Source organism: Cervus canadensis, chromosome 16, assembly GCF_019320065.1.
Source record: "Cervus canadensis isolate Bull #8, Minnesota chromosome 16, ASM1932006v1, whole genome shotgun sequence".
In the NCBI taxonomy this organism is placed as follows: Eukaryota; Metazoa; Chordata; class Mammalia; order Artiodactyla; family Cervidae; genus Cervus; species Cervus canadensis.
The window spans coordinates 8,550,741-8,672,636 of record NC_057401.1 but is presented as its reverse complement, the minus strand read 5'-3'; the positions used below and the strand labels follow the sequence as shown (position 1 = coordinate 8,672,636).

At 43.6% G+C, this 121,896-nt stretch overlaps 1 protein-coding gene across 2 annotated transcripts; it reads right to left on the bottom strand.

The window, feature by feature from the left end:
- Positions 1-2,391: 2,391 nt before the first annotated feature.
- Positions 2,392-66,895, bottom strand: ZNF366 (zinc finger protein 366). 2 transcript variants are annotated; one of them, XM_043488782.1, is made up of 5 exons: positions 66,730-66,895; positions 23,463-24,817; positions 20,637-20,828; positions 9,671-9,845; positions 2,392-6,773 (listed from the first exon to the last, which is right to left on the bottom strand). In XM_043488782.1, the coding sequence occupies exons 2-5, from the start codon at positions 24,801-24,803 to the stop codon at positions 6,250-6,252; spliced, it is 2,232 nt and encodes a 743-aa protein (XP_043344717.1). In that variant the 5' UTR covers positions 24,804-24,817; positions 66,730-66,895; the 3' UTR covers positions 2,392-6,249. The 2 variants fall into 2 exon arrangements, with proteins under 2 accessions (XP_043344717.1, XP_043344718.1); XM_043488783.1 differs by lacking the exon at positions 66,730-66,895 and adding an exon at positions 46,605-46,816.
- Between the last annotated feature and the right edge of the window lie 55,001 nt (positions 66,896-121,896).

Below are 121,896 nucleotides of genomic sequence, written 5' to 3'. Positions count from 1 at the left end.
CCTCCAGCATATGCACTGAATCAAAGACTTTTATACGGTCCTATGCTCTCAACAGGAAGAATGAGTGGATCCGGGACCAAGGGTGGAAGCAGGAGTGGCCCTACTTAGTCTCACTCGTAGTGACACGGTGGGGGACTCAGTATTTCTCATCGCTGTGACTCTGGGCTCCGGAGGGTTAGAAGTGCTCCTGCTCAAAGAGGGTACACTTCCACCTGTGGCATAGCAAGAGGGCCATTTAATGATGAGCCATGTCTGCCACCTGGGCACTTTTTATTCCGTGTCTCCAGGGACTCTGCAGCAAGGACAGGAGTCACCATCTCGGCAGAGGTAGAACACCGGATCCTCAGGAGAGAGAAGAGCAGTTGCCATGGGAGGGGTCGGGGGGGAACGTGTGGAGCCCACCCGGGGTTCTCTCGCTGTGTCCTTCCCCACCCGTGACTGTAAGTGAACAAGCGCAGTAACCCGACTCTGAGAAGAGCATCTCTCTCAGTCCATTCGGGCTGCCACGACAGAACATCAGACTGACTGACTAACACGACACACACTGATTTCTCACAGTTCTGAAGGTTGGCAAGTCCAAGATCACGTGCCCGCAGCTCCTGTGTCTGGTGAGGACCCGCCTCCTGGTTTGCAGAGAGCTGCTTCCTTGCTGCGTCCTTGCAGTGCAGAGAGAGAGGACTCTGGTCTTAGCACTGGTCTCATCATGCAATTCTATCCTCGTGACCTTATCTAAACCCAATTATCTCCCTAGGGTCCTACCTCCAAATACCATCACACTAGGGTTAAGGTTTCAACATATAAATTAGAAGGGGAGACCAAAGCACTCAGTCTGCAGCAAAACCATGACCAAGGTTCAGGCCCTTTGGAGATGAGGGTCTGGGTCACGCTGACCCAGGCAGAGGTGGTATCTGATAGTGAGATGGATCTAGACAGGTAATGGAGGAAGGAGGAAATGAGCATCTGTGTGTCTCTGAGACTGACTGCCGCAGCAGGGCTGAAGTTTATTCCACAAATCTCCCTTTTTTTAGTTTTCCCTCAGGCAGAGAGGCCTACTGGAACCCTGGAGGCGGTGTTCTGTGATTGCACATGAGGAAGTGGATTGCAGTGATGCAAGAGGTAGGCTGTGGCAGACGCAGAGTCACCCAGTCTCTCTTCAAAGAGGGCCTCGCGCTGAGCTGTGGGGAGTGGAGTCAGCAGACGCCTCTGGCCACCAGCTCCCTGACTCTCTCAGGGTCTGCCCCCTGCAGTCACACCTTCCTGAGGTCAGGCTCCTCCTGGCAGCTCAGCTTCTGTTGACGGGGCAAGGGTGGGGGGGCGCACCGAGGCCTGAACGTCTCTGCCCAGCGTGGCACAACTCTGAGAGAGGACCTTGCCTCCAGCTGCCCGCCATGTCGGATGAGAGCCGCACCGTCCTGCTTCTCTCTTACTCAGAGCTCTTTCCTCGTGCTTCTTTTAACTGGTGCTCACCCCTAATAAACATCTTGCACCCAAATCTGTCTTAGCATGTGCTTCCAGAGAACCTGCTACAGGCGATATGCTTGGCGGGCAAAGGAAGAACCTGCTAACGAGGCTGTTCAGAGTAAGTTATTTCACTCATCAGTAAAGTGGAGACAACAACCTCTGCCTCTCAGGGTTGTGTGAGGTTTAAGTGAGATTGAGCGTGCAAGCCACCCGGCACATCGCTTGGCATATAAGAGCATATAACGTTTAAAAGGAAAGTTTCCTCAGAAATGGACAACTTCCCATGCTGACATAGCTCTGGGGGTGCTCTGTTGAAGAGGGGGAGCAGAGTGTTCCATTTCCTGGCCGCTTCACTGATGTTAATAATGATAGCTAAGTCTTGCGAGGCATATACTGCGAGCCATGCACATGAGTGTCTTCGTGTATTGCCTCATTTAACCCACAAAATGACCTGGTGAGGAAGGTGCTGTTCCTGGTCCCATTTTACAGATGAGGAGACTAAGGCACAGAGAGAAGTTCACAAACTGGCCTCAGGTCCCAAAGACTAGAAGTGGGAGACCTGGGCTTTGAACCCAGGAACCTGGCACCAGGGTCTGTGCTCTTGCCCACTACAGCATATATTGTACAAAGAACTTGACACAGAGCAACAATGCTGCCTCTACCCTCTCACTTGTCCACGACACCCTTCCAGAACTAGATTTTCTGAATAGGAGAGAAGAGGGTGAGGACTATGTCACCTGCCTGCTGATGGGCAGAGTTTCATTCATCTGTTTTTAAAGCTTGGAGGGAGAATCCATCACCCCCGTCTCCCTGGGGCCCAGACGCACCCCAGTAGGAACCGCTCAGACGAGAAGTCTGAGGGCAGACATGAGACGCTGAGAATGGCAGCTTCCTTGTAAAATTTCAGGTGTTCGCAAATGATTAAGTAGGTTTTTTTTCCAACATGTCTTTATTTGCTTAAATTAACAAAATACAGGTTACATGCTATTTTCAGGTAAACTGCTTTTTCACTGAAGCAGAAAGCAATATTCACAACTTGGGTTGTTACATACTTCAAGTTTTAGTTTTAAATAGCAAGCCAGAATTCTGTACAAAATCAACATTTGGTGTAATATTGTCCAAATATGTGAAGGATTTTAAATGTTAGTTCTGTTACATTTTGTTCCAGCAAAGCAGACAAAGATCATAATTCAAAACACGATGTTAATATTTTATTAAATGCCTTCAGGGCTTAATAAATACAGTGTGCACACTGGGCTGTCTCACGCAACTACTCATATACAAATATACCGGATACCCTTGTGAGATCATGGAAGGTCAGCCTTAGTCTCATGGCCAGTGGGAAGACAAATTTTTAAAAAGAGAGAATGAATTGAAAGGCAACAAAAGGGGGCAATCATAGGCTAGAATAAAAAGATCAACAGAAAATATGCCACTTGGATGGGTCAGTTGGTTGGTTCAAAGACAGCAGTCAAAAGCCTGGAAAGCATCGGGTAGTGACCTACTTCCATAGTGTCACAATGTGATCAATGTCATGCTATCCTGGCCCGGGAAGCGCTGATGACCTTGGTTTCATCCCTTAGTTCTCTGAGAAAGGCCTTATGGCTTCTCTTTCAGGCTTGCGTTCTGGCTCATTATTAACAGCTCTAGGCAAGGCTGGACATCCCTTCCCTTAGCTCTGTACTCTGTACTTATGCATAGGGTGCCCATATAATTCATCACCCAAACTGGAACATTTTTGAGAGTTAAGGTGACACTCTTAGTGACTATGTGGGAACAAGAGGTATAAACCTGGGTTGTTCCAGGCAAATCAGGATGTTGGTCACACACAAAACCAAGGTTTTAGACTTAGTTCTTGGAAGGTCAGGGCGTATTAATCAGCAGGTAATATCTAATTATATCTAAGTCTCTTATAGTCTCTCAGAGTCAAGAATGAAAAACAGGCTTGAGAATACGTTCCATAACAATTTTTTTTTTATTACTTTTCCTAGACCTTTTTCTTCCTCCAAATGAAATTTTACTTGGAAGTCTAACAAATAAAACAGATGGAATTGGAGCTGCTCTGAGTGAAGTGGGGATGAAGGCTGAGAATTTCTCCTCCTCTAGCAGCTCTAGAAGGCCTAAGAGGACCTCTTGCTTCTCAACACACAATGTGGAAACCACCATTCTGGACCATGCTCTTTCCATCTCAACATTAACTTGTTCCTCAAACACTCCCACCTGACTCTTTTTGGGTAGAAAAGTCTATAACTTGCTATTCAAGATCTCCTAGTTCCTATTCTAGTTTGGCACACTCAGAACAAACTGAAATCTGCAGGCTTTATGGCAGGTGCTCAACACCTGGCTGCTGAAAGAATGAATATGTAACAGGCCCCTGAGAGCTGGAGGCTTCAGAGACCACTTTGCCAGCCTCCCAGTGATGTCACTGGAGGCACTGATGAGCTATATTAAAAATGATGAATGGAAAGCAAATAGCCCCTTGGAAGGACAGGTTTGGATCCTCTGGATGGGTTCTTGACTCGGAGTTGCTCTGGTGACGGCAGAAACCCATGCTCCTCCCTTTACCACCCCCTTTGCAGGTGCTCTGACCCTGAGACGAGGACGGCTGCAGGGAACTCAAGCAGCTTTGGCAAGTTGTGGTGGTAATGCTGGAGGAAGGAACCCTAAGCAAAGTGGCAGGAGGAACTGCCTCAGGGATTGACAAAGTGCATGCGTGACTGATGAGAACTAGATGAGGCTGATGGGGAAGCACCTCGACCAAGAGAAAAAAAACGGCATCCCACAGTCAGAGACTGGTCAGATTGTCTAATGAAATGTACTGGGAATTTTGGGAGGAGAAGAAGCAAATAATAAACAGTACCTAGCTCTACAAATAAGAGTTGAAACTACCAAGAAACAGTTTTTACATAAACACAGACACAGTACCAGAGGGTCACTGCTTATGGGCAGTCACATGTATGTGACATCTTGTCAGCACTGCTTTATTTGTCAGAATCCAGTGCCTAAGGAAAGCCCACCTGCTGGGCTCAAACCACACTTCACAGTCACCACCACTCACTGGAATCATGATTCATGAATCTAGGAAGAAATAATTAGTCACTGTAGGCTGACTATGTATTTTTAAACATATTAAGTGATCATAAACATCACAGGCATCATCTCCTAGTAAAAAAAACTGTGTGTTTATACAGCGTGTGTGTGTGTCTCCTCTCGTGAGGCTCTGACAGAACAGGTAAGAAGGCCTAAGCCAGCAGAATGATCTCAAGGTCTCCTGCTTTCAATGAATAAAGCCAGAAGCAGAAATATTTATGGAATCCTTGCAAGGGGGTCTTGGGAGCCACTATTTTATCCTAGTTGATCTTTCTCAACTCTCGCTACACATAAGAGTCATCTGGGGCAATTTGGAAAATAACCAATGCCAGAGCTCCACTCTAGACCAATTAAATCAGGGGCTCAGAGGCTCAGGGCCCCAGCATTAGTATTTTTTTAAAAGGCTCCCTGAGATGATTCTGGGACTTCCCTATAGCTCAGATGGTAAAGAATACGCCTGCAATGCAGGAGACGTGGGTTTGATTCCTGGGTGGGGAAGATCCTCTGGAGAAGAAAATGGCAACCCACACCAGTATTCTTGCCTGGAGAATCCCAGGGACAGGGGAGCCTGGCTGGCTACAGTCCGTGGGGTCACAAAGAGTTGGACACGACTGAGCAGCTGACACTACTCTACTGAGCTGACTCTAGTGGGCAGGCAGCACTGGGAACACAGCTCCCCAGCTGCTTTCCTAGTGATGGTTATTCCAATACTCTAGGTAAGTTAGAGCTTCAATCTCAGGGAGAATTCCCCACCCCCCGCCACGCTGCAGCTCCAGTACTAATGAGAAATCCACTGCTCACAGGGTGCCAACTCTTCCTGCAGCTGCTTTACAGGGCATGAGGCCTTGGAGCAAGGTCTCCAGGAGGGAGCCCTGCTCAGGACTCAGGGTTAGCCCGCAGACACTCAGCACTGCTGGACCATCTGCAAACATGCTCCAATGCCACATCTGATGAAGGGAGCGGAAGCTGAACAAGGCAGACCCAGGCAGGAATCTAAGTCCTGCTGGATTTTCCTTAATCAAAATTAATCACTTTCTCTTGAAATTTTATATTTGCAGCAACTACTCAAGAACATCCTCTTTAAAAACTCACCCTCAAATAAATGGGAAAAAAAAAAAAAGAAATGTAAAAAAAATAAAAATAAAAACTCACCCTCAAATAAATGGGGAAAAAAAAAAGAAATGTAAAAAAAATAAAAATAAAAACTCACCCTCCTCTGTCATTTCTGCTATTTTTTGATTATTTAATAAAGTGATTTTAAAAATATATACCACTACTACTATTTTCATCTATCTGGAAAAATATAACTTTCACAAATTCAACTAAAGAGTCATTAATAAAGGAACATGTCAAGCACCATATTTTTGCAACTAGAAAGAAATCAACCATGTTAGTCAATGGAAAGTAGAATTTCTAAAAGCACCTCAGCATCAGCTTACAGTTAGATGTCCAGAAGAGTATGTACAGTTAATTGTACTGGAGATCCATTGAAACAACATTGAAGAAGGCCTCCATGTGTGTTAGACATTAAGGGCCCAAATGCAAGACCTGAGAAGCATTTGCTTCTCTGTTCATTTAGTCTGCGCCCTTTGTCAAGATTCGTGCCCTTCTCGTCTCCAGCAAATGAGAGTTCATGCGGAAAGCTGTATTTGCACTGCCTAGTTCTCATTTTCCAAGTGTAATTCCTAAACCGTCCACTTAGATCCCCAAAAGCACTGCTTGTTTTTCCATTTTCCTCTCCAGTAATTCTTTTAAACTCTCATCCCTGTGCTTGAAGTACAAGTAATCAGAAAAGGCTGGGCCCCGCCGGGTGCTCGGCAGGACCCTGAGGCCAGGCCGCTCATCCCTGCGGGCGAGCTCTCGCTCGGGGCTGCCCTCGGGCCCCAGGCTGTCGCGGCTCTTCAGCGGGCGGGCCCCCGGAGGCGAGGCCTCCTCGGCGGGTGCCTCCTCCCCGGGGCCCAGCTCGGGCTTGGCAGACAGGTCCTGGGGCGCGCAGAGCGGCGGGCCGCGGGGCCCGAGGCCCGGGCTGTCTGGCTCCACCTCGTAGCAGTTGTCCTCGTCCTCCTCCTCGTGGCAGGAGCTGCCCCGGGCGCTCTCCCCGTCCGACTGGAAGGCTGGCCCCTTGGCCCGGCGCTTCTGGGACAGGTCGAAGGGCTCCTCCTGCTCCAGGCTCCGCAGGCCCCCCGCCGTCGGCGCCAGCGCAATTCTCCCCCTTCCAAAACCTGTCAGGAGCAAAGGCAGGTTCAGGCCACCGAAGGGGTCACTGGGTGGAACCCAGGGCTGGTTAGCATAGCTTGATTTTGCATTTTAAAACTAGACAAATCCCCAGAAGGCTGTAGAGAGACGGGCTTTGTCACAGCTGGAATCGATATCCGTGTAACTCCTTTCAGGGGATTTTGGAAACATGCACGAAAAACTTAAAAAATAAGCACACCTTTGACTTAGCCAATCACGTGACTGAGAACTTAAACTATGAAAACAGCCTGGCAGATGCACAAACTGTATAAGGATGGGTGAAAACAACTTATCAATTTAAGGACAGAGGTTTGTTTAAGTAAATAGTAGTACCTCCATGGGGCTTCCCTGGTGGCTCAGACCATAAAGAACATGCAAGGCATTCTGTGTGTAGAAGGTATTTCTATGTGTATAATATGTCGATACTTCTTTGTGCTCATAAAAGGTATTCTCTAGATACTCTAAGTAAAAATATATATATTTCTAGTGTAGACTCTATTTTATCTATCAAAAAAATGTCTGGAAGGATATGTCAAAATCTCAAAAATGGGTAACTATGAGGTGACTTTTACATTTTTCTTTTCATTTCGAATATATTACTTTTTACTTTTAACTGTGAACACATATTTTACCGTAACAAAAAAATAACAAAGATATTTTTCATTGTGAAAAAAACCAAACATTGCATTTGGGCCCAAAGAGGCCACCCCATATCCAGATTCCCTAAGCACAGACAGAGCTGGAAGGGCAGAGGAAGGTCCGGTGAGGAGTTCGAAAGCCCCATGTCCAACCACAAGTGTCCTTGCTGTTGGACATGGTGAGGTGAGCGGGCCTCACTTTCAGGGATGGACTTTTCAGCAGCCGACAGACACGTGGGAGGCTCGACCTGATCTGGTCTTGGAGGTGTTTGTCCACGGTGGGCCAGCGGCCAGGCCAGGAGGAGCAGGTGGGGATGACTGAGGAGGAGGAGAGAAGGGAGGGCCGGGGGGTGGCCAGACCCTGGTGCCCACGGAGAAGCAGGCTGCTGGGGTGGGGACATGCCAAGGAAGCCGATGTCCAGTCTGCCTACTTTACGGTGTTGTCAGGCGATGAAGCCATCTGTAGCTTTAATCTTGTCAGGGACACAGGGAGGATCTTTTTAATCTGGGTCATGATTCTTGAGCTATTTCAAAAACTAGAGTGAAGAAATGCCAAAACCTTTTGTAGATGAAGGCATTAACATTGTCGGAAGTCTGTTACAAACTTTCAAAGCAACTCTCTGATATATAGTGATGCTCTTGTTTTTCCAGAAGAATGACAGTCTCTAGGTGCCTGTTAGGATGTGAGCATCCACATGGGGTAAGTTCTGGTGACCAAGTCAGACTGGCAGATGCAGCCCTGTCTCCTCATTGCCTTCTATGTCTCCAGCCATGGTGGCTGAGCAAACTTCACCTAATTCTGAAAAAATCCAGAATAGCTGGATGCAAAGGATAATTCAGGAAAAGAACATTCTCAAGGGGAAAAAAAATGCTTTTGTTTTTAACCAGCATTTTTTCAGGGCTTTTATACAAACTCCAGGCCTTGTTTTAGGATGATCAATTTCCTGTCACCCAGGAGTCATCATGATCTCAGTGGGCGTTTCAGAAATCTGAAAGCTACAATCATTTTGCTTCATGCTGGGTGTGCATGCATGTATCCTACTTATGAATATGGGTGCCTAGTTGACCACAGCGTTTGTAAAGGGGTGGGAGAAGCAGCAAATATGAACAAACCACCCATGTTTTTACCCAGTGCAGTGAGCACTGGCTCGAGCCAGAAATTCCTGAGTGAGAATCTCAATTCTGCGTTCACCTTGCAGCTTGACCTTGAGCGGTTCTGTAACACCTCTTGGCCACACTCTCCTCTTACATAAAATGAGAGTAACACAGCCTACTTTGTGGAATATTGGGGACAAGCAATAGCATCTAAGTGCATTGCCCTGTGCTTGGATCATACAAGAATCGGCAAACATCAGCCAGTTAACATGATACTGCAAGTTACATATATGTGTGTCTTCTCTCCCCACACACAGACCTCCCAGAGGGCGAACAAAGATGGTTTAGTTCCCCTTGTATCTACCAGGGCATAGAGCACGCCACACTGGACAAAGAGCATTTACTGCCCATTTACTGAAGGACAACCTACTGAAGTCAGTACTTCTGGAAGTAACTCTTTCCTGCAAAGAAAGGGACTGAGAAGATACAGGAGGCAGGAACTTCCCATCAGTTCAGTTAGGACTCAGTGGGGGAGACAGAAGCCCCTGCTCGGCCTGTGGCCAACCAGCCCTCCCAGGCAGGAAAACTGTTTCTGACTGTGAGCAGGTGGATGAGACCTAGCCTGCGACAGACACACTTCAGCTATCAGCAGAACTTGCAGACCTGCCCCTTAACAGCAGTGCGATAAAGAGGACACAGCATGGCTTTAGAGTCAGAAATGTCTGCATTCAAATTCTCAGTCAGCCACTTTTCAGTTAAGCCAGGTAGTATTTCAAAGCCTCAGCGTCCCCATCTGTAAGGTGGGGATAACAGAAGTTCCTCCAGCCTGGAGTTACTATACATATTCACAGAGACAGAGCACTTGCTGCAGGGTCTGTAACACAGAATGAAGAGTGGTACCGACTGGCACCATTATGATATTCTAATCTACATCACTTCTACCTACAACCTTCAGGTATTAACTCAGAATATAGTTTGTTAGAGCTTGTTGCCAACCTGCTCCTGCTACTCTGCTGTGGTCTTGAAGACGATGCTCCCTTTTTTGAATGTAAGAACCACCTCCCAGAGTAGAGCTCCCTGAAGACAAGCTCAGCTCCCCGTGTGTTCCTCGCTGGGCCCGGCCAGCGTGGGCTTCCTGGAAGGGCAGTTACCTTGAGAGTGGAGGCCCCGCTCCATGACCCCGTGCTTCACTTTCATGTGGCGCGTCAGGTTCCCCTTCAGGGTGAACTTGCTGGGGCAGTAGAGGCACTTGAAGGGTTTGCTGTCGGAGTGCAGGTGCATGTGGCCCATGAGGTTGTGCATCCGGTTGAATTCCTTCCCACAAAGCTGTCGAGACAGTGACGAGGAGAACACAGCTTACTCGCGGGTGGGACCCTTGCCCAGATAACCACACTCAGGCCTGGGCGAGGATGGACGAGCTGCTACTTTGTTTGAATCTTGGCATTTTTTAAACTGCCTCCAAATAAAGTGTCCCTGAGGAAGTCAGGGAGTGGCTGCCTTGCGCCCAGGCTCAGAGGTGGAGCAGGGAGGGATGGATTCATGAGATTTTATTCCTGTTGTACAGGGAATTTTAAACTCAAGGTAAAAACTGCAAAGCTATTGAAGCTTCTTTGAACACAACCTTTTGAAAAGGAGAAAAACTTCTCTGAAAAGCAATTGCTCAAAGTATGCTTCACTGTAATGATAAGGATATGATGACTTGGTTAGTATTTATGGAGTATTTACATATGGGTAAGCACTATCCCAAGTCTGCCATGGACTATTTCATTTAACCCACATGAGGCCTATGAGATAGGTGCTGTTCTCATCTCCATTTTACAGATGGACAAACTGAGGGGTTAAGACGAAAGGTTGGCCAAGGCACACACAGCTTATGGGTGCTGGAGCTGGGATAATGAACTCAGGTCCTTGGACACCAGAGACCACATCATCACCACCATGTATCACACAGTTTCCCCCAACATAACTCTTCTGTTGGACTGTATCAACAATGCTTCTCTAATTTTTTTAATTTGCCAACTATGGGGAGTTCAAAGGAACAGTGTATAAAGGAAGGACTGTGTCCTTTCTCTGGGTAGAGATTTGAAGTACTGAAAATATCACCCTAGGTATACAAAAGCGAACCTATTTTAGTCACTTCTTTTCTTCTCATTCCTACTTCCACCAAATTGCACATACGTGATGGCGCACACCAGCGGCTCCCGAGCTCCACGGGAACAGCAGAGCTGCCTGTCTAAAGGCAGGACGTGCAGAGGCTGAGGCTGGGAGACAGGAGCAGCCGCTGTGTGTTGCTCTCCTTGTCCCCAAGCTTCACCAGAGTGGGGTTTGGAAGCTCCAGCCCCCGCTCGGCTGTGCTGGGAGGAATGCCGAGGACACTGTGTCTCTGCTGGGACTCCAGGTCCACGGGAGGAACGCTCTCCTCCCCTCCTTCCTTCCCGCCCTCCGAGGCCCACATCAGGAGGGCAGAGAAAGGAGCTAGCGGTGCCTGCAGAGAGGGCGTGGGGAGCGGGGTCCTCTGAAGCAGACGCCAGCTTTCCTTTCTCACTGAGACATGGTGTCAGCCCAGAGGAGACTCTGGGTGGGACTTTTATTAATACAGACCATACTGTCTTCAGGGGGCTATGGCAGGGAGAGCTGAGCTAGCCAACAGCTGTGACCTCGGGCACTTAGACTAACAGAACGCTGGGCAGTAAGAGGAAGCCATCCTGGCACTGCAGATTTTTCACAGATAATCTATGCTTTGGTGATGAACGGCTGGTTCTATAATTTTTAAATGATTCACATTTGGGGGTTTTAAGTGCTTCCCCCCTTTTCACTTCCTTACTAGCAAGAATGAATGCAGCATGCTGGTGCCCCACACCCAGTATTCACAGCATCCTCACCACATTCATCTGGAAAAGGTGACCCAAGAGGGGAGATGCTGAGAGAGTGGGTCTAATTTAAGAAAAAGTATGGATACTTGCTTTCTTTATATTCTCAACAGAGACAGTTCATAAAGATATATCAGTCTGTGGCTCAATTTTGCTCACATGTGAAAGTTCTGATAGAGTTCTCCTTATAAGCTTAGTTTATTCAGTTCTCTGCCCTGGCTAAGAAGAAAAATGTATCTAGAGAGTCTACACTAGGTATTTCCAGTCATGGGTCATTTTAGAGAAGATGTATTGCATTTGGTTCAGGGATAGCTCCTGACTATTGGAACAATGTTGCTGTTGAAGCTGCTGAGCTGAACAGCCCTTCATTAGAAAGAGGCATCTCTAAAGGCTCTGCCTGCCTTTTGTTATAATCCCTGCCTAGCACCAGGCCTGACACACGGTAGGTCCTTAGTGGGCCTCTGCTGAGTGAGTGAAGGGTGAGGCACATTAAGCAGATCTGAAAAGAGCAAAAGCCGCGGGGACGTAAGCACGAGAGATGCAGGGAGAGAGGAGCAAGGGTCTGGAAGGCCAATGAGCTCCCGCACTTGTCCAAGCCTGGATGGATCTGGGGGTATTACAGGCAAGACAGAGAGAGAGAACTGAAGGAATAAACGGGTGCCTTTTTCCTTCAATGACTTCATGGAGGGCGATATTCCACTTTTAGTTATCATCTCTGGTTGCTGAGGTATTAGAAGCTGGACTGGTCTGAAAAGGTTTTATCAAGGAGACGAAATTTGAACCTAACCTTGAAGAAAATGTGGAAAGACTTTCGTTTTTGTTGTGACACAAGAAAAAGTCTCTTCATTATCTTCAGACACTGCATCAGCCTTAAAACCATAGACAAGGGAACTATTACTACTGTGATAAGGACCCACAGCTCATTGCTACTGCAACTGCTGTGACCTCGGGGTTAGAGCAGTTCACCTGCCGGCGGCCACAGCCCCTCTCCCCCACGTGACAGCCCACCCCCACCGGACACGCACAGGCGTGCACGCAGCATGAGGGCTACTGCCAGGTGTTTCCAGATTCTCCCTCAGTTTTGGACACGCAGCCTTTTATGGTCACCATAGCTGAGGGTGTATTTTCTATTCTAATGCTTTTCTGGATCAATTCATTCAGTTCTGAACTTTCTGGGTCATTTTAGTGGTACATGGGGACAACGGGACGTTTTATCATTTTAATAAATGACAATGTCTCCTGGATCATCAAAGAGCAAGAGAATTCCAGAGAAACATCTATTTCTGCTTTATTGACTATGCCAAAGCCTTTGACTGTGTGGATTACAATAAACTGTGGAAAATTCTGAAAGAGATGGGAATACCAGACCACCTGACCTGCCTCTTGAGAAACCTGTATGCAGGTCAGGAAGCAACAGTTAGAATTGGACATGGAACAACAGACTGGTTCCATAGAGGGAAAGGAGTATGTCAAGGCTGTATACTGTCACCCTGCTTATTTAACTTATATGCAGAGTACATCATGAGAAACGCTGGGCTGGAGGAAGCACAAGCTGGAATCACGACTGCTGGGAGAAATATCAACAACCTCAGATATGCAAATGACACCACCCTTATGGCAGAAAGTGGAGAAGAACTAAAGAGCCTCTTGATGAAAGTGAAAGAGGAGAGTGAAAAAGTTGGCTTAAAGCTCAACATTCAGAGCTCAACATTCAGAAAACTAAGATCATGGTATCTGGTCCCATCACTTCATGGGAAATAGATGGGGAAACAGTGGAAACAGTGGCTGACTTTATTTTTCTGGGCTCCAAAATCACTGCAGATGGTTAGTGCAGCCATGAAATTAAAAGACGCTTACTCCTTGGAAGGAAAGTTATGACCAACCTAGACAGCATATTAAAAAGCAGAGACAAAAAAAAATAAATAAAAAGCAGAGACATTACTTTGTCAACAAAGGTCCATCTAGTCAAGGCTATGGTTTTTCCAGTAGTCATGTATGGATGTGAGAGTTGGACCCTAAAGAAAGCTGAGCACAGAAGAATTGATGCTTTTGAACTGTGGTGTTGGAGAAGACTCTTGAGAATCCCTTAAACTGCAAGCAGATCCAACCAGTCCATCCTAACGGAGATCAGTCCTGGGTGTTCATTGGAAGGACTGATGTTGAAGCTGAAACTCCAGTACTTTGGCCACTTGATGCAAAGAGCTGACTCATTTGAAAAGACCCTGATGCTGGGAAAGATTGAAGGCAGGAGGAGAAGGGGACGAAAGAGGATGAGATGGTTGGATGGTATCACCGACTCAGTGGACATGAGTTTGGGTGAACTCCGGGAGTTGGTGATGGACAGGGAGGCCTGGTGTGCTGCGGTTCATGGGGTTGCAGAATGAACGACAAAGTGACTGAACTGAAATGATTTTCTCCTGAGGTCAAGGTTTATAGCCTCAGGGAAGAAGATCCACTGTGGGACATGACTGATCAGCTATATTATCTTACGTGTGATTGGTAAAGGAGACTAATTTTGTTGTTGTTGATAAAATTTAATTTTTATACACCATGGTTTATAAAATTTTTATATTTTTAATATACCATGGTTTTATATACCATTTTTCATGGTTTATGATAGCTGACTGGTAACCAATGGAGAGCTTTCCCAGGGATAAGAAATAATGCCTTAGCCCTGAAAATTTTGAGGACACTAAAAGTGTCCCAGGCAGTATTCAGAAATGTAGCCACCTTCCTTCTCTGTGTGGCCAACCCCAGTATTCAGCACAAGGCTACATATATAATAACATTTAATGAATGTCTAAGTATATGGTTAGGAAATACACAACCAAGTCAGGAAAAATATCACTTCCTCATGCAAAAGTTTCACAAAGCAACCATCACCAACTTTCTCTCTTGTTCCCACTAAAGCTATTCACACTAGTTTGCAAACCAAAATCCTCAGTGGCAGAAAGATAGAAACAATTAACTCAGGACCTGAAGTACTTGGACACCATTCACATCTCAGTGGTAGGTACTCTTAGCTTCTTCCTCTCAGCCTCTGGCCCTTCCACGGAGCCCTTGGGTTCTTATCCAGAACACCTGGCCTTGTCATCCTTCTTAGAGGATCATCCTCACATGACAACACACAAATGTATGGAGATTTTCTGTGTCTGTGAAAGTTGGAGCGGCCTTTCAGTCACCATTAGTGAAGAGAGGCCAGAGAAAGAGGATTGGGTCAATTAAAGATGGTGTCTTCAGGTGGGGTTTGGTGTGAGCTCTAAGTAGAATCACTGTAGTGGAGGAGAGAAGCTAGGTGGAAAGGGAGAAGGGCTGAGAGGGAGCATCAAGACTAGCTTCTCCTGGGAAAGCAGTCATCTACACGGCCCCCTTAAATCACGAGCCGTGAGGTGCAGAGCCTGCCCAAGTCAAGACTTGCTGAATCACCTCCTGCCAAGGTCTGTGGAAATTAAAGCCAGGATAGGTGTTGATGGAGGAAGCTGCTGGAGTGATGAGGAGTCAGATTTCATCTTGCAAGTGGTCATCTCAACCAGTCCAGCCCTCCTTAACTCTCAGTTTCTCTAATAAGCAGTATTAGTGTGCTTCTGACATTAGATATCAGCTTGTCCACCTATACCCACTTTTAAACCTACTTTTAAAAAGGGAAGTGGATCTCAAAGTGTAATAGACAGTTGGGACAAATGTTTTGAACTGTCCTTTAAAAATGGGTTGCATGGATCATTAGACTTTGAGATGGCAGAGCAGAGAGACAATGGTGAAACCCCAGAGCGATACAGAACTTGCTCCATCTTCTCTTCTGTAAAATGTCCATGATAATCACAGTTTCCCATGCAAGTTTTTGATCCAGGTAAAGGGCTTAGCAAATTGTAAGTGCTCAATAAATATTAGCTCATTACTACCATTATCATGTACATCTGACATTCCAGAAATGGTTAAGTTCTTTGAGGATGAGGGTGCTGTCTTTTTAAACCAAATTATGTGGAAGGCACACTAAGGAAGGAACAAGTGAAGAATCCTTTGAGTAAACACCTGCCAGGTTACTTGAGGCATCACAGAAATGGAAGCAGGTACGGCTCACGCAGCCCTGGGAAGTGTGGATGGAGAGAGGAGGTTCACCCTAGACTGCAGGCTCTGGGGAGCCTATCATCTGGCTCTCTGACCCTCCATCAACCCTTTAAACAGCGGGCAGGTGACCTGTCCCCTTCTCTTCATAGATGCTCCTGACTCTGCCTCCTGGCGCCCAGTCCCTCCTTGGTCCCGGCAGCTTCCCACGAGTCCCAGTGACAGTGCAGACTGCGGAGTCACGGAGAAGTCACTGTGCGCAGAGGCAGGGCAATGGCAGTGGGCAGCCGCTGGGCCGGTCCCAGAGGCCCACCAGACAAGAAGAGGCACGCAACTGGGACATGCACCAGGAAGCCTGTTTCCCTGTTCTGAGAGGAAAGGTCAAAGAGCTGCAGCCTGCAGCCCTGGAGAATGGCCTCTGTCAAGCTGCCCTTCCCTTACATCCTTCTCTCTCTTTCTCTTTTAATAAGAAGGGTGTTCCTTTCCTCAAAGGGAGAGAGAGGGAGGGAGGGAGAGAGAGACTGTAAACTGTCCAAAAGGACCGTGAGAAAACAGGAAGCTTTGAAAAGTACAAGAGAAAGCAAGATGAAATCTATTTGCAGGCGGGCCCCTGGGGACATGCGAGGCATTGTTAAGCAGGCAGTTCATACAGCTATATCCTTCCTTCTGCTGAGGAGGGCTTTGCTGCCAAAAGGCTGCTATCTGGTCACTGCCTTAACCCCCTCAATGCCAGCCTGAGAGCCCTGATCCCAAGCACTGGGTGCCTACAAGTCCCCCTGGGTTGGAGCATCCGAGAGCTTGAGGGGGAGATGGAGCCAAGTTGGCAGAGGCAGTGGGGACCCTTTTCAGGGAGACCTCATCCTTTTCTATCTGTTCTTCCCTCAGCCTTCAGCCCTCTGCTTCAGGCAGGCTGCAGATGACCTGGTGATTCATAACATAGGCAGCTCCCGGCTTCACCCATCTCAAAGGAGAATTTGTCCCGGAAATTCTGGTTGACTGCTTTTCCTGGACAGGTTTCCCAAAGACGGCAGCTGGTTCTTTGCTATTATGGAGCGTGGCCGCTACAAGGAGAGCATCCAAATCAAGCCCTTCATGCTTACGCAGAATCTGGGAAGCATATTTCTGAAACATGGCTTAAGTCTACAGGCACAGGTCTCTGGAGAAGCTCCAGCTGGCTCCAAGAAGCAAGGAGTCCAGAAGTCGAGCCAACAGCAAAAGAACCCAGAAGGGCAGTAACTTTTCGTAAGAAAAAAAAAAAGAAACTAAATGGAAACCTTTCCTCTCCTCCAATTTTCCATCCTATTGTTAATGCTTAATCCTGCACTAAATGAATGTTTCTGCTTGCTGTGGACAGCTGTTTCCACTGAGCCAGGGCCAGGGAGAATCAGTTCATGTGACCACAGTAGGAGGGATTGATGTTAGGAAGCATTTTTAGTGGTGAGAATCCCAGGAAATTAGAATCTGTTACTTAAAGACTCTTCCCCCCACCTTTTTTTTTTTTTTGCAAGTTTTGAGGTAAAGGAGATGGAGTCGGGGCTTCCCCAGATGGCTCAGTGGTAAGGAATCCACCTTCCAAAGCAGGAGATGCGAGTTCAATCCCTGGGTCAGGAAGATTCCCTGGAGGAGGGCATGGCAACCCACTCCAGTATTCTCGCCTGGGAAATCCCATGGATAGAGGAGCCTGGTGGGTTACAGTCTGTGGGGTCACAAAGAGTCAGACATGACCGAGCGACTGGACAACAGACAGGAGCCAACTCTTGGAGTGTGGCTGGGGCAAGGTCTGCCTGTTTTCTTGCAGCCATGTCAATCACGTAAAGGGGAAAACCCTTCCCCATGATGAAGGTCAGGTTTAGTTGTCCAGGCCTGTTCTCCAGCATCACCACATAGCCAGCTAGTCAGCCACTCCTCTCTGAGGGGGGTGACTTGCATGGCAATGAGCAAATGGCCTTCTGTTCCTCTCCCAACTCCCAGACCCGAACAAACCCCACCCAGGACCAGGTTTCCAAGAATCCAGCGTGACATGAATAAGAAGCAAAGTCACAGGACACCATCTGGGGATGGCCCATCCCACAGTGGTGTCTGGAACCAGTTTATAAACACACAGACAGGCCCTCATTACATAACCTGTACATTCAGACATGCTCTGAAACTCCTTTGAAATGAAAAGAGTGAAGGTATGAAGAGGACACTGAGCAGGCGGAGCTCGGCAGGCAGATAGGGCAAAGCGAGGGAGAGCCTGGCAGTGTGTCTGGCGCTTGTCAGGAGATGCATGCTCCTGATGAGGTGACTGACACCCGATCTTGTGTCAGAAATGTCTAAGAAAGGAGCGGGGCCACCTCAGTCGGACAAATGTACACTCTGACATCCAGGGCTTTCTGTTTAAATGACTGACACTCCCTTCCCGGCAGCCTCCGACCTCCTGTGGTCTCCTTGGTGGACCTGCTCACCAGGAAGAAGTGACCTTTGCAGATGGCCAGGCCCACCTCCCACTGGAAAGTTCTACTGCCTCATATCGGAGCTGGCACTTGACGCTTCAAACCCTTCTCTTATGGGATTTTATTATGTAGATATCTGGAGCAGATATCTGGAGCCTTATCCACCCTCAAGGAGAGGTCTGATCGAGTTTCTGCAGTTGACCAGCTAATACCCTGTGAAGCATGTGTGGCGCTCTATCGTCAGGGTGAGTGGAGGCCTGGCTCACTGCATCACTGGCCCCATTGAGTCCAGCCTTCTGTGCCCTGGTACCAGGGAGAACCCTCTGAATTCTCAGGCACCCTTGGTCCAAGATCCTCTGCACCCCTCTGGGCCCTTGAGGTACAGAAACAGAACTGCCTCTGTGCCCCCAAATCACACACAGCCTGCAAGTCCTTTTCCTCAATTGGCTCTGCTTTATCAAATCCCTCCATTCTAGAGACGTTTGCTGCCTGGTTTAACTGCTGCAGCTGGCCCTGACTGGTAAAGTGGGAGGGGGCTGGGCCGGATGAATATGGATTTTTAGGGGACTGCAAACCGTGCAACAGCACCAGCATATTTTAACTTCGTGTGCTCCGCCACCAGTAGATAAAAATACAGTTCATCCTTGAAGCTCAAGAGTAAACTCAACACAAGGAATGAAGAGGGGTAACAAGGAAGGAAGAGGGGCAAAGAGCCCCTGCTGGTACCTCTACTGTAGCGGACAGTAAACCCCTGGAGGGTGGGAACAGCTCTGTGAAAAGTGAAGGGTTGGGGAGTTGCCTGGTGGGCCACTGGTTAAGACTTCACACTTCCAATGCAGGGAGTAGGGGTTCTATCCCTGATCAGGGAACTAAGATCCCACATGCTGCATGGCATGACCAGAGGGAAAAAAAATTTTAATCTAAAAAAAAAAATGAAGGGTTGAAGAGACTCAGTGAGGTGGGAAGGAAACCCAAGGCATGTCTAAAGGGAGACAGGAGAGCTGGTCTGTGGCATCCACAGGCTTGTGCAGCTGGGCCTGACTTCATGACTGTATGCCCCGTGTGATCACACAGGGCCCTGAATTCAGAAGAGTCCTGGGTCTGGTGTAATGCTCTGCTTTCATCATCTTGAAATTGTGACTAGCATCTGAATGAGGGGCCCCCATCTTTATTTTGCACCAGGCCCTGCAAATTATGTACATCATCCTGCATACAGCTTCCTCCCTCTTCAGCTCAGATCACTCCAGATGGACATAAACTTACTTTCAAACCACTGGGAACTTGAAGGTGAGCAGGGGAAACACAAGTGGGTGGCAGGAAAAGGGCTGGAGGGAGAACCCTCCCTCCCCTATCTCCGGAGAATGCCCACCAGGTCTAGGGAAGCTCTGGCTCCTGACCCCTCTCACCCCATCCAGGAGGGGCCAGCACAGGAAAGAAGTCAGCTTCACAGGGGGTTCCTTCAAGTGGGGGGACATAGTGCGGAGGAATGAAGGCAGCAACAGCCCCTGGAAGCAGGGAACCCTACTCCAGAAACAGGGATTGACAGACAATGTCACTGGGACTCTGTCAGACATGCAGCACAGACAGAAGGAACATCCACGTCAAACAGAAAAGCGCTAATGGTATCTGAGCTCGGTGATTTCCCTCTGCTCCCCTCTCAGCCCTCTCTTCGGGGCTGTGGGGTCAGTTGGCGGTACCTTCCTTGAATTAAACCATCCAACCCTAAGCGAGGTTTCTCTTCACCTGAGGAGTGGAAACCACATGGGGAGAGGGGACAGCCGGAGCACTTCTGAGCAGCGCCCGTCAGTGCCTTGGGCTTGACAAGTCTCCAGCCCAAGCTTTACCTCAGTGCATGAAAGAAAAACCCCACCCAGTTAATGAGACCCAGAGACTGGGACACAGATGCTCCACGGTACTCAGGAAGAAACAAGAAGCACTTCATGGCTGTTCCTCGGCCCAAGCAAGCATTTCTGAGGTCACGGGGGGGTTAGCCTTTAAATCTCTTTCATCCCCTCCAGGAGACCTACCCTCAAATTACACTGCTCAGTCTATGTGTCAGGAGGCAGGAGCCGGGGTGGTGTGGGGGAAGGGAAGCAGACGGGCTGGAAGCTCCTCTGACTCCTCTGTGTTCTTTCTGGCTTGTCAGGGGAAGAGGGCTGCACCTGGCTGCTGCCTTCTAGAACAGGAGCCCTCCACATCACCTGCATCCTGTAAAGACCTCAGTCTCCAAATGGACCTGCCACCCTCAGCTCTCCTGGGACTGGCTGCTTCCAGGCCCTGCACAATGACCGACTCCACAGGCAGACAAGCAGGGCAGCTCCTGGGGCATAGCTGGGCACAGCGGGGTGGAGACACAGCAGATGCCCTGGGTCTGGCCGCAGGCGTTCGCTGCGCCGCAAAAGCCCTTCTGAGGAGACTGAGGACAAGGTTCCCTGCAGACTCCCCCCCCCCGCCCCGCCCCCACCGCATTTGCAGAGCCCTCTGAGCTCTCCTGGGATTTCCAGGTGTCTCAGGGGTAAAGAATCCGCCTGCCAATGCAGGAAACTCAGGAGATGTGGGTGGGATCCCTGGGCCAGGAAGATACCCTGGAGTAGGAAATGGCAACCGGCTCCAGTATTCTTGCCTGAAAAATTCCACAGACAGAGGAGCCTGACAGGCTACAGGCACAGGGTCGCAAAGAGTCGAACACCACTGACCACGCACACGCACTGAGCCCTTCCTCTCCACACTCCCTCAGGCCCACCGCTCACCTTGCACTTGAAGGGCTTCACGTCCGAGTGGACGATCATGTGCGCCTTGAGGGTCTGTTTCTGCACAAAGCTCTTGTAGCAGAGGTGACACTGGTAGGCGCGGATGTTGGTGTGGATCAGCACGTGTCTCTTCATGTTGGCCAGCAGCGTGAACTCCCGCCCGCAGATCCCACATTTGTGCTCCTTCACGCCCTGGAAGGAGGCAAGATTCAAAAGAACCATGGTGAGCAGGTACAGACTTTCATCAGGACAGTAGTCTTTGCTTTTCTCTCTGACACATAAATCCACCAAGAATTTGGTGACAGATGTTGAGTTCCAAACGGTATGGCTGTAGCCTTGTCAAATGACTATTTTCTTAAAAAGTGTTGATTACATAATCTTTTATTTTCTTCTAAAAACCATAAACTAGCCAGATGGTTAGAGGAAAAGACAGCTATTGCTTCTGTTGTTCCTGCTGCTTGCTTCGGGTTAATTCTGCAGTAACAGCTCTTGGGGATTAATAGGATTTGGGTAAGAGCACTGCAGAATGTTATGTAAAATGAGTCTCTAATCCAGCTTTCATGATAATGAAAAAACAAAACCTCCTAAACTTATAATATCATTTCCCGTATGAAAACCAACGTTCTCTTGAGTTCTCATTAATGGCTTTGAAAATTCAAAAACAATCAGATCCACACTTCAAAAAAATTACAGCTTGATAATCACCTCTTGAGATGGTCCCCTGGGTTCCTACAGGCCATGGTGGCCTCGGTGTGATTTGACTATGAAGCTCCTCCAAGCCAGCTTCTGTCTGACAGAGAAATTTGGCAGAGGATAGCTATCTCAATTAGAAAACAGGAAAGAAGATTTTCTAGTTTCCCTGCTGTTTGTGGAGAAGTGTTTGAATACTTAAGCGTCGACGCCCTCAACTGAAAGCGTGTCTACGGACTCACGGCGTGAGTAGAATATTACCTAATCCTGACCAACCAGTGCTTCCCTGAAACAGCTGCTGCAAGAAATTTTGACCCAGAATGACTTTTAGGGAGGAAAACGTGGAGATCCATGGTAATAAAACTAGGGTTATTACAGGTTTAGACAAATCTTTAGCTAACAACTGTACCTTATAAAATCCATACGGCCTGGTATTCATTCATAGGGACTAGGGCGGGGGGTTGTTCCAAGGTTCTTTCTGCCTATATTTCCATTTCTTTAATTTGGGACATGGTACAAGAAAGTCCCACTCCTCAATTTTGGTGAGCCCATGGCACTAAACGGTGGGAGTTCGGGTCCTGGCCTAGCCATTTACTGACTGCATAATCTTAGTTGGGTCCCTCAGCCTTTCTAGGTGAAGCACTCAAATGGAGAGCTGGGCTCCTTCTAAGTGGAATATTGTCTAGTCTAGGTGACTGCAGATGATTTATGCTAATGGAGAGATCTAAATTTTAATGTCCTCCTAAGAAGATGAATTTTTTAAATGTGTTGTATATTCAGTGAGTTTAATATTATTAACAAAACTATTTTCTTAATGAGTTTTCAAATTTACTTCAGTATCTTTATTCTCAAGATTGTTCCTATACTTGGTTGTGATCGAGATAACCAAATCATATACCCAAGTATAGGAACAATCTTACAGAAGTTTCATACCTTCTACAATGTATCTGATTCCTTTTCCACACATACAGGAATCCCTGAAATCAGCACGCGGTCCCTCTGGTGGCTGCCTCTCAGTTCAGGCTCTTTGTTGATGGCTCCTGCACTAGGCAGGCACCTCCACTCTGGGTGTTTCTAAGGAGCCTTTTGCAGGGCAGCTGTTTGTGCAGAGCCAAGGCAGCTACACATTTTGTCTGTGTTTGGTCTTAACCTATCAGATGAAACCCACAAAGCCAGAGCAGAAATATTATCTTGGCTGGGCAAAGTCCTCCACTGACCTTTCAGAATGAAAGAATGTTTTAGCAACTCTGGCTCGCTAGAAGTCTCTCCTGCCAAGAAAACCACTTGAAGTCAAGAGTGATAGAGCAGAGGTCAGTGGGGCAAACTTCCCCTCTTGGAAGCTCAAATTAGACCTAAGTTAGCTTAGCTGGGTAAGATCTCAGGGACACACCAGGGACTAGTTTTAGTTCATCCTGAGTGACTCTAGGGCTGTGGTTGCACACTAGGCTGAAGGTAGACATGTGGGCCTATATTTCTCCTTGAAGATCTGAGTCTTGGGGAAGAGAAAACCAAACCCAGAAGAGAAGAATGCACTCATGCCTCCTGTAACACAAACCACAGAGCACTGCAACCAAGTGGCAGAAGCTCAGTGGGGGAAGCACGGACCCTGCTGACCCAGGCCAAGGCTCTGCTCCCCTCAGAGCCACCTGCAAGTAAAGCAGTTGAGAGGAGAAACTAAACCAAAAGGTAGCCACAGATTCAGCAGAAAAAGACCAAGAGAACTTTCCAGAGTTTTCTAGAAGGCTCTGACTAGTGTATCCCAGGTGCAAAGCTGGTCTTGGGTAGTTGGGACTGATGACACACTCATGCTAGTGCCCTGGATGAAGTTTCCAGAAATGAAACCTCAGGAAAGCTGGGAGGCTAAGAAGCAACAGCACAAGGACCCGCTGTGATGCATCCTTTATCTTTCCTCACCCTCCTCTCCAAACTGCATTATTTCTTTTGAGGCCCACCTGAGACTCGAGAAGTCTAGACTGCAAAGGGCCTGATGGTTGGGCTCCTCATTCTCTCCCATTTCAAGGTGAGGAAGAACACTGGGGGTCTACACGTGTTAGGGGTGGGGAGCCACGCAGGGCTCCTGGGTCCTCTCCTCCAAGGACGGGCCAGCCCCACCCCTGGCCAGGAGCCCCTCAGTACCTTGTGGGTGAGGGAGTGCTGCTTGAGGTGGTGCGGCTGCACGAACTCCATGCCACACTCGGAGCAGATGTAGGGCCGGATGTCCTTGTGCTTCATCATGTGGTTCTGCAGCTGGCTGGGGTACTGGAAGGTCTTGTCGCACTCGGAGCAGTTGTACTGGATGGGGCCCCGGTGCGTGGTGAGGTGCCGCTTCAGCTGGGCCAGGGTGGGGAAGTCGAGGCCGCACTCCACGCAGATGTTTTCCCGCCCGCTGGCGTGCTTGGCCTCGTGGGCCTTGAGCTCGCTGGGGTAGGCGAAGCCGCGACCACACACGCGGCAGTTGTGCGGCTTCACCTCGCTGTGCTGCATCATGTGGCGCTTCAGGTGGCTGGTCTGCGTGAAGGCCTTGTGGCACACCTGGCACTTGTGGGGCCGGGTGCCCTGGTGCGTCAGCATGTGGGTGTGCAGGTGGCTCAGCTGCTTGAAGAGCTTCCCGCAGCGGCTGCAGGCGTGCGGCTTGATGCCGCTATGGCCCAGGATGTGGGTCACCAGGTTGTACTTGGAGGTGTAGGACTTCTCGCACGTGGGGCACTGCCAGCGCTTCTGCGCGCCGCCCACGTCCACGTAGTAGCTGTCGTCGATCTGCACGTTCACGTCCACCCGCTCCACCTTCTGCTTGGTCTCCTCGCTCTCTGGCGGCTCGGCTTTGCGGGGCAGCGGCGGCTCCGGTGGCCGCTTGGGCAGGAAAGTGTGCCGGCTGAAGGGGAAGGGCGAGGCCGAGGGCACGAAGAAGGGGAACACGAGGCCCGGGGCCACCTTGGGGTAGTAGGGGTAGGGCGCGGGCAGGAACGGAGGGGCCGCGGGCGCGGGCCACACGGCGCTGGGCTTCACGGGCTCCTGCTTGACGGCCTTGCCGCCCAGGTGCTCCAGGCTGCGGTAGAACTGGAAGCCCACGTTGCACAGGTCGATCATCCGCGACTCGTACTTGGGCCGCGGCGGCGGCGGCGGCGGCGGGAAGAGCAGGGGCAGGTCCGGGGCCCCCGGGTTCTTGCTCTCCTCGGGGTGCAGGGCGAGAGCCGCTTCTTCCGCGGGGTGGTTATAGGGCATCTTGGTGGGCATGCTCTTGCGTTTGCGAGACCCTCCTCCTTCAAAGACCCCTGGGAAGCCGTCTAGCTCTCCTGAAGGAGGCTCGTACCGGAACTGGGAAAATGGCCCCCGGAGAGCTTCCGGGAAGGGGTGTCCTGGGGGAGCCTTCCCTCGGGAAACCACGGGCTGCAGGCCGTGGGGAAAGGAGGGGGCCCTCTTCACACCCAAACTGAAGTGCACATCTTCGTCTTTGACCATCTTCAGTTCCTTCTGCATCCTTGGCAATTTTCCTTTAAAGAGAAAGAAATTTATTGTTTGAAAAAAAAAATCCCTTTTATCCATTAAAATTTTTGGCTAGATGTCAGTACCAATTTATAGAGAGTAATGTTTGTTTAATACCCATCCCCTTTTATCCTAAGGCTGTTTAAAATATCATTTTTCCCCCTTGCAAACTCGGTTACTAATGTAGAAAGCACTGGCCCCTTGGAGTGGGACCCTAGGGCTCCAGTGAAAATCCACAGTCACAAAACCGTAGCTGGGGCTGGGGTGGGGGCAGGGTATGAGAACGGGCTGGACTGAGAAGAAACCTGAGAATTCATCCGGCGTTTTCCCCATCTAAGATGAGAGTATCAAGGCCCAGAGAGATGAAGTGAAGTGCTGAAATCCCACAGCTACTCAGTTCAGGAGTAAGAACTAGGACACATTCTTCCAGCTTGAGATGCAATTGCATCTGCCAAATGGCGATTTAAATGTCTTTTAGGGTCATTTCTTCTCTAAGTGAATTGATCTCCCCTGCCTCTCCCTGTCTAAGGGCCTTTGCCGCTGGGGGGTGGGGATACTGAAGGCCACACAGGAGAGGAGACTTTACTGTTTATCTCAGATCTCAGACTATTTGAGTATCCACCCCCCAGCAAGGCCTGGTGCTGGGGTATATCAAGCAGACAAGATCAATGTGATTAAGAAAAGCATATACTTCAGCGTTAACAGAGTCATTCTGGCAATCTGTGCATCCTACCCTTCCACCTGAAGCAACTTCAGGGGAAAAAGTTCCAAGATTGTGAGTCTCTCAGCCTGCACTTGTGTCTCTTCCTTCACACAGGTGTCATCATAGAACTTGGTCTTTGGTGTTGGTGACCCCTGTGGTACCTGTGATTTCCCTGGCATGGCTGGGAGAGCCTCTGGGTTCAGAATCTCAGCCAGGGGCCATGCTTCATCACACATGTCTCCTTGCCAGTCTTGTAGCCTCCTTGCTTGGGTACAGGTGGAAAGAACCAGATGGCTGACTTCACATTTCCAGCAAAGGCCCTTTCTACCTAGATCTTCTGGGCCTGAATGGGATTGGCCCTCTTTGCTCAGCAGATGCTCTCACAGAACCAGTCAGCCTGGTCAGGAGTCAGGTCTGGCCTTGAGTCACTGAAGACAGGGCTGGGATAGGTTCTGGATTCACACAGGGCTCTGGCCCCTGGGAATGACCACTTGCCGAGCAGTGCAGTGTGAGGGTTCCACAGGTGAGAGGACCAATGATTTTCTGTAGTCCCTGGTGAGGCAAATGTAATTTTATTTTGTCACCACTGACCTACTAAAGTGAAGAAACATTATTGAACAGAGATGATGTGATTTCTAACATGAACGCAGAATTATGTCTCCAAATTCAGAGATTTTACATATACACATTTTAATTTCCTCCCTATTTTAATATGGCAAAAAATTTCCCCCCAGTTTTTGACTTGTGCATATATATACCCCACCTCTAAAATAGTAGTCTGCCCTCTCTAGAATAAAATTGTAACTCAGGAGGTTTCAAAAAGCATTGAGATCCATCTATGGACATTTCCCCAGACTTGTAAAGCAGCAGCCCCTTCCTGCATAAAGATCTTAAGGAGCACTGCCGATCCCTACAGAGGTCAAGGAGAACTAGAGCTGCTTCCGCCTGACCTTCTTGAGACAGAAGTCAGATGTAGCTGCTGCTAGTTATTATTATCCCCGTCTTTTCGATCTAAGGTGACAAAGAGGGCCCTGGGGGGGGGGGTGGTAAAAGATTTACACCCCCAAACCAAGTCCATGTCAGGGATGGGGAATATTGAAGGGGAGAGCAGAGAACAGATGTCTCCTCAGGAGGCCTTTTATCAGTCAATTTAAAACCCTGAATGGCCTCTGCAAAAATATTAACAGACTCCAAAAGACCTACACGTTCCCCTCTATCTCTAAAAACAGGTTCATTGGCATCCATGAAAGATGCGGGATTCCCACGCAGGAGGCAAGAGAGACGTGGGTCAGCACAGGGGGTGGGGACTGCAGGCCCTCCTCTGGCTGATAGTCTGTGGCTGCTCCCAGAAAACAGCAGGTTAGAAGCCAGTTCTCTACCAGGATGTGCTGGAATAATGTGCACAAATAAAGAACTGAAATTGTCAAAGTAGACAGCTATGGGAGAATGCAAAGAGCATTGGTTTGAAGCCTGAAGATCTGGGTTTGAATGCTGGCTTTGTGTTAGCAGCTGTGGGAAAATGAGGAAGTTAATTTGGAGGTTTGATTTTCTCATCCGTGAAATAGGGGTAGGAATATCCCCATGGGGTTGTTGGATACTTAAAGTAGGGTGTGTTTGTGAAAGCTGATTAACACTGGACAGTTTAGTACTGTACTCTCGCGTGGTAAGAGAGGATAGACAGGAAAGGAGGCCTGAGGTGGTAATCAGGGATTGAAGCCAACTGACCTCATCTCTGTTTTCCAAGCTGATGCTCTTGGTCAATAGTGACTGGCATTTGGGCCTCCTCAAACCAAGGCTATACCTAAGTTGGTCTTGTCCCAGAAGGCACTGTGAACAACACTCAAAAAAGCCAATGGGAAAGACCAGGATGAGTTTATTTACTTAGTATGGAGATCAACCTTCTAGTGTAAGGATACTCTCTCATCCCTTCTCTATGGCTCTTTACTATTATGGACATATCTTCAAGTCTTACATTCATAACAGATGACTTTGGTTACAAAAGGGTCTTGGGATTGGGTTGGGACAAAGGGGACGGGGTGGTCTCATGAGCTATTTTAGCCAGTCTGTGGGAAGCTGAGGAATTCTCCCTGCCTTATATAAGAAGTCACTTTCCCAGAGACAGAGGACCTGTATATCAAACTCCAAGTCTCAGACATGGGGACAGTGCTGGGTCAACACTGGCAAACCAGCTCTTGCAGTTTCTGCTGGACTGTGAGGGCAGAGACTGGGTCTGTTGGATTCACTGCTGGTTTCTAGCCCCCAACATGATGCCTGGCACAAGGCAGGTGCTCAATAAACTGCAGTGGATGGCAGAAAAAATGAATGGTTCTTAATTTTTAAAGTCTCCATATGGAAATTTTAATGTTGAATTTTATTATATCTTAAATTTATATAGACTGCAGGTGACTTTGGGGGACATCCCTAATCAGATCATGAGGACACATAAATTCTCAGGCAGTCACTATGGGAAGAACCCAATATATACACCTTGCGTGTGCTTTTGTTTGGCTCAGTTCCCAAGGATATCATTCTCTGAATTGACCCTCAGATTCAGGGTAAGCCCTAAATCCTGGCTGTACCAATGCTAGATAGAGTACAAGGTTCTGCAACTCGGTCAGAAAAGAGGCGCCTGAAAAGTCCAAAAGGCAACAGTTAGAAAGACCCCTGGATTGAAACTGTGAAGCATAAGCCAGGAGTGGGTGATTACCCTCACTCTTCCACCCCAAGGAAATTAGTAGCAGTCTATCCTTTGTACTAACATGAGGGTGGAGAGGGAGCGGCCTTAGAATAATCATGCATTTTCATTGCTGTAGTCAGAGAATGTTCTAAGGTCCCTGGCTTTCTTCCATGTATACTCAGCCACCAAACCCAGTAGGCTGTAAATCACGAAGCAAATGGTTTGAGGAGGAGAATATTGGGTTGATCTATTTTAGAGGAAAATGGGGTTCAGGATGTCTTCTCTAACGTGTGTTACCTATTAAAGTTAGTTAATGAGGAAATGGGGAATGAGTGGATTTTAAAAACAAAAACAAAATCTCTTCTTTGAACCATAAAGACCAATTAGAAGTACAAGGCTTAACTGAGAAGAAACTACATTTAGTTTTGGGGAAAAAAATTCTTCTAATAATGCCCTTTAATTGGGAATTCACCTACTGCACCAAAATATAAATATCCCCCAGATAAAATTACTGGTATTTTGTGGTTCTCATTGGAATGGAAGTTCAGTCCAGTAAATGCTATTAGAAGAGTCACTCTGAGTCACCATCCCAGGGGCAGATCTGTTTATCCTCATTCCACAACACTGATTTCTATTCATTCTGAAATTGGTGAAAGAATATATTCTCTGATATTCTTTATTCCTTGAAGTTTTCCAGTGTTTCCTTGGAAAACATTATGTTTTACTATTGGAGATGCTGGCTTCCCTTTTAGTTTGAGAGAGTGGCACTGTATTTACATGGTCAGCCCTACAACTCTGACCTCAGCAAAGATGGAAGCGGGGAGGAGGTGCAAGTGGAGAAGCTGAAGCGTAAGCAGCAGCAGGGAGAGCAGCGCAGGCTGGAGAGTCGTGGGAGGACGGCAGGAAGGCAGGAGGGGAACACGGGGACTGCCTGCCGGCCTCTCTCTGTTCATACAGAGAGACGTGGTTATGAGGCTCCTCCAAGATGGGATCTTATTGGATCACCTGGTTCTTTCTGAATTTGTGATAACAGAAAAATACTTTGAATCTTAGAATTAAACATTCTGATGATTCAGCATAACTGTCTTACTATGTATGTGGTTGTACTGCTGAGTTCCTCATTTGCGGGTGTTTGGCAAGTAATGATTCAGTCTTGAGTTCCCGATATTGGCAGGAACAGAAGGATCTCTGTATGCATCTGGCAGGTAGAGCATTGTGTTCTAAAGAAATAAATGGTCTGCCTTGTCACTCCCTGGGTTAGGTTAGACATAGACTCCAGAAGAGGGAACCAGATGCCTGGTAGCCAGACCCCAGGGCCCTTCTGGATGCTCCTGTGTCCCCTGTTTAGTTTGTAAATCTGAATTCCTTTCATTTTATTATAAAAAGTAATCTATCAGCCCATAGCATGAGTTGAGTTTCCTAGGTTGGTGGGAAAATATTAATTGGTGATGAGACCTATTCACATGTGCAATAGTTAATTGAACTCACATAATGTTTTTTTTAAGTTCCTAAATACCACCAAGACATAACATAAAGTCAAATTTAGTTTTCCATTGTTTAAATTGTCCATAATGAGCATGCATACATACTATTTACATATAGATATAGATATGCTTTTAAAGAGTCCTTAAAACAACAAGAAATTCAGCTACTAACTTCCATAGGCTAAATGAATGTGGGTTTCATTTAGGAAAGTGCTTAATGCCTAGGTCTAGTTTCTGAAAAGCACTAGTTACTTGAACACTGGAACAGCTGCTAGCATGTAGGGTTATCACTGCCCTCGTGACCCATTTAAAGGAAGGAAATGAATTGGAGATAATGACTTAGCAGTTCTCTCTCCCAACTCTCAGAGCTAATATATCACTCAGGGATGGAGCTCCAACTGGAATGTTAGAATTTTTCTCCTAATTTCTTTGGAGTATCCTTAGAATACATTTCGATTTTATTGTTATTTCATGTTCATAAATTAAATAAACTTGATATACCCACTCCTAGCTAAGCCAATAAACACATGCATGTTTAAAAGCTGAATTTAGTCTGTCTTTGAAAATGATAGCATATTTGGTCTGTTGGACCTTAGAATTGGTAGATAATACCAGAAAATGTGACCCTCTGGCAAGCAAAAGTAGTAAGAATCAACACATAATAGATGAAGTTAGCCATGCGTGGAAGGAACCTATTTAAAAAGTGTCACTCAAGGCAATAGTTTTGTGGAAAGGGGAGCAAAAATCTGTTTTGTATCGTAATTGTTGTATTTGTCAAAACTCAGGGTACTAAAGTAATGAATTTTACTGTGCATAAATTCAAAATAAGTTTAAAAATATAAAAGAAACATACAAAATGCCCCTCTGTATATTATAAAAGACATAATTGAGGATATTTGAGAAATACACAGTAGTAGTTAAGATGACCAGACTCTACATTCTAATCAGTTCATATCTTTGGAAAGTATCCAATAACACGCATATGGTATATAAAGAGGGGTACTTGTGTTTAAGAATTTGATGATCTAAATTCCTGCTCTATCCAAAGGGGAGATGTTATATATGGCTGATACCAGGTTTTTTTGTTTTTGTATGTATTCTATTCAGCAAGAACTTTGTGAGGCAGGCACTGTGCATTAAACTGTCCTTCCAGGTCTTCTAATCTTTGGCCCTGCTTGCATGTTCAGCAAATAGTCTTCTCTAATTGCTCCAACATTCTTTGAAATATAAGTTACTCTGCTATTAATGGGTAAGATCATTCTGGTGACTAGAAAATATGCTCCTACCCCTTGTCAAGTAATAGGTTGATATTGACATTTAGGTCCATAGATCACTCTTGTGAATGAATCATTTCCCCCAAGACTGATTAATGGAGTCTCTTACAAAATGGAACTGGTGAATCTGCAGGCCTGCTGACCAAATCCTGTGGCCTGGCAGTCCCACCAGAAGCCGATACTCTGTGAAGTCTACCTGTGTAGCCAGCTATCTTCTTTCTCTGATACCTTTCATTGATGATATTAACCAGAGTATCCCAAGTTTCTACAGGGCAGGAGGTAGAAAGAACCTAAACCATTGGAGGCTTTATGGAGACTCAGAGGTGAAACTTGCCTTTCCACCAGAGTTGGAAGAACATTCCTCACTTTTCTGAAGTCTGTCATGTTTGTTCCACTCATTGACTGGGTCCTGTGCTGCTAGTCACCTTTCTGTGTGGGTGGGTAGCTTATATTTCTAACAGAATCTGGTAGAAAGTCAGAAACATGCCTGTTGCCTTATGTATTGTTGGGATTCAATAACTGCTTCGGCATTTACTTGGCAGATGCCATGTTCTAGCTTGCTCTTGCTCTATGATCCCAAGCAGAATATTGCCATTACATGAAAGAAGAAATAACTGGTATACTTGGCCTGTTCCAATTCGTCCTGAGCCAACTTCACATCAATGAACTGTCAAGAACATCTCCAGTGAGGAAGGGGCTTTAGGGAAGGTGTGGCAATGACTAGGATTGTGCTTTCCAGAAAACATGGTCCCCTCTGCTTTATCCTGGCTCAGAATTTTGGCCAATATGTGCCCTATTCCTTTGATCTAGAAGGTGGAATGTCCTGTTACACTGAAATGAATGAATGTGGGAGGGCTCTGGAAATGCCCAAGGCGACAGCAACCACATGCCACTGTGCCTCTGAGGGAGTGTGTCACCATTCTAGCAAACAATATCCCAGTGGGCAGCCCACCACCATTTCTCTTGCTTACTCAACAACGCCAAGTGCCCCGTGATCTCCAGGCAAATACTCATTAGCTTTGTGGAAATGCCCATCCTAATGGGCAGAGGGATCTGTAACATCATCCTTTCTTTTTATTTTTACATGGGTAGGGTTCCTGCTCTTTTTCTGCCTTCTGATGAATAATCATTCCTTTTTCCCTTATGCTTTTTAGTTCAAGATTTTCTCATTGACCTGCTTCATTGCTGATTCTTGTATTCATTCTACTCACTAAAACCATTCTTGGAAAATATATATACTTATAAAATATATAGACTCATCTCCTCATGTACTTGTACACATAGCCTATTTTTGGAAAGAAATACAGGAATCTTATAGTATTAGTTGCCTCGCCAGAGAAAGACTGTATGGCTGGAGGAAGAAGGCTTGAAAGTTTAGCTGCTAGTCTGAGGGAACAATTCCATTAGAGTCTGTAGGAAGATGCTGCTCAGTTGTACAACTCCCTGCACAGAGAGGCGACTTTTAATTACATACCCTTTCAACTTATACAATTGTATACTGTGAGTAACTTAGTTATTCAAATACTTGCATTTAAAATATAAAAATGCATATTGTCTTTCAAACAGTAAATATTCAGACAAAATTAGTATTGAAATCCCCTTCCTTTTGAAAGCTGAACAATTCTCTTTATACGTTTCTCTGGACTCTGTTTTTCTGCCCAACATCTTTTGATGCCCGGGCAGCAGAATAATTAGAGTTCTGGTGCCCACATTTCTACCTCTGACCTTGGACAAGTCACTGAACCTCTGAACCTTCCTCTGCTTACCTGTCGGCAGAGTTTACCCTGGTTTATACTTTGGGCATGCAGCTTTATGACCCAGGCTTATATCATCAAGGAAATAAGTATAAGCAACCACAAAGACCACATTAAGAAAGTCACAAATAAACTACATTCAATCACAGGTAAACTACGTTCAACCTTGAAAGTTCAGGTTTGGAAGAAAAGCTATGACTAACCTAGACAGCATATTAAAAAGCAGAGACATTACTTTGCCAACAAAGGTCTGTCCAGGCAAAGCTATGGTTTTTCCAGTAGTCGTGTATGGATGTGAGAGTTGGACCATAAAGAAGGCTGAGTGTCAAAGAATTGATACTTTTGAACTATGGTGGAGAAGACTCTTGAGAGTCCCTTGGACTGCAAGAAGGTCCAACCAATCAATCCTAAAGGAAATCAGTCCTGAATATTCATTGGAAGGACTGATGCTGAAGCTGAAGATCCAATACTTTGGCCACCTGATTCGAAGAGCCGACCCATTGGAGAAGACTCTGATGCTGGGAAAGATTGAAGGTGGGAGGAGAAGAAGACGACAGAGAATGAGATGGTTGGATGGTATCACTGTCTTGATGGACATGTGTTTGAGCAAGCTTTGGGAGTTGATGATGGACAGGGAAGCCAGTTGTGCTACAGTCCATGGGGTCACAAAATGTTGGACATGACTGAGCAACTGAACTGACTGTCTCATTTCCCCAAAAAGATAAGTCTGACTTCAGGATTCACAGTAATTACAGAATCACACTCAAATATGACTAATCCAGTTTCTCCATTCTACCCACTCCTGAGTTTTTCCTTGGCTCTTTCCCCAGGGCTGAGATGGAACTCCGAGATGCTAAGGATGAGATTGTTGGATTTGGGGCAATGTCAAGTCCTCCCCCCTACCCCAGAACCTCGAGGTAGTTAACTTAAAAGCTTCTTTCAGACTAAAAGTATGATTCTATTTATGCCACTGCAAAATCATAAAATGTCAAAGCACAAAGCGTGCTCCAGCCCTCAGAGTTAGTCCCTCTTTCCTCTCAGTCCCCAAGTCTGTACCCACACCCTTGATGTAGCTTCCTCCCAGAGTATTGCAACAATCTGCCTCCCCACCACACTGTGACCCCCTGAGGTCAGGACTAGTTCCCAAACTTTTCTGTGCCTTCTCTGACTTGTACAATGACTGGTACTTACTAACATTTTTAAGTGATTCATCTTCAAATTGTAATAATTTTCTAGTCTTAAAATGATTTTATTCTGTTTTTATATGTAATGTAATATAGTTTAGGATTTGTTATTGCTTCAGCATGTCTCTGATTCTGAGGTTTTTCTTTATCAATTTCTCCTTTCTAATAAGTTCTCTCTCATCCACCCCAAATGTTAACTTTCTGCATAGAAAAAAGGACAGAGAAGTCAATTTGCCAACACCTAACCACCTTGACCATTCATTCATTCTTGGGTGGTTCCTACAACGTTTTGTTCACTGTTCCTTTGACATGACTATTAGCACCTCATTTTCTTTCCATTCCCATACCTAGGACTCTAGTTCAAGTGCCCACCACCTTACTCCAGGACTACTTTCAACAGTTTCCATCCACTTTTCCAGATCTTACTTCTTTCTTCCAAATCCCTTTAATACCAATGCCAATTCCATCTTCTGAAAATTCATCACCCTAATTTTGCTTGTGGTGATAATGTGCCTGGCAGGAACGCTAGCCTTCCTAGACATCCTTTCAGTTAGGAGGTGCCTTGTGCCACAGTCCTGGCCAATGAGATGTAAGCAAAGGCTGCTAGGACTTCTGAGAAAGCTTTTGCACTCCTAATGCAGAAACCACCCGCTTTATCCTTCCCTGTCTCTTTTTTCTGCCTGAAACACGGATACGAGGCTGGAGATGGAGCAGTCATATTGGAACAGTGAAGTGACAAGGTTAATGACAATGCCTTCCACAAAGTATGGCTGAAGGCAAGAGGAAAAGTGTCATGTGGAACTCCTGCACCCACTTGGTGCTGCATTTCTTGTTATTTGAGAAAACAAATCCTTTACTTGCTTAAGAAAATATATTCAGAGTTCTGTGGCTTGTAGCTAAATATATTCCCCATCTGATACACAGAGCAAATCAAGTGTAAACATCTCTCTCTGACCTTCAAAGCCCTTTATAAGCAGGTCCAATTCAATTCCCTTTGTCTCTAAAATCCCCTCAACCCAGTGGAGACCACTCTTTCACTATTTTCTACATGGCAAAGTAACTCTTACCTCTTTGCCCTTGCGTAGACTGGTTGGTCATCCAGGGATATTCTTTCTATTGATCCATCTCATCTTCCAGACTGAACTTAAATTCAGCTTCTTCCTGTAACGTCTTCTGCTACTCTTATACCCAATTATCTCTCCCAAGAAGATAAATTCTATTGCATGATCTTAAGGAGGCGTGAATTAAATGCAGTGTTTTTCCTTGTATTAAACTAATTATTTCATGGTTAGGTTTTGTTTTTCCAATCCACATGTGAGCTGCCTTCAGCCCGGGACTCATCCCCTTCGCTCTCCCATCATGCCCTGCGTGACACAGATTGCCACGGAGGTACCCAAGACAGAATTGCAGCTGGGCTCGGATTCGCCTACTATCCACTGCTATATTTGCTTTTTAAAACAGATTTGTCTGTGGCTTTAAGAGCACATGTGAATTTAGGTTGTGTTTTCTTCTGATAAAATTAATATTACCATTAGTTGCCAGTTCATAATCAGTATGAGTTAATTTGCCATGTGGAAATATTTTGCAGCAGCAAACATCACTGATTCTTTATTGTTGTGAGCATTACATTGGATTCATATGTTGTTGGTAGCACATCTATTGGTACTGGAGATCAACCTCCAATCTCTTAAATCTGAGTTTTTGGCATGAAGAGGATGTGAGATTAGAAAATGGGAGCCATTTCTCCTTGTCTCAGAAGCAGCTACAGTGGCCAGTTAAAAGACTTGGCTTGGGGGAGAAACACACATCTGCTCTCAGTCTCCTGCTCTCAGGCTCCTGTTCTGAGCTGAGCTGAGTGGCTGCAGGGGACAGAACGGCCCAAAGGCCTCCTTGGAGGGCAGAGTTCCCCTGCTGAAGGCAAAGGAGGAAAAGAGAGAAGAGGGGAAAATGCCATGGTGGATTAGACCTCCGAGGGTTTAATTACTCGTCTAGGAAATTGAAATAATAACAAGACTCATATAATGGACAGTTTTGTGTCCTTCCTTAGGCATTTCAACTGTGAAAATCTAAAGGAAGTTAGTGTAGGGAGGAGTTGTCCAAATTCAGAAATGAAGGTTATTGGATTCTCAGTTTTTCTCATTTTTTCTTCAATGAGATATTACCACATTTATATCCTCACTTTCTTCCTCTCTGTTTCAAACACACACACATACATGTACACATACTCACAGGCATTGCTATATTCTGTGTGTGTCTTGTATTAACAAAATAAAAGTACAGCCAATATGGAGATTCCGTAAGAAATTAAAAATAGAACTACTATACAATTCAGCAACTTCACTGCTGGGTACATATCCAAAGAAAACAAAGCTGTTATCTCAAAGAGATATCTGCACGCCCATGTTCATTGCAGCGTTACTCTCAATAGCCAAGGTATGAAAACAACTTAAGTCAATCTAAAGTTACACAATCTAAAGTTCGTAAATGCAAAGGCTTCCCTGGTGGCTCAGATGGTAAAGAATCCTCCTGCAATGCAGGAGACCTGGGTTTGATCCCTGGGTCAGGAAGATCCTCTGGAGAAGGGAACACCAACCCATTCCAGCATTCTTGCTGGATAATTCCATGGACAGAGAAACCTGAAGAGCTACAGTCCATGAGGCCACAAATAATCGGACACAACTGAGCAACTAAGCACACACAATCTAAAGTTAACAACCCCCCCCCCCCCCCCCCGCCCCGCCGCCCCATCTGCCAGCTCTCTCTCTCTCAGCCCCAGCTTTATTTTGCTGGTAAGTACTACCTGGAAAATAGTGCATTAGAAAATATCTTGGCCATTCATCTATTTATTCTCCACCTTCCCCACTGGACCGTAAGCTTCATGAGACCAGGTACCTTGCCTATGCTCGTCATGTTCAACCCACCTAGAAGAGTGCCTGACACGTAGTAGGTCAACACATTTGGATTATTTGGGAGGTTTTGAATATGTAGCACTCCCCCCACACCCACCTAAAAAATGGAATGCCTAGCACCCTCCCTAGACCTATATTATATCAAGATCTCTGGGGGTGGGGCCCCAGGTCAAGCATTGACGCTTTTGAAGAGCTCTGTAGGTGATTGTCATGGTCATTCAAGCTTAAGAACTACTTTAAGGAGTTCCTGAATACAGAGCCTATACAATGAGGGTAGCATGAATGGGCATGGGAGTGGGGTGGAGGAGGGATTCTGATGAAAGGACCCCTGTGACTCGCAGTCATCCCTGCCTTTCCATCACCCACTCAGGCTCCTAGATTTGGGCTGTGGGGGTGAGGAGAAGATTCTTCTCCATGCCAAGGCTGGGTTGATGAAATACAGCCTATAGCAGTGGCCATCCTGGGGTGCAGGTAATTCACAAAAGAAAGCATCCTGGATAGGTCATGCTGTACCTGGTGAGACAGTGGGCAGAACCCTCCTAACCCCTCTTCCTCCCAGGCCTAGCCACCTTGCAAGAAGCTGGGCTGGAGAATTGCACCCATCTCCAACCCCCCACCTCAGGGATGGGTTCTCTTGGCTCTTTTAACCTGCAAAGGTTGACAATGAGGAAGAGGGTAGAGATTTTCTCCCTGCATGACTATGATACTTCTGAAAGGTTGAGCTGCGGGATTTTTTTTTTTTTTTTTCACTTCTCTCTTGGAAATCACCTCCATATGCTGATTAGACTGAGGACAAGACTTCTTCTTTACACTGAGAAAGCATTTTCCACTATACTTAGGAGACAAGTGGGACTACTATTTTCTCAGCTTCCTTAATGGATTTCAATGCCATTTGTCAAGGTTGGTTTTCTTTAAAAATCTTTTTTTAATTTTCTAACAACAAACAACTAGATGTAAAATCTTTCAATGTACTTTGATTGATGGTTCACACCTTTTGGAATATCTAGCTCATAATTTTAGAAGGAAGCAGCTGGTACTCTTGACATTTAATTCCAACAAAATGCCTCATTCAATTCCCCCTCTCCCAGATAGGGTACACAGACTATTGGAAAATATTCAGTAATACTGATCCAAATGTCCACATTAAGTGCAGAGGAAAGGTAGTGTAAGCTTTTAACATCCTGGCAGCTGAACTAATGGCATTGAAATGGCTATTCTTAAGAAAACATGACTGTGGCAAGAAAAGGTGGCTATTTTAGTTGCTGTTGATATCTGCATGGGGGACCTTTGAAACTAGGGTAAATACATAGGTTTTTGTTCCTGGGGCAGGTGACAGTTTTACCCAAGGGACTTTGCTGTAAATCAATGGCATAAATATTAATAATGACAGCTATTGTTAACTGAGGACTCATTGTATGCAAGGCTTTTACATGGATTCTCTTGTTCATTCACTACTATTATTATCTCTATTTTATAGATAAGGTACTTGAGGTATAATGAGTATAAATAATTTGTCTAAGGCCACATCTTGAAAGTGGTAGTTCACAAACCACTTGTTGGCACATCTTTACTATAAAAGGTCAAAAAGTAAATTTTTTTGGCTCTGCGAAGCCTACAGAGTCCATTGCAACTAGTCAACCCTGCTGTTGGAGCAAAAGTAGCTATAGTTGCCATGTGAACAAATGGGAGTGTCTGTGTTCCAATAAAACTTTATTGGTGATATGTGCATAAATGGAAGAGAGAGAGAAAGGACTATATCTCAATAAAATTGGACAAAAATATTAATTAATTAATTAAACATGACTAAATTACATTAACTTTTAAAGGCTACCTTATGTACAGTTGAAAAAACCCTTTAATTTACAAGAGCAGGTGGGGGGCCGTACTTGGCCCTGGGGCAGTAATTTGCTAACTCTTGCTCTTCGCCCTGATGCTAAGCTTTCTCCTGAGGCCTTTTGCTGGACTCTTTTACTTCAATAATCCTCTTTCAGGGTCATTTACATTTTTGTATGAGCCATTGAGCCTACTTATACAATGACCTACTGGGCAAATAATTGTTTTTTTTTTTTTAGTGAGTCGTATTCTGTTTAATGCCAGCAACATTCTAAATGTTATGATAGGAAAGGGCTTCTTCAGGGGTGGGATTATAAGCCAACAAGGACCCCTCAGAGGAAAGCCTCTGGGAGCATCTTAGCTCTCAGGAGCTTGTAAGCTGGCATGATGGAAGCTGCTGCTGCTGCTAAGTCACTTCAGTCGTGTCCTACTCTGCTCCCCCGTCCCTGGGATTCTCCAGGCAAGAATACTGGAGTGGGTTGCCATTTCCTTCTCCAATGCATGCATGCATGCTAAGTCGCCTCAGTCTTCTCCGACTCTGTGTGACCCCATGGACAGCAGCCCACTAGGCTCCTCTGTCCACGAGACTCTCCAGGCAAGAATACTGGAGTGGGTTGCCATTTCCTTCTCCACATGATGGAAGAGGAGCTGGGTTTTCCAGCATCTGCTCTGTGCCAAGCCCTGTGCAGAGGCTCTTCGTGCTCTCTATGTCTCCAGAATGTCTATAGACAGCTCCTTCCATATATCTTCAAGGAGGCCCTCAAAAACATACAAACCAGTAAGATAAAAGACCTGAAGAAGATGGAATCCTATATCACCTAATCCCCACATCAATCCTGCAAGACAGTCAACATTACTCCATTTTATAGGTAAGAAATAGCAGCTCAGAAGGTAAGTTACTTGCCTGAGGTCAGACAGTAAGTAAGTGGCTGGGCTGGCATTTCATCGCAGACGTGCCCAATTTCTTTGCCTGTATACTTTCTAGCCGGCCTCACTGCCCCTTTGTCGTGGCCTGCACACCTCCCCTTACTTTATAACTCAATCACGGAGTGAGTTTGGAAAGTCAGTTCAATTTGAAATTCTGTTTGCTTCTACTCTGTAAAAATGTGCGTAGGAAAACTTGGTGTATCCTACTCCTTTGGTACAGTTGCTAAGATAGTCAAGCAAGATAGAACATGTGAAAGATTCTAGCAAAGTGTGAAACTCTGCAAAGGTACCCTGGTGGCATGTGTCAGAGGACCAGTCAGAGCTGCGGGAAGGCAGCAACTTTCACCTCTTGCCACACTGCTAGCCACTGAAAGGGTTTCCTTACTCCCAGGGAGCCCCGGGCCACATGAATCATTCAGGTTGCCCAAGTCTGGGCAGGAATTAGCCCCCCAAAATCACCTGAAATCAGCCCAAAGCTCAGGAACTTTGAAAAAGTTATAGACTAGTCATCCAATTTCTGTTCACATAAATTACTCTTACAAAGGTGCTTGTGTCATCACCACCCCTCCCCACATTGCTTTCCTCCTACTTTCATTCCTCTAGTTTCAAAAGGGGTTCTTTTTGAAAGAATACATGTAAATCCAACCCTTTCTCCCAGACCTAACCCCTGCTCTGTTATTTCAATGACGTGATAGGGAATGTGGTATAAGATGACTTTCATGGGTCTTTGCCTCAAACTTGTGACTTTTCAAAACTCTTAGCTAAAAGTTAGACAGGATGAGATGGTTGGATGGCATTATTGACTCAATGGACATGAGTTTGAGCAAGCTCTAGGAGATGGTGAAGGACATGGAAGCCTGCTGTGCTGCAGTCCATGGGGTTTCAAAGAGTTGGGCATGACTGAATGTCTGAACAATAACAACAAAAAGTTAGGAACTAGAAAAGTGGAATAGCTTGATTATATTAGGAAAAAATTTCCATATGTCAAAAGTCACATAACATTCAAAAGGAAATGGCAAACTGGAAAAATATTTGCAAGACAGGACACAGAACTAGTATTAGTACCTAAGATCTTCTACAACTCAATCACAAAAGTGACTACTTAAAGTGGAAAACTGGGCAAAAACCATCAAAAAGCAATGCACAAGACCAATTCAAGAGACAAAAAAAAAAAAAAAAGATTTTGGCAAGTAACTCCAGATATGCAATTCTTATGGAATCATCAAAGTGGAAATGTTTAGATAAAACACACAGGAATATATCTGTTATATCTGGCATATTTAAATTGTGTGTGTGCATGTGCACACGCTCACATGGGTGTATGTAATCTCTCTATAAAAACCTACACCTGTCTGAGACAATTTGGTTGACTGGAGAGAATGCTATTGGAGACAAGGATTGGACTGAATGTCAGATTTAAAACTTATGAAAACCACATATACAAACGTAGCCAAGATTTCAACTCTGAGGATTTGGACAGAGGGAGAAAGACGCAGATATATTTAAAGAGGAAGCAGTCTCCAAAACACTTGTTTTGCGAAAATGTCTGGAATGAAGTTTATAGGGCCTGAGGCTCCATCAAAAACAAAATCATACGGGAGAAAAATCCATTCATGAAACTAACTCATCCTAATGCAAATAACATTTTATGATTAGAGACAGAAACTGGTGTGAAGGACATTTTCTAAGTCAATGTAAAAGTGTGCAGAAATAACTGGATCTAAGTTGACTAAGAATTGTGTGACAAATTGATGAGGTTGTAAGGAAAAGTCAATTAAGACACTGATGGGCCTGTTATGAGAATCTGAATGCTACAAGACTGAATCTAGAAGATTCTGGGTAAAGACTATTTCCTTGGAAGGGTTAGTAAAAGAAAGCGTTCTTTTAACTGCTTTTCCATGGCCTATTTTCTGTCCTTTGGTGATTTTTGACTTTGAGTGGTTGGGATAGGCTGACTCCCCCTGCCCCCTCCAATAACAGGTTGATTCTATTAGATTATTAACCTTCTCTGGTTTTCTTATAAAAAGGGTACATTTGATAACATCATTTAATGGGGCACTTGAGAAATGGCCCCTTTCAAGTGTTCATCTGCATTTGTCCTGATTGAAGAACTGGTGAGACTAACTTAAGATAGAACTAAACACCTTTCCAGTGAGGGTCTCACCTGGTAAGAGGTGACTCATTTGGGTCCATTTAATAATAACAAAAAATGTGAGCAAAGCCAATCTAGATTTTAGGCAATTGCCTATAATTTCAAAAACCTTTGAGTTTCAGCAACTCTGTAAGGATTGATGAAAAATTCAACAAAACTGGAGAATGGTCCTGCCTTAGAATTTCTGAGGGAGAATTAAGCAAACCATAATAGAAGTGACCCTTGGTATATTTTATTCTAGAAGAAATGTGTTCTGTGCCAATCCATGTTTTCTGAACTTCATGTGAAGAGCGTGTGGGATATTCAAAGAAGAGAGCACCATGTGTAGATACGTTAAAGCTGACAGGTGACTCAGCTCTCTCAGCACTATCTAGGCTGCCGGCAAATGATAGGCATAATCCAAAGCCCACGCAGTGTGGTGGTTAGCAGAAAAACTGGAAGAAAGTCATGAAATCTGTTTAGGTAAGCTGGCATTGATCAAGATGGATTACAAGATAAAATGAATTGGGACCAGAATTAGATTAAGGTGAGCAACTCTACACAATTTATTTTTAATGACCTTTAAATAATATAATTCATTACCATTTAAAAATTTAATACTGCAATATTTAAAGAAGAAAATGAAAATGATCAATAATACCACCACCCAGAGTAACTGTGTTAACATTTTTGGTCTGTTTCTTTCTAGTCTTTTACTATGCATGAATACATTTTCTTTTACAATACTGATTATTTAATATATATCTCTATGTAATATATAATTAACTCTGTGATAGACTATTTCATACATAAATCTTGGTTGAGTTTCTATTGTTTCCTTAAATTAAATTCTCTAGAAATAGAATTACCTAGTCAAAAGATATGAATTTTCAGGTCTCAACACATATCGCAAAATTGATTTCTGGGAAGGTCAACCTAATTTATTCTTAAATTATCCACCTCTTTAAATGTATCTTTTTACCTTCTATGGAACTGTTCATTTTTCACTTGAAATTAAATAGGCTCCTAAACTTGGCTCAACATTGTAATAGGAATAAACAAATCTAGGTCTATTGAGAGAATTGTGAATTCGTGGTGACATACTGAGATAATTCTCAACTTTCTCAAAAACTTTCATATCCATTATTACATTTAGTCCTCACAAAAAATCCCTGAGGTGAAAATTAATTTTAGAATGTTTTAAGCATGAGAGAGTGTTTCAGGCATTGTCTTGTTCAGATTGTATTAATGCTTCCATCTGACAGAGTCATAGGGAGGATATGAGAGTTTTAAAGTTCCAGAGTCTAAGTGTTTGGAGTCTCAGTCCATATATTACCTTCCCACTGGGTGAGGGAACTCTGCGCTGGTCCCTTTAAGGCTTTCTGTCACTCCTAATTTCCTCCTCCTTCTCCATTGTTTTATCAGTATTATTGGGAACTACACCATTCAACCTCTCCTTGTTACAGGGACATGGAAATCTGTACTGAGACTCATAAGCAGAGAGAACAATCGGTAAAGAAGCACTTTATCAAAGATGTGGATGATGACCTAGAAAAGTACCCCCAAGAGTATGTAGATGACAATGAGCCAACAGACCTGAGAAAGTCAGGTCTGAACTTGGGGTGAACTTGATAAACCAAAGTGGTTAAGGAAAATAGTGAAAACAAGTTTAGAACTCCAGGCTCAATATATTTTAGTGCCAGACTGTTCTGACCACGAGGACTGCCGAATGCTGGATATACTAAGACTCAGGGGAAATTGTTTTCACTAGTAATTCTCACCTGCTCAATGAACTAGGCAGAATAGGTGAGTTCTGTCAACAGACAGGATGAATCCTTGAGAACTGTCAAGGCTCCATCCACCCCAAAGACTGGCCATTCTTTGCAGATTATCATCTCCTTGGTGCACTGCGGATTACAATATGTTGCATAAGTTAAAACAGCACTCCGCTGATGTTTGATGGTTATCACAGCCTCTGGGCTGTTGTTGCTTCATCTTCTCTCAGGGCTTCCCTGGTGGCTCAGCTGGTAAAGAATCCGGCTGCAATGCAGGAGACCTGGGTTCAAACCCTGGGTTGGGAAGATCCCCTGGCGAAGGGAACTAGGGCTACCGACTCCAGTATTCTGGCCAGGAGAATTCCATGGACTGTATAGTCCATGAGGTTGCAGAGTCAGACACGACTGAGCAAATTTCACTTTCTTTCACTTTTCTCCCAGGGGTCAAATTTATTTTATTCTAAAACATCTCCATAGCATTTCCATTTATTTTGTATGTGTGTGTAATTTTAAATTTTGAGAAACCACTTCTTAAAATGCCTGACATTTAAGAAAATCTGGCCCTATATTGCCAAGTATCACATGTGTAGAAAGTAGCACGGTTCAGCCTGTTGAATGTGCCAGATTTTCCTTAAAATTAACATTCATGCCATATGTTGGTACCCTAAAATCAATACTACTTTGACTGATGAAAATGCAAAAAGAAAACATTCTCAGACTGAGTTCTGCTCTCTTTCTTTGTAGACACTGTTTTATGTAGGTGTTAGCAATGGTATTCTTTGGGAGTAAAAATGAGTGCCTGCTCTGTAATTCCCAGTGAGAGGTCAAACACGCAAAGGTGTGGAAGTCAGAAGAGCCAGCTCGTAAGGCAACAGAACCTAAAGTATTGGCCCTACAAGATGGCCCTGTGTTCTCAATCTACTACTCAGCTCCAGACAATGCCTTGGAGGAGACTTGGAGATCGTTTCCTCATTCTCCTCATCCACCATGGTCGTGGAACCTCATCCACTATCATGACGTTCAGGAGGGCAAGGTGGAGAGGAGGGGGCTGGAAATCTCTCACTGAACTTAGAGAGGGCATTACACCAGAAATTTAGACAGTGCCCTGGCAACCCAGGGTGACAAGTGACCTATACTCACACATTCCCTTGTGGGTCCCAGCTGCCGGGCTTCATGACCTCTGAGTTCACATTCCCTCTGAGTTCCTCCTCTGACCCTATCTACCCCTGCAGCAGATAATCTCCATGATGCCAGCCAGAAGTAAATCTTTATGCCTATGGTTTGAGCATCTGCACTATTGTGGGTTTGCAATGTACTTTGTCTATGTGTTTATATCACTGTGCTCCCTGGGCCCCTGTGGCTCGGGCAGAGTGTGGGGCTCTCCCTGACACACAGAGGGCACAAGCTTTGCTTTTAAATATTGGCCCTAAACCTGTCCCAAAGGGAAGGACAAGAGGGCAAGGTTATATTACCACTAAAACCACCAGACATATTTAAACTATGATGGGAATTTTGTGCCTGGGGCTTTGTTCTGCTACAGCATTAAATAAGAATGGTGCATTCTTGAAGTTGAAACAGGCATGTACATTTGTAGCATGAAGGATACACAGTATTTAAGGGGAACGTTTGAAGATCCTACCAGTAGGAGAAACTTAAAAAGTCTGGAAATCTCTCTTTTTAAAAAAATTTTATTATGGAAATACTCAAACTATAAGAATAGTAAAATGAATCTCACACCAAGTTTCATTTATGATGAAGCTTATTTCATCTATACCCACCCACTCCCCTACGTCACAACTAGGATGATTTTGAAGTATATCCATGACAACTTATTGTTCCATCTATACCTATTTTAGGACATATCTCAAACATAAGCACTTTTCTCTTTAAACTTAGTTATAATATTATATGTAATATCTTAAAAAATCAGTAGTTTCCTTAATCATTAAATATCCAGTCAATATTCAAATTTCTCTAGAAAATTCAACTTTTTGGCTTTGGAGTGAAAGACAGGTTTTTTAAATTTTGTCAATTTTCTAGTGAAGTAGCCAATTTTCCACCTCTCAGATGTCATAGAAGAGTTCGGAAGGTTGAAAGGAAAGATCTCCTTGGGAGCTCTGATAATTAATATAAACGGAAGAAAAAACTATTTGGACTTCCTTAACCTGGAGTCAATGATTGCTAAGACTGAAGAGGTTGTTACGTATTATCCAGCCCCACCACACTTCCTTATTGTAAACTGAGGCACAGAGGAGTAAACTGACTTCCTCAAATTCACACCGCTAATAAACAACCAAGTATTCAATTTTAAAATCTTAGAGGCTCTATTTAGGATACTACTTATTTTGTAGAAGGACCTCTATGTCTAGGCCTTTGTGCGTGGATTTCAGGTCTGTGTGGCTACTTTGATGGTTTAGAGCTGTGCTGTCCAATTAAGTCTCATCAGCTACATGTGGCTTTTGAGCACATGAAATATGACTAATCTGATTTGGGACTTGCTGTACATATAAAATACACACTGGAGTTCAAAAATTCAAAGCATAAAAGGTAAATTATCTCATTAATAATTATTCTGTTGATTAATGTTGAAATAACTACTTATTGGGTTATAAAAAATATTGTTCAAATTAAGTTCATCTGTTTCTTTTTACTTTTTTATCATGGCTACTAGAAAATATAAATTACTTCTTGGCTCACATTCTATTACGTTTCTATTGGAAAACACTAGTTCAGAGATTATCTTTTCAATGCAGGATTCCATCAGTTCATTATACACCCAGGCCCTGCGGCTGGAGAGACCTGGGAGAGGTCATCTATCCCACCGGTCTCTCAGTACTAAGGCTGGAAGCTAACCAAACCATCCAACAATAAATCTTATTTTTAAATATTTGTAGAACAATAAATCTCTTAACTTCCCATGGCTTGGTCTAACATAAGTGAGTTCTACAAGTAAGAGAGTCTTACATTTACTTGTACAAGTATTGTAAACAAAGCACTAGGAATTATTCTTGAGCTTTCCCTCCATCAACCTTCATGACTGGTCTAAAAGTAAGTTCTACTTTCCAAATACCTCTCAGATCTCTACATTTATCCTCATCGTGACCTCCACAAGCAACTGCCTGGTCCAAGCAACCACGATCTCACCTGAGCCACTGCGTTTATCTCATATTTGGTCTTCCACACTGTTCTTACTCCACCTTCAAAATCCATTCTCCATGTAGCAGTGCAGTGACCTTCTCAGTGAGCACATATGACCATGTCATTCCCCTCCTCAAAGGCCTCCAGTTCTTCCCATTTATTTCAGGATAAAATTCAAAATCTGAACATGACCTTCCAGCTCAGCACGGTCTGATCCATTTCTTCAGCAGCACCTTGCCCATGTTCCCCAAGCTCTCTGCACTTTACTCATATTGGCCTTCTCTCAGTTCCTCATCCCTACCATACTCCCCTCCCTTCAGAACCTCTGTATATGCAGTTCCTATCGCCTGTAACACTCTTCCTCTCCCTCCACCCACTGTTGTCTGATGGATATCCATTTATTCAGATCCAGCTCAAAGCGTCCCTTCCTCTGCACTTGCTGACCAGGGCAGGTATACTAATGTCAACATGCAGCACAGATCAGAGTGGTCATTTTCATTTGTTTGTGTGATTATTCACTTAATGTCTAACTCCCTTTGTAAACTCTTTGCTCCATAATGGTGGTGAGCCCATTAGCTCACACTCACTATTGTATCCCACTATAGTGCCTGGCGCATAACAGGCCCTCAATTAATGGCAAGGATAAAGGAAGAAAGGTGAGGTGGTTGTACCAATAAGAACAAACCCTGTCTCTTCTTTCTTTACTAGAGCAGAACGGGAACACCCCTCATCACCGTTCCTTCACAGTTCATTAACATGCTCCTGGACAGACCACCTGAGTACCCCAGCTAAAGGTTAAGTCACTTCAGTCATGTCCACCTCTTTGCGACCCCATGGACTGTAGCCTGCCAGGCTCCTCTGTCTATGGGATTCTCCAGGCAAGAATACTGGAGTGAGTTGCCATTTCCTTCTCCAGGGGATCTTCCTGACCCAGGGATCGAACCCATATCTCTTATGTCTCCTGCCTTGGCAGGCAGGTTCTTTACCACTAGCACCACCTGGGAATCCACCCCAGCTATGGATTAGCAAATTCTATGAGCTCTATTTTCAGTGTCCATCCAGAACGTAACCACTCTTCATCACCTCCACTACCTGTACTGTGATCCAAGCCACAAGTTTCTTCCAAGATCTTTGACCTTTACATTGAAACAGATGAAAATTACCTTCTAATAGAACCACTCTTAACTCTCCTCCTTCACCCTTGGCTCCTCAAAGCCTACTCAACACAATAGTCAAACTGATTATATTAAAATGGAAGTCAGATCTCTTTACTCCCCTGCCTAAAACTCTCCAACAATCTTCGATTTTAAAGTCTGAGCTCATCCTGTGGCCTGCAAGGTTGTCCCTGATGTCGTTACCCCTCTGACCTCACACCCCACCACACTCCCCCTTTCTTACTCCACTCTAAGCCTAATGACCTCTGGTTGTTTCTTACACACACCAGGCATTCTCCCACCTTGAAGCCTTTGCACCTGCTGCCCTTTTTGCCTAGAAGCTCTTCCTCTGGATACCTACATGATTCTCTCGTTGCTTCCTTCCAGTTTTTCTTCAATATCACCTTTTCAATGAGGCCACCCTAATTGTGATCCATCCACATTCCCTATTCTCTCTCCTTCCCTGTTTTATTTTTCTCCATATCTAATAACAAATTATATAACTTATGTTATTCATTGTCCAATCCTCTCTACTAGAATGCAGACTCCATGAGGGCAGGAATGTTTGTTTTTTGTTTCCTGTTATACCCCCAGTGCCTAAAACAGTATTTGTCAGAAGGTTGTTGCCAAATAAATGTCTGTTGACTCAAAGACTAAGGTTCAGCCCATGTACCTGAAAAACAGGCGGACTTGCAACCAGCCATCCAGGATGACCACGTAGAACTGGCCTGTTGTGTTAGGAGGGCCAGCTTGGCTCCACCTTGGAGCTATTTCAGGAGATTTAGAGGTTCCCTAAGCCCAGGTCAGCTGCTCACTGTCCCAGCTCAGTTCTGGTAACTGTGAGGCCAAGGAAGCAATCCAGCTCCAAGGAACATCTAAATAGCTTCTCCCCATGTTCTCCAACTTCCCCCTCCTCCATCCCCACTGCACACAAATTTACCACACAGCCCTCTCCCTTTCCAAGGACACAACTCAGGCTATTTCTAAACCTGAGATTCTGATCCAAAACAGTAGCCAACACACAGTGTATCTCCATGTGCTCAGGAAAAGACAGGAGACCTGTGAGCAATTTCCTGGCCCCATTTTTTCCATGCCAGTAAACGAAGCCTTCTTTAGCTCAGGGAATGTCTATCTGAACCAAGCCAATGCCTTAATGGTGCATTCCATTCCCTACTGCCTGGGCTTGTTTCTTTGTTCTTTTATTTTCCATTTTAAGTGATGGATGCCTGGATCCCTTCTGTCATCAAAACTTCGACAACCAGCTCTCCCGGGTGTTAACTACTAGTTAGGGTACACATAATGCTAATGGAGAGTTTCTTTCCTAAATAGGCATTTATTTAATAATACATAATACTTAAATTGCTCTCTCTGCCTTCAAAGAGTTTTGCAAACTTTACACTTCATTAAGCTGAGCAGCATTTGAGTTCCTGTTTTATGGCTGAGAACCGAGCAAAGTTAAACAATTTGCCTAAGGCTACATACAACTAGCTGTGCTTTGGACAAAGTATTTTGTCTTTTTTTAATGGATAAGGAAAATATACCAATTTAAAAATGTAGTTATTTAACAACTGTGGTGATCAGTAAATTAGTCTTGAGTTCCTTCTATGTGTTTTTTAAGACCATATTTGGGGTTCTTCCTTGGCTGTACTCACGCCTCCTTGTCTCCAGACACCACTTCACGTTCCTCTTCTCCTTCCTCCCCCACTCCTACCCTTCCTCCTCTTCTTCGCTTTTATTCTCTCCTGGCTCTTGGATAATTTAGCTTTTAGGAGGAACCAGCTCTATCCCCAGTCCTTATCCCTGTTCCTCTGGGACCTACTCTCAGGTGATAAACATATTGTTGTTAGTGGATTAAGAAGGGTTTAAGTCAAGTTTCTATAGATGGAGAAAACCAAAGAATAAATTGTATAATATCTTTTTGGCTTATCAATTTTAGTGGTGTGTAATTTAAAACATTTTAAATGCAAACAAATATGGACGGGTTATGAAGCAGAATGCAAAACCTAGGACAGGTTAAAGTCTGAAATTCTACCTACAGCAGATCACTTAGGATTTCCTTTCCAGATTTTTCTCTCCCATTAGCAGTACTTGGATTAGAAAACTCTGAGAAGAATTGATATAACATGGCACTTCCTCTGAGCTCTCTGGAGATGAAATATCAGGATTGGTTTTCTAAGGGCTAGTAGAATCAGTCTTGTTATTTTATTGTTCCTTTGAGCAAGTAATGTTTTTTTAAGACTGTCTTGAAGGTAATGAAGATAAGTTGGGGCATCTTTTCCTCTGAATCTTGAATATCCACCAGGCAGCAGCTTTATTAAGCTAAGGGCAGAGTGGCCTTTTTCTCATCATTCAACAAATAAAAGTGGTAAGCAAAGAAACCTATGATACTTGAGACTATGATTAAAAAGAAAAATCTGGGACATGTGTTCAAAGATAAATTTCTATTACCTAATAATTTTACACTGAACATGTTGAAGACCTTTAGAGAGAATAGAAATACGTGAAATAAAGGCTAAGCCACAACGACTTGGATTTGGCTTTAACATGTCCACACCAAGTTGTATGTGCCCTCAAGCCCCAAGGATACTTAAGCTCATGGGAGCATTTGGAGAAAAGCTACAGCAGCATGTATGTAACAAGAGTAAAGAGCTGAGGGCACAGAGTCAGAACCCCAGCTCCCCCACCTACTAACTTTCCTAGGCCTCTCTTTTCTCAGCTGTAACAACAGGATAGTCACACTTCATTTATCAAATATTTCTAGCTCTTCTCATGAACACATAGTCAGATGGCACTTCCCTACTCCCTTCACATGTAGGCATGGCCATGTGACTAGCTTTGGTCAACAAAATGTGAGTGCAAGTGACATGTGTCATTTCCTTGTGGAATCTTTGACAATCAGTCCACGATTTCCATAATTTTCTTTTCCTCTACCATAGCAACCTGAAACATTTCCAGTATAGCTGTCCTGTCAGCCCAGGTCCTAAAGTTAACACGACCTAGGTCAATGCCATTGTTGATTCACGTAATGAATATGTAATGGAAGGGCAAGATAAATCCTTGTTTTCTTTCTTTCTTTATTTTTTTAAGCCATGGCGATTTAGAGTTTGCTTGTCATTGAAGCATTACCTAGTCTATCCAGACTAGTACACTACTTCATTGATCTGGGGAAAGATTAAAACCAGACACCTAATGGTAATATTCATGGCACATAGCAAGTGCTAAATAAAAGCTAGTTCTTTCCTTTTTTATTAAATTTCTCTGCTTTGTGATTGTTCTCGGCTGTTCCTTAGCAGCCCTGAGATGGTTGTTTCCAGCTTGAGAAGAATGAAAATAAACTTTAAGACTTCTTAAAGCATTCCCTCATGCCCTTTAAGAAAACAAGAGAGCCCTTGAGAGGTGCAGAGTTGGGAATTCCCATGATAAGAAGAGAAGCTCCTCTCTGAAATTTATAAATGAGAAAGGAGCTGTGTGTCTTATCAAGGAAATCAGCCATAAAGTAAAACCAAAGAACTCTGAAGACTTCCCACCGTAGAGAATGTTCCACCTGACAGCAACATGCTGCTGCGAAGGAGTTGGCATCAAGGGCACAGACTTTTTGTAGGGATCTGGTTCTGACTCCTCTGTAACAGGCTATCCGTACTAGAGCAAGGTAGGGCCTTGATCTACTTAGTACCTTCTTTTCTGACATTTTGGGGAGAATGACAAAGATGATCAGACCTCAAACTTTTAGCTTTTTCCTCCCTGGCTTCTTAAGAGGTCTCTCCCTTCCTTTGCCTAATCCAGGCTGTGACTTCATGAGTCTGAGAGGAGAACCCAATGGGCTACTGCTGCTCCTTTAGTCAAATCAGTTCAGTTCAGTTGCTCAGTCCTGACTCTTTGCGACCCCGTGGACTGCAGCACACCAGGCTTCCCTGTTCACCAACTCCCAGAGCTTGCTCAAACTCACTTAGACTTAATCATTAACAACTCGTCGAATTAGGTCATCAATCTTGTACTTTTTTAGGGTGTTTGACTCCACATTGGAAGAGAAAAGTTCCTACTAAATTTACTCTAGTAAATTTAGTCTTTGAGACCTATTCAGAGGGCAAATCATAATTGATCCATTTAGAAGGCATTCATTAGGGTTGTGGTTCTCTAAACTGTTGAAATTCTTTAGAACAGAAGAAGGAAAGAGGAAGGGAGTATGTATGAGACAGAGCTGAATAAGACCTCCACCTCTGCAGTCACTTCCAGAAATTAGAGGCAAACAAGATACCTCTATTTCAGAATCTTCAGTGAGAGATGAGATATGCAGAAAAATAGGAAATATGATGAAGGGGAACATTCATTCAGAAGATTTGTATTAAGCATCTGTGGAAGGAGAGGTACTGTGCTGGGCACAGTCATAGTCCTGACTTGCTCAAGGGGAGCTGTTTTGTGAGGCTTCACTGCAGAACTCTAGCATCCATGCCCTCCCCCAGCTACTAGATGCCAGTGGTACCCCCTGGTCATTGTGATAACCAAAAGGCACCCTCCCTGCTTCCAGATGCCTGGGGGTAGGGGTGGTAATGGAATGTACTGCCCCTAGTTGAGAACTACTGAACCTGAGTAAGACAGTTGCTGACAATGCTACATTAGAAACCTCTCCAAGGAGCATAAAAGACCCCAGTGAAGGCAGAAGGAACCAAAGAGAAGCCCACCCTGACACCTCCTTCCTCCCCCTGAGATGACACTTTCTGTCTACATCTTACCCTGTTTTATGGACTCAAAGGTCCAAATGAGGCAGGACTAGGTTTGAGGTGCTGGTAGTTCTGAAGACTTTCAATTTAACTGGAGTTTGGGGAATGAATAGAATTATTAGAAGAAAGACAAAGAAGCTATAAAAGGTGCAAATTGGTTAGAAAGAACCCCTAGACATCCCTTGATACTAAACCAGTTGGCTATTAGATGTCAACGGGGCCCTTTAGAGCCAGCCCATAGCCCTCTGGGAGAGCTTAGAGGGCTGAAGGCACTTCACATTGGAGTTCATGTTGCATGGCCACCTCAGGGGTCTGGCATATACTTTTGTCAGCTCACAACCCTCTTCCTCATTTTTAGGTTGCATTCATTGGAGGAAGGGGGAGGATGAAGAGAGAAAGGGAAACTAACATTTACTGAGCATGTAGTATGATCAGATAAAGTGCTAGGAATGTTCCAACCTTCCATGTCACAGAGAGGCTGAGTGAGGTAGAAGTAGCATAAACGAGGAAGATAAGTAGCCGGGGTTTGACTTCTGTGTCTTTCATTTACCAACTGTGAGCAGTTAATCTCTGAGCCTCAGGTTTCTCATATGGAAGCCAAACAAACAAGAAAGAAAACCACCTCACAAGGTTAATTCTGAGAGTTCATAAAATATGACATATAAAACACCTGACCAAAAACAAAACAAAACAAAAACCCACTCAATAAATAATAACTATACTAGTATGTTTTGGTTTCCTAACAACACTGGTAAGAAGAGATTCTCATGGTCATAAAGAGGAAGGAGAAAGACCTGAAACAAGATTAGGGCTAGAAGTTTAGAAAAATGATAACACAAATCAATAATTCTCATTCCAAGTTCTCTGTTTTTTACTCCAGGCCTTTTCATCTGGACCTTCTGAGGGAAAATTTCAGCAATTGCTCCAGACCTGAAATGGGCTTCAGAGAGCCCTGGTTGTGCACTGGTGAAACCGCTGGGATGGTGGGGAGGGGTTTCTGAGTCAAACGTTACAGACAGAGACACAACGGAACACATGCAGAGGAGTGCAGCCTGCTGGAGGGGAGATGTAAAACCTCACCTTACTGAGATAGCTGACCAACCCCGGTGTCTTAAGGAGGTGTGTTGGAGGTCTGGGGATTTGATGTCTTCTACTTGAATACTTTGAAGAACCAACACATGGAAGGACTGGATTTGTTTTGTGTGGTCACAGTAAGCAGAAATAGGGTCAATGCATGGAGGTGAAAGGGAAGCATATTCACCTCCATTCAGTATAACCGCCAATTAACTGCAAATATCTGGAAAGCTCAAACTGGGTTTTATTCATGTAGTGTCCATAGGACCAGCATAGAGCCTTGCCCACGTGGGATAGCCAAGGGTGAGTAGCTGCTAGGATTATTATTGCCTGGCCTTGGGACAAGCATCCAATTCAGAAAAGCCATTTGTCTCTGCACTGGCCCATATGCCTGACACCTTTGTTAGAAACAACTATGTCAGCCAGCAGCGACACTTGGGGTGGCCCATTTTTAAAATCTAGTGAGGGCTTCTTTTCTCCTGCCATCAACACCTCGTTTTGCAAACATTGAAAAAAAGAAAAATAAAAAAACTTTCTATCTGGCTCAAAGGTTGTTTATGGAATAAAGCTAAATAACTATCCATGGGATGATCTGGAAGTGAAATTTTAAGCTAGATAAACATTGAGCCTGCTATGAAAGGTCATTCTAACTTCCTTTGACCCTCTCATAACTGTGATCCTCAGCATTTTGGTTTGTGGCAAGAAAGCAATGCTTTTCTCCTCCCATCTAGACGGTCTACTGGTCTTGTTTCCTCTTACAGTTTTTGATGAGGAATAAAGCCTGTACTTGACATGAGCTCCAAGCCCAGACTTTTCCTGCCTGATCCATTAAATGCATATTTTGATGAATCTAATGCATAAAATTGATAGATTTTTAAAGGCTACTGGACCAGAAGATATAGAAACCTCATCATCTCTCTATCTCAAGCTCACTGAAGCAAATACTTCCAAATGCAGCATCTGCATAAAAATCCTGCCTGTAACTAAAGAGATGTAGACGAGAAGTTATATGACTCTAGATTGCCCTTGCTGCCTGTGCCACATTTTCACTTATTCACTAATTCATCCCCAACAAAGTCTATCAAGTTCCGGCTATGTGACAAAAACAGTGCCAAGTGGTGCCACAAAAACAACCACACTTGCTGAATGTTTCTTATGCAGCAGGAATGTGTAAGTTATCACGTGTATTAACTCATGCGACCTCACAGCATCCTGTGAGGTAGGCGCTACGCTTTCCCCCACTCTGCCAGTAAGGAAACTGGTACACAAATAGGTTAAGCAGATTGCGCAAGGTCACACAGGTTAGAAAGGAAGGAACCAGGAGTCTTTGGGGAGATAGTTGTTAGACAAAGGAAGAGATTAAACAATAATGACTACTTTCAGACACTTTCTATCTAGACATCTATCAAATGTACAAACTTGCTATAGGTAGCAGTTTTAGAGTGGAAAATTTCATTTCTACCAGAAGACCTAAATTATTCAAAGTACCTCCATGTAATTTATTGGAAAACCCCAGCTTTGGTCTACAGACAGTGGTTTCCAAGTTTCTCAGCATGATTCCCTTTGTAAATTTCATAAATTCCATAACTAACTAACTAAACTCATTTTGCAAATCCCCAGTAAAAATACAAAATAACCAAAAGCTATTTTTAACTCAGTAACATTTTACATTAATTTATATTTTATTAATTACCATGATATAAAGAACCATATTTGAAAGCAGAGGTACATATACTTTTAAAACATGAGTCAGCACACAAACAGTATGCACTTGACATCCAAGTAGAGACCCCTTGATTCCTTGCAATAACTCCACAGACCCTGGAGATTCGCAGAGCGGCATGAACGATTCTGCTGAATCGTCCATCATCTCTCAGTTTTAGTTTACTCATCTTTAAAGTGGGGATAATAAGAGCTTTTACAAAGAATCTCAGAGAGGATTAAGATGAGAACAAGAAGTTGGAGGGTTCTTGTCTGAGGGAGTACAAAAATGGTTAAAAAACAGTCTCTGACAAAGACGGTTCCAATGTAGTTAGGGAGAACAGACACATGAAAGAATTAGTAGGCAGGGCAACCCATTAAGCTAGATCATGTCTTCTGGAATCTAGTTCTAGAATGTGATCTAATAACATATAAGGCATACAAAGGAAGATACTTTGAATAACCTAGGTCTTCTGGCGGCAATGAGTTTTCCCCTCTTAAACTGCTACCTATAGCAAGTTTGTACATCTGATAGAAGTCTAGATAGAAAGGGTCTGGAAGTAGTCATTAGTGTTTAATCTCTTCCTGTGTCTCTTTCCTTATATATATGTAAGATGCATGCAAAGAGGGTTCACTATCACCTTACACACAGAAGGGAAATTCAGTTCATGTAAAAGCCATCAAATATGTTTTATTGTTTTTGCCAGAGGTCTGCTGTCTATGACTGGGACCCTTGCAGTTACAGGGATGCACAGATTGGCTGGGTTGAGTTCATCCCTTGCTGTGCTGCGCTGAGACTAAAGCTGGGAAACAGGGGCGTACGCACATCACAGTGATGGAAGATTGCGGTCTGGTTCGGTTTGAAACTGCAACTCGTATTTATTAAATGACTACCATGGAGAGGAAGTTATACTATGGCCCTAATGTTAATATTTAATGATAGTTTGATCCAAATGTAATTTAAGGCATATTCTTCATGCAAATTGAAACTTGCTGCTTAACTGGCTCAACTCCCAGCATAATGTTACATACAATCTTGCAGTTTTACAGCCTGCATTCATCATATTTTCAGGATATAATTGACTCCAGGACATAGAATTTTGGAAGAAGTTTCCCTCAATGATACTAACTTGGGGGCAGCAGAAATTACTCCAGTTTCTCCCTTTATTCTTGTTGGATTGAAAAAAAAAAAAAAAACCCTTCAGTCATCCCAGCATTCCAAGTTCATGATGCTAATGAGTACACAATTTGATAACTTAGATGCCTCTCTTCCCTCCTCCCCCAAGAGAGTTTCAGGTCCCATGGGCAGGAGGGAAAGTTCAGATTAATAATTAAAAGAGCTAACATTTATTGAATATTACTATGAGGCAGGCACTGTGAGTAAGCAGTTGCATGAATTATCACTCTTAATCCTCAGAACAAGCCCTAAGAGGGTGGTGCTATTTTATACCTGTCGTGCAGATGAAAAAATTAAACTATGCATGATCACACCACTGGCAAGCGAGAGGGTGGGGACTGGATCTCAAGCAGCTGCCCGCAGAGCAGGGGTTGTAATCACTCCTCTATACTGCCGTGCCACTCCCTCTCATACCTGGCTTCCAGGACTGTTTTCTCACCCTGGTTGACACTCATATTTCACATGTTGCCAAGGGAATAGGGACCCTATAAATTGAGAGGCAACTGAAGGAGAAGGAACATGGCCTTTGGCTGTGACTTTATATGTGGCATTCGGTGTCATGCTGGCCGGGACAGGACAAGAGGATGTAGATGGATGTGAAGTGATCATCCTTAAGGAAATTATCAGAACATGGAACTTAAAATCAGAAGCATTTTCATTGCATATGGATATGTACTTAATTGATCCAATCCCTTATTGGGTGAACAATTATGCTACTCTAATCTTGCATTGTAGGTATATCTTTTTACATCATCTAAGTATATTTGTGAGAGACTTCCCTGGTGGCTCAGATGGTAAAGCGTCTGCCTACAATGCGGGAGATGTGGGTTCAATCCCTGGGTCGGGAAGATCTCTTGGAGAAGGAAATGGCAACCCACTCCAGTATTCTTGCCTGGAAAATCCCATAGATGGAGGAGCCTGGTAGGCTACAGTCCATGGGGTTGCAAAGAGTCAGACACGACTGAGTGACTTCACTTCACTTCACTTCAAGTATATTTGTAAGATAATTTCTAAGAGGAGTCAATTTTACATTTTTATAGACACTCACAAATTGCTCTCTACAGTGAAGTTTTACTAATTCTCCATTCCACCATCTGTGTATGACAGTACTCTCCAGATCCACAGAAACAAATATGCCAACAAGTGCCTCAACTTTTGTTTCATCAAGTAGGTAAAAAATGGTATCTCATAGTTTTAATTTGCATTTATTTATTATGAAGTAAAAGACTCTTGAGAGTCCCTTGGATAGCAAGGAGATCAAACCAGCCAGTCCTAAAGAAAATAAACCCTGAATATTCATTGGAAGAACTGATGCTGAAGCTGAAGCTCCAAGACCTTGGTCACCTGATGCAATAACTGACTCAATGGAAAAGACCCTGATGCTGGGAAAGACTGAAGGCAGGAGGAGAAGGGGACGACAGAGGACAAAATGGTTGGATGGCATCACTGACTCAGTAGACATGAATTTGAGCAAACTGTGGGAGACAGTGAAGGACAGGGAAGCCTGGCCTGCTGCAGTCACGGGGGTACAAAGAGTCGGACATGACTGAGCAACTGAACAACAACATGTTATCTTTTATTTTTTACATGTTTAAGAACTAACTAGATTTCATTTAATATGAAATGTGTTTCATGTCCTCTGCCCATTTTCTGGTCATATTAAGTTCTTTGTGATATACATGTTTAAAACGTTTCCCCTAGTTTTTTATTTGCTATTTTGATCTTGCTTATTGAATTTGGGACCTATAGAAGCTTTTTTAATTTTAATGTATAACAAATGTTCAGGCTTTTAGATAAAACTAGAAAGACTTTTCCTACTTTGAGATTTTTTTAAAAATCTGCCATTTTCCTATTATGTTTATGTTTTTATTTTTAACATTTTAAATCTTTGATCTGTCTCAAATTTTACGAAATAAAGAAGGGATATAAGTTTGTTTTCTCCCTAGGTGTCCCAACAATTAGTTACATAATCTAACTTTCCTCTCTGATATGCAATGCTATTTTTGTCATATATTAAATTTCTATATGCTTTTAGGTTCACTCACTTGCCTTCTGTCCATGTGTCAGTGAGCACACTCAAGCCTCTATCACTAACTCAGAGTTTAGCTTTCTCTCCTGCATTAATAACATTCTCAAATCAACACACAAGTTAATGGAACACTTTATGAATTTCTTGCAATAACACAAGTCCTCTCTTACCTTCTCCTCCACTGCCACTAGCTAACAAAATTCAGGGATTTTTTTTTGATCATCACTAGGAAAAATTTAATTACAATAGTAAATCTGTATCAAAGTACAGGGGACTGAGAGTCATATACTACATTCTTGGTTTGGGGTTAATCCACAGTTTCCTTTTATAAGAGCCAGTGACTTTGGAGAGTCTCTGTGTATGTGTGTTTATACACACGTGTGTAAAGCACATGTGCCATGAACAGAAGAGATAACACTTTATTAAGTAAACCAACACCATCTCCCCCAAAATCCACATTGGTTGAAGGCAAATACACTTGGCACTTTCTACCCTAATGCTTCTGGGGTAGGATCTGCTCACCGCTGAACGTCCTTCCTAACTGCAGGCACTGAGTGAGTGATACCACAATTCCTTTCCTCGGAGGCTCAGAAAGAGCAAGAGGAGCTAGTGTAAAGTGTGAGACATCTGAGCACTTAAAGGTTGTACAGACACACCAAAATGATGTAATACTGAGCTGCACCTTCTTTTCCAAAACCTAGGCTCTTCTCTCCTTCTCTAACATCCTCATTAAGACTCATGGCCTAGGCTGCAGCCAGCAGGTAAGAATTCTCCATCCCTGGGGGGTTGTGTAGACAACACTGGGCACAGAGGAGCTGTGGGCAGTGGGAGGAGACACCAGCTTGTTTGCTGCATTGTGTACTATCTCCTAAGCGTCGAGAAAGACCACGATTGCCCTACTCTCTTAAAAAATCCACTAGGGGCTAGGATTCTGGATATACCTAGGAGTAACCTTGTAGAGCTTTTTGCTTGTTCTTCACCCTAAGAGTTCAAGTTCTAATAGTTCAGGAGCCCCACCTTGACGGATTAAGTATGGTGCTCCTTAGCACCTTCAAAGTTCTCAATACATACACTTTTCAGGATAAGAAAGACCTTTCTTTGTACATTTTTTTAAACTGAAAAAGCTACTAGGTGTGGAGGGAAGGAGAGGAAGCTCCACTATGCTATGGGGAAGAAAACCACCTGAATTAGAAAAACAGCAAGAGACAAGTAGTGGCTTTTGTGGTGGGTGTTCCATAAAACAGCATTGAAAACTCAAAGTTCTTTCTCTCCCTACACTTCCTGTGGAAGAAGGCCAGAGGGGCTCGATTAAGGGGGAGAAGCCACTGCCTCCATCCAGGCAGAGGCGTTTTGTCCAGGCCCAAGCCAACCAGAGGCTATTCCGGTCCTCTCCCTCACTCTCTTCCGGCCCGGCTTCCTTTCCCCACCCCTCCAACAATAGCCCCCTCTTGATTTCTGTTCTAAGCCAGAACGGTGAGTCCCCAGTGCAGAGGAAGCTCTAAGGATTCTTTCGAACTGGGAAGAGTGAGGGGTGTGTGCTGGCATCTGCTCTTGCGCGGTGATGCTGGGGACCCACCCTTCTTTTCCCAGAGGCAGATAGCAGGGGGTGTCTTGTCCCTGTTCTCCAGCTTTCAAAGGAAGAAGCTGGTAGAATACCTCTTCTTCTTGGAAGAAGATAATCTGAGATACTCTATTTCATACTATTGCATTTAAATATTTTTTCAAACTGCTGAAAAAGCTGGACACCTTTTTGGAATAATGTTCCCCAAACTTGTCACTGCCCCTGCTAGGTCTTCCTTAGGCCACAAGATGATACCACAAGGAAGATGTTCCCCTCTGAGGCCCCTCCCCAGATTCATGAGAGCTGGAGAAGCGTCTAGGAATCTATCCCAGTGACTCTGATGTTCGGCTCTCAGAACACACTTGAAAAACAATACCCCAGACCTTTACTCTCTGGGATTATCAGGGTCCCTTTGTATGGTGTCACAATGCTAGTTGAGATCATAAAAGTCATGCCTAATGTTGCTCAAAGCTGAATAGACTTGAGGTTTGTCCAGTAACACCATTATCCGAGAGGGAGTAATGCTGTCTTGGACAAGTTCAGAGTTTATGAAAGGGCTTTGTAACTCCACAGGACAGGGACTTATGTCAATCTGTGTATACAACAGATCAAAACCCTAAGGCAGTGCTGCTCAAACATGATTGTGCACCTGAATCATGTGGAGATCATGTTAAAATGCTGATTCCGATTCAGGGGGTCTGGGATACAGCCTGAGATTCTGCTTTTCTAACAAATTCCCAGGTGATACCATCCTGTTGGCTATTTAACTCCATTTGAGGAACACTGCCATAATGGATGGGCTTCCCTGATGGATCAGCAGTAAAGAATCTGCCTGCAATGCAGGAGACATGGGTTCGACCCCTAGGTCGGGAAAATTCCCTGGAGGAGGAAATGGCAACCCACTCCAGTATTCTTGCCTGGGAAATCCCATGAACAGAGGAGCCTGGTGGGCTGCAGTCTGTGTGGAGCTGGGTGGGGCGGGGGGGGCGGGGGGTCACAAAGCAACATGGCTGAGGATGCATGCACACCTTAAGGGATACTTAATTAAAAAAAAAAAAGTTATTAGCTGCTTCCTCCTTAATGAGAAACCTGAAAACAAGCAACATCAACTCAGTGACCTTGAGTAATTTATCTACTTTTTCTAGCTTATCTGTTAAACAAGGTAGTTGCCTTTCCTCATCTCTAAAGTGGGGGAGTATAAAGCACCTATTTCTTAGAATGGTAGGGTTAAGTGAAATAATGTACGTAAAGTTCTTGGCAGGCCCCAGACTTGCTAAAAACTCTTCCATAAATGCTGTGGGTGGTGGTGGTACTCTTGTGGTTATCTCATTCCCCATTAATACCAGTGGCCTTCACAGATGAGGTCAAAGTGGGGCCGTAACAGATCATAGCAAAAGAGAAGGGGGAAGAATTCCTTTGTGTGGTCCTGGTATTTGGCACCAAAGAGATAGGCTTTATCAATGAGAGGGCTTAACAACTAAGACAGCAAAGTTGTTATTATATTTATGCTTATATTTACCACTTTTACATTTGCCATATAAGTGCAAAACTGCCACAGTCCAGTATTTGTTCATTTTGGCTGTCTCCAGTGCCTAATTATATAAAGGAAAGGGTATTGTGCACCACAAGGATATCACGTTTCCCTCCCTGAATTCACTCCTTCATGTTTGTGTAAACTCAACCCCAGTGGCATCCCTTTAACTTGGATTTACAGCCCTGCCTGTAAAAACCAGAGAGCACTGAGCATTTCCTACAAGGCTAAATCCTGGCTCACGACGGCCTCAGTCAAGGAAAAACAAATGACCACTCTCTCTCTCGCCAAAAACAATGTGCTAACCCATCATCTGCCCAGAAAAGAAATGGAAAATAAAATGCAACCAACAGTCTTTTCTGTGTATCTGATAAATGTTTATCACCCACGAACAGGTGGGTAGGACCCTTACCAAGATGACACGTTAATATACATGTAGCAGCCCCAGGCGTGTGATGGAGGAGTGAGCCATTCAGTCAGTTCAGGTGGGAAATAAACATGCCAAGCTGGAAGTTTGACATTGTCCAGAATCCCGGAGAGATTGACTGATTTTTAACTTACTAACTGCTGTGTTTAGTATTAACTAAAGATGGCATGTTTCACTCTACAGCCCACTTATTTATCATCCATTCAACAGATATTTTGTGCATCTATTATATGTTCTAGGCTGTATGCTTACAGCAGTGAACAAAAGACGGCCATGTCTTCATGGTGCTTACCTTCTAGTGAATTTACGTATTCTAGATAACTTCTGATGAAGACAAGCTCTTATTATTTTATCTAAATGTCATAGTTTCATCTAAATGAATTTGATATTTGAATAGTTAAAAAGAATAGCCGTCATTAGGCTAGCTGTTTCTGACAGTATCTCTCTGTCATGTGGAAAACTATATCCACTGCTGCTCTACTTATTAGCCACACAGTTTTCTTTTGATTAGCAGATTTAACATGACTTGTGGGTGCTGGTTTTTCAAACACTATTATCAATCTTTCACCTTTCCATGTCAGTATTAATTTAGGGACAAGGATCTAACTTCTAATAAAGGCTCAGCAAAACACACATTGTAAAAAGGTGAAAATAAAACCAAAAAACACATGATATTGAATCTATATTCTTTAAAGCAAATATAAAAACAGTATCTGTGTTTTCTCTGATTAAAGAAAGAATGCATGCTCAGTATAAGAGACAAATTATATATAAATGCATAAATCAAAAAGCGCTATTCATATAGAATTCCAATATTTGTAATGGTAAGTAATTGCTCTTTATAATATATGTCATTATAGAATATTGGTCAGATTGGTTGCATATTCCTTACTCCATAAAACTAACAACTTCTAGAATAACGATATATTTGAAACTATTTTCTAAAGAGAACATCCAATGCCGAATAGGAATTATGCTTAAAAGTAAAGTACGGTTCTTAGAACAAAAATGTAAAAACACATTTTAATTTAATGTCAATGCAATCCTGAAGAAGACAGAACAAAACAGTGAGAAAATCACAGCATGACTCTTATAGATCATGTGGGCAGTGGGCAGGAGAGAAGCAGAGTGTAAACAAGTCCCCAATGAATTCTAATACACACTCACACACAGAGACCCCCTTGAGGGTCACTGGTTTCATCCAACTTCATTTTAGAGAGAAAACTGAGGTCCAAGCAAGTGAAGACATCTGTCAGGTCATGCGTGGAGAGGGCAGCAGAGGTTGGCAGAAGTGCTCTGACTCCCAGTCTGGTCTTTGCTCTCTTATCCTAAGCCACCTGAGACGCGTGTTTTGCACTTTAGCGTAGAACAGCACAGCTTCAATCTTCTCTCCAAAGGTCAAGTTGTCCAAGCAAGTCTCTATTGTATCAGGGCCTCTGACTCTAACAAAGGCACCTCAGCGGTTTGGGATATTGGTGGTCGATTTCTGGTTGTTGCTGTGGTGGTTGTGTTTTGCTCTGGTAAAGTGGAGAGGGAAGTTTAACTAAGCTAAAGTATCGCTATTACTTGACAGACTAACTAGCATGTAGGTTTTAAAGTTTAGAGTGAGAAAACTAGCAGTTGGATCTCCCTTTCACACACACACACACACACACACACACACACACAGTAGTGGTACCAGTGTTCTGTTCATCTGTGACAGGCGGCTTGCCGCTAAAATGTTTGAGGAGAGGGGTCACTGAGCATGCTTAGTCTGTACTGTGAGGAGAACATGTCACTTCAGATCTTCTTGTCTCTGACTGAGTCATGAACTGCCACAATGGTCTCCAAAAAAAAAAAAAAAAAGTCTCTAGCCCTCCACTGCCAGGGAAAAGGTCATCAACAACGCAGAGCTCACGATCTTGGGGAAGTGGGTGAAAGGGAGAATGAAACGTCCACAACATCATGTAGTCTCTTCATGATGAAAATTGAAGACTTTCATCCCAAGACAAACTCTCCCCTACTCTCTCCTCTGCTGAACACAGATGGCATTTTAATGAGGCTAAATCTGGCTGTTTCTGCCATTAGCAGAGATAAACACCAAAACAGTAAACTCTGCTTTCCTTTGTTTTGCAAGATTTTGGGATTCAGGACAGCTTCACTCAATGTGTGCCCAAATCCAAAGCTATGAGGGATGATTTTTGTTTTGACAGACCCTTGGTATAGTATTGATCAAGGATCATGATACAAATTATAGTGTATATATTCTACTGTCTGCGTTCAAAAGACAGTACCTTATAAGGCTTAAAAATTACATCTGACATGGATTGACTTCAACTACTTACCACACTTTGTGTTAATTGTGTTACATAAATAAGCTTGTTTAATCCTCGCTACAACTCGATTACATAGATGCAATTTTACGTTAGGGGAAACTGCAGCTTAGAGGAGTTAATTACCTGGCCAAAGTAAGTGTCACACAGTAAGCGACAAAGCTGAAATTCAAACCCAGATTTGGATAACAACAAAGCCTGGGCTTTGATGTTCTGCTTGCTCGAATTTAATTCACATATCAGCCCACAGGACACATCCTAACATGATTTAACATCTATACAGCAAATTTATGGTTTAGTTATATGTACAACTTTGGCACAAATTAATTAATGCAACCTTCTGTGTGTCAAATTGTGGTTCATTTCAAGCTGGAGTTTCCTTAATGATATCACAGAAGAGCCTGTGATGACTCCGAGTAAGAATCACACACTGGAAGTTTCCACAAATGCCAACTCACTCTTTGGAGTTGAGTGAAGACAGATTGGTAGCAACTAGGTTAAGCTTGTCAATGACGTTCTTCTTTAGGGAGCTGCATTTTTTTCCCCAGTATCCAACAAACATTCTCATGGCAATGAGTTAACAACTCAAATGGAAATACTGAATATATATTTTTTCTTTTACAGAAAAGAACCTATCCTGAGCTCCTTAATCCTGGGCCACGTTGGAGACACAGCCTCAGGAGGGGCTGTTTCCGGGCCACAGGCAGACCCACCTTTTGCCTTACTTGTCAGTGTGACTCTGCTGTCATTTTTTCCATGTTGTGTTGCCTCTGGTGCTTTTATTCAATAACCCAAATGAGATAGTATTCTCTGATGTTGTTCTAATTGGGCATAAAATTAAATATATTATCAAGGAAAAACGAAACTGAAAGAAGCACGAAAAATTGCAGCCCTGAGTTTTCTACTGAGTCATATTTGCTGATAAAAGATGGGAAAAAAAGAAAGAAAAATGCCCAAGCTGATCAGTCCTGGCTACCCTTTGACCTGAAGATCTATGAAATGGGGTGAATAAGGGTAGGTGGTAGGGGAGTTAGAAACCACTTTCAATAATTATTAGCATAATTTTGCCTCCACAAGCAGGAAAACGCTATCATATCTCTTTCCCATTGCTCATTTTATAGTGCTCCTATGGAAAGTCTCTTGAAAAAAAAGGAGAAGAAAAAAGGTCTGACTAATGGAACAAAACCCACATAATAGTCCAGTTTTATCATATTTTCTTACTCTTATTAAGATGATGGCTCAGTTTTAAATAAAGATTAATTACTTGAGCATGGTTAATGCATAGTCTGGCCAAATTAATTTATAAATGAGAGAACAGCTAATTTTATTACACTCTTCACATCCCAGATGACGTCAATCAGTAAATTTCATAGAAACGAATGTAAGAAAACCTCTGCCCATCCTTTGTCTTTCACCCATTCAACACCTCTCTGAGTTGAACGATTAATATTAGTAAATATACACAGTCTTTCAGAGCAACCTTGCTGGTCTGTTTTTGACAATGTGATCTTGGCTCCCTTGTGGCTTGCCATGATAAGTTCTTTGTAACATTATACTTTCTGATGAATCTAAATGAAGCAAGATAGACTTTTTAAAATTAATTGTGTGTAGAATCTTGATTAGTTTGCTGTATTCTATTTGATGCTTAAAAAACCAGGCACTGGAGAAATATTCTTCAATGTTTAGCTTGGTTATTCACTCCTACTGATGCAAGTGATCGATCTCAATCTTCCTGTCCTAGTGGCATGTTGTTTTCCAAAATTAAAGCAACTTGCCCCTACATCTTTGCCCTCTTTTGTATGGCAGATGACATCTTCAGTGGACAGTGATAATAAATTTACACTCAACCCGCATATGGAGCCTGAACACATAAGCACCACCCCCCCATACAGTACAATTCAAAGTGACATTGTCTTCTTTTTTCCCCCTCCTGCCTCAGTGAGGCAGAATAACAGTCACAAATTAACAGTCCTCTTTGAGGCGGGGGATGTCAAATGAAAAGGAAAGAACAAGAGCAGGCACCTCCATCGAGACAATGGGTAACAAAATCCCCAGAGCAAACCACAGCTCTTAACAGACACCCTGAGAATGCTCCGAGGACACAGCACTGAGGAAGAGCGAATTCTCGGTGAGACACAGCGCTCCAGTGGCTCTTGGTTAATCCACCACCTAATCTGTGCCAAAATTCAGATTTAACACAATGTCCGTCTTAGCCCAGTGCAATTCTATGTCCAGTTCTGCCAGGCTCAACTCTGCAGAACATCAGTATTCTCTCAAAGGAAAAAAAAAAAAAAAGACATACAAGCTTCAATTCTGGGCCATCCTTCAGTCACACCCTTTGATTAAGGATTACACCCAGTAAGGTATTTTCTGTGGAAGATGCCCACAGTAACATCCATCGCAGGGACATTGAAATGGAAGTAGAAAGGATTGCGTGGGTAACTTACCAGCTCCTGAGTCTGAGAGGCTGCAGCCGCCCCCGAGGTTTACCTGATCCCTTGTCTCTCTGTCTTTCTCCCTCTCTTTCTGCCTCCTTGTGTACAGAATGCAGGGAACTTAAAGAACTCGCAGGGACAGTGTTTCGAATGACTTAAGAAAGAGAACAGGAACAATACTTCGTTCTCTTTTTCTCAGATGAGTACCTTCGGGAAGAAGGAAGGAAGGGAGGGGAGAGGGAGGAAGTCAACAACCCTTTGCTTTCCTGAAAAAAAATAAGGAAACAGAAGATAGACATCTCATTTTCTCTTAAACAAAATGTTGGAAGGGGCAAAAAAAAAAAAAAAAAACCTTTGAAAAAAGGAATTCCTCAAATATGCTCTCTGCCCTGGGAGCTTTAAAGAGATGAAAAGCCTTACTGGCCTGTCCTCTCCAAACAAATGGTGTTCCAGAAAGGCAGACTCTCCTGAGCTTGCAGCCTGACATCTAGTTTGCAGAAAAGACACAACTAAAGGGGAACAAATCTGCCTCGTCCACTCTGATGGAGGGAAAGTTTGGTCTGTCATGCTAACCAAGGCAAAGCTGCAGCCTGTGAGGCCAAGGCGTGCACAGGTCAGCCGGAATGCATGGCTCTCCCTGGGCTCTGTGAAACACCAGCGTGGCTGCAAGTCTTCAGCCTGACTCTAGAGCTTTCCATTCTTCCAGGATCAAATAACAGATGTGTGCATTGATCACTGAGCCTCATGCAGAGGACCAAGATTTCATCTTTGTTGATGGATGAAAAACAACAGCAGCAACTCACCACACTGCTGCTGGACACAGTTATCTCAGAGCTGCTGTCCACACTGTTATGTCCTTTACCTTCCCAGTACTTTTTGGATTTAGTCACCTCTGAAAAAACTGGAAGGTGGTGTCTAATTTGTTTTCAGAATATTGCCCAGGTCTTAGGTAAGTCATCCACAAAGTTTGAAAAGGAATGGGAGGTTGACTATAAGGAGCCAGATAATGGTGGGACTGTTCTTTACCAAGTTAGGGGGTCCTAGGAGTGCAATGGGCAAGCACAAGCTCTGTTTAGGGGGTGTTTCACTCAGGAATAAGCCTGGTCTATAGTTCCCTGGTTTGCATTGTGTGTCCCATGCCCTTCATTCATCTGGTTAAGATCGTTTTTTTGCCACAAGCAGAAACCAGCCGCAGATCGTTGTGGCGGCAAAAAAAAAAAAAAAAACAAACCAGCTTGAAGTGCTTCCTTATTTCAACCAATGGTGAAAAACTGGGGTGGAGCGTCACACCTGAAGATGAGGAACAAGTCAAGTGAACTCAAGGAAAGGATAAATCTGGTTCATTCTCTCTGCAAGATTTTATTGGATTCAGTGGACTATAAGATCCTTAATTTATCCAGTTTTCTTACACCAGTAATTATCTATCAATTTATCTCTCTATCTGAATATGTGTGTGCGTGTGTGTGTGATAAAGAATGTGACATTACTCAGTAAGTTTGTAAAAGCCCGGACAGACTTATTCTTTGCATCCTCATGGCACCAATTCTGACACAACATGTGGCATTGGGTTTCCGCCATGGGGGGACCCGACTCCGTCTACAGATGACAACACTGGTGCCCAGATAAGAATCTGTGCTGTTTGCCCAAAGTCATCCACATCAGCGACCAAAACCAAGCAGCTCATCTGTCTCCTGATGCAGCTCTGAGGCTCTTTGCCCTCTGCTGGCCTTCCTCTCTCTCCTGCCTTTGGAGAAATGGGAAGGAACACAAGCAGGAGAATCTGAGAAAGCGAGAGAAGAGCATGAGAGAATGGAAGGGATAGGAATTGATTCCTGTGGAGCAGTAACAATACTGGAGGCCAAACTCTGGGTAACTGCGAGGTTTAAGAAGCGCTCTGCTGCACAATAAAATGTGGAAGTAAGCGGGAGGGAGTGAGGAGCGGGTGAGTGAGGAGAAAGAGGGAAAGGCTGGGCTGGGTTTCTGAGGCCCCAGTCAGCGGAGGCCGTGGGAGGGTGAGAAGAACAAAGACGTTCAGGCGGCAGCTCTCTCTGGTCCCTGGAGAAGCAATGGCAGCACCGCGCAGCCTCTCCAGGCTCCCTTCCCACTGCGGCCTCAGGGCTGGGCCAGGGCTGAGCCCCAGGAGCCCTGTCAGAGTCCAGAGGATTCCCTCTCAAGTCTGCCGCGTGTGGGGACTGTCACGGGCAGGAGCGTTGTTTCCTCCGAGCCAGCTGACCTGCCACAGACAGCGTGGACTGGGCCTGTGCACTCATGGTTTTTCAGGAGGATTCTCAGCCCTGCTGTGCCACGCTGTTGCCTTCAGATAGCTCGTTGCCACCCTCCGTGAGGTTCATAGAATGGGCCTCTCTTTTTCCCCGCTCTGCCAGTCGTATGAAGATGATCCTCCAATACTTGTAACGTCACCCAATGGGTGTCTAGAAGCTGAAACTCCTAAGTCCCTCCCATCAGGTTTCATGGGAGAAATTTTTCATCAGGTCACTCAGGCTGGTGAGGCTTTCTGTCTAGCCATCTCATGGTTTTTTCCGGCTCTGAAGGGGAATGAAGGGAATGGATGTTTATACTGCAGACAACTGAGGAAAGCCATGTGTAGAAGCAGACCATGGGCCAGCCTCTGACCCAGCAGGTGAGCTCACATTGCATTGGCTATTACAGAGATCATTCGATTAGAGAGACGGGACTATAATATCAGAGGAAAGGATAAACACCAAGGTTAAAATTCAGTGAGACAAAAGCAGTGACCCAAGACTCAGAACCAGCGCTGCAGAAACACAAACTCTACTCAAAATGGCTTCCCACTTCTGAAGCATCCTAACTGGTACTTTCCCAGCTGCTGATTACTGAGCGCTCTAGGGCTATCTATTTACCCCAAGACTCATTCAACCCCTGGCCATAGAGGGTGGGAAAATGGAGAATGATTTGAAATATAAGATAAGTTCAGAATGGGCTTTCCCAATGACTCATTAGGTAAAGAATCTGCCTGCAACACTGGAGGAGCAGGAGACATGGGTTCGATCCTTGGGTCGGGAAGATCCCCTGGAGGAATGCATGGCAACCCACTCTAGTATTCTTGCCTGGGAAATTCCATGGACAAGGGGGAGCCTGGCAAAGAGTCACAAAGAGTCCATGGGGTCACAAAGGGTAGGACACAACTCAAGGGACTGAGCCCACGCACGTATATTCAAAACAGTGCGCAAAAAAGTAAGCGTACACATCAGTGAAATTTTATAAAACAAACACATCTGATTAAGAGAAACCTAACGAGAGATCCCTGTGATCCTGCATACCTCTAATTCTCCTCAATGGTCACACAGCCTTCAGTTCTCAAACCTGACATAGATACGCATTACATGGTTTACATATCACATGGCATTGAATTGTGTTTTCTACTTTGCATTACATTTGTGAGATTCGCCCCTATTGTTGAGTGTAGTTGTGGCTCAGTCACTGTCTTGCTGGAGAGTATTTTCACTCTGTGACTGTGACCACACTTTATATATCCACTCTACTGAAGATGACATTTGGGTTGTTTCTATTTCGGGGCCATTACCAACAGGCTGCCAGGAATATTCCTGTCCCTGCCAGATGTCTTTTTAAAGCCTCGTGCAGGACTCCCCTCTCTGCAGGAAGAATGTCCACTCCAATGATTCACAGCCCTTTGTTTGGTTTCTTTATACCCACTTCCTCTCACATGGGACGCATGGCATAGATTTTTCTCTTGAATCCAAGTGGACTCAGCCTGAGGACACGGTGATGTCTTTGGAGATATTGGCAGAGTTCCTGAGGAGCTTCGGAACAGGTTGGGAGTCACGGTTCTTGCTTCCTGCTACAACCTGGAGATGCTAGTTCCTGTTGCTCTGAGTCATGCTCCATGTTCTCGCCATCCCCCTTCCAGATTTTGTGGCAACTGAGTCCGCCCTCCCTCATGCAGGCTTCTCACGTGTTAGACTAACGTGCAGAAGAGGGAGCCAAGTCCCGCGCCTGAAACTGCTTTGAAACTTCCTTTGTTCCTTTGATTTATTTTCTTGGTCTTGCCAAGCCCTGATATCCTCCAAGCCCCAACTCCCCAAACTTGAGAACATTCATTTCTTTCTTTCTTTTTAGTTTCTTTGTAGCATGAAATTATGATATGAAGGATTATAAACAAGTTGCTAAAAAAAAAGTCTGTTTTATGGATCTAGTGTCCTCATTTGAGAAGCGGGGACACTAACATAACATCTATTTTTCATAGTCTTAGGAGTGAAGAAGAGGAGCTAAAATCTTTCCAACATATACCATGTGCCAAGTCTTTTCTAAGCACTCTACGTGTCACAACTTATTTACTCATCACAACAGCCCACTGAAGTTAGTGCTATTTTGCCCTTTATCTCCTCTTTTTTAATAGATGAGGAAACTAAAGCATGGAGACATTACACTACTTTCCAGTATCACATAATTAGTTAAGATTTCAAACCCAGGGAATTCTGGCTCAGAGCCCTATTTCAACAAAAGGTAACTTACCCTGCCCTCTAAACAAACACTGCCTGTCACATAGTAAAACTTGGTCTCTAGACTGCAGAACATGTTGTAGAGTAGAAAAGGCAAAATTGTATGGCACAAAGGCACATTCTCCAACTATTTAGTCAGCATGTCTTATGAACCAGAAGGCCCCTGCCAGGTATGGGCAATGTACATGTGAATTTTACTTCCTAGCAGAGGAGAGACACTTTCAATTTAGCAAAACACGCTTGGATATCTAAACAATTAAAATTGCAGTCCGTGCTCCGAAGAGGAAATCTAAGAGCTAGGAGAGCTTATAAAAGTGAAGTGAAGTGAAGTCGCTCAGTTGTGTCCGACTCTTTGCGACCCCGTGGACTGTAGCCTACCAGGATCCTCAGTCCATGGGATTTTTCAGGCAAGAACACTGGAGTGGGTTGCCATTTCCTTATAGTCAGGTACAAATGGTCAGGGAAAGTCTCCCTAAGAAAATGAAATATACATGGAGGCCTGAAGAAGGAGTAGGCATGTGTCAGGCAAAGTGGCAGAAGCAGCAATCCTGCAAGGGGCAGCCAGGGGGTTCTGAGTTCAGATTCTGGACTTGATCCTCAGTTGGATCAGAAGCCACGAAATATTTCACATGGGAGAAGGACATACTTATTGCATTTCAGAAAGCCTATATGGGTCACTATGCAAAGAATGGTTGGTGGAGGGCAAGAGTGGAAGCAGCTGGAGAGTTGTAAAGTCTAGTCTAAATGTGGTTGGGACAGAAGGACTGTCAGGAGCTGCAGGCGGCCGTGTGGGTGCCTAGAGAGGTTTGAGAGCCACACTGACATGCTGTGTGACGAGTTTACTGGGGAGTGAATATAGGCACTGCCTGGCACACGGACAGCTGGCTTTTGAAAGATTCACACTTTTGAAGGGCAGCACCTTCTCCTGTGCCCCCACTCCACCCCATATCTCCATTGCCTCCATCACTGAGTACCTACCTGCCTTTGTTCCACCCCAGCCTCCTGGCTGCCTGCCTTGGCATCACTGTCCTCATGTGCAGCCCCATGCCTACATTTCTTAATATTCACCCAACAGAGTTTCCTTTCCTCTAGCACGGGGGTCTTTAACCCTGGGCTGTGGACCAGTAGAGGTCTGCTGCCTATTAGGAACCGGGCCCCACAGCAGGAGGTGAGCAGAGGGCAAGCGAGCAAAGCTTCACCCGCTGCTCCCAAGATCACTCCCCATCACCTGCATTACCGCCTGAACCACCACCCCCCCCCACCCCCCCGCCCTGCCATCCATAGAAAAATCGTTTTCTACGAAACCGGTCCCTGGTGCCAAAAAGGTTGGTGACAGGTGCTCTGGCACACACCCAGTGCTGCTATTGAAAAGCTGGGGGCATTCTCAAAGCTGGCCCAGGAGGGCTGACTCTGAGAGATGGAGCAGAACTCAGCGTTTGAGCTACTAGGGCTGGGGAAAACGCACTCTAGGTATTCCACATTAGGACCCAGGCTGAAATTCCCTAAGGAAAGTCTGTGAAGCGTGGTAGATGGGTAGTATTATGAGTTAGTTACAGGACTAAATCTTAAGAACTGGCCTGTGGACTTAATCACCAAGGAACACATGGTTTCTACAGAAAAATGAGTTCTGGGCTCCAAATGTCTGATATCAGCAAATGAGTATTTTTAAGTTGGGACTTCCCAGGTGGCTCAGTGATATCCCCCTGCCAATGCAGGAGACAAGAGACAGGGGTTCTATCCCTGGTTCAGGAAGATCCCCTGGTGTAGAAAATGGTAGCCCACTCCATATTCTTGCCTGGAAAATCCCACGGTCAGAGGAGCCTGGTGGGCTACAGTCCATGGGTCGCAAGAGTCGGACACGATTGAGCATGTATGCACGCAGTCATTTTGAAGTTGGGGAGTGGCAGTAGTTGTGTTAAAAAGCACCTGTGCTTTCTTGTCAGGCTGGAGGTAAGCAAGCACCCTCCTCCAATACTCACTTCAGTTGTTCAGTAGAGCTCATTTTTCCGTAATCTTCCTCCAGAGTGGTCATATAAGTCTATTCTTCTACTGACAGGTTCTTTCCAAGCACCTTGAGATCCTATGTTTCAGTAGCACACAAGAGACAAGAAACAACTTTATTTTTATACATTACATTAAGCATGATTAGAATTCCCCTTCCTTGATAAAGTTGGCTAAAGTTCTGTGTCATTATTTTCCATGGTCCTCACACCCTTCCTTTGGTTGTAGCAGACCCAGGACTTTCACAGCCCTAAGAAAATAGCATTAGGCCTTGGTGCACGTTGGCTGATCCACGGTCCCCTCAGAGGTGCCTCATTCTGCTTGTGCCTCTACACTCTCAGTGCCAGATGCTGTCAAAGGAACGTCTACCCAGTCTTTTAAGGCCACACTGACCAGATCTCTATGGCTACCCTTGTCATCTCTACAGCACTACATAGGTGAGACCCAAGGTTTCTGTAGCCTGTCTTCTTTCTTAATCTTCAGGGATCCAATTCACATCAGGGGTCAGGCTTCTCCCTTCTTCAACCCCATTGCCACACCTTTCAGCCTCCTTGGACCAGACCAGGGATAAACTCAAATATTAAATGAACCAAGCAAGTTCATTTAAACAGTACCCCATGTGTAACATATAGGGTGTGTTGGGAATCATGAAAAAATAGCCCATGACACATTTAAAGTGGCTTGTGACCATGTAAGAACACAAGCCTAGTGTGACCAGATCATCTAATTTAAAAAAAAAAATAATAATATGCTGAAAATATGAACTTTTAATGTGAAATTTCTTGATTTAAACATTTTAGAATTGAAAACACTATTTTTAAAAGATGTTAAAGAATTATCAATCTTTGGGGTGTGACAATGGTGCAGTGGTTTGCTTTTAAAATATATAGTAAAGTATCACAAATGAAATGTGATTTATTTAAGAGCCTATATGAAAAAGTAAAATTTAAATGGGAAGGGAGCCTAAATTTGATGGTTTTTAAATATGCACACAAATTCTTTGCTATTTGTCTATTTGAAACAAGGAGTCTAGTTCTGATCCCTGAGACTTGGTGACTTGTTCCTAAAATAGAATTAGGCAGAAGTGATGGGGAGTAACTGAGGAGAGCAGGTCACAGGAGACACTGAGGTTTTTCTCTGCCTTCGCTCTCAGATTGCTTGCTCTGGAGGAGGTCAGCTGCCGTGCTGTGAGAACCCTTAAGTACCCTGTGGAAAGGGCCACATGGACAGAGACCAAGGCCTCCGGCCAAAGCCCCGTGAATACACCGCCCCGGCAAAGGGTCATCCAGCCCAGTCAAGCCTTCAGAAGACTGAAGCCTCTGCCACGGCAACCTCATGAGAGATCCTGAGCCAAACCACCCAGCTAAGCTGTCCCTAAAACCCTGACGCCATACAAACTGTGAGGTAATAAACATTTGCTTTTTTAAGCCACTAAGTTTTGGGGTCACTGCCCTGGTGGAACTGCAGGAGATGCAGGTTTGACCCCTGGGTCAGGAAGGTCCCCTGGAGAAGGAAAGGACAACCCACTCCCAATATTCTTGTCTGGGAAATCCCATGGACAGAGGAGCCTGCTGGGCTACAGTCCAAGGGATTGCAAAAGAGTCAGACATGACTTAGCAATTAAACAGCAATGGGCTTTGGGGTAATTTTTTATACTTCAAAAGATAATTATTAATAATGCACTAGGAGGTAAGGCTGCTGTTTACAACTTTAAGCCTTAACATTTCAAACCAAAATTCCCACATGGGAATATTTGCTGCTGGCTATCCCAGTTTGAAACTCATCAAAGCTGTTAACTGACTGCTACACTCACCTCCACCCACCACCAAACAAAGGGGGCAGTGTTAAAAGATCACATGCTTATCGTATGCTACATGGAATTCCTGAGAAGTGAATATACCCGTGACCCATGGTAGTCATATAATGGACTATTAGTGTTCAGCTCACCATCTATACCATCAATTTGTATCTTTATTTCTCTCCCACTTTCATCAGTGAGTGATACTCTCTGGGCAAGTTCTCTTTTTAGGAGTGTTTTCTTGGTAGATTTTAAATTGTTAGAGGCTGGAAGATCAGCAGCTAATTTGTTTTATGAAGCGGCACAATCTCTACTTAATGTTGTGAGTGTCAGATGAGTCCAGTTAATGCTCCGAAAGCTAGATATTGGAAAGATTTCATTCTCTTTGAAAGAAAAAAATGGATAGAATCCTTTGACCAAAAAGTAATCTTACTTAGAAACTAACACAGAAAACAAAACATAAGTTTCGTGGGAACCTAGACTTTGCCAGTTTCTTGTTGTGTCTCCAGTGTCTGGAAGTCACTGGTACAAGGAAGCTGCTCAACAGACATTAGCTGAATGAATGAATGAGTGAATGAATGAATGAGAACAATGAGAAGAGATTCCATTGAGGAGGAGGGTGGGGTTCCATCCATTAAGCATTCTTCTCCCTTCCTCCATCCCATCTCAAATATCACCATCACTGAGGCACTTTGGAGGCAGCCTGACTCCTTGAGAAACACAGTTTTAAGCGTGAGGACTGGGAAGAGTCCCCACGGGTCTAAACATGAGCAGACCCGCCCCTCGTCCTTCCACTTAACTGGCCACAAGGCCTGGCAGTGGTTCCCCCGCTCTCCTCTTTGGTTATGATTTTTTCTGCAAAATGAGATAGATTAACGCTCCCAGCCTTAATTCCAGCAGCATCATGAGTCTGTCCAGGCTTCCCCTTCTTTTAACATCCAGCCCAAAGGAGGCAAATCACCACGTTTGAGGCACTTTGAAACTGTCAAACTGCAGGACTCAGAGCCGTGTGACCAGAGGCTCACAGCTTGGCAGTTGACCTGATGTGACTGATGTTCAAAGCAACTGCCGGGGAATAGAAGGCGCCCTGCACCAAAGAGCCAGCCAAAAATAATGAGGGAGGTGAAGAGAGAAATAATAAAAGAAAGAAAGAAAAAACATGCAGGGCAGGGTTTGGGGTCACTTGGGTTTCCTCTGGTCCCGTGTCTCCTCTCTCCTCCTCCACCCAGTCCTCAAACAACCCTCTTCTATCTCCTCCAAAAGAAAAGTTAAAAGCTTTCTTTTGGGAAAAGAGCCGTTTGCTTAGACCGCTGCTGTTTACCTTTGGTAGGATTGTCATTGGTGGTGAGTTTAAACACAGGAAAAGGCCTCTTGGTTACAGGAAGAGCTGCAGACAGGTCTGGAAGACTTGCCTCGATGCAGCGGAGATGCACCTTCCCCTCCATGAGCAGTCCTGGGACCAACACTGGGTCCTTGACTCTACGTCAGGCAACCAACCTTCAACTATTTTTTGGATTTCATCAACTCTTCCCTTCTTCAAGGATGTTGTTTCCTAAAACATGAAGATGATGAGGGATGGCTGGTAGGACTGAGAAAGGGAAATAAGAGGAGAAAAAGAGGCTTGCATCACAAATGCAAAGTCATGACTTTGTTTCCAGTCTAGTATGGAAAATACTAGCAGCAAATAACAAGCAGCAAGCCTTGGGTTAACCTTTGGTAGTCTTATTTATTTTCAGTCATTAAAATCATCCTTCAGTAACTAAAGAAGCCACATTTGCTAAAATGGGGCTACAATTTTGCCCTGAAAATGGAATTCTGTATAACTTACCTCCAGAACTGTGTGATTTATTTGTGAAAGGGAAAAGAAAGAATCTGCCTTCATATTTTTCCAAGCACTTGCTCATGAGACCTACCCACCCCAAGAAAGTTTCGACTAAATTGTGAGAGAAAGGAAGAAAATAATGCTAAGGAAATAAATGTTGTCAAATAATCAAAATCTTCTGGGTCTTTCCCATTTCCCCCAAATTTCTTTCCTCTAATTCCACTTCAAAAATTCCCCTGGCTTCAAGAAGCACTAGACTTTTTGGTCATACCATTCTCAAGTTTACCATGAGGATCTCACTTCTCTTTCCCTGATTTCAGAGTCATTTGGGTCAAAATATTTATGTCTTCCAGAGAGCCTGTAGCATACTTCTCCCTCCAGAAGACGTGACCCAACCATGATTGAAATGAAGGGCTGCTAATCTTTCCATCCACCGGCCTCCATCCTGTCTAACCCTCACAATCAATGAGCTTCTCACATAAAGGATGTGCTATAGAGAAAAGTAGCAATTTCTTCTCCACTGAAAATTTTTCCCCAGTACTCCAAGTTCGCTAAAATTTAACTGATGTATTTTACTTGGTGTGGAATGAGTGAGTCTATAACAAAACCATTTGAGTTCTTTCAAGAATTTTCTCCTTAACTTTGGTTTTTAGCCATTTGACTCTGATATGTATGGGCGTGTGTGTGTGTGCTTTAAAATCTGTTTTCTAAGAGGTTTGCTCTCCTTCCGAAGTCTGTAGGTTCATCTCTTTTTCCATACTTGTAAATTTTCACTCTATTCTTTTTTTTCAAATATTCTTTGCTGCACCATTTTTTCCTCTTCTCCCTTAGTGACTCCAATTGCACATATATTAGACCTTTTGATAATGTCCACAGGTCCCTACAGATCTGCTCTTTTTCTTTCTTTTTTTTTTCAGTCTCTCTTCTCTCTGTTCTTCATATTGGATCATTTCTACTGAACTATTTTAAAGTTCACTAATTTCTTTTTTTCCCTATTCTTTCTATTTTACTGTAAAGCCCAACCAGTATTTTTTTTTTTTTTTTGATATGGCAATTTTCAGTTCTAGAATTCTCTCATTGTTTGTTATTAAAATAGTTTTTTTTTCCCCTTAGAATCACTTTGTAATCTATCACTACACTTATCTGTGAAACATACATATGACAAATGGTGGGATAATTCTCTTGGTCTGAGTTTTACATCTAGAAGAATAAAAGCTTGAGAGGTTAAGCAGATTTATCAAGATTGGAGGGGCAGTGATGAATATAGCCAGGATATATAATATATAGTGTGTAAGATAGTGGACAGTAATGGAGAGAAGAGGAGGACAGCAGGAGATGAAGGAGTATGGGAATAAGGGGGAGTGTGCAATTTCAAAGAGGAACTTTAGGGAAGGCCTCATTGAGATGGTGAAGATAGAGGAAACATCTGAAAGAGACAAGAAAAGAGTGAAAGGCTTTCAGTCAGTGGGAAAAGAAATTGCCCTTAGTAAGTTTATGATATTTTGTATGTATGTTATACATAGATCACTGGATCTTCCATTATTTTCTTATGAGTTGGTGGGGCAAGTTTATCAGACTGAATTTCAAAGACCAGAAGAAATCATGACTTCAAATTGTCTTATGAACCATTTCATATCATATCATATTGGGTTCTTTGAAAGGATCAGTACTACAAAGTAGTTTTGGTTCTATAGGATATAGTACATCTTTGGTATGTATAAAGTGCTTTATAGGAACTAACAAACTGATAAGTGTGAATTAGAAATAGAAGACTGAAGATTTTTCTTTCTTCTGATGAATAAAAAATATATATAACTTTTACCCCCTATAATTGATGACCAGGGAATTTGGGTCAACCCTCCCACTAAGGAAACCTTACAAACTGTATGAAATATAAAAACATTCTCTTAAAAGCATCAAAATGTTGACAAAATAGTGAGGAGTTTAAAGCCAACATCAAGAAGAAAAGAACCGGGAGAACAAGACTGGTATTCAAATCTGATTTTTCTCTCAGAGTATTTGCAAGTCCTAAAGAAATAGCTGCAAAACTGAGCTGCACTTTTGACAAATTTCTGGGGCCAGGGAGCAAAACGTGAGACTTGCAAGATACCAAGGGTAGAAATTCTAATAAACTGCCTCCACTTCAAACTGGGGTCCCAAAGAGTTGCAGCTTCAGGTAAGGTGAATCATGAGTAAACCAATCTCTGCACTGAATTTCCTTCTGCCTGTATGTTATCTGGGTGGGTCCTGGAACCTCAACCTAGAACTTGGTTTGATATGAATCCAGACTGGTAGGACATCAGGTGTCTGGCAGAGGCAAATGAAAATCCTCTTTGGAAGAAGAATACTATCATGCTAAGCCTCAAATTATTCTTTACAAATAGTTTTTGAAATATAATGTCCAACACAGTGTCAAAAATCACCAGTCATACAGGGAAACAAAACAGATTGAGCATGAGCCAGCAAAAACAACAGAAATTTTAAAACAGGCTCATAAGCCCTGGAGTTAATATCTGCTGAAATCATGAACTACAAAACTACCTTGCTATGTTGGAAGAAGAAAGCAAGAGAGAGGCTCTTATTTGAGTAAGATTTTATGTTGAGGAAGAGAGAGAACCAAAGCTAATAGTTTTTTAAGATATAATAACTGAGAATTAATGAAAGACATCAGTCCATAGATTCAAGAAGCCTAATTGTTTACATACAGTATATGCACTCAGCACTCCCAGATACATAAAATCATAGTAAGTCAAAGAAACAGAACTGTATATATACTGTATATTAAGAGCAACCATAGGGAAAAGGGCATAGTACTGACGATATAAACAAATTGATGATTGACTTCTAAAAATAAATAATGGAAATCACAAGACAGTAAAATGATATTATCAACATGCAGAAAGAAAGCATCTGCCTGCTTAGAATTCTATTTCTAGTATGTGTGTGAATATATATATATATATATATACACACACACACACACACACACAGAGTGTGCTCAATAATAAAGATGAATGAATACTTTTTTATTCAGAGAGAGTTTGGGAGATGCTAAAAGATGTATGTCAAAATAAAGTAAAATAATTCAGATGGAAAGTTTGGGATACAGGAAAATATGAAAAGCAAAAAACCAAAGTATCCATGGAATTTTAAAATTATATAGAATTTAAAATTTTGACATTGATAGCAAATGAATTGAGATGTGGTTAAATGGGATTAAAGTGTTCTTATATTTCTGAATTGCATAGGCCAATGGTAAAGATCAGTATTTACAAAAAAAATTTTATACTAGACTTAGAGAAGTTAATCCAAAGTTAAAAACAAAGTAATAAATATTAAGAAAATAGTTTTTAATCTAACACTGAAAGAAGAGACAGGAGAAAAAATAATAATAATAAACAAATCTTAATCCAAAGGAAGTCAGAAAACAAAGAATCACAGAAGATGGACTTCCCTGGTGGTCCACTGATTAGGAATCTGCCTGCCAACGCAGGAGACGTGGGTTTGATCCCTGGTCCAGGAAAATCCCACATGCTTCGGGGCAACTGGGCCCATATGTCACAGCTACAGAACCTGAGGTCTAGAGCCTGTGCTCTGTGGAAAGAGAAGCTACTTCAATGAGAAGCCCGCGCACCCCAATGAAGAGTAGCACCAAGTCACAGCAACTAGAGAAAGCTGGCTCACAACTAGAAGACCAAGTGCAGCCAAAAAATTTAAAAATTAAAAAAAGAAGAATCATAGAAGAGGTTGGACATACTGAAATCATGAAATAAGATGATAGATTAAAACTCAACTGTATCAATAATCACATTAAGTAAAAATGGGCTAGTGTTACTACTGCTTAACAAGCACACATCAGAGGGCTGTGAGGAATATTCGAGAGTGTACTGGACAGTGGGTGGCAGGCCTGAATTCAGGTGTGGTTTAGTCATCACCAGTTCTGAGCAGTTCTCTGGACTTCAGTCCCCGCAGGAAATGAATAATGAGTGGACTTCATTCAGCCCGTACAGATACAGAGACTGCTCTCGTGACCTCTTTTCATAGGTCCCAGGTCTTAAGACAGCCTCTTGTTGCTAAGGGCTTGCTACATTCCTAGAAGGAAGGGACGCCCTCTACTGAGACAAAATTGAATTCTCTTAAGCCTTTGTCAGCTACTGGGCAAGAAGATAGCTGAGATGGCATATAGAAATGGTATATTTATAGGTGGAGAGGACTTAGTTAAACATCGCATAGACACCAACTCAAAGGACGTGAGTTTGAGCAAACTCTGGGAGATAGTGAAGGACAGGAATGCCTGATGTGCTGCAGTTCATGGGGTCGCCAAGAGTTGGACATGACTTAGCGACTGAACGATAACAAACATCCTTTAAACAACCATTCATACTCTCACCAGAATCTCCAACTTGAGTTAACAAATGAAAAAGTGCAACCCATTGGTCTCTAAAGACGGCTGGGTAGAACTTCCAAAGATATTTGTATTCATCCTCTTCCATAAGAAATTTGTGTTTATCAACATTTAATATACCTAATGACACTGGTGCTTTTACTTGGTCCGTATGTAAGATGGTCATAGATCACAGAACTGGAATTATCCTGAGGGAAAACTGGGAATTCCACAATGGGAAGGGGTTCACCCTTACACCATCCTGCCTTCATTTTCTTTCAGTGTATTGTAACATTGTACAGCTTGTATGCTGCCAACTAACAGTCTGAACAATTGGCTTAAAATATTCCTGCCAAAAAACTACAAATTGAAAAGAATATTAATAATGCAAACTTAAGCAAAGAACAAGAAGATGGAAGAGCTGACATTTTCCCTACACTTTCATCCATATTACAAAGCAAAAACAAAATAATCACATCTGCAAAGAAATCTGCCAAAAATATTTAAAGACTGAATCTGTATTTTTGAAATACAGATTTATATGCATTGTCATCAATGAAAGTGAAGCCAAGTGGGCCTTAGGAAGCATCACTGTGAACAAAGCTAATGGAGGTGATGGAATTCCAGTTGAGCTATTTCAAATCCTAAAAGATGATGCTGTGAAAGTGCTGCACTCAAAATGCCAGCAAATTTGGAAAACTCAGCAGTGGCCACAGGACTAGAAAAGGTCAGTTTTCATTCCAATCCCTAAGAAAAGCAGTGCCAAAGAATGCTCAAACTACTGCACAATTGCACTCACCTCACATGCTAGTAAAACAATGCTCAAAATTCTCCAAGCCAGGCTTCAACAATATGTGAACCGTGAATTTCCAGATGTTCAAGCTGGATTTAGAAAAGGCAGAGGAACCAGAGATCAAATTGCCAACATCCACTGGATCATCGAAAAAACAAGAGAGTTCCAGAAAAAACATCTATTTCTGCTTTATTGACCATGCCAAGCCTTTGACTGTGTGGATCACAATAAGCTGTGGAAAATTCTGAAAGAGATGGGAATACCAGACCACCTGACCTGCCTCTTGAGAAATCTGTATACATGTCAGGAAGCAACAGTTAGAACTGGACATGGAACAACAGACTGGTTCCATAGAGGGAAAGGGGTACGTCAAGGCTGTATATTGTCGCCCTGATTATTTAACTTATATGCAGAGAACATCATGAGAAACACTGGGCTGGATGGAGCACAAGCTGGAATCAAGATTGCTGGGAGAAATATCAACAATCTCAGATATGCAGATGCCACCACCCTTATGGCAGAAAGTGAAGAACTAAAGGGCCTCTTGATGAAAGTGTAAAAGTTGGCTTAAAGCTCAACACTCAGAAAACAAAGATTATGGCATCTGGTCCCATCAATTCATGGCAAATAGATGGGGAAACAGTGGAAACAGTGGCGGACTTTATTTTTTGGGGCTCTAAAATCACTGTAGATGGTGACTGCAGCCATGAAATTGAAAGACACTCACTCCTTGGAAGGAAAGTTATGACCAATCTAGACAGCATCTTCAAAAGCAGAGACATTACTTTGCCAACAAAAGTCCATCTAGTCAAGCCTATGGTTTCTCCAGTAGTCATGTATGGATGTGAGAGTTGGACTATAAGGAAAGCTGAGTGCCAAAGAATTGATGCTTTTGAACTGTGGTGTTGGAGAAGACTCTTGAGAGTCCCTTGGACAGCAAGGAGATCCAACCAGTCCATCCCAAAGGAAATCAGTCCTGAATATTCATTGGAAGGACTGATGTTGAAGCTGAAACTCCAATACTTTGGCCACCTAATGCGAAGAACTGACTCATTGTAAAAGACCCTGATGCTGGGAAAGATTGAACGCAGGAGGAAAAGGGGATGACAGGGTTGCAAAGAGTCGGAGCAACTGAACTGAACTGAGCATCAGTGAAAACCTCAAATATCAGCTGATATCCACTCATGATCAAATAGGGTCATTATATTAGCAGGAAACCTTAAAGCATCGTTTATTACATTTTTCCCAGCATTAAAAAATTTCTTTTGCATATGTTTTATAGTGAACTGATATGATTGCTTGCTTGTATAATTAGACAGACATTTTGGAGATATATGCTCAAATGGTGGGGTGGGTGTAGGGAGTGGGCACTACACAAAAAAATCTGGAGACACTAGGCCTACTTAAAGCCCCAAATCCCTGGTGCTGACTTTGAGAATGACATGAATCCTAGGACTACCTGGGAACTGAATAGCCACAGGTCCTGTGATCAGAAGGGTTGAGGATTACTGTGTAGTGGCTCTTACCTTAGACAGACACCAGCTCCAGTCTGTGCCCCTCTGGGCAAGTGGAACCTGTCTAGCCATTGCTGAATGGTCAGCTGAGTTATTTCAGTCCCAGTTCCCTTGTGGAGGTGTTGCCCCAGCCCCATGCTTAACTCAGAAAACCTGGTCCACCATGATGCACAGTTCACTTAGCCCCATTTACAAAGGAACTTTGACAGAATCTACTTTCCGCATGCCCCATGACTTCAACTTTCCAAACATTTGCTATTTTTAATTCTAGAAAGAGATTTTTCCTTTAGTTTCTGAGTATCAGTGATACTGTGATTTGTAATAAGAAATATGTATATTTGATCTTCCTCCACTGTTTTTGACACAGAACTCCTAAAACCACTGGAATTTCAGAAGTGATATGAGTGAAAAGGAGTCTTTTGTTATGTTAAAGATGTGACTTCAGAGGCCCCTAAGGCTGGGGGCTGGTTGCCAGTGAAGCCAGTGAAGCCAGCCACGTGATTAGAGGGCTGGAAATTTCAGTGCCGCTCCCTAACCCACCCTCATCCCCCAGAGGAGGGGAGACGATGGAGGTCGAATCAAGAGACTAGAACTGACATATATACACTACTGTGTGTAAAACAGATAATGCTAACCTGCTATATAACACAGGGAGCTCAGCTTGGTGCTCTGTGGTGACCTAGAGGGGGATGTGGGGTGGTGGGATGGAGGTCCAAGGGCAGGGGGGATGTAGGTATGCTTATAGCTGATTCACTTTGTTGTAGAGCAGAAACTAATACAGCATTGTAAAGTAATTGCATGCGTGCTAAGTCACGTCAGTCGTGTCTGACTTCACAACCCCACGGGACTGTAGCCCTCCAGGCTCTTCTGTCCATGGGATTCTCCAGGCAAGAATTCTGGAGTGGGTTGCCATTTCCTTCTCTATTGTAAAGCAATTATCCTCCAATTTAAAAAAATTTATTTGTTTTTTCCTAAAAAAAAAAAAAAAGCCAATGGCCAATGACTTAAACAATTCTACCTAGGTAATAAAGTCTCCATAAAAGCCCAGAAGGCTGGGGTTCAGAGAACTCCTAGATTGAGGAACACATGGAGATTCAGGAAAGGTCCTCAGCATTTTCCCATACCTTTGCCCTATGTATCTCTTCAATCTGGCTGTTTCTGAGATTTATTTTATTTTTGCCACATCAAGCAGCATGTGGGATCTTAGTTCCCCAACCAGGGATGGAACCCATCCCCCCTGCAATGGGAGTTCAGAGTCTTAACCACTGGGCAACCAGGGAAGTCCCAGATCCTTTTATAATAAACCAGTAACCCAGTAAGTAAACTGGTTTCCTGAATTCTGTGATTCACTCTAGCAAATCAATTGAACCTGAAGAGGGGGTCATGGGAACCTCTGAGCCTTAAGCAGCAGCTTCTGAGCCAGAAGCACAGGTGACAACTTGGACTTTCAGTTGTTATCTGACACCAGTGGGGGGGGGTGGTCTTGTGGGACTGAGCCCGAGCCCTTAACTGGTGGGATCTGACACTCTCTTCTAGTTCACAGTGTCAGAAATAAGTTGCAGGACACTGAGCTGGTGCTCCCCAAATTGCTGCATGGTGTGTGGAAACCACCCTCCACCCCATTTCCCCCTCCATATTAAAATGTCCTGAACCCTTTGGTATGACATGTTTTTTTAATGTTTTGTATCCCATTTATAGGATGTCCCTGATAGCTCAGTTGGTAAAGAATCCACCTGCAATGCAGGAGACCCTGGTTCAATTCCTGGGTCGGGAAGATCCCCTGGAGAAGAGATAGGCTAGGCTACCCACTCTAGTATTCTTGGGATTCCCTTGTGGCTCAGCTGGTAAAAGAATCCGACTGCCATGCAGGAGACCTAGGTTCGATCCCTGGGTTGGGAAGATCCCCTGGAGAAGGGAAAGGCTACTCACTTCAGTATTCTGGCCTGGGTTGCAAAGAGTCAGACATGACTGAGCGACTTTCACTTTCTTCCATTTATAACACCATTCCTCTATGTATTAAAGTAGGGAGAAATAGTCATGTGATTATTTTGCTATCTTGACTCAAAATCTTTGAACACTGATTTGGAAGGTTAACAAGCCCAGACATGGGGAGCTGAGCTTCACAGGTGCCACAGCAAGGTGTCATTAAGATCAAGGCTTCCCTTGTGGCTCAGCTGGTAAAGAATCCACCTGCAATGCGGGAGACCTGGGTTTGATCTCTGGGTTGAGAAGATCCCCTGGAGAAGGGGAAAGTAACACACTCCAGTATTCTGACCTGGAGAATCCCGTGGACTGCATCGTCCACAGGGTTGCAAACAGTTGGACACGACTGAGCGACTCTCACTCGATGAAGATACAGCACTCCCTCCATGTCACCACATTGAGCTATGTGATTTTATTTGCTTTGTTGGTCTACTTATGTAAACATATTTATTAAATTTCAGTAGCCTGAGGATACAAATAAAACAGCAGCTCTATCATGTTTCAAACTAAATCAGCTCAGCTGGAATAGCAGAATGTATAAAGATCCTTGTGAGAAATGTGCCCTCTCTCTGAATTGTCCAAGAATGTCAGGGGTTATTATTTAGTCCAAAATAGCCATTCTTCCTGTCATGGTCCTGGTTTTCTTTCCAACAGATGTCTCACCCCACATTACTTCAAGCCATGAAGTATCCGGTTACTTAGCTGGGGGGTGGCTCAGCATGAACTATGTTACCCAATTCTGGTCCATCAGACATGAGAGCATGGCAGAGGTGGGAAGGGAGGGCACGTCTGGAGAGGACTTCCTCACGCCTAAGAAGAGAGATAAGACAAGTAACCACTCCCTCCCCTTTATTTCCTCTGGACATTAAAAATGTGTGCATGTGACTTTGGGGACCTCCACAGATACATATTCTCCTTGAGCTGAGCCAGATCAAAGTAAAGTGGAAAAGTGAGAAGCCCCCCGTCCTAATGATGCCACTGAACCACTGTGTAAACAACCCAGCACTTCCTAGCCTCAGACTGTTTTCTCATTATTATTTACACCACCTGGGGTTTCTATCATAAGAACACTGAAGCATCCTAGCTGATAGTCCCTGCTTCCAAATGACTCCAGACTTGAGAATGGGAATAGAAATACAACAAAGCCACATCAAATGAACACTGTATTTTCTAGGGGCCCACAAGCCATAAGCCCTGAGCCCACATGCTGCAACTACTGAAGTCCATGCACCTAGAACCTGTGCTTTGCAACAAGAGAAGCCGGCGCAGTGAGAAGCCCGCTCACCACAACTAGAGAAAGCCTACACGCAGCAACAAACACCCAATGCAGCCGAAAACAATTAGTGAACCAAATTTAAAAATTAAGAAAAAAGAAACACAATGCAAGCTAAAAATATGGGCCATATATGTCACTGAACAGTTTTTTAGTGGCCGCATTAGGATGAAATTAATTTCAATAATGTATTTTTAGGCTTCCCCTAGCGGCTCAGTGGTAAAGAATACATCTGCCAATGTGGGAGACATAGGTTTGATCCCTGATCCAGGAAGATCCCACATGACTCAGAGCAACTAAGCCCATGCACCACAACTGCTGCGCCTGTGCTCCAGAGTCTGGGAGCCACAACGACTGAGCCCACGTGCCACAACTGCTGAAGCCCGAGTGCCCTCGAGCCTGTGCTCCACAGCAAGAGAAGCCATCACAGCGAAAAGTCCGTGTACTGCAGCTAGAGAGCGGCCCCCTGCTCAGTGCAACAGCAGAAAAGCCCGTGCAGCAGTGAAGACCCAGCACAGCCACAAATAAAAAATAAATAAATAGACAAAATTGTCACAATGATGTATTTTTAACCTGGTGCATGTAAAAGGTTGTCATTTCTACATGTAGTCAACATAAAAATTATTGAGCTATCTTACAATCTTTTTTCTATTGTCTTCAAAGTCCAGTTTACATTTTACACTTACGGCACATACCGTGATTCAGAGCTCAAAAGCCATCATAATGGAAAAGGATGTGAGGAAAGAATGTATATGTGTGTAACTGCCTCACTTTGTGCGGCTGTAATGAACACAACATTGTAAATCAACTATACTTCAGTAGAAAACTTTTATTCTGTGTGTGATGACTGGCTGCTGATCTAAGTTCTCCAGCAGGCTGCCTTGGGCACTGGGTTGCCCCCCTCACTGGGACATGCAGGGCTGCTGGAAATGGGCCGACTAGGGCCCCCTGCTGGGGCTCCTGAGATAAGCATTTTGGTTGAGCCTCTTACACCTGGGAAGTTGGGGATGTGTTCTGGCTTCAACCATGGGCTGACCTGAACCAGCTCTCTTCACAGGACATCCAGGCCTGTTACTCAGCCCAGGTCACCAGCCAGACCCTCCTCCTTCCCCGTAGGTTTTCCTGAGAGAGCCCTCCACGTCTTTTCCTGTTGGCGCATACTTCAGTCAGAGTCAAACTGGACTTTAAAACATAAGAGAATTTCTATCTCTCATTCCAGAAAGTTTCTTCATCTCCCTCCCTACAAGTTTTTTTTTTTAACTCTTTATGGACCACCTCTTTATAACAAAGGGGCTTCCCTGGTGGCTCAGATGGTAAAGAAACTGCCTATAATGTAGGAGACCTGGGTTCAATCCCTGGGTCAGGAAGATCACCTGGAGAAGGGAATGGCAACCCACTTCAGTATTCTTGCTTGGAGAATTCCATGAACAGAGGAGCCTTGTGGGCTACAGTCCACGGGGTTGCAGAGTCAGACATGACTGAGCGACACTACTTCATAACATGGACCGCTGCGATGGGCAAAAACCTTCTTTTTTTAGGTCATAAATGTCATTCTACCTTCCAAAGCATTAAGTGTCAATTCATCTTATGCTTGGATAATTGAGAGGGGACACTTAAGTCCCAGGCAGGCAAAGATATCAGTAGCTACTTTTAAAAGGAAGCATTTCTGGCTCAAGTTCCATCTAACCAGCTAACAAAACAAAACTGAAAAAACAAACCAAAGGAAAAAGACTTTCATGTTTTCTTTCAGTTAGAGATTTGGAAGTGTGGGTAAACAGACATGGCAGGTGCCTGCTGAAGTACAACTTTAGTATTTTTCTAATAACTGAAGAGCTATTGCAGGCTGCTTCCAGCAAAACCATCCCTGTGGCCACAGACCACCTTAAATGAGGGGTGTCATGTGTTCATGTGGCAGGAAAAGATGGAGGACCTGCTGGAGGAGGGAGCAAATCCTACACCTCCTTCTCTGTGAGATGCTTAGAATCAGAACTTGCCCTTAGTACTGAGTAAACTGCAAGGAATTGACCTTGGACAACTACAAGGTCAGAATGAGGGAGAGGCCTGGAGAGGGATGCAGGGTTTTCTGTGAATTAGTGCTAGTTAGGTTGGGGGATGGGGTGGGAGGACTCACATGATGATTCTGAACACTAAAATTGAGTTTTAACCTTATTGGTACCCATGACAGGCCATGAAAAAAAAAAAAAACACCAGATATTGACCATCCTGTACTTATTGACATTAGCTTTTAACAGCAACTATACATCTAGTTTTGTTTTCTATGTGGAATGTGTAAAATAATGTACTATGATGATGTTCCTCAAAGTTTCCTATTTTTAGAGTCACCTGGAGAGCTTTTAAAAGTCCCCATGTCTAAGCTGTGCCCCAGACCAATTAACCCGGAATCTCTGGAAGAAGGACCCCAACATCAGCATTTTCAAAATTTCCCTTATATGATTGCTACGTGCAGCCCAAATTCATGGAGTTTTCTGCTAGTGGGAATGTAAAATAGTACAACTACTTTGGAAAGTAGTTTAGCATTTTCTCACAAAGCTAGTGAAAGTGTGAATCCCTCAGTTGTGTCCCACTCTTTTTGACCCCATGGACTGTAGCCCGCCAGGCTCCTCAGTCCATGGGATTTTCCAAGCAAGAATACTGGAGTGGGTTGCCATTCTCTTCTCCAGGGGATCTTCCCAACCCAGGGATCTAACCTGGGTCTCCTAAGTTACAGGCAGACAAAGGTAAATCTATACCTGTAAATATGAGCCAGCCATTCTAATCCTTGGTATTTACCAAAGAGAAATGAAAGCCCATGTATACACTAAGAACTGGAAACAAATGTTCATAGAAGCTTTGTTTGTAATACCTCAAAACTTAAGATAACCCCAAATATCAACTACTAGGTAAATAGATGAAAAAAGTTGGGGTTATCCAAAACTAAAGTAAGACTTGACAATAAAAGGAACAAATTACACAATGCATAGGCAAGTACACACAATAACAATAAATGACTGGAAAGGAAGAAGTAAACCTGTCCTCACATTCAGAAAACATAGCTATAAACACAGAAAGTGCTAAGAAATCTACAAATTAATAAGCGAATTTAACAAGGCCATGTGGAATGAGGTTTAAAAAATCATCTTATATATTACATGAAAAATATATATTACAATGAAAAAATAATTAAAAATTTTAAAATTCAATATATAAGTGCATTTAAAGACATGAAATACACTGGGATACATTTAACAAAGTTTTTGCAATTCTTCTACACTGAAATCTAGAAAATATTGCTGAGAAAAATTAAAGACCTAAATAAATGCAGCAATAAGCTATGCTCAATATTAGGAAACTAGATAATGTAAGATGTGAAGTCTCCTCAAATTGATATATAGATTCAATGCAATTCTTACTATTCAGCAAGAGAAGCAGACACACCCAAGTAAATAAACAAATAATAATATAATTACAAGTAGTGCCACAAAGAAAAGAAGCAATAGAGATGAATGGTGTGGAATGGAAGGCTAACTAGATAGACCAGTTAGCCTTTTTTTTTTAAGATAGAAATCAACAAGCTGATTATGTAATTTATATGAGAATAAAAAGAACCTAGATAAGCCAAAACAATTTTGAAAATGAAGAACACAGCTGGAGGATTTACATTGCATATTTCAAGACTTATAATAACACTACAGTAATCAAGACTGTCTGGTGTCATTGGAACAATAGGCATATAGATCAAAGGAGAGTCCAGACATAGGCCCACATGAAGATGGTAAATAAAATTTGTTTTTTCCCCCACAGCAATTTGATGGGGAAAGGATAATCTTTTCAACAAACATTGAAGAAACAATTAGATATTCCCAGGCAAAAGATAAACTTCAACCCTTCCCTCACATGACACAAAAATTAACTCAAAATGGAACATGGACTTAAATATAAGAGCTAAACCCATAAAACTTGAATAAAATACAGGAGAAAGCCTTTGCAATCTTGGAGTGAATAAAGACTCCTCAGGACACAAAAAATACAAGCCATAAGGGAAAATTTATCAAATTGGACTTCATCAAAATTAAAAGTTTATGTTCTTTGGAAAATACCACTAAAAAAATGAAAAGAACACAGACTGGGAGAAAATATTTATAATATATATTTCTGATGAAGTATCAGAATATATAGAGAACTCTTACAACTCGATAATGAGTAATCAATGAAAAATGGACAAATTTGGACATTTACTTTACAAAAGACATACAATTGACAAAAAAAATAAAAAAGAAAAGATGTTCAAAAGATGATCACTGATCATCAGAAATGCCACAATGAGATACAAGTACAAAACCTCTGTGCTATGTACTTAGTCACTCAGTCATGTCTGACTCTTGGTGACCCCATGGACTGTAGCCCAACAGGCTCCTCTGTCCATGGGGATTCTCCAGGCAAGAATACTGGAGTGGATTGCCATGTTCTTCTCCAGGGGATCTTCCCGACCCAGGGATCAAACTCAGGTCTCCTGCATTGCGGACAGATGCTTTATCATCTGAGTCACCAGGGGAGCTAGCGTTTGTTAACTAGTATTTGTTTATTCTGACTGTGCGACCGGTGCTGAACTATGGTAATTATCAGAAGATGCCTCAAATATGGAATTTAGAAAGATGGTAATGATGACCCTATATGCAAGACAGCAAAAGAGACACAGATGTAAAGAACAGACTTTTGGACTCTGTGGGAGAAGGCAAGGGTGGGATGATTTGAGAGAATAGCATTGAAACATGTATACTATCATATGTGAAATAGATCGCCAGTCCAGGTTTGATGCATGAGACAGGGTGCTCAGGGCTGGTGCACTGGGATGACCCTGAGGGATGGGATGGGGAGGGAGGTGGGAGGGAGGGTCAGGATGGGGAACACATGTACACTCATGGCTGATTCATGTGAATGTATGGCAAAAACCACCACAATATTGTAAAGTAATTAGCCTCCAATTAAAATAAATTTAAAAAGCAAAAACAAAACAAAAAAAGAAGATGCCTCAATTCTCGCCTTCAATTGCTGACAGTATAGCTAAAGAAAAAAAGGAACTAGACAACACTGCAGAGACTGAATTTCTTAACCCAAACCAGTGAGACCACACTTCCTTGCTCATCTTGCCGACTTTACCTTTCAGTGCCTAGCGCCACCTCTCGCGTGAAGCCTTCTGCATCTGTTCCAGGATGGATCCCTAATAGGCCTTCGTTTAATACCCAGCTATTTTCACTCAGTTGAATTTCATTTACTTGTTAACTCAACATTTTCCTACATGTTGAGTTTAATACATGAAATATACTCACTTCCTTTCTGTGGCTCTAATTTCTCTCAAATTAGTAACCCCTCCAAAAGCGGTTCATCCTGTTCTTTGGTATTTGCCACACCACTAGCACACAACCAGGAACAAAATGAATTAAAACTAAATTAAGGGCTTGACTGCAGCCATGAAATTAAAAGACACTTTCTCCTTGGAAGAAAAGCTATGACTAACCTAGACAGCATATTAAAAAGCAGAGACATTACTTTGCCAACAAAGGTCCGTCTAGTCAAAGCTATGATTTTTCCAGTAGTCATGTGTGGATGTGAGAGTTGGACCATAAAGAAAGCTGAGCAGGGAATAATTGATGCTTCTGAACTGTGGTGTTGGAGAAGACTCTTGAGAGTCCCTTGGACTGCAAGATCAAACTAGTCCATCCTAGAGGAAATCAGTCCTGGATATTCTTTGGAAGGACTGATGCTGAAGTTGAAACTCCAATACTTTGGCCACCTGATGTGAAGAACTGACTCATTGAAAAAGACTCTGATTGATGTTGGGAAAGATTGAAGGTGGGAGGAGAAGGGGACAAAGAGGATGAGATGGTTGGATGGCATCACCGACTAGATGGACATGAGTTTGAGTAAACTCCGGGAGTTGGTGATGAACAGGGAGGCCTGGTGTACTGCAGTCCATGGGATCGCAAAGAGTCAGACACAACTGACCAAGTGAACTAAGGACTTCCCTGGGATTCTCTTGTGGCTCAGCTGGTAAAGAATTTGCCTGCAATGCAGGTGACCTAGATTCAATCCCCAGGTTGGGAAGATCACCTGGAGAAGGGAAAGGCTACCCACTCCAGTATTCTGGCCTGGAGAATTCCATGGACTGTATAGTCCATGGGGTCGCAAAGAGTCGGACAAGACTGAGCAACTTTCACTTTCACTAAGGGCTTCCCTGGTGGCTCAGTGGTAAAGAATCCACCTGCAAATGCAGGAAAATCCCTGGTCAGGGAGGATCCCACATGTCACGAAACAGCTAAGCCTGCGCAGCACAGCTGTTGAGCCTGTGCTCTAGAGGCTGCGAACCGCAGCTGCTGAAGCCCGTGTGCCCTAGAGCCGGCACTCCACGGCAAGGGAAGCCGCCACGATGAGAAGCCCGCAGAGCGCAACGAGAGAAAAGCCCTCACAGCAACGAAGACCCAACACAGTCAAAAGTAAATAAACTGATTAATACATTAATTTTTAAAAGCCAAATTAAATGTGGTGGGAAAAGACGGCAGAGATGTGGTTTGACAAGACCACACGGAACAGTGGCTTCGGAGTGTGGGTTATAATTTTGGCTTTGGTTCTATAGCTACTGAGTATCCTCTTCATGTTTCTTCATTTGTTAAGAGAATAAAATATCTCCTTAGGAAAAAAAAATATCTCCTTAGAGATTTATGGTCAGGATCAAATAAATTAACATATATACAGTGCCTAGTACACAGCAGGCACTGAGATATATTTATTTTCTTCTCCTTCCTAATGCAAAGCAACATAGTTCATATTCTGATAGAAATTTAATCCTTAGGTCATACTGAAGTATTGAGTCCAGCATAAACTTCAGTCTTTGGCTTGTATTTTGAATATTCATACAGAAATCCTCATTTATATTCCTCGCCTCTTATCAAACCAAACCCCATCTCCATGTAAATTGTTCAGAAAGTGAGAAACATTTATTCTCACTTATCCATGATGCTTGAAGTTAATCAAAACATGCTCACATCATTACCAGGGTGTGGGCACAAATATAAGAAGAATCTGGGTTTGCTTAATCAAAAGAAGATTGTTCCCTTGAACATAAGGGTTAGTGGGAGCTATAAGATACAAAGTAAGAAGTGGGTTAAGTGGATTCTGCAAAAACTCAAACATAATCCAATGCTCTTCCCTAGTACAGTTCTATTTCCAGCTCTGCCAGGCTCAGCTCTATAAACTTCTGGTTTGCTTTATCTATTTCATCTCTCCAGATTTGGCTGTCATGTTCTTGTCTACCCTGAGGTAAGGACAAAGACCATTTTCCCCACTGAGAGGATCCAGCAATTATGTGGACATCTGTGGCAGCAAAAGAAAAGCTTTGAATTGTCTCCATTTCACGAAATTTTCAAAAATAAAATGAGGTGTTAAATTATACCTGACAACAAGAAGCTACTATGATCCAGTCCCTAGGGGTGTGTGCATGTGTGTGTGAGCGCTTGTCAGAAAGAATGTAATGTTATTCAGTAAGTTTGTAAAAGCCAGGACAGACTTATTCTTTGCATCCTCATGGCACCAATTCTGACACAACATGTGGCATTGGGTTTCTGCCATGGGGGGACCCGACTCCGTCTACAGATGACAACACTGGTGCCCAGACAAGAATCTGTGCTGTTTGCCCAAAGTCATCCACATCAGCGACCAAAACCAAGCAGCTCATCTGTCTCCCGATGCAGCTCTGGGGCTCTTTGCCCTCTGCTGGCCTTCCTCTCTCTCCTGCCTTTGTAGAAATGGGAAGGAACACAAGCAGGAGAATCTGAGAAAGCGAGAGAAGAGCATGGGAGAATGGAAGGGATAGGAATTGATTCCTGTGGAGCAGTAACAATACTGGAGGCCAAACTCTGGGTAACTGTGAGGCTTTAAGAAGCCGGAGGGAGTGAGGAGCAGGTGAGTGAGGAGAAAGAGGGAAAGGCTGGGCTGGGTTTCTGAGGCCCCAGTCAGCGGAGGCGGAGGCCGTGGGAGGGTGAGAAGAACAAAGACGTTCAGGCGGCAGCTCTCTCTGGTCCCTGGAGAAGCAATGGCAGCACCGCGCAGCCTCTCCAGGCTCCCTTCCCACTGCGGCCTCAGGGCTGGGCCAGGGCTGAGCCCCAGGAGCCCTGTCAGAGTCCAGAGGATTCCCTCTCAAGTCTGCCGCGTGTGGGGACTGTCACGGGCAGGAGCGTTGTTTTCTCCGAGCCAGCTGACCTGCCACAGACAGCGTGGACTGGGCCGTGTGCCATCCGAGCTGGATGGCTTTGATGTCAGGGAGCCATGTCCAGTCGGGAGGGGGCCATGTCGTCTCTGGAAAAACTTGAAAGTGATTTCTAGTGTTTCCAAAGTACTGTGAAGCAGTGTCGGTCTTAGGTAAGTCAGCCTTGGTTTTCCGAGAGGGATTCTCAGCCCTGCTGTGCCACACTGTTCCCTTCAGATAGCTCATTCCCACCCTCCCGTGAGGTTCATAGAATGGGCCTCTCTCTTTCCCCACTCTGCTAATCAGATGAAGATGATCCTCCAACACTTGTAACGTCACCCACTGGGTGTCTAGAAGCTGAAATTCCTAAGTCCCTCCCGTCAGGTTTCACAGGAGAGATTTCTCATCAGGTCACTCAGGCTGGTGAAGCTTCCCCTCCAGCCACCTCAGGATTTATTCAGACTCTGAAGGGGAGTGAGTGAAGGGAATGGCTGTTTGTATTGCAGACAACCGAGGAAAGGCATGTGTAGAAAGTGGACTATGGGCCAGCCTCTGACCCAGCAGGTGAGCTCCACATTGTGTAAGATTTACTGTTTAAAGAAGAGCCAGAGGTCTGAGAGCCCTTGAGGTGGGGTGTGACAAGGAAAAGAACTATGGTTTACAACTGATGGGGTAGAAACAATACCACAGAACTCTGAATATCCATCCCCAAATCCTCAACTCATTCAAATCGCTTCCCACCATCTGAGACATCTTTATTTATATTTACTACTTCAGGTCCAATTAGAGTAGCAAATCTGTTCATTTGATCCCAAACTGATTTAACACCACACTACAGTTGTTTTTGTTTGTTTTATTCATTTCATTGTTTAAGTCTAATATTTATACATAAAAATAAACAAATCATAGGTGGTCAGCTTTATAGCCAGCCAGGTCCAGAAATGGAATCCCACCCGCACCCAGAAGCCTCCTCAAGTCCCTTTCAGCAACTGCCTCTTCAGGGATAACTCTGATCCTGGCTAACTTCTGACCACGAGGATTTGTTTTTCCTGTTTCTGAACCTAGAGTCATACACTGCATCCTCTTCTATGTCATTTTTGTTACTCAACTTTATGTTTGTGAGATTCGACCATATTGTGTGTAGTTGTAGTTTGTTGATTCTTGCAATGCTTGTACAAGTATTTGGCTGCTTAAATGAACAGGATGTGTCTGTCCAAGGACACTTGGCTTCGTCCGGTTTGCCATGACGTGCAGGGTGCTGCCATGAACGTCCTGCAAACGCCAGATGTTCTTCTAATAGGTTGATGCAGTGCTGCCTGTTGTTGCTCTGACCTGCTCTACCAGGAAGACAGTTCATGTGCAAGACTCACAACATTTTTGGAGTTATGATACCCTATTTTTATTTCATTAGGGCACCTACTACCTCCCTCGCCCAAAGGTGTACTGCATAGACTTCCGGTTTTTGTTTTTTTTTTTGCATAGACTTTTTAAAAATAAAAATTAACCTAGTTTAAGGACATGGAAATACCATCAGCATTCACTCACTTCTGTGGGCCCATTGCACCTTGTCCTGCGCAGAGCAAGTGATTGTAACATTTGTTCAATTGCACTGAATTGTTTGAGCACAAGCTCCACACACACCAGCAGGAAGTCTCACCTCTCTTCACCTTCTCTAAATAAAATATCATTGCTCTCTTAACAATTTTCTTCAGCAATTGGACTCTCCTCTTTGGCTCTGATATCCCCAGGGTAAAATATTCTTGGAAAACCCTATACGCAGTAACACATGTTTAAGCTGGCAACAAAAAATTTTATCATCAGTGTAAGTAAATGCCAAGAGTGGAATTTCCACTGTGTTTTAAATCAATACAGTTCTTTAATTTTTTTAAACTTGAAAACTACAAACTTACCTCATACAATTTATAAAAAATGGTCCACCATGTTCCATAATTGTCAAAATGGTCCTCACTGAAAATTAATTAGCAAAGTCAGACTTACTGTCATTCAGATATGGCTTTCTGTTTTTTTATCACTTCAAATAAATATGTTAATACACATCCCTTGGCAAAAATTACATCTAAACTTTCATTCCAAGCTACATATATGGATGGATGGTAGAAGAGATGGAGGGAGGGTTGGAGGAAGGGATGGAGGCATGGGTGGAGGCTTGGAAATGCACCATGACCTTTTCCCCTGAAGGAAGTGAAGTGCCACACCTTCAATATTTCCTCCCAACACTTCCTTTGCTTTGCTTTCATGTGACTCTCTCAGAAGGGATGCATTCCTGGATTGTTTATTTGTTTGGTGCTCAGAAGTCTTTTACACTCCAGGGTAATAAGGCTCCACAGGAAGACTGGGGTGGGGGGGGGGTGGCGGGGATGAGAAGTCTATTTTTCTACGTTTTAAAGTGGGACAAGGGAAAAGGGGGAAAGCTGTACCCTGAACCAATTTACTTCTTATTTTCTCTCTATAACCATACAGAGGAGAAAGTATTGTGTGTTTTTTTTTTCTTTCTTTCTTTTTTTTATTAGTTGGAGGCTAATTACTTTACAATATTGTAGTGGTTTTTACCATACATTGACATGAATCAGCCATGGATTTACATGTGTTCCCCATCCTGAACCCCCCTCCCACCTCCCTCCCCATCCCATCGCTCTGGGTCATCCCAGTGCACCAGCCCTGAGCACTTGTCTCATGCATCCAACCTGGACTGGCGATCTGTTTCACACTTGATAATGTACATATTTCGATGCTATTCTCTCAGATCATCCCACCTTCGCCTTCTCCCATAGAGTCCAAAAGTCTGTTCTATACATCTGTTCTATACATCTGTGTCTCTTTTTCTGTCTTGCATATAGGGTTATTGTTACCATTTTTCTAAATTCCATATATATATGTGTTAGTATACTGTATTGATGTTTATCTTTCTGGCTTACTTCACTCTGTATAATGGGCTCCAGTTTTATCCATCTCATTAGAACTGATTCAAATGTGTTCTTTTTAATGGCTGAGTAATATTCCATGGTGTATATGTACCACAGCTTCCTTATCCATTCGTCTGCTGATGGGCATCTAGGTTGCTTCCATGTCCTGGCTATTATAAACAGTGCTGCGATGAACATTGGGGTACACATGTCTCTTTCAGATCTGGTTTCCTCAGTGTGTATGCCCAGGAGTGGGATTGCTGGGTCATATGGCAGTTCTATTTCCAGTTTTTTAAGGAATCTCCACACTGTTCTCCATAGTGGCTGTACTAGTTTGCATTCCCACCAACAGTGTAAGAGGGTTCCCTTTTCTCCACACCCTCTCCAGCATTTATTGCTTGTAGACTTTTGGATAGCAGCTGTTCTGACTGGCGTGTAGTGGTACCTCATTGTGGTTTTGACTTGCATTTCTCTGATAATGAGTGATGTTGAGCATCTTTTCATGTGTTTGTTAGCCATCTGTGTGTCTTCTGTTTAGTTCTTTGGCCCATTTTTTGATTGGGTCATTTATTTTTCTTGAATTGAGCTGCAGGAGTTGCTTGTATATTTTTGAGATTAATCCTGGTGTTTTAAACATGTTGGGTCACTTTACTTTCTCCTGTTACTAGGCCAATATGACCTCTATTTCCAGCTTTACCTAAGAGGTAAAAGACCCCTGGGACTCCAGAAACTAGACAAAGCATAGGTTTCCCAATCTCTTAAGAAAATGGACTGTAAGAGATTTCCTGATTGGACATTTGCTTACTATGTTCAGGCATTTTCTAGATAGCATTAAAATCAGCACTATCATCAGTTTTTAATTATATAACAACATTTATTTTGTTCATTACCCCCTGAGGTCAATTTTTAATTCAGGTTAACTTTTTCCTGAAATTTAGCACAACAAACACCTTGGCTCATTTGCCCCCCACAGCTCAGCTAGTTTGAGCTGGTGGAATGTAAACTAATTTTAAAATAAGCAAAAGACTCCAAAGGCAAGACTTTGCTGCTAATAATAATAATAACGCATTAAAAGTCAAGTGATGTTACTCGGACATCTGACACCCCTTACCCTCCACAACAGCTGCAAACCTGAAAATATTCCCCAAGGCCTCTGGGAGTGAGGAATCTGGGAAGATTCAAACCCTGAAGGTTACAGAAGACATAAGGCCATCAGTCCTTCCGTCAGATAAAAGAGCACATCTGGGAGAGCAGGGCCTCTGAAAGCTATAGAAGTCACCATGGAGATGTCAAAAACTCAGAAGCCCAAGAGAATTAAGTGGGAGAAAAACAGAAGCAGCAGGAAAAAGTGATGAAAAATGAGAAGCAAGTGGCAAGAGAAGCCAGAGCAAAGCTAGAAATGTTGATGGTTGGGGAAGAGAGTCCTCAAGAGTGAAGAGAAGGGACTTAGGGAAACCCAGAAGACAACCTAGGAAAGACGCAGCAGCCCAAAGTGCTGAGCAGACAGGAAGTCTTCAGTGTTGGCCCCCATGCCCTGGACACCTTAGACTTCTGATGGTCTGTTTGTGGTCTTCAGGTAATGGGTCCTTGTTCCCTTTCTGTCCTGTGAGCATTAAGGAACAGAGATCTACTCATGATCCCAGAAAAAAAGGGAAGTTACTAAAAGGATCCTTGTATATACCACAACAGAATTTAAAACTGGAAAACTATCAGGATAAAATGGCTCAAGCAATCAGCTATTTCCTCTTCTCCATGCATCACAGAGTCCGCAGAGACCCTGCTTCTCTCCGCATACAGGCCCCTCCACTTTCCCTCAGTTAACGTTTCATCTGCTCCCTCAGAACTGAGCTTACTTATAGCCCTTCATGGGGTCTTCAGCCCCAACTTTCATGTCACTCAGTTTGCCAAACATATGTCTGTTCCCACATCTGCCTATATCAGGAGAATTATTACTATAATTACATAATTGAATCAATTCATAGGTAAACTCAAAGCATGTAAATAGGAAAAAAGAGAACTGCTTCTACAAAAACTCATTTGAATGCTTTGAAAAGACTCATAAAGTTGAATCTCATACACACAGAAACCTCAATATCAAATTAGATATGATAAAAACAACTCTAAAAGATCAGGGAGAAATAGCCCCCAAATCTAGAAGTATTCTGTACTCAGTTTACTTGAAATTTGTTTTTAGGTTGTTGATTCACTTGAAAGAAACCCGAATTGGAAATAGTTGGTGACTCACCATGGGTGTGATTCATTCCAGAAAGGCAATACAGAACTCCCACCAGCCAACCCATAATCAAAGCAAAGCAAAAGGGTAGCCTTACATGAAAAGATAGCAAGTGAATTCACAGGTATTTGATGAATTAATGTGTGTACCTACTAATTTACATGTATATATACAATTAATATAAAAATTTAGGTAGTATCACTTTTCAGTTATTCTCCACAGTAACTGCCAACATCACTGTAGTCAGATGGAGTAGGAGGTTTTCTGCTGCAGTGTTCGACTCTCCTGATGCTCCCCACTCAGGGATTTGCTTCGCATCAAGTACAAGACAGGCACTAATGAACTCTGGTCTCTTGACAACCTCAGAGGCAGTAAACAGGCCAGACAGTGATAACCGTAACCCTGCTCCTAAATTATCTTGAGGAGACCCAATACTCCTCAAGCACTGAGCCAATGATAAGTAATAGTGAACTCAACCCAGTTCACTGTTTGTTCCAAGAAATAAAATAACATGGTCTCTTGCTTTGAATTCATTGTTAAAGGATTTGCATGCTTTTATTAGAGAGGCCCCTAGAGAGCAAGGAAACTGCCCTAAATATTGCCCTACACCTGGAGGTGGGGCAAGCAGGACAGTGGAGGTGATGCAACATAATGACATATGCTTTCTTTCCTCCCAGCTACTGTGACAGGTAAGGGCACAGCTCTGGAGTCCAGAGCTCCTTGGCATTAACTTGCCGTAAGGTCCCGGCAACTTTTCTCAGTCTCAGCTTCCTCTTCTGTAAAACAGGTTGTTGTAAGCACTAAATGAGGTAATGGATAAATGGTAAGATATGGTTTTTTCCTCCCCCCATCCTCTCCTTTTAAGACCAGGTGTGTTTGCCAGATGTGCAACTTGCCTAACACCGAGAAGCTGAGGTTTGCAGCCAAGAAAGTGTTTACTCACAAGGCAGCCAAGTGAGAAAATACGGGAACAGTTCTCAGATCTGCCTTCCTGAGGTTGAGAGGGCTGGGGTATTTATGGGATAAGTTGGGGGGGACGTTCTTGGGCACTGAGAAAGGGAGGAGGTTGCTAAAAAGTGTGACAATTGGTGAACTCTGTAAGCACATCCAAGTTACATGCTCATAAGGATCCGAGGGTGGAGTTTTCCAGCCCTCTGACGTCAAAAGGCCATTCATTGAACACCTGCACAGGCCTCGTTGTAGGCTGGGTGGTCCCAACCAGCCTTAACCAGCTCACACTGGGCAGGAGCTGACTCCAAATTCTTGTAAAACAACTGGGCTATTTGAAGCTGGGAGGGGATGCAGTTAGAGAAAGAAAAACAAAGTAACTTGGGCGAGCTTAATCAGCGAAGCCAGTTACTAGCAGAAGGGTTTTAGCAAACTACTCTCTTGTTCTTTGCTCTGTAAGACAAGCTCGAGAATTCCTGTGAGCTGTCACTTTCCGTTTCTCTGGGGGCCTGGTTTCAGTTTCATCTTTTCTCCCTCCACCCACCCAGCCACCATCGGGCAGGGGAAAGTGGTAACACTGTAAGAAGAAAGAGTACTCTAAGAAGGCCTGGAGTCATTGGCAGAACAGTTAATTGTAAGAATAAAGAGGCATATCATTATGTTTGCCACACTCTGAAGAAAATAAAGGGCCTAAAACCTCCTCAACCTCTCACTGTAAGGCCCACAGCAGGCACACCAAGCAATCATTCATTCACGGGTGGAGAGCACCAGTCGTGTGCGAGGCGCTGTTCCAGGCACAGCGGTGAACAGAGCAAGTCCTGTCTCTCACGGAGCTCATGTGAAGCACCAGCAGAAGAAAAGCCGGAGTCTAAGAGGCTGATTGGCGGTGAAACCTGTGCACAGGGCCATAGTAAGCACAATGAACACCAGCTAGGGTTCTTATTGTTAGCCCTAATTGAGGGTTATTAAAGTCTATCCTTTGACTTTATGCCATATGTAGCTGTTTTCTGCACTAAAGCTGAACCCACCTCGCACTAAGTTTCTCAGAAGCAACCTCCGCACCCTTATGCTCCTCAGAACACAAAATGCTTTGTATTTTACCATCTTTCCCCTCTCCTAGCTTCCTACCTGTTTTCGAGAACCAAAACCCTTTCCCTAGTTCTCCAGAGGTTAGGAATGGAAGTCAGAGCTATAATGCTCTATTTGTTCCATTAAAATATGAATTATTAATGCTTCACTTCCCATCCTATTCCAGAAGTGAAAGAAAGCCACCCTCTTCCAGAGTCTCTCTCTATGCAAATCTATGAACACAAAGAAGCATTCCTAAGGGACTGCTGTAGGGCAGGGGTAACTAATCTGCAGATGGTCTCATTCCTGCCTGGCACTTTCCATTGTGTGGTCCTACCCGGGTTTACCTAGGCCACTGGACTTTAAATAGGAACCCACCACACTCTGATTCCCCCCTTACTGAGATTTATGGTTTTAAAATACCTTGTAACATGTAATTAACTTATTTATTAGGTATGTCCTTTATTTTCCTTTTCTTCCCTGAGAATGTAAATTCTTTGGCTGGCAAAGATGTTAGGTTTTTTCATTGGAAGGATGCCTGGCCCATATTAGGCACTCAGTAAATATTTGTGGAATGAATGAATGAAAAAAGCTTTCTATCTATCCTGGAAGGACCATGCGGCCCTTAGCTAGTGCTTCAAAACGCAAAATCAACCAAAACTTGGGTAACTGACTTAGACCCTATTTTTCTTGCAAACTATAAAGTAAAGGGTGGGGTGGAGCGAGAGTGGTTTACCCCAGCTCCTCTCCCCTTCTGCCTTGCAGAGAAGATGGAGGCGCCAGTGAAGGAAGGGCAGGGTCCCTGCCACCTTCTGGAACAGTGGCTGTGTGACCTGCTTGTCTTGCTCCCATTCTTCGGACAGTCCTATTCCTGGATTTTACAGTGCATGCCTGTTCTTTCCACATCACGGTTACTGTGAATAAATACACCGAAGAAGCATACAGGTACATTTTCCTTTCCCCCCTGCACCATGACTAGCAGTTAGTTTGATTCAGCAGACAGGAAACACAAATACACTGAAACTGAGATTTGAAAGCTGCATCTGGAGTTGCAGGATCTCATTTGTAAGAGGAGGGATCGCAGGGCGGAGGCGGTTGGGGATGCGCGCAGCGCTGCGGGGCCAGGAGTGTCGGGAAAAAGAGAGGAGCGCCGGCTCAGCCCGTGTCCCCACCCCCAGCTAGCTGGAAAAAAGCTGGGTGTGCTGCGTCTTCCGCAGTGTCGTCACGGTTGAAGCGGCTGCAGGCGAGCAAGGAAACGAGTGGAGAGGCCGCGAGGAGCCAGCCTCCCACAGCCCCGGGGACAGGGGATGGCGAAACCGCTCCCTAAGCGAGGGCTCACTCTGCAGAGCCTTCTCCACGGCTTTCCCCGGCGTTGCTCCAGGACCCAGAGTTTCAGGGCGAGCTGCAGCGGGGAGGCGGGCTCCCCTTCCTGGGCTCTGCCGCAGAGGGCCCGCCGCGCTCCGGCCGGCCTCCGCGCCGCGGCCGGCTGCCCGGCCCCTCGCGGCCTGTCCACTTGGCCAGAAGCCTGTCTGCCCACCCCGCTCTTCGTGGCTCGCCCGCCCCAGAGTCCCTGCAGCGCTTTCACAGTTCACACGGTCACTCTTTTCGGTGTGTTCTGTGGCTCCCCGGCTATAAAATACATAAAGATCATATGCTCTTTTTCCTTAAGCGTCCTTTTTTTTCTTTTTTTCCCTTCTGATTATAAACTGCTTCTGTAGTTCCTGTTGTGTTCAACTCAAAGCAATGAGCCTTACAGGCCGCTAATTATGCGACTTCAGGAAAATCCTTCTGGAATGGCTTTCTCACATGCAAAATGAGATTTTTTAGGTCCCTTCCAGCTTTAAATTCAGGGCCTTCCCAAGGAGAACTAGAGTTGGTTTGCTGGATAAAGCTGCTCTGGCTGCAGTGGTTCGTGGAATAAACGTTTTGTTTCTATAGGTTAGGGGTGGGTGGTCTTTGTGAGCTGCCACCCAGAAGGGGAGCCCACAGTGACCCCTGGCTTCTTCTCTTCTGGACATTACTACCTACCCAGCTCTTCTAAAACCAGGTCTCCACGCCACAGACATGTGACCACTTTGATACTGACTGGGGGGTAGGGGAAAATCCCTTCTCCTGCAAGTTCTGTGTTGAAAAGGAAGAAATTTTTCAGAAAGACTTTATTGCTAGGAAATTATGAAGTACAACAACACAAAAACCATGGAAACATCCAGTCAGAGCCCACATTCTTTGAATAACTTGAAAAGAAAGCAAATGTTTGTTAGCAAATTTTAGGCAAACTTGAGCCCCAAGTCATTGCCCTCAGCCGAACCATGAAGGAGAAGGATGCCAAATCAAAGATATTCAAACTTCCCCTACACAGCCTCAGCGACCGGTTTCCAGGCTCTGTACAGAGAAATAGGCATGAGCTCTGTGATCATTTACATGGGACTTGACTTCAGTTTTGCCCCTTTTTTGGCTATCTGGCTTTGGTGAAACTTCTTAACTTTTCTAATTCTCACTTTTTTTTTCTATTCAGTAGGAATAATGTTGTCTGTCTTGTTGACTTGAATGAATCTTAAATAAGAATATTTGTGTATCATTCAGAGTTCCTCTTTGAAGCTGGACTTATTCCAGTTGGCTTAGTCACAGCAGCAGTTTATTTGGTGGCTCAGACGGTAAAGAGTCTGCCTGCAATGAGGGAGACCTGGGCTCGATCCCTGAGTCCGGAAGAGTCCCTGGAGAAGGAAATGGCAACCCACTCCAATATTCTTGCCTGGAAAATTGCACGGATGGAGAAACCTGGAGGGCTACAGTCCATGGGGTCACAAAGAGTTGGACACGACTGAGCGACTAACACTTTCAAGAGGTGCAGAGGGGCCACAATCCCTAAGAAGGCCAGGGAAATCAGACCTGGAGGCAGTGAAACCAGGAAGTCTTCCCAAATAACACTACCAGTGCTCCAGGAGATTCCCTAACCAGCCCCCCACCGCCCTGCAAGCAGCTGCACAGGCCCCAGTGGCTTACTTGACTAGTCCTAAGCCTACAGGACCTCAATAGGGCTTCTGCCATTGCTGCTTCTGAGAGCTGCACTTCTCAGGATACTGCCTTCGCTTGCAGCCTTGCCTTCCAAACCAAAGTCTCTGGTTCCCTCTTATTATCCCTGAGGATCTCTCTCTCTAGCCCTGACAAGACACACCCTTTCCAACCCATTTTCCTACATATGGTTTGATTTACTTGAGACAGTCATCTGCCCATTTTTAAGGCTGATTCTACCCTTGGGTGCTTCCCTGGTGGCTCAGATGGTAAAATGTCTGCCTGCAATGCGGGAGACCCAGGTTCTATCCCTGGGTTGGGAAGATCCCCCAGAGAAGGAAATGGCAACCCACTCTAGTACTCTTGCCTGGAAAATCCCATGGATGGAGGAGCCTGATAGGCTACAGTCCCTGGGGTTGCAAAGAGTCGGACACAACTGAGCAATCTCACATCATCATCTACCCTTGGGTAGAATTCAGCTTTTTAACTCTTCTTCAAGAATAGAACAGTGTGACCTTGGCAGGAGGCACCAGTTTTCCCTACAGCCTCACCTCTTTACCTCCTCACTGCTGCTGCTGCTAAGTCACATCAGTCGTGTCCGACTCTGTGCCACCCCATAGACGGCAGCCCACCAGGCTCCCGTCCCTGGGATTCTCCAGGCAAGAACACTGGAGTGGGTTGCCATTTCCTCCTCCAGTGCATGAAAGTGAAAAGTGAAAGTGAAGTCATTCAGTTGTGTCTGACTCTTCGCGACCCCATAGACTGTAGCCCACCAGGCTCCTCCATCCATGGGATTTCCCAGGCAAGAGTACTGGAGTGGGGTGCCATTGCCTTCTCCTTACCTCCTTACAGCCCTGTGTTAATATTTACCTCTTCCTGCTGTAAAGCCTATGCTATCTTTAGACTACCTGATACTTTGCCTTGTCTCATCTAAGTCAAGTTCAGCTACCAGCTGAGCCACCACCTGGATGTTCTTTGATTCAATATCCAAATGCTTCCAAGGCCTAGACCAGTGGTTTTTTAGCCCCTGGTTGCACAATGAAGGAGGATGGGGGGCTGAGCCTTGGAGAGTCTGACTAAATTGGTTGTGGGTGAGCCCAGATGTAGGCATTTTTAACAGCTCCCCAGTTTATTTTAGCAGGGGAACTGTCTTCTAAAATCTCATCAAGGTTTTGCTTAACAACACTGAAAGGTTTAAGCAGGAAGTAAAAATTGAAAACATAAGATCAAACAAGAGTGAAGAGGGTAATATACTTGCAATCTCTAATAAGTATCTGCAAATATTAACTTTTGAGTTAACAATTTTGCAAGTAGGGTCAATGAATTAGCCTTTTTAGGCCATTTCAGCATATAGGTCTGAAAGTCATGTGAATTCCTCTTGGTCATTGTGTACCTATTAATATTTAATTTAAATAGAAAGTGGGTGGGGGAGAGAAGAAGTCTACAGGATATAACATGATGGCTGGTTGTCTAGTCTCTCTAAGATAAGTCAGGAATGGCAAATGGTAAATTCTGTTTATCTCGATGTTTGGTTCATTCAATAATGAGTCATCTTTTGACAAAGTGCTTGAGGTAAATATATTGACAGCTATGAGGATACCAGGGTGTTTGTTATTCATCCCTGACTTCACATGTCAGTTTTCAATGTTTTTCCCTGTATAGTTTCCATTCTGAACTGTCAATTATAGTGATAAGAAAGGAGCAGGAGGAGGGAATCAATATGCCTTCAATGATGGGATAGGTAACATGCCATAGAACAATGGAAATAACATCTCAACATGGCTCACATTATGTACCTGAATCACCAGGGTTGTGAAGGTGAGGTGTAGATAACTAGTGTGTATAATTACGAGAACAGTTGTATTCTACTGCTGCTGCCATTGTGGAAAAACCATGAGAAGACTTACTCCAAACTGCTATTTGGTACACAACGAGGCAGAAGTGCAAGGGCTAAGGAACAGGAGAAACCCACAAGCTGTGGACACCTGTCATTCTTTTACAGCCAATTAGCATTTTAAATCCATGTCCTATGGTTGGGAGTCACCCATCTCCCACTAGAAATTGAGTATGTCAGGCACTTACTTTGCTTGTTTCCATTGTAACTAGAAGAGGTGTCAGGAATACACAGAAAAAACGTACAAAAAAAAGGTCTTAATGATCTCGATAACCATGATGGTGTGATCACTTACCTCGAGCTAGACTTCCTAAAATGTGAAGTCAAGTGGGCCTTAGGAAGCATTACTACCAATGAAGCTAGTTGAGGTGATGGAATTCCAGCTGAGCTATCTAAAATCTTAAAAGATGATGCTGTGAAAGTGCTGCACTCAATATGCCAGCAAATTTGGAAAACTCAGCAGTGGCCACAGGACTGGAAAAGGTCAGTTTTCATTACAATCACAAAGAACGGCAATGCCAAAGAATGTTCAAACTACCGCAAATTTCACTCATTTCACATGCTATTAAGGTAATGCTCAAAATCCTTCAAGATAGGCTTTAACAGTACATGAACTGAGAACTTCCAGATGTGCAAGTTGGTTTAGAAAAGGCAGGGGAACCAGAGACCAAATTGCCAACATCTGTTGGATCACAGAAAAAGCAAGGGAATTCCAGAAAACCATCTACTTCTGCTTCATTGACTATGCTAAAGTCTTTGACTGTGTGGATAACAACAAACTGGAAAATTCTTCAAGACATGAAAATACCAGACCACCTTGCATGCCTCTTGAGAAGCCTGTATGCAGGTCAAGAAGCAACACTTAGAACCAGACATCGAAAAATGGACTAGTTCAAAATTTGGAAAGGGGTATGTCAAGGCTGTATATTCTCACCCTGCTTATTTAACTTATATGCAGAGTGTATCATGTGAAATACCAGGCTGGATGAAGCATAAGCTGGAAATCAAGATTGCTAGGAGAAACATCAATAATCTCAGATATGTAGATGACACCACCCTAATGGCAGAATGCTGGGCTTCCCTTGTGGCTCAGCTGGTAAAGAATCCGCCTGCAATGCAGGAGACCTGGGTTCAATCCCTGGGTTGGGAAGATCCCCTGGAGAAGGGAAAGGCTATCCACTCCAGTATTAACATGGAAAAAAAGTGTTCCAAACATGATCTGGGACAAAAGTGTTTGGGGCTTCCCCTTGTAGCTCAATTGGTAAAGAATCTGCCTGCAATGCAGGAGACTCTGGTTTGATACCTGAATTGGGAAGATCCCCTGGAGAAGGAAATGGCAACCCACTCCAGTATTCTTGGCTGGAGAATCCCAGGGACAGAGGAACCTGGCAGGCTACAGTCCATGGGGTCATAAGAGTCGGACACGACTTAGCGACTAAACTACCACCACCAACGGCAGAAAGCAAAGAGGAACTAAAGAGCCTCCTGATGAAGGTGAAAGAGGAGAGTGAAAAGGCTGGCTTACAACTCAACATTCAAAATACTAAGATTGTTGGCATTCGGCCCCATACTTCATAGCAAATAGATGGTGTAAAAATGGAAACAGTACAGACTTTATTTTCTTGGGCTCCAAAATCATTGCAGACAGTGACTGTAGCCATGAAATTAAAAGGCACTTGCTCCTTGGAAGAAAACCTATGACAAACCTAGACAGCATATTAAAAAGCAGAGACATTACTTTACCAACAAAGGTCCATCTGGTGAAAACTATGGTTTTTCCAGTAGTCATGTATGGATGTGAGAGTTGGAACATAAAGAAAGCTGAGTGCCAAAGAATTGATGCTTTCAAATTGTGGTGTTGGAGAAGACCCTTGAGAGTTCCTTGGACAGCAAGGAGATCAAACCAGTCAACGCTCAGGAAATCAACCCTGAATATTCATTGGAAGGACTGATGCTGAAGCTGAAGCTCCAATACTTTGGCCATTTGATGGGAAGAGCCGACTCATTGGAAAAGACCTTGATGCTGGGACAGATTGAAGGCAGGAGGAGAAGGGGACAACAGAGGATGAGATGGTTGGATGGCATCTTGGACTTAATGGACATGAGTCTGAGCAACTCCGGGAGATAGTGAAGGACAGGGAGCCTGGCATGCTGCAGTCCATGAGGTCACAATGAGTTGGACACAACTGAGTGACTGAACAACAAATTGTAGCTAGAGGATGGGCACAGCTACCTGATCCAAGAGTAATAGCTCCCGACCTAGAATCAGAAGCCCAGTGATCAGAAGTGACATAGGATGACATTAGGCAGTGGTTTTAGCAGATGGATCTGGCATCAGAGGCATTTGGAGTGCAGGCTACAACACTGAGGGGGCAGTGCTGGCAGTGGAGGGACATCACAGGGCCAGTTCTACAGTGTGACAGAGCTGGCTTTCGGACCTCTCATATTTGATGAGCTACCCAATATTATTTTAATAAAATTTTTCTTTTCTCCTTAATGACCTTGCATTATTGCAGTCATGTAACTGCCACTCTACTTCAGTCTTTGCCCCTTTATAATCTATTCTCAATGGAGGAACTAGAGTGTTGCCATGAAAACGTCACTCATAACGTAACATTTCTCAGCTCAGAACCCTCTGATGGCATCCCTTGTCACTCAGAGTAAAAGCCAAAGACTTAGAGTGACCTAAAAGGGTCTACATGGTTCCTCTGACTCTGCTACCAATACCATCTCTCCCGCTCAAATATGCTTGCCTCAAGACTATTTACTTGCTAAAATCTTCCCTGCAAAGTTCTTCCCCCAGAAATCCACATGACTTACTCCCTCACCTCTTTTAAGCCTTAGTTGAAATATTACTTTCTTGATGAAGGTTTCCTTGAAAACACTCTTCAAAATTGCCATTGCACTCCCTGGCATTCTTAATACCCTTTCCCTACTGTAGGGTCCTCCATAGAACTTATCATCATCTAATAGATTTTGTACTTGCCTTATTTATTTATGTTAATCTCTCAGCCTCCACTAGAGTGTAAGCTCCAAGAGGGGAGGGATCTTTTTTTCTTTTTCACTGCTGCATCCACTGTGCCTGGAAGAGTGTGTGGCACCGAATAGGTCCTCAACAACTATTTTATAGATGGGTGGATGGATAGATGGGGAGGATGTTAATGATTAGTGAAAAGTGTAAGTTTACTTAACAAAGGAAAAACAGCAGAAATGAGAATATGAACTTACAAATGCACAAGTAGAGCTTGAGTTGCCCCTGGAGGGTTCTGAGATGAGAAATGTTATGCCATGATTGTTATCTTGTGAGGGCTGGTCAAAGATATCTGAGGACTCTTTGCTTTTGCTTTTTACAGAGTAGGCTGATTTTTGCCAATTCAAGAGGATCAAGAGGAAACCAGCATTATTCTTGGTTGTCAGAAATTCTGATCATGGGACAATGTCCAAATTCATTTGAGGGAGAATTGGACAGCATAATGGCAGTAATAGTAATAACAACTTTCATTCATTGAGTGTTTACCGAATGTGGAATACTTCTTTAAATACTTTATGTAGACTATCTCACTTAATCCTTAAAATAAGTTTATGAGGTAGGCACTACTTTTTTCCAATTTTGCAAAGAAGATAATAAAAGGCTAAACAATTTGCCAAAGGCCAGATGTCTAAAAAGGTTTCATTTAAATATCTGGCTATGCTTTGAGATGAGACAAGAAAAAAAAAATCAAGGTTGATCTGGCTACCCAGCGTTGAAAAATGACCCTGCAGAATGACAGATACCAAGTATGATGTTGTGGAACATGAACAGGCAGATGGAGTTAGAATGTCAGTTCTGAACTCACTGTCTGCATGGCTTTCGACAAGTTACTTTTCTCTCTGTGTTGATTTCCTCATTTGTAAAATGTAAAATCATATGCTCCTTACAGAATTATCAAGATTAAATAAAATCACACATCAAAACATCTAATAAAATGTCAAAAACGACAGAAAGAACTCTGTTCATTTCCAAGGTAAACCATTCAATATCACAGTAACCCAAGTCTATACCCTAGCCATTAATGCTGAAGAAGTTGAAGTTGGATGGTTCCATGAAGACCTACAAAACCTAAAACTAACTCCCCAAAAGATGTCCTTTTCATCATAGGGGACTGGAATGAAAAAGTAGGAAGTCAAGAGATACCTGGAGTAACAGGCAAGTTTGGCCTTGGAGTACAGAATGAAGCAGAGCAAAGGCTAACAGAGTTTTGCCAAGAGAACACACTGGTCATAGCAAACACCCTCCTCCAGCAACACAGGAGAAGACTCTACACATGGACATCACCAGATGGTCAACACCGAAATCAGATTGATTATGTTCTTTGCAGCCAAAGAGGAGAAGCTCTATACAGTCAGCAAAAACAAGACCAGGAGTTGACTGTGGCTCAGATCATGAACTCCTTATTGTCAAATTCAGACTTAAATTGAAGAAAGTATGGATTTAGGTCAGATATGATCTAAATCAAATCCTGTACAATTATACAGTGGAAGTGACAAATAGATTCAAGGGATTAGATTGGATAGAGTGCTTTAATAACTATGGATGGAGGTTCATAACTTTGCACAGGAGACAGTGATCAAGACTACCCCCAATAAAAAGAAATGCAAAATGTCAAAATGGTTGTCTGAGGAGGCCTTACACATAGCTGAGAAAAGAAGAGAAGCTAAAGGCAAAGGAGAAAAGGAAAGATATACCCATTTGAATGCAGAGTTCCAAAGACTAGCAAGGAGAGATAAGAAAGACTTCTTCAGTGATCAGTGCAAAGAAATAGAGGAAAAAAATAGAATGGGAAAGACTAGAGATCTCTTCAAGAAAATTAGAGATACCAAGGGAACATTTCATGCAAAGATGGGCACAATAAAGGACAGAAATGGTATGGACCTAATAGAAGCAAAAGATATTAAGAAAAGGTACAAGAATACACAGAAGAACTATACAAAAAAGATCTTAATGTCCCAGATAACCACGATGGTGTGATTACTCACCTAGAGCCAGACATCCTGGAGTATGAAGTCAAGTGGGCCTTAGGAAGCATCATTATGAACAAAGCTAGTGGAGGTGATGGAATTCCAGTTGAGCTATTTCAAATCCTCAAAGATGATGCTGTGAAAGTGCTGCACTCAGTGTACCAGTAAATCTGGAAAACTCAGCAGTGGCCACAGGACTGGAAAAGGTCAGTTTTCATTATAATTCCAAAGAAAGGCAATGCCAAAGAATATTCAAACTGCTGCACAATTGCACTCGTCTCATGGTTTTTCCAGTAGTCATGCATGTGTGTGAGAGTTACACCACAAGAAAGCTGAGCACTGAAGAATTGATGCTTTTGAACTGTGGTGTTGGAGAAGACTCTTGAGAGTCCCTTGGACTGTAAGGAGATCCAACCAGTCCATCCTAAAGGAAATCAGTCCTGAATATTCATTGGAAGGACTGACGCTGAAGCTGAAGCTCCAATACTTTGGCCACCTGATGGGAAGAGCCATGGAAGACACTGATGCTGGGAAAGATTGAAGGCAGGAGGAGAAGGGGACAACAGAGGATGAGATAGTTGGATGGCATCACTGACTCGATGGGCATGAGTTCGAGCAAGCTCCAGGAGTTGGTGAAGGACAAGGAAGCCTGTTGTGCTGCAGTCCATGGTGTTGGAAAGAGTCAGACAAAACTGACCGACTGAACTGAACAGAATATAATGTCTGACCCAGGAAAGGCACTCAAGAAATGGTATTGCTACTATTATTACTACTACTGCTGTTATTATTGAAGGAATTCAGAGTCCATCCAGCCTCTTTGCTCCATACTTGTGAATGCCCTGTGTGTGCTTTTCAAACATTAGCCAATAGCATTTAGAATCAACTAGAAAACAATCTAAAAATGCAAATTCCTGAGTTCCACAAGTCTTACTCATGGATGGAATACTGACATTCTCTTAAAGAAGTCTAGAAACAGAGAAACTTCACACGTCCTTACTAATGTGTTATAAGCTGAGTTCCTTATGGGAAACTGATGCCTCAAGCAGTGTGCCCTAATGGTTACATGAACAGGGTCTGGGGTCCTACAGCCTTGGGGTCTTCAGTTAGCAGATGGACTTCTTTGTAGTTGCTTTTATGTGTAAAACTGGCATAATGATAACTGTTACCTCATAAAGATGAAGCTTAAAATAAACATGTAAAACAATTTCTAAGAGCTTGGCAAAGATTAGGTTCAATAAGGGTTAACTTATCATTCGAATTCATTTTCCATTATTTGGGCTTCCACTAATGGAATGATTTTTTTTTTAAGTGGAGACTTTTCCAGTCCCAAACTTTGCAAACAAGTACCCTTGTTGGTCTTCACGTGGAAAGTGACAACACAACAAGCTCATTTCTGACAGGTCCTGTACTGAAGAAGGGCAGGCCTGTGAGTGGTTCCAGCTCGTCTTAAGAGCCTTTGCCAATGTTTCATACTAATATTGTAGACTTAGGAAGGTTTTCTTGATAGCTAAGCTAAATCTTACAAATTAAAATCCCACATATGATAGTGTGTAGAAAAGAGCATATGCACTCATCTTTCCAGTTCTCTGAGGATCCATCAGCTCCTTTCACTGGTCACTCTTACCTGTCAGACGCCACAGTAGTTTTGCTTTACCTAGCGTCAGGGCTGCTCTCTTGACATAGCTGCTTTTGCTTAAAAGTTTTAGAGGAAATGTGACCGCTGCAAAGACACCTCTGCCCACACACAAGAGTTCCCCTCACCTCTGCCCAACACCGAGAAGGCTTTACCTTCACCCAGTCATTTCCCCCTCTCAGCTCTTTGTCCATGTCACAGCTCTCATCACAGTACATAATTTCATACCTTATTTTCTGCTTTCTTGTTTCCAGGCTGTGCCCCTCCGTGAGTACATCTGTCTGTAGCTACCAAGAAGACAGAGATCTCATCTGTCTTGTTTCCCTCTTTGTCACCAGCATCTGTCTCAATGCTAGATCTCAACACACAGCAGCTCTTAACAAATATTGGATAAATAGTGAGTGACTCTAAAGAGGCATTTCCTTGGGACTCTTTCATCTGGAAGAAAAGGTGAGGGTTGGATCTGAATAAATAGTAAAAGAACAAAAACATTAGACACAACCTCTGTAATTTCCCAGAGTGTGGCCATGGGCCAGCTTCACACCACCACTTTTAAGATCATTAAATGAAGATCTTCTACCTTAAAAGTGAAAACCAGCAGCTACACTGAGGCTGGTGAAGTATTGAAGTCATTGGAAGTGATTATGAGTAAAATACAGTATAATCTTTTTTTGAGACAGAGAGAGAAAAAAGAAAAAAACTTTGATGAAATCAGATCTAAAATCTTCTGATATTTCTGAGAGGAAAGAAACTGGGTCCTTTCTTCTCTTTACCATTTTTTCCATTTTGATGTTTAAAGTGAAATTGTCCCCTTAGCATCCAGTTGAGCCGATCTCCATGCCCTGGGTGCCCCCATCCCTCTACCCAACCTGTATGAATCAGTATTAGACTTGGAGGGACTTTGAAAATAATCTTGTCCTCCTTTTTTCTTGACGAGGAAAGAAAAGAGCAAGCCACACTGTGAGAGGCTCTCAGGGCCCAGGAAAGGTCTCGGGTCCCTCGACTCCCTGCTCACCCTCCCCTCCTCCATGTCAGCTCCACCTCACTTTGGACTTCTCCCCCTCTGACTCTCCAGGGCCTGATCCACTCTTCAGCCCCAGTGCAATCATTCAGGAGGCAGCTAGTCGATATCCTGTCTGTTCTGAGGACAAGAACAACCCTGCAGATGTCATCCAGGCCTTTCTTTTCTGGCAGCATTAAATGAGCCTTCCTTTCTCCAATCAGCAAGTCCAGCCACAACATTTCCAACCAGAAAGAATCCTGTCTCTGAAGACAGTTCTTTCACTCCTTAATCAATCTGGGCTCACTCTGTAAGTCTGAAAGGTAGTAGAAAGCCCAACTTTCCACTACATCCTAATTCTCAGGAAGCTTTGATTTTTCTCTCCCTCAGATGTGAAGGCCAGAACATTCTCAGTCCTCCTTTGCCCTATCCCCAACCCAGAGGGTGACAGGACTCTCCCAAATGCTTTGGTGAAGAAAACACTAAAAAATGCTTAAGTGTAAGTCCTGACAGACCACTGAGAGACTGAGGATAGACAAGCCTCATCCACAGCCAGTCTGGGGAGGTGCTCAGGACTCACACAGACCCTGGAGTCTGGGGGACAGAGTTGAGTTGCTTCGTTCTACCTTCCCCTCCTTTCCGTCCACCTCAGTGGCAGAATCTGAGATGGGCTGAGAAATCCTCTACCATGATCCTTTACTCCCTAGAAACTCTGTTCACTCAACAGTTAACCCCATGGGGAGTTCACTTTTTTCACATGGTTTCATATATTGCCTAGTCCCAATCTATTCATGATTTTTTATTGGTTGGTTTGGGATTTTTGGCCAGTGTGTTGGGAGGAGGCAAGGAGGATTTGATGATTTTTAAGACAAAGCATCTTACCCTCATCTCAATCTCCACAATGTCTTTGAGCTCATGTTCCCTTCATCACTTGAGTCATCCATTCACCAATATTGGTATTTTGGTTGTTTTTTAATTTTATTGTTATTGTTGTTTATGGGTTTTGTTTTTGCTTTGTTAGTATAAGAGAGTTGTTGATTTTAACATAAGGGGAACTTGGTCACCAAAACAGTTTATGCCTGAAGATTCACAATACTCTTTGTATACCTTTTCTGGTATCAACATCATGTTCCTTCAACGTGTGAGTTAAGGTTACCTTTATCTCTTTCTTCTTTTCTCCATTTGGTCACCTGTTATTCTTAAAAGAGTTTCTCATATGAACTTAATTTTTATAACTTCCAACTTTGTATTAGATATAAATTTTAGAAATTAGTGGCATGAACTCTAGTTGAGATGGTACAGTAAATTAAAATTTGAGGCTCTGCTTTATTCTAAAAGCACTGCTGTGATATACAAAAAAGAAAATTAAAAAAAATGACCATGTTCAAACAAGATAAATACCCATAAGTACTATAATCAGAAAAGAAAAAGTGGAAAGAAGGACCATAGAGGTCTGAACCATAAGTGAGCAGAAGTGGCCAGGAGTTCTAGGTCCTGTGGAATAATGGGAACCAAAACACGGGGACAGAAGTGAGACCCCCGCTGATTCCCCAGTCACAGCCCTTCCAGAGGAACAGCACCGGGAGGTCATGCATGCGTACAGGCTAAGCTGCTTCAGCCGTGTCCAACTTTTTGCAACCCTATTGACTGTAGCCTGCCAGGCTTCTCTGTTTATGGGATTCTCCAGGCAAGAAGACTGGAGTGGTTTGCCATGCCCTACTCCATGGGATCTTCCTGACCCAGGGATCGAATCTGTGTCTCTTACAACTCCTACATTAGAGATATTCTTTACCACTGACCCACCAGCGAAGCCCCTAGGAAGCCATATTTTGGACCATATCATCCTGCCCTACTCCTTCCAAAACTGCTGACTGGACCAAGAGTGAGCTCCTTACTCAAAAGCATTCGAGCCACAGGGCTCCTATGAGGGGCCATAGCGCTCCTATGAGGGGCCCTGGAATAGAGAGTTTCACCAAACGAAAAAGAACTTATCTCTTAAGATTCTTGTTACAATGAAGTTAGATTGGGAAATATGTGAAGAAGTAAAAAATTTTCAGTGTGAACTAAAGCTGAAAGATCCTGAGATGGAGAGGAGGCAAAGGGGATGGATCACAATGTCTCCTGTTCAGCTTTTCATCTTTCTTTCCACTTGTAATTAGTTTTCTTTATTAAGTTTCATCTAGTAACTGACATGGCTCTGTTTTCCTGAAGGGAACCTGACTGATACAGCAAATCACTGAGTGGCTGAGTGAAGATTCAAGGTTTAATCCATTTGATTTCAGAACCTGCACTCTGAAGAACACATTATGTTGAAAGTTAAATGACAGATTTCTCAGATCTTCAACTATAAACTAGTGAGGTTTCCTCCAGAGCAATCTCTCATAGAGAGGGCTTCTCACTTTGTGTTTTCACTACTCACAGTCATGTGCTAACTTTACAATGCCACCAACCCAAAGATCAAAATGTGGCCAGACGAGTGTACTTCTAAGGGCTGCCTCTGGCACCGCAACTCTTGACCCTGTTCTGTTCTGACTCTGTTCCCTAAACCCTCAGGGCCAATCTAATAGCACTGATTTGCTGCCAGAACAGGAGTTCTCACAACACCAAGTGTGCATCATTGGGGCAGGCTTAACATCTCATGATGTTCAATAAGTCTGTGCTGCTTCAGAGCAATACAGTCTCTTTCTAACACTCTTGGTTTCTTGCCCCTCCCCTAAGCTTCAACCCTTGGAGATATCCTTTCTTGATAATCCATCCTACTTGTACTCCTAGGACTAAGTATTTTGTTTCTTTTCATTCTCTCTTTCTTTCTCTCTATTGCTCTCTGCTAAATTCCTGGATTTCTGACCATCTAATCTCCCAGGCCAGAACATGCCTGTTAAGGTAAATCATGTATCAATAGTCCTCTGTTGGTCTGTCATGAAGAGCCATGTTACTCCAGACAAGCCACCATCATCTGTTTAATGTTGCAATAATGTCTGCCTTACTCTACTGTGTTGCATTTAGGGGAGCCTTGAAGGAGGTGAATATCAAATTTCTCAAAACTAGATGCTCTGCCAGAGGGAGCAGAATGTTCAGATCATTTTCTCTGAAAATTGCAAAAAAAAAGATCAAAGAAAGAATCCTCAACATTATGGTCTTCAAATAAACTCACAATTGCTTCCCTAATTGTGAATGCCTCCTGCATCTGGTTTCAATCCTTTAAACACTAAATTTAGTCCATTCATTGGTGAAGGTGAATAATTTCAGCATTCAAGTAACAAGTGTATCATGGAAAATATGCTAAACTCCTGAGGTTTGTACTACACAATATCCTCTGACTACTGATGAGTGATGATAAGTGACAGTCTATGTTTCACGGACCACAGTTGAACAGTCTGTACGATCATTTGTAAAAATAACCAAGTCTTATAAAAATGGGTGTTATCTTTGGCATCTCCCTCTTTTCTCTCCGCAGCTACCACCTCCCACATCCCAGCTGTCTCCTAATCCTATGAGGCTTTTTGTTTCCCCAAAAAGCTTCAGTGGCGCTTCTCTGTTCTTTCTTTTTCCCTCTCTAAGGAAATCGCAGTATTACCAGGGACGAAAATGGATGGCCATATGTCACAGAGAATGAAATATATTTTCCTAGTGCATGTCTTCTAAGCTGACCTAGAAGCCTGGGAGCCATTTCACCGAGACAGAAGCATGGGCCACATGACCTAAGGAAGGCTCCTTATGCCACCCCACTCCCAACAGCAGGTAGCTAACTCCTGCTCACCAATCAGGTCTTGAGCAAAAGAGTGACATCCTTGAAAAAAATATTCTCCACTTCCAGCCCAAGTCAGGGTCTTAAGAGTAATTATCTCAGTTTGTAAATATATCTTCATCTATATCATGTGGATAATGACTGTCTACCCTAGTGATCTATAAGAACCATGAATATTTATGTCCTAAATCATCTTTCATGAAATTGGTATTAGTGGGACAGTCTGTGGCAAGTAAAATTGGAAAAAGTCAAACTAAGCAAATTTCTTTACTGAAGGACTTCTTGGAGTCTTTAAAATGTTAATGTGTGTAATAATGACCAGTGTTTCACAAACGATTATTAACCATGGAACCTTTGTTCATAACACATGTTAACACCTGGATGAAATAGTGTTTTGTGGAATATAGCTTGAGAAAAGCCAATACAAAATGAATGATAATTTCTGCCTTTGCTCTAACATTATGGCAGATGCTAATTGTTACAAGCACACGGGTTTCAAATGACCTTGGAAGCTGTGGTGGAAAACTGTGACAAAGCTTCAGAGTGAAATAATCGCAGAGAAAAAGATTGTTGGGCTAAAGATAAATTTGAGGAAGATACCCACAAAAGGAAATAATGAAGTTTCAATTGAAGAAAAAATGATGCTAACTGGCTGAGTGAAAAGAGAACTGACAAGATTCTCCTCATACTCGATGCTGATGAGTGAGAACCAGCAGGGCAGCTGCTGCTGGTACGCAGCAATAGGGAAAGGTCTAGGGATCTTGGGTTTTCTGGCTGGTCTTCATATGACAACTGAGCTGTGTGGTCAACGTGTTCATGATAAGGTAAGTTTCAGGTTCCATGGGGTTACATTGTTCAGGAACACAGAAATGTATAAAATTGAAGTTGACTGTTTTGTGTGCATGCTTGCATGCTAAGTTGCTTCAGTCATGTCTAACTCTGTGACCCTATGGACTGTAGCCTGCCAGGCTCCTCTGTCCATGTGATTCTCCAGGCAAGAATCCTAGAGATTTCTTCCATTTCCTTCTTGACCCAGGGGTTGACCCTACATCTCCTGCATTGGCAGGCGGATTCTTTACCACTAGATAATATAAAATATATAAAAATATATCATGTTTAAGCTTTTGACAAAATCATTTAAACACTTTAAAAAGTAAACTATATAAGTACTACTGTGAATATTGTTATGTGTGAGCTGGAGATAGATGTTTATTGATATTCCAAAGGGCTACTTCAGATCCTTTATGGAAAGAGAGGTGTAGACCTAATAAATAAATGCAGAAACAATTATTCCAAGTTTTGAGGCTAATAAAGTGATTTCTAGGATGCTACTATGACTCCACATTATCTTTTAGAGTTAATTCAGTGAGTAGTGATTTTCTTTTTGAATACAAGTTTATAGCAATGCACATGAACACATGTGAACCAAGGGGACTCAAAATCCTGTTTTGAAAATCAACTAACAGTCACTTTTACACTTCAGCCAATCAACTGAGATGACAGTTCTTATGATGAGGACTCAAAACAACATCAAGTTAAATTTACTTTTTTATGTATAGATAGCACAAAGAAAGTAGAAGTTAGTTGTTGGAGAGTGAAGACTTTCAGACATTTGCCTTATTGCTGAAAACAAGCTTAATCCATAAGTTAACATACACTATTTCTGTATATGTAAACACACACATATAGTGCAAAGGCAAAAATGGGAAGTGGACTTTGGAAAATGATAAACAATGGGGATTAAGCTTTTCTTTGGCTGTCTGTTATGTTGACCCTGGAGTCTATCTTCAATTTAAAAGATTACTATTAAGAGATGTCTAATTCCAAAGGATGGCTACCTTTTAAAAGGGTTCTTAGGTCTTGACACTGGGAAGCAAAAGCAGAATTCGCATATAGTCAGGACAAAACAATGGTTAAAAAAGATTTTTTTAAGCTCCTGTGTTCCTGAGATCATGGCCATTTCATTAAGTTCTGAAATAAGGAGACAGAATGCTGGGTGAGAGGTCAGAGAAAGGCTGTTGATGATGTGGCCAAGTCTGTATGGGGAGGAGAGATGGTTGGCTGGTAACCAAGTGCAAATTCACTCCGCTTTCTCATGCTGCAGTCCCCTGGCTGCTTATTCTCCATCTTCTCAGGCTCAGGGGGTTCCCTTAGCAATCCCTTTTGGGTCCAGCCACTTTTTGGGGTTGGCCAAAATGTTCATTTGGGTTTTTCCATAACATCTTATGGGAAAACCCGAGCAAACATTTTGCTTACTGACTCAAGACCTATCCTCCATCAACCCTAACCCATCCAGAGGGTTTGGAAAATTCCTCAAGGGGCTTGAAAACATGAAAGCTCTTTACTTCCTATTCCAGAGGTGCATGTATATGTGCCTGTGTATGTTGGATGGGGTGGAGCCGGGGGGATCTTTCAGCATAGACTGTTATGTGAGGGCTTTTCAGACTTTCTAGACATGGTACTGGCCTCTATTTCCTGAGGGCTGGGTAAAGAGATATGGAACTGGTAAGGCTTCTTCTCAACACCTCATTTTACTGTATGAGGAATAAGAGCTTGCTGTTTGTTCGGTCCCTAGTTTTTAACCAGACTGCCTGTCCACTTAGCTGGACGCTTGGGAACTTGCCAAGCCAGCCTGTTGTCCCAGTGCCTGCTCCAGTGCAGACGGCTCACACCTTTTCCTCTTGCTGCCTCCATCGTTTGGACATTGCCAGTCTGCTCCCTGTGCACCTTAGGCCTGCTTGCTCTGAATTTGTCCACATGTACTTCTCTGGCCCTGGCACCAGAATTCCAACTCTAACACAGTGCCAGAAGGTCTTTCAAGCACCAGGAACAAACAGCCACCTTGGCAGATTCTGCTTCTTTTTACTGAGGTGTCTTTTCCCCGTGTCGTCAGGGAAAAGAAATCTCTCCATGAGGGTGACAGATGCATGAATAATTTGATTTGTAGCCCTAGTATCAGTTCCAGAGCATCCTGAGGACTTACTGTGGTCATCAAACTTAATTAAGCCTCTTAACCACTGCAGCCTGCTTTGGAGAAAGGTAAGCTTCTCTCTTCCCTGTTAGGCTCAGCCTGACTCAGTTCAGTTCAGTCCCTCAGTCGTGTCTGACTCTTTGTGACCCCATGGACTGCAGCACGCCAGGCCTCTCTGTCCATCAGCAACTCCCGGAGTTTACTCAAACTCATGTCCATCGAGTTGGTGATGCCATTCAGCCATCTCATCCTCTGTTGTCCTCTTCTCCTCCCGCCTTCAATCTTTCACAGCATCAGGATCTTTTCCAATGAGTCAGTTCTTCGCATCAGGTGGCCAAAGTATTGGAGTTTCAGCTTCAACATCAGTCCTTCCAAAGAATATTCAGGACTGATCTACTTTAGGATGGACTGGTTGGATCTCCTCGCTGTCCAAGGGACTCT

What these genes read in the sequence shown, in the direction of transcription:
- ZNF366 (XM_043488782.1), bottom strand. Translation starts at nt 24,803, where the DNA reads ATGCAGAAGGAACTGAAGATGGTCAAAGACGAAGATGTGCACTTCAGT. An exon ending in AGCACTCCCTCACCCACAAG is followed by an intron (nt 20,829 to 23,462) that starts GTACTGAGGGGC and finishes GCCTCCTTCCAG; the next exon opens with GGCGTGAAGGAGCACAAATG. An exon ending in TGAAGCCCTTCAAGTGCAAG is followed by an intron (nt 9,846 to 20,636) that starts GTGAGCGGTGGG and finishes CTGTCTCGACAG; the next exon opens with CTTTGTGGGAAGGAATTCAA.